Raw genomic sequence first — 127,825 nt, 5'->3', positions numbered from 1 at the left:
CCTTCTCGTGTCCGGTGACCGCTATACATACCGAAAGTAAAATGCATTAACCCGTTCTCTTTTATAATTGTGAACCGCGCACGCCTACCAGGATGTGGGCTGCGGCAGTTCAACAACGAGTTCGGTTTGTTTTTTAAGCCCCCCCCACTTCCACTCCTTGAGCTCCTCCGGATCTCATTACAAAATCTCGCAGCCCTGAGCATCTGCTAGCGTGCCAGTGGACGAGCATCGAGGGGAACAGCGTTTCACCACCACCACCACGACCAGTCGCTTACAAAAACTATTCATTCGTATTTACTTCTTCTTACACAACGTGTGTGATTTTTGGTGGAGTTTTTTCCTTCTTTTTTTTCGAAACGCTTTCACGAACGGAATTGGCCAAAAACGTAGCAGCCGCAAGAGAAGACCCCCTCCTGGAAACGCCTAAATTGGCGTTTGGATAGCAAAGGGCAATTTCCGCATTGTGTCTATGATTATTATATACTACTACGAGCATGGAAGTCATTGCTATTATTCATATTATTATTATAATTTACGGTGTTTTGTCAATCCCGCTGGTGGTTTCAGTCCTCCCCCATGGTGGTTCAGACTTTTTGACCACATTTCACTCTTACTTTGAGCAGTAAAGTAAGTAGGGTCAAGGACCCATATGTGGCTATCACTCGCCTGGGTTTTTTTTAGAGCTCTAATCTCGAGCGCAATCAGCCAGCACAATAAGTAGAACACAGCGAGGACCACTTCAGGCCATTGCGCTGTGAGGCAGACCCGTGATGATACTCCACACGACTACGATCTCGGTCAAGAAGCATAAATCATCACGCCAACTCCGGGCATCCTCACGGCAGCGGATTTGGGCGACCCATCGGTCAAAGGCGGTGAACGCGTCGCGCGATTTCTGGTGCGCTTCTGCGTCCGTCTGGAACGTTCTTCCTTCCACTGAGCGCTATGACCCAGCGCTCAGCCGAGCCCCTCTCGGGCTGGTACTACACCCGCATGTACGCGGTGTCCTGCGATGAAAGTGCATCGCACGCCGTGCATCTCTAAGGCCGGCATTACCCAGTGACATCCACGATGTCACTACACTCGTGCCGGTGGGCACTTGGTGACTATAAACAACGTTTGCATAATCATCGTAAGACTGACATGTCCTCACCATCATTGGGGATAGGTCACGTGTACGTACAGCTCTTTCTCATTCAACTGCTGCCCCCTTCACGGATACAGCTCAAGTTAAAATCCCGTCCAAGGGCTCCACCGCATTCCAAACGGGTTGCCACAGTATACAATTATCCCAACACCGTTTGGCTATTTCATATCAAGTGGGAGATGTTAAATCAGCTCGTGTCTGCGCATTCCAAATTTGCACCCCCCTTGTCCCAATCCAGTTGTGGGTGGCACACATAACTTCTTATACAAAGGATCAATAACCCTGGGCTTACTTACTTACTCCTCTTTCGCTGCCTGTGGAACGTAAGGCCGCAACAAGCCCACGCCATGCCGGACAATGTTTAGCAAACCCTGGGCTTGACGAACATTCATACTACCAGTGGACACCCAACAATTCCTAGAAAACCAGTATGCATTCAATGGCGTGGAAAGTACTTGTGAAAATGATAAGGACCCCCCGTGCCGCCCCCCAAAGTCAACCATGGTTCCACCAAGTCCATTACGTATACAAACAATCTCTGTGCATTCGTCACTCAATGATATCGTTTGCGAGCCTGACTCAATATTGTGCCAAATCATATTCCTGTAAACATAATTTTAGTGCCTTAACATGTGCACACGCATTGGTGTCTAATATTAGGTCCTTGCGGTCAGTGGGAATTCGTTCGTTTTCTGGGGTTCGTATTACTTGGGTCAACACACTGGTTGCGAGTGTTGTGGTGCACGAGATGGGGCGATATGGCACAGCCTACATATTATTTCCAGGGAAAGCTTTGGGCAGTAGTGGAGGCGACGGCGCGGTGGTGGAACGCATTTTTTTTTATCGTCTACTTAATTACCAAAACATTGTTTTACAAGACTTGCATAGACATGAGATTAACGTTTCAGACATTGAGGGTTCATAATCATGATCAGCCGTGATCAATCAAGTGCTGGATGAAGGCCTCTCTCGTGAAGCTGTCGCCATATCTCAAGGGGCGTGGAACTCCTGCCGCGGGGTAAAGCGGTGGTCAGAGTTTCATGGCCAGACACGGATAACGCCAGGCGCGAGTGATATATCAGACCGGGTCTCCACCACCGCCGCCATCACCACCCTAACCCCTTTTACTAACCCGCAATGACAAACATGGTGAAGTATGATTAGACAACACCAACGACCGACACAACGTGGGGGAGGGCTTCACCCAGCAGTGGATTGATTCAGGGATGAAATTGACTTTATTATTTCTGTTGATTTTACACAAATATTTGTGGCAAGAACCTGGGAAACCATTGGCATATATTACTGTAATCAACCCTCAAAGGGTGGAGATATTTCACATTACTATGGTGGTGGGAAGTTTTGTTTACACAGGACTATCTTTTTGGTTCTTTCGGTAAAGTCACGTAGAAGGGAAGTAATACAATAATAATAATAAAACATAATAAAACAATACACAGGACTAGCTACACAATGGTATTTATTACATCAAATCGTGAAGAGGAGCTGAATTGACTACCAATTGCAATATAAAATGGTCGTAGGACAACTGGATGTTGTGTAACGAAACGAGTGTTGTGAACTACATTCATAACCATAACTCTGAATGATGATGCGGAAGACGATAATGGGGTAAGGGGAGTGATGAGTGGACTGGATATTTCCATTGCGGCTGGGTATGCAGCTGGCCTCTAAAGATTCCCCACTGCACTGGTGTTGAGAACTTGACTCAATTCAACAGAACATTTCAATCCAAGAATGCATTCTTTGTGAAGACTTTCCAACTATGGATGAAAGCGTTAATGCATTCACAGTCTGTCCGTCCGCAACATGGAGTCACATTTAACTCTATTGTAACACGTAATAGGCTTTCGCGACAAATATTATTCATAATAAAGGTTTTTGGGTTAGATCGCGTAAGTATAAATGTGTCATAACCCTCCACCACCCGACACAGCCAGTAAGGTTTGTCACGTAAACAACGCGCCAATTAGTGACTACTTCAGCCTACCGGTGTGTTGGAGAGTAAAGCCACAACATTTACAATTTTCATACGGCGACATTTCGCTGGTCATAACATCCAGCCTCATCGGGCGATATGCCAGAATAGTGAAGCAATCCACCTGCTTCAGGTCTTCAATAGAGCAAGATGACGTCACCACTGTGAACCTATCAGGTGCAGAGATCAGAGGCGGGGTGGTTATTGTAATTATATGAAAGATTATTAATCAGTTAATTAGCACGTGTTTCCTTGATAAGAATACAGTTGTAATGTGTATTACTTAATAATACGCTTCCAGGCCACACTAAACCTGTAGTTGTCAGAGCGGTTACAATAATTAGTATTTCTCTCAATTTCAACGGATTCTCGAATTAGTCTCAGTCACTAATAATTAGTTTTACACAACACTTCAATGTTATCAAAATCAATTGAGTGTCCTTGTTGGCAAGCATGTTCTGCAACTGCCGATAGTCTTGTTTGAAAGTATTTGATATTTATTTGGTGTTATTTTCGTCTTACGCTAATGTTACATCTCGTCTGTCCAATTTAGCATCTGCCACATAAGCAATTAATCCGATACACACCTGTTGATAACTTATGCAATTCATGTTTAGTACAAGATACTAGTTTTTTAATTTTGTGTACCGTGCCAACTCTTACTCTGAATATTATTATCAATAGTATTGGTCGTGAAAGCTTACGTGTTAAACTGACCAACCTCTATTGGGAGGATACATTTCTTAAAATCAGAAAATTGGAGAAACTCCGCATTAAGCGTGTAAAATGGATGTCTTCGCTGGCGTTCCTCTAAATGTGCAGAGACTCAAAGGTAATAGCAATCGCAGTTTAAAAAAAACACATCACAAAGTCTGTTAAAGCTACCCAAATACTACACAAAGCTAGCGATGTATTGTTACAAGAGAAAATACAGCACAACAGGAGTGAATTGGCTCACATTTATGACTCTCTAAAGCACTTACACTTACATATTAGCAAAAGTATATCCATACATGATTGGAATATTATCGACACGATAACACAACAATCGGCTGATAATTATGCATTTAACGGATAACCAAAACTAAACAAATTAATATTATCTAGACTTCATAACGAACAATTCGCAACTAATAATGAACAATTAAAAAAGCTAACGAATTAATTTAACTAACACTGATTTAAGCAGCGACATGGTATCGGTCCTCTCTAAAGGTCTTAACTTTGTTGTTGCCCCACGTACAATTCCAGTAGATGAGACATGAGGCAGAGATGACTCGGCACGAGGTTGCCAAACTAATTGACAATAGCAAAGTGCCAAAAATAAATATTAGCTTGAGCGAAGGAAAGGCCTTAAGAGAACTTCGATCAAATAAAGGTATCCAAATTCTGGTGGCTGAAAAAGGCCGCACAACTGTAGTGATGTGACGAGCGGATTAAAATAATAATACAATTAAATATTTACTGGAGGAAGGTACCTCTATTAAAATTAAACTAGATCCAACTAATACTTGAGAACGTGAGACGACTGCAATCATTAAACATTCATTAATACCCAAGGCTGAGCAATATCCAAGGGCCTCAAAACCACGTAGACTGTATGGGTTACCAAATATTCATACAATCGGTATCCCATTACGATAGGCTCTGCCTCAAATGAATTTGCTAAATGTTTTTTTTTTAAATACAGCCCTATATCGGTAGGACATCTTCAATCACAATAAATTCAGAACATCTTGTGAATGTGATTAAAGAAATTAAACTTACCCCTAATGATATTCTGGTAAGCTTTGTTATAATTTCTATATTTACTAAAGTTCTTGTTACACTAGTAAATAAGACCGGTTTACCAAAATATATTAAAAACTAGAGGACCATTGTCTACATAACACTTAAATTTCGATTTAAAGCTTTCGTGACTGCAGGGATTCATCTTCTTGGTTCTTTCGGTAAAGTCACGTAGAAGGGAAATAATAAAATAATAAAAATAAAACATAATAAAATACGATTCTCACGACGTTTCGGCCACAACGCAAGCAGCCGTCCTCAGGTGAAAAACAGGTCTGTCGGAAAGACAGCGTCTGACAGCGTCATTCAGCGTCATTCAGACGCTGTCTTCACCTGAGGACGGCTGCTTGCGTTGTGGCCGAAACGTCGTGAGAATTGTATTTTATTATGTTTTATTTATTATTTTATTATTTCCCTTCTACGTGACTTTACCGAAAGAACCAAGAAGATACATAACACTTATTTCTTATGGAGAGGTAATTTCTTTAAACAAAAGGAAGAAGCAGCAATGGGCTCTCCCTTGTATCCTGCTGTTGTCAATCTGTACATGGAAACCGTTGAAGCAAGAGCACTTGCTTCAAGTACACTAACCCCATCTGTTTGTTTTAAATATATAGATGACACTTGGTTGTCTGTCCTACATGGTGAAGATAAACTTAATACATTTCTAAATCATCTCAATTCGCAAAGCCCGGTCATCCAGTTCATCATGGAAATGGAGGTGAATAACACACTCCCGTTCCTGGATATTTTTCTCGGACGCGGCCTAAATGGTAAAATAACACAGCGTTTACAGAAAGGAAACGCACACTGATGGCTATCTGAATGCAGATTCGCATCATCACCCCAGCACATAAATCCTCTCTTATTAAGACGCTCACACATCGGGCTAAAACAGTGTCAGATGGTGAAAGTCTGAGGAGAGAGATTAATCATGTTTAAGAAGCGCTACGATTAAATGGCTACAATAACGCTCAAATTAACAGAGCATTGATTGTCAAACCAAGATCTAACAGCAATACTGCTTAACGCGATCAGGTTATTAAACAATTAAAATACCATATGTTGCAGGAGTAACTGACCAATCAGCTCGAGTTTTGGAAAAACTTGTATTAAAGGTGAATTGCCTAAGCTATCAACAGAAGGCGTGTATCTGATTCATTGCTTGTGGCACATTTCGATTTAAAGCTTTCGTGACTGCAGGGATTCATCGTCTGCTGTCGCCTCGACAGACCTGGTTTTCACCTGAGGACGGCCGCTTGCGTTGTGGCCGAAACGTCGTGAGAATTGTTTTATGTTTTATTTTTATTATTTTATTACTTCCCTTCTACGTGACTTTACCGAAAGAACCAAGATGTGTAGCACATGCTATATTGGACAGACGGGATGTAGCATGAGCGGAAGACTAAAATAACACCAAATAAATATTAAACACTCTCAAACACATAAGTTGGTAGTTGCAGAACATGCTTGCCAACAAGGATACTCAATTGTTTTTGATAACGTTGAAGTGTTGTGTAAAACGAATTATTAGTGGCTGACACTAATTCTAGAATCTATTGAAATTGAGATAAATACTAATTAGTGTAACCGCTCTGACAGCCACAGGTTTCGTGCGACCTGGAAGCGCATTATTAAGTAATACACCTTACAACTGTAGTACTTATAAACACATGCTAATTAACTGATTAATAATCTATTATTTAATTACAATAACCACCCCGCCTCTGATCTCTGCACCTGATGGGTTCAGTGGCAACGTCATCTTGCTCTATTTAAGAACTGAAGCAGGTGGAATGCTTCACTATTCTGTCAAATCGCCAGATGATGTTGGATATAATTACCAGCGTTACGTCGTGCACTCAAATTGTAAATGTTGTGGGTTTGCTCTCCAACACACCGGCGGGCTGAAGTAGTCACTAATTGGCGCGTTGTTTACGTGACAAACCTTACTGGCTGTGTCGAGTGGTGGATGGTTACGACGCATTTATACTTACGCGATCTCACCCAAAAACCTTTATTATGAATAATATCTGTCACAAAAGCCTACTACGTGTTACAATAGAGTTAAATGTGACTCCATGTTGCGGACGGACAGACTGTGAATGCATTAACGCTTTCATCCATAGTTGGAAAGTATCACAAAGAATGCATTCTTGGATTGACATGTTCTGTCGAATGGAGTCAGGTTCTCAACACCAGTGCAGTGGGTAATCTTTAGAGGCCAGCTGCATACCCAGCCGCAATGGAAATATCCAGTCCACTCATCACTCCCCTTACCGTCTTCTGCATCATCATCCAGAGTTATGGTTATGAATGTAGTTCACAAAGGATTTCGGTACACAACATCCAGTTGTCCCACGACCATTTTATATTACAATTGGTAGTCAATTCAGCTCATCTTCTAGATTTGATCAAATAAATACCATTGTGTAGCAAGTCCTGTGTAAACAAAACTTAACCCTCCACATTTATACCTACGCGATCTAACCCAAACACCTTTATCATGAACTCTATTGTAATGTTGATCCAATCTGGACACTTAAGTCTAAAGATGCATCGTGATTCGGGACTTGCACCAGCAGCCTCTCCTGGCAGAATGGATCACATGAAGCCACGTGTGTACGAGGTAGAGCAGAGCCCCCTTTTGGCAATGCACTACTGGATGAGGGCCTCCCCACACAGATCAAATCTCCGGGCTTGTTTAACTCCACTTGTCCACGCCGGTCAGTGCGGGTTGGTGAATGCACGGAGCAATGATGGGTGCACATCGTACAGGACGGACAGTGGATTTCGCTGCACTGCCCTCTGATACCTTCCACGTGGCCCTGGCGGTACACGACAAAACAAACCATTGACACAAATAATCGATAGATATGCGCAAGTTCTAAGCATTTATGCTGAGCAAGCTAATCGATTAGACCGATGAATCGATATACCGTTGGGATGCTGAAATTGTTCTGTCATGAGCACGTGTGCAGTTTGGTGTCAGATACTCCATTGACCTTGGACACGGCTGCACAACACATTGTAGGCATGCAAGTCGGCAAACAATTTTTAAATGCCTTTATTTACACGCTGGTGGCACAAACATCATAATGACTTCGCTTGCATGTTAAAAAGAAAAATCACAACCAATTTTAACGAACGCTATAACGACGACATACAAGTTTTTCAAACTTGAGAGGAAAGTCAGCATACATCATGGAGAATCTCTCGGATCGAGTGGAACTTAAAATGCGTTTGGTCGCGACTTGGGAGCCTACTGAGAAGAGGGGTCTGAATGTCCGAATGGGGTGGGGGTCCCGAGCAGGGTCCACAGACGTGGCCAATTGTTTTAGAAGGGAAATCATCGAAAGACAAATTCATCACGGGCACGTAAGTACAACTACTTTGCTTCATCAAACCCTCTGTGTGTTTATAATACAAACCCTGTTTATAAACGTTGTAGATTGTTTTTACGATTGAGAACCACGGGGGTGCAATGCTGCAGTTAAGGTTAAGAACCACTGGTCCAGAGTCTGGAGTTCTTTTTTTAATAAACTTGCAAGAGCCAACTTTTTTCCTGAAAATCTATTTGATTTAATATCGACTCGGTGCAACGTTTTCATTTTCTTCCAATACGTGGTTGTTTTTATTTGATTGTTAATGCTCTGGTTTTATTTCTGCGTCAACGTTATTGCTTTTGTCGCACCTTGCAAATGAGACCTTCCTCATATCCCGAGTTCTCGCCTAGCCAATCAAAATAAAACTTGAAACTTGGAGATATGATGAAGAGGGTCCAGACGCATAATCTGCAAGTTTGTAATTCCAATGAAGGGACTGGTTTAGAGGTCCAATGGTGGGAATCTCTGGCCAGGTGAAAGTAACACCTGCAGTGACCCTTGGTTTTTAATCAACACGAGCATTAACAAAATACAATTATGATATTTAATGTAAACTCCTGCTGGAGATTTTATTGAACGGGCGAGGACCAGGTGGCCCATTGGAATGGTGAGAATCGACAGGCACGCGACACAAAGAGAGAAGTGTAGGCAGTACATCGCGTCGGCAGACAATGCCAAATGCCTTCTCAGCGGTGTGCAAATCAAGATGCACATCGCTCAGCAACGAATGTGGAATGTACATACACCGCACTTTTGCCAATCCACTGCTGGATGAAAGCCTCCACATGCCGTGCGGGTCACGCGAGTTATTAGACCTTGCTTCACCACGCTGGTCAGTGCGGCCTGGTCATAGTTCAGAACATAGACGTGATAGCATAGAAGTACATTACAACAATGGATTTTGCTGCATTGCCCACGGCTGCCCACCACGTAGCCCCACAGCAGCCAATAACCAACCGTAATGTGTCCGATCTCGTCACAATGTGAAAGCTGAACAGAGTTGAACCTGGATGGCGGTTGGATGGGTGCCCACTTTGCCTAAAACAAAAGTGTAATATTTATAATGATCATTATTCCTGCCTCCCTGACTTCCAGCTGCTCTGTCAAGGCGGTCTCGCTCGCTCAGCAGCCCGACTGAACCCAGAGGAGCGGCTAGTCGCGTAGCGTGACCTCGTTTAAATAGGGGGGGGGGCATACTCAGGAGGGGGCCATGAAACAGTCAATGTTAAACAAACTTGGAACAAGTCCTCAGAATGACCAACGGCAAAATCCACCTTTGTCCGTGTGCATTCTGCTCTAGTTCGCACCCTGCGTGTCAACATTGCCGACTTGACGACTCGGTCAATTATTACATTGCAGGATTGTAAAATATGGTTTAACGTCTGGGGAGGCCTTCATCCAACAGTGGATTGTTTCAGGTTGATGGTGAACATGACGATTTAGATGGCTCAGCCCCCTCCAGCGCCCCCCCCCCCACCCTGCCACCACAGGTCTGTAGAGGATGCACAGTTCACCGCGGTGGCTAGGAGATGTTAACTACCTCGCCTGGTATACAGGATGTCGTGGGTTCGATCCCGATCCTGACGCCTGCTGTATATTTGGAGTTTGCGGTGTCCGTCTCTCTCTGTGGTCGCATGGATTTTTCTCCGGGTCCTCCGGTTGTTCCCCCCCCATTTAGAAACATGCGTTTAGAGCATTTGGCTGCTATATATTTCCACATGAAAATCCACTTCGTTAGGCTATCGTTTGTAGCCGGGTAGCTCCTAAAAACAAGAGCGATACAGCTCCGTGAGCCTTACCTGGTAAAATACAAAATAATGTAGTTTCGATCAATGTCAACGCTCCACTTGCTGTACTGCCATCTCTTGGTCGGGTCATTTAGTATCCCGAGCCTGCAACACCCGGCATTCCGAAGGAACCTCCCACTACCCAAGGAAGTATTTGGCGGCTGCCCGATGTTTCACATCCGCCAGCCCACCGCTGGGCGAGGGTTTCTCCAGGCGGCCTAGCGTCGCGTGGGCTTGGGCATCACGTAGACACGCACGGGGCGGCACAGCGGCACCGTGCCCTCCACCGGGTTGGCGGGGGGCGGCGGGCCAGGGTCGGCGCTCTCCAGCCACGAGACGGGGCTCGGCGAGAGGCACGACGGCGCGGGGCCGACGCCGACCCGGCCGCTGTCGGCGGAGAACGCCAGCATCAGCGACAGCTCGATGTGACACGGCTCTGCGACGGAGAGGGAGGGAGCATGAGCGAATGAGCGAGTGAGCGATGGCGTGGAGGCGTGGAAAGGTACGGGGGGAGGAGAGGGTTTCGTCCAGGTCACGGTCACGCGTACAACTGGGATACACAATTATTAAGTCATCGACTAATCTACCAGTCAAAATACAGGTGCAATTTCATGGCGAATTTAAAATGTGTGCGTGCGTCATGTCCAGTGTGATTTAGCATCATAAGTCATGTCAGACTGGGTGTGGTTTTAAGGGGGGGGGGGGGTTCCTGCATTCGGAAGTCAGGATGCGGGGATCGAACGACATTTTTTTTGTTAAGTGGCCAGAGTAATCGATCACGATAACAATGGTCAATTATCACTTTGAGTAGACGAAACGACCCAACCGACTCATCGTCCCAGCTGTAAGCGCGTGTCTTGCCGCGCGTGTTCCCCCTCACCTGTCCACGCGGCGTGAGACATGTACACCTGGGTGATGAGGCGGTGTTGCCCCTCGCGGGGATTGCGGAAGTCTCCCGGCCGCGGGTGGATGATCTGGGCCTGGCCGTCAGGGTACACCACCTGCACACAGTCCCGTCATCCAACATTTGAACGGCGCCACGGTGGCGAGATGTTAACTACCTCACCTGGTATACAGGAAGTCGTGGGGGTTCGATCCTGACCCCGACGCCTGCATATTTGGAGTTTCCGTGTCTCTCTCCCCGTGGTTGCGTGGATTTTTCTCCAGGTCCTCTGGTTTTTCCCTCCACATTTAAAATCAACATCACGCGTTTCGAGTATTTGGCTGCTATAAATTTCCACGTGGTAAGCCACTTCATTGAGCTATCAATTGTGGCCAGGTCGCTTCTAAACAAGAGCTACATAGCTCAGTGGGCCTTACCTGGTCAAATAAAAATAGTTTAGTGTATTCCATTACAGCTTAAAGTAAAAAAGCAATACCAAAAGAACACATCTCTTCTCGCTCATTATCAATATCGGCCTTCATCATTGTATGACCACTGCTTCGTAACATCGTCAGCTGCGATCTATCCACTGCTGCATGAAGGGTTCCCCCAAGCCATCACCATCACTCATGGCATCACGAAGTATCATTTCATTGAGCTGCTGCACACGAGCCGATCCCATCTCGCCGTCATCCACCACCAGCCGTCATCCCTTGTAGCGACATGTTGTGCCCAAGTCCACTTACTGTTCTTAACAATCAGAATGAGGTCTACAATATTGATGTTATCCGATCCCAGTGTTCATATTCCTGTCGCTGGTGTTCTCTGCATACTTTTTTACATAATGGGTACCTAATGAGTTATCCTCCAACCCCACCGACGATTAAATGAATCGTCGCGATCCGATATCTGCCTCGGTTGTATATTTTCTCAATTTTTCCTATCCTGCGTGTGTAGTTTTAGTTTCTCCTGAAGTTTACGTGTAAACCGTAACTGGTCGATTCTTACACGCAGTTTTATGCATGCATTGCGATCTGAACAATCGCCTTTTAACCGATGCATTGTAACATGCGTGGCAGATATGTTAGCTCAGTGCCATGCGACCCGGCCTGTCCAACTTAAGATTGAAGCTCCGCTCGCGAGAAACTAATTTAAAGTGATTATCATGCACGTCACCATGGTGTTTCTAGTGGCGCCACTGGCATATGTTTTAATATATAAATCCAATTATGTGACTAAAGTACTCCAACAAGACTGTTTTTTCCTGGTATTTTTTAAATATTTTGCTCACATAAACTACGTTGGACTGGTGTGGCACAGCATGAGACACCAAAGGCACACACGGCTATTTTGTTTTTTCGGTTGTGTCTTCCTCTCAGTGCACAATTCCATTAGTACGCAAATACAATCTCATTACTTTCATGTTTTTCTATAACAAAACTACTCGGAATGTTTCCCTATCACAACCGACCATCTAATCAGTCATCATCCGTCTATCCATACAACCGTTATCAACAGCACTGCAGTGTGGTTAGGTGGTTGCGTGGTCATTGCAGATTGACCTCTGGGTTCCTGCAGTCCAGCCTTTTGCCGAATCTTATCTGACCTCACCCACTGATAATGCCCCCTGGAGAATGCAGTATCAGTGGTACACTGGCTGCTGAGAGGGGGTGATAATTCCGCTCTTACAAATGTGTGCCGTCATGTGCCTGGTACAGATACGCCAGCAACTATCGTGGTACATAAGCGCGTAATTTGTACAGAATTTGCAAGACTATTGTAAATTATCGAATCTCAAATATGAACAAAATTACGATGACGATTGACTCGCCAAACTTGCCTGAAAAGTACCTTTTCCTTACAGACTCAATCTCCGGTCGAGAAAGGTGTTCGGACAGTAAAAGGACAGGCCGTTGTATGAACGTGAGGGACACGGGGACACGTGTACAGCCACGGGGACACGTGTACAGCCACGGGGGCACGTGTACAGCCACGGGGACACGTGTACAGCCACGGGGGCACGTGTACAGCGACGGGGACACGTGTACAGCCACGGGGACACGTGGACTGCCACGGGGACACGTGGACAGCGACGGGGACACGTATACAGCCACGGGGACACGTGGACAGCCACGGGGACACGTGGACAGCCACGGGGACACGTGTACAGCCACGGGGACACGTGTACAGCCACGGGGACACGTGTACAGCCACGGGGACACGTGTATACCAACGGGGACACGTGGACAGCCACGGGGACACGTGTACAGCCACGGGGACACGCGTACAGCCACGGGGACACGCAGGTGAGACGACGTGCCGACAGACGGGCCGCGGGCGGCCGCTCACCGACCTGCACGCGCACGGTGCGGTGGGGCTCCGGCACGTTCTCCAACTTGGCGTCCACGTCCAGTGCCAGCACCAGCCCCGCCGTGAAGCGCAACGGGTTGTCCGACTCGCCCGTCGGCTCCAGGATGGTGGCGCGCGCCTGACGCACCTGACGCACGTACGCACACGTGCAGTATGTTGAACATCATCCGTGTCGTGCGTAGCCAAACGCGCTAATTGTGCGGTGAATGGGAAAGGCGGGGGGGGAAGGGGGGGCTTTGGCCGTGACGCACAATGCTGCGAAGCGATTATGTGCTCCACTTAGGCAAAGAGTTCTGTTTTTAGTGTGGTTGACCACACCTTATAAAACATTTGGGCACAATTTGTCAATTAAAATAAATTCTCGGGTAATTTTCAGCTGGATTTTTCCCCCCCAAATGTATTCCAGTTGTGCTATCGGCGTAGTGTCATAACATGATGCATCCATATAGTCAATAAAAAATAGTAATAGGAGTAATCTCACGGAGCAGTGTGCCTTGTTTGTTAGAGAAATGGCCCGTGGAAGCGGATGTTCATTAGACCTTCTTATTTGTGTACATAGTCAGGGCAACACGTCTCCATGCAATCTGCTATAAACTTGTAGCAGGACAGGAAAACCAGAGTTATATCTTTAAATTCTTAGAGCTGAAATTTTGGGCAATCGTTGGCAACCAAGCCGAGATCATTAACTCCCTACCCTTGATAACTCGGTTCAAATGCCAGGAGCTCAGCGCTGCCAGTACCGGTCGGTTTTCTGATATTGATATTGTTGGCCAATCTCATTTACTGCTGGCCTCTCCCTTCCTCTTTCTTCCCATTACACAAAAGCGATGCTTTTAAAATATCCACTTCTCCAACGGTTGCACCTACCACGCATGCGAGCACACGCACACACAAACAAAGATCCCCCGTATAGCCTTAATAGACTGTAGGGGCAAGTGCTGTTAGCGAGCACCTATGAAGGCCGGAACGGTACACGAGGGGGTGGGTGGCCAGCACCACGCCCGACCGCCTTTGTCTCCCCAGTGGCGATGTTTACACACCGCACCAGGTACTCATTTAAGGCTGAGTCGACCTAGGGGAGGCCCAGGACCGGTTCAGATAATCGTCACTGGTGTTGGCCGTGAGCGGGAATCGAACCCGGGTCGCCAGGTTCATAGCGCAGCGTACTAACCGCTACACTACCGCTCCCCACACGCACACACACACGCACACACGCACGCGCACACACACATGCACACACACGCACACACACACACACGCACGCGCGCACCAACTCGTCGAGCGCGCTCACCTGCGGGGGAAGCTGCATGGGCACGAAGGTGGTGTGCTGCAGCTGCGTGTGCAGGATGCAGATCATCTCGGCCGGCTTGCAGCAGGCGAGGCGCGGCATCGCCTCCAGCAACCGCTCCACAAAGCCGCCCTGCAGACGGCCCAGCTCGGCGTGCAGGCACCTACGAGCCCGACGATTCGCAGCGGATGAGCCGCGCTCGTGCCCAACAGCGTACCGGTTCAGTTGCCGACTCTACTGGGGTCACGACGACGTATTGAGTCCGTGTAGCACGGCGCTTTTTTGCATTAAAACACAACCCCATCGTTGAGATGGGTTTGCTCTTGCCACTATTCCTCGTAGCCCAGCAGCCTGACGATGCGGACGAGACGCAGAAGGTTCAAACCGGTCCAGAGTTTGCTGAATAAAATTGTTCCAGAAAGAGCCGACGGGCTAAATCATATTTCCATCTACATGTGCAGATATGGATACAAATATTATTTGTAGCTCCACCTCCGATGAGCATGGTTGGCTACGTACGGTGCGAAAGAAGTTGTACATACAGATAGAGATGAACATACAGAGGTCTGCTTAACTACGGTTCTACCTGTAATGCTCTATTAGGATGGGTCTAGCGGGCGCGTCTTGCATTTCGATTCGTACAGGGTGTACAAAACTCTTGTGGTCGCTGCCCCCCCACCGTCGCTGCGCTGCCAACTGCAGGGTGCCCTTTAATTGGAAGCCTCGCGCACATGACGGCTCCGTCTGGGCGCGAGCCACCGACCGCCGGGCCAGTGAGCGAGGCGCATGCTCGCGTGCGGACGCACGGCACGGGCACCGGCAGCCATTACCTCTGGAAGTCTTCCACCTCCTGCAGGAACTTCTCGCATCGGCTTAGGAGTGGCTCCTCCCTGAGAGAGAGCGAAACGAGTACGGGACAATGAGCGTCGACGGCTGCGAGTCGACGCTCGCCGCACACGGCGGGCGACGGCCGGTGAAAAAATACACAGAGGGACACTCGATCATCAGCGTGCTAGATTTCACCGAGAAATGTGCTTAAACATTAAACATGTGATGCGGGTGACAGTGAAGGTTCTCATCATGAAAATGCTTACGTTGAGCTGTGGCAGTTGATGGTGGTGATAATTGTGACATTGTTCCAATTACGATTACAATAATGGCGCTGATATTATGGCTGACAACGGCAGTGATGATGATGATGGTGGCAATGTAATGATAAAGATGCTGCAGACATGAAATCAAACTGTCAAAGCATAGCTCTGCTCAAAATCATTGTTGGGTAGCATGCATTTCCACTGACTGAGCGAGTGGTGGATATTCCTAATTCATATTGAAAGGTTTTCCCTGTATGATACTATTGCAGATGAAACTTTCAACGAAAACGAACAGCGTGGTAATAGGATTAACTGAAAGCGATGCAGCAGTGTTGATGCCGTTCCTGACGATAATGGTTATATAATATCTACATCACTGTTACTGTGGCTGCTGGGGCTCATGCGATTTGAAAGCGTTTGGATTGATGACAAAGACCGGCTTGGAGACTGGGGCACTGGACAACCCAAAATTTGATTTGCAAGCCGGTTGTTCTAGTTGCAGGTAACGGGTTGCTGCTCGACCATACTTCCCCACGCTGGTCGATGTGCGTTCTTGAGCACAGATGTGGCAGCAAAGTACAGTAAAACAATGGATTTGTCTGCACTGCACTGCCCTCAACACAGCCCTGACGCAGCCTATAATACCTGCTTTATACACGGTGTTTGCCCACACAGGCGCTATGCAGGCTCAACTCTGAATCCTGTCTCAAATCCGACGAGACAGAGGCACTTCGCAGGATAACTGGTCACGGGCCAATGGCTGAACGTTTGTAGCGGAAGACCGCAGCTTTCACACGGCCCACTCTGTCCAGTGAGCAATCGCGACCAATGCCACCAATCAACCCGACGACCGCTCATCGATCAACGCATCTCCCGGTCTCCAGAGCGACAACCCAAGCGGACCCGTTTGCCAGGAGGAACACCGCCAACTTTGCAGAGTGTGGCTCCTCACCCCTGGTTGGTGCGTGCCTGGAGGACGAGCTCCAGCGCCTGCGCCTCCAGCCGCGTTTGCCGCACCATCGCCACCTGCAGCGGCTCCAGGCCCCCGAAGAGGAACTCCAGGCGGTAGGTGTGCTCCACGATCTCAACGCCGCAAACGACGACGACAACAACAACACCGCCAACGCAACCCGCTACATTCCTTCTTTTCTTTCATCTCTCCCCCCCCACCACCACCACACACACAACAATAATATTTCAACTGTGCTGTTGGGTATCGTGTTGTCATGTGGACAACTCTCACGGGAAACAGTGCCGGGATCTTTGACGGTGGACGTTAAAAAACCCGTGGCGTTATTTGAAAACAAGTAGGCAATTAATTTTTTTTACTTAATTTGGTAAACGCACATGGCAACATCGATGACTATTGGCAGACGATATCCACATGTAAGACATAGCACCTTTGTGACAGCCTTGCGCTATGAGAATGGCATGAATATCAAATGTATCATGACTAACATTATTCACGTGTAATATTCTAGCCCCTGGAAAAAAATGTGGAGGGAGGGAGGGGGGAGAGGGAATGGGGGTGGGAGGGGAGGGGAGAGAGGGAAGGGAGAGAAAGGGAGGGATAGGGGGAGAGAAGGGAGGGAGGGATAGGGGGAGGGAAGGGAGGGAATGATGGTGGGAGGGAGGGGAGGGAAACGGGAAGCAGTGCTGGGAGGGAGGGAGGGGGGGAATGATGGTGGGAGGGAGGGGAGGGAGAGAAACGGGAAGCAGTACCGGGAGGGGAGGGTGGGACTCACCTGGGCGGCTGCATTGGAGGCTGTGCTGTCCTGAGGCAGATACAGGGGGACGGCCATGGACCACACTTTGTCCTGGAGAGCCTGGGGAATGGTGGGAGTTGAGGGGGGGAGGCATAGGACTCACTATCACGGGTGTGTGCACAATGCCGATTCACTTAGAGCTCTTCCACTGGTAAATTAAGGCCTTTGCACGCTTCAACCATACTTCATCACGCTGGTCTCGTACGGATTGGTGTCAGAGTCCCAGGACCGGTTTAGATATCACTCTCCACCGACGTTAGCCAAAGCTGGGAATCGAACTCGTGTCACCAGGTTGCTAGCGCTGACCACTGGGCTAGCACTGACCACTGCACCCCCTCCGATGGGCTCTGACTTGGTTATCAAGGACACTTACCAGTGGCCTGCGCAACAGGGATTACACCTCAGCGGACCGACGGGCCGCACATCTGATAGGCTTGAAACGATTCACACATTCACCAATTCTAGGTCACGCTTTAAGTCAAGAATCAAAAATGTATTGTCTCATTCCTACCATCAATATAGGATTTTAGGTCAGATCGCGTTATTTATAAATGTGTCGTAACCCTCCATCACCCGACACGGCCAATCAGTAAAAATTGTGTCACGTTTTTCAAAGGACAAATTAATTAACTTCTTTAGCCCACCGGTAATTATCAGCGAAACGTCGTACTCAAATTTTTAAATGCTGTTGATTCTCTCTTCAGCACACCGGTGGGCTAAAGAAGTCAATTAATTTGTCCTTTGAAAACGTGACACATTTTTTACTGTTTGGCCGTGTCGGGTGGTGAAGGGTTACGACACATTTATAAATAACACGATCTGACCCAAAAACTTATATTATAAATATTATTGGTCGTGAAAGCCTACGTGTTAAATTCCTAACATCAAGTTTGCATTGTTTGTAGTTTTTTCCTACCTCATTTGTACAGTTTTGTTCCAGGAGCCGAGACATAACGTGAAGCGTAGAAGTTACATAAATTGTCAATCATCTATCACTACGCTCATGGCTCAGTGCAGATTTCCTAAGAGTAAGGATGCACTTTGCTAAATTATTATTACGCTTATATTCTTGGTTCTTTCGGTAAGTCATGTAGAAGGGAAATAATAAAAATATAAAACAATAAAATTCTCACGACGTTTATTGTTGTATATTTTTATTATTTTATTATTTCCCTTCTACGTGACTTTACCGAAAGAACCAATAATATGAATCCCTGCAGTAACGAAAGCTTTAAATCAATATTATTACGCTTGTTTACCTAAAGCTTCACCGGGTCTCGAAACTATTTTTCCTGCCAAGTTTTCACAGTCAGGGACAACATTGCTGCGTGCAATCGTAATTGAGTAATTTACAGGTAATTTTTCATCATTTTGAATGCTTGGCCAATACCAGCTACGTTGTATGGGGGGGGTTGGGGGGGGGTTAGCTATGGGAGGAAACCGGCGAACAAGGGAGACATCCATTGAGAACAGGGTGGGAGAACGGGTGGGGGGGGGAAAACGTGCAAACTCCACACGGAGTAGGGCCAAAGCCAAAAATCGAGCCTTGTCCCTTCTTGCGGCGAGGCACAAGCGTTACCACTGTGCCACCGTGCCGCGTTCAAACGGTGCATCGATGCGTTGTGACGTGCACCGTATCGGGCAGGGGGCGTCCTTGCGTGCGTGATCCTCACCTCCGTGAGCAGCAGTTTACACTGCAGGTAGAGCGCAGAAAACTCTGCCGCTCCCGTGAGTTCAGGCTGCAAGCTCCCCCAATCGCTTCAAGTCCCTGGAAACGGGCAGAAGAGCAAGAGGGCGCATCCAACATATGAGCGCAGGCTGCCTTTCACATCGCAGGCCAAGACGGGAAATACAGCGGAGCGTGAGATACCCCATGAGGCTTTTGAGACCAAAATGTAAGGCGGCCAGAAACCAGCGTCAACGTGCGCCCAAGCTCTGTGATCTGACAACAATTGCCCAATTTAGTCATTTAGCGCTGTGGTATATGCCATAGTTCTCCTGGTGTACACTCGTGGTGCGCAAGACTGTCCCGTGCATATTCTCGCGATGTTCACGTGCGCCATCTGGCGGCGCGCGCTGGCAGTGAATGCTCCAGAGTCGAGACGTGGCCCGACTGTGCCCACGTGTTTGTTCAAACGGTGTGTTCGAGCTTCCTAGCAGCATTTTAGAGTGTCATAGTGACGTGTGTACTATGCGAGTTGTATCAGTGTGTCCCTTCGTGTGGCGTTCCTAAACTCCAGTTCATACAATCTCCCACGGACTTTTTCACGATTAACAATATTTTCTCTTATGCAAGCCACTGCACACTGCACATGCCCGACGGTTGGTATGACGGCAAGCTACGCTTGGGGGGGCAGGGTTGCGATTGCTGGAGATGAGAACGCTGCCTTGGTGCGTGTTTGAACGGCATATGCCCGAATTGAGCAGTCTGGCCCTTATACCTCCCCTCCTTTCCACTCGCACATCTGAGCCGAGCCAGTTCTGGGCCATCGGTGGTATGGGGAGTTTTTCACGGGCTCATTTTCTTACCGAGCAAGAGACAATCCATGACACGCTGGCGGCCTCAAAACACATCTGTGGCGACTCGGGGCCAAGCAGGGCCGGAGACGGACGTAAAAAAACGTTAATTGCGTATGACGCGAGTCAGCACGCCGCGAGGACACGGCTTCACCGCATCGCCCACGCCCGTCTCTACACCGTTCGATGCGTGCGACGTTGGAGAAGCGGCTCGGCCTCTCCAGTGGAAAAACACAACCCGGCACCTTCCGAACGGCACGGCTAGGTCGTTGCGGTGGCAAGAAGGAGCTATCATCGGTGGGCATCGTGGCAGGGCACCCAACTGCCCCCCCCCAACCCGAAGCCGTGCGTGCCGGTGCGCTGCTTCACCGGATGGTGAGCTGCAGCAGCCGTGCCGCCCCGGGCGTGTCTGCGCGCCGCAGCTGCTGCACGCGCTCCAGGCTCTGCTGCAGGAAGCGGGCGTCGCCGGCCTCCACGGCCGCGGGGGCCTCGCACATGGAGCCCCGAACGCAGCCCTGCACGCACGCACGCACGCGGCAGGTGCCACGACAGAGGGGTCACTCGCGTTGGATACGTAGCCCGTACAGTTGAGTTCTGCTCATCATCGTCGTCGTCATCAGCAGCTGTCACGGATGATCCACTGCTGGACGAAGGCATCCGCCCGAAGCCGGTGTGCGATTGACCTCACCGGCAGGGAGGGCACCAGGTGGGAGAGGCTGTCCCTGAGGTAGGTGTAGTGGCGGAGAGTGTGGTCAGGGAAGAGGGCAGTCATGGTCGGGCAGCTCTGGGCAGCGTTGAACACGAGCAGCAGCACGGCGATGTCTGCTCATGCTTCGATTAAGGAACCACGAGACATCCACAGCAAACACAAGGTGCTCGCAACACATGCTCACGAACATAATGAAAAAGATCTGGCTCAAATACACAAGTGCTAAACAATAACACACACACAGACAAAAATCACGAAAACAGAAAACCTTCATTCTTGTTGGAGCATGTGCTGTTGGCGAGCATCCACCGAGGTTGGCACAGCAACATAAGGTTGCCATCACACAGGTGCGAGGAGAGTTTGGCCACATTTGCCTAATCAGCACCGATGTGGACAACACAGTTGCACCAGATACTCGTGAACAATAGGGATACATGCAGGGTCGTCCATGTCTGGCTCGGGCGTGTCGAAGAATGGGTGAGTGTTGAGCAGCTCTGGCACCAGCGACAGCACGAGCGTGGGGTGGCGGGCGCCCATGTGCTTCAGGCACCTTGCGGGGGACAACAAGAAGCCAAAGCGCAAAACCACAGGCCAGAGATAGTTACGCGTGGGATAATAAATGCCGATGGTAACAATAACGGCACGTAAACCTTCGACGTCAAACACCCGATAGCCAGCTTTGAGGAATACGCAACCTGCTCAGGGACTCGCTGGTTAAGGGCCCCGGCCCCTCAAGATGCCGTGGGACTCTGTGAACAGGACCTAGCCCCCCATGGTGTCCTTGGAGCAGTTGGTGCTGCCCTGGTTGCCCCTGGGACCTATCAGTGATGACGCTGGGTCCCGGTAAATCGCCCCTCCCACCTACCCCAAAAGTAGACTTGCTCTTGCCTGAAAACGTTTCTGTGCCTCTGTTTATTGGGATTCCCTCTCAATTTCTTGGGTTTTCCCCCCAAGGTTCTCCAGTCGGGGTCCCACTGATTTGAACCCGTTTGCGTTGATGGGTACGCTCAGTGTAATTTTAAGTGTGCACTCCTCCATGCTTCGTTGCCCCGTTTTCAGTTTTTAGATACGACGCCAAAGTTCAGGTGAGAACTATCGTTTTGTTGGCCAGTGCTTCGCCGACTGACCCTTTGCCCCAACTCATTACAAAATAAGGCTTCACATTTTTCCTCCGCAATTCACCGTAAGTGCGTCCGGGGCTTTGAGGGTGTGAGTGGTGACTGTGGCCGGGCGACACTCACGTCCAGATGGAGTCGCGGTCCGACGGGTACTTGGTCAGGTTCTTGAGCAGCTCCAGGAGCGCCATGTGGACGCCGGACTTGGTGGCCACACTCGTATAGCACAGCAGCTCCTGCAGCGCCTCCCGGATGTCCCGCGACGAATCCTGGAGCAAAGCACGCGCACACATGTGCATGAGAAATATATGCTTCATCTGGAGTGCATAGTCTTGACTTATCATAATAATTTTCAGCGAGTCAGTTCACTGATTGATGATGGCCACTCCATGTCATCAGTGCTGGTTGGTGCAAATGGAGACCATAGATCCCAGAGCACAGATGTACAGCACACTGGATTGTGCTGCACTGCCCTCTGCTGCCCACCATGTAGCCCTGCAGCCTGGAGATATAACCTGTTTGTGTGTGGTGACCACACCATCCAAGCACTCGACCCTACGAAACTTGGGCAAGGCCGCAAAAAGGTTTTTGTAGGCCCAAGGCAAAATGTAAAATGAGGCCTCCCTTGAGAAGCCCTCTCGGCCCAATGACGTCTGACACTCGGGACAAACAGTTCCTCCTGCCCCCCCTCCCCTCTTTCTGCAACGGGAGTTGACGACACAGCTGCCGCTCGCCGACTCGGGCGATTACGTGCGAACCTCAAGCACAGCGAGCACGGTGCCGAGCTGGTCGTCGCGCAGCGTGATGTTCGTGGAGATGCGGCGCAGTGCGTGGATTGACTGCAGCCGCACGTCCTCGATCTCGTCGTTGAACATGTCCACGAGGAAGTCGAGGCACTTGGTGGCGAAGGAGCGCGAGGTGAGCGCCAGGGAGCACAGCGATTCCACGCCCGCCATGCGCACCTCTGCGAGCAACGGTGGTCACAACCATGCACACAAAGACAAAGATCCCCCGTATAGCCTTAACAGACTGTTGGGGCAAGTGCTGTTAGCGAGCACCTATGAAGGCCGACATGGCACACGAGGGCACCAGCACCCACGCTCAGCCGCCTTTATTTCTCTAGTGACGATGTTTACACACCGCACCAGGACCTCATTTAAGGCTGAGTCGACCTAGGGGAAGCCAAGGACCGGTTCAGATAATCATCACTGGTGTTGGCCGTGAGCAGGAATCGAACCCAGGTCGCCGGGTTGGTAGTACAGCGCGCGGACTGCTACACTAGCGCTCCCCACAAATGCACACAATGTGCACACACACACAAAGCACGACGGTTTTACGCATTTTCCGACAGACAATAACGGCCATAAAACTGGGTGTGGCTCGTAGTGGACTCCCTCCATTTTCGAGAGGTAGGATGTGGGGGCTGCCAGCATCTTTAAACAGGCCTGAGTAATCGCCCGCAACAACAACAAAAAATCGGTCAATACCAATTGAAGTTTACACATGGACGTGAGCGACCTTAATGTGCCAGCTCCAGCCGCGTGCGTGTGTATGCGTGCGTACACGCGTACCGTACAGCTCGTCCTCCAGGCCGTGAACGAGGGCCCCGCACGCGCCCTGGTTGATGAGGCTCACGGCGTCGGTGCTGAGCTCCTCGCGGGGCGCATCGTCCGCCCACTTGCGCCCCGACGAGAACTCGCCCGACGTGAAGAGCTCCCGCGAGCGCTCGTGGGCGCTGCGCTTGCGCTGGAGAGAGAGGCAAGGCGTGCATCGAGGTGGTGCGGTGAGCGGGGTGAGCGCGCGAGCCACACCACGTGTTGCCTCCGATGTTTGTTCGGGATGCGAACGTCCTCAAGAGAGCGATACAGCGGTAGTCACAAACGACGCGTTATTCAGTCAAGGTGTGCGAGAACTAGAAGTGTAGTTCCAGGCCTTACCCTGAGATCCGACATGAGCTTTTTATCCAAAGTCTGCTCCAGAAATTTCTCGCTCACATTCAGCATTGTTCCCTGTACGGACGATATTAACAAGGTTGAAAAATACATTATACAATTCAAAGTGCCATCTGCGCCATGGGCATATTGATAAAATCCTTGGACAACCCTGGAAGTCGGGTGCATGTAGAATAAAAAAAATATTTCTTCCCAGTTTTATTCCGATTGTGCTGTCAGTGGCAAGTTACGAGACAAATAATCCATTGGAATTTCTGGAAGGACAATGCAACCCTTCATGTTAGAGAATTGCCAAAGGAAATGGATATCACACAGCTACCCCTAAGATCCCTTCAAGAGACATCTGGACCACACAGCAGAAGGCAATGCTTTCCTGCCACTGAGCCCGTTTGTTAAACTGATACTTTATAATTCGATAACGTTAAACTGCGTGTTTTTATTCCAGCTGGAATTTAGCGAAATTGCAGAACCAAATTGTACTCGCTTCAACCAACTCACTAGACCACTGCACTTGAGACACCAGTTTCATCACATGCGGCTCCCGAGATTCTAAAGTAGCTCAACGCTCTGACCTCCGAGTGACCTCGTGCAGAATCGCCGTTCAATAAACGATGACGCAAACTCACCAGCATCTTGGCAGCCTGCACTCGGACGAGCAGAGAACCGTCGCTCACCACCTGGCAGACCTTGCCAAAAGCGTCGTCCACCAGACGGATCTCCTCATTGGAGGAAGGAACCGGCACCACACTGTGGGGTGGGGCAAAGTTTGGTACGATATTACCAAAACAATGTGTACACAAGGCTGAATATCTCACACCTACAATGAAATGGAAACTATAAAAACGAACAGTTCTTATTTTTGCAGATCAGTTAGAAAAACCTTATTCTTGGTTCTTTCGGTATTACTTTATTATTTCTCTTCTACGTGACTTTACCGAAAGAACCAACAATATGAATCCCTGCAGTCACGAAAGCTTTAAATCAAAATTTAGAAAAACCTTGTTTCCCTGGCTGTCTCGCATGAGTTTGAAGCTTTGCCAATGAGAATAGTATCTGAAAGTTACGGTCAAGCACTCCACCACAACGTTTTCTAACGACGTCACGTTCATGATGTATGCAAGATGCACGGGAGTGATGTTACAGAGATGTAACCTCGAGTACTATTCTAGATTTGAAGCTTTCATGACTGCAAGGATTCATATTCTTAGGTTTTTTCGGTAAAGTCACGTAGGTAAAATATTTTAATTATATACAAATACTGTGTTCTTGGAATTTCTCTCACTTGATACAGCTATCGTGCTGTGACGGTTCCACCTGAAGACGGAAGCTTGTGTTGCCTCCGAAACGTCGTGATTTATTTTTTTATTCTTTTTTTACTTTTACTTTTATTAATTAGAATTTTTTACCTCCGTGACTTTACCGAAAAAACCTAAGCATATGAACTCGAGTGCTATCATGATGTGCTTCACGTGGCCTTGACTTTACCTTTCAGGGTAAATCTGGCTGATAACACAGATGAGTCTCACAGCCGCTGACCGGACCTGTTCATAGTCGTCAGACAGAGCCTGGCAAGTCTACACACACACACAGGTGGATTAAGCAAACACAAGTATAATACACACACACATGCAAAGCTCTTGAACAGAATCACTGTTAGACTTTCAGAAAATGTGCATAGACGCAAGTAGACTTATGGCGAGGGCATCTGGCTCCCACCTGCTGATAGACGCTCTGGTCCAACTTCACGCCACGGTCGTGCAGCTGCAACTGAACAATCAGAGATAAACATTCGGCCTGAGCTGCGATACCGTTTTACAAAGACCAGAAGGTGGTGCATGAGGATATTCAAACTACAGCAACCATACACACATGTTTTTTTTATAATTAGGATAATTGACAAATTACATGAATTATAGGACGGTAGTCCAAACCTTAATAGCCTTAAATCTGCACGATTCCAAAATTATGCTGTGAATTCACAACAGTTTGTGTTACCACCAGTGGTGACAGACATCTATACTGGTCCTGCGCACAACCTGCCTTCAGCCTGTACTGACCAGTGTGATCATATTCGATGAAACAACCCCCATGACCAACACAGCAAAGGGAGGTAGATTGCCCAAGGGATGTAAAATATTATGAATGAGAGCAGTGACCATGAGAATGATGACAATGATTGTGATGTTGATAATGTCCCTGATAATGATGATGGAAAAAAAAGATTACTCTTCACCAACCATGGCATTGATGGCACTGGTCCGGACCCTGGCATCCTGGTCAGTGAAGGAATCTCCCAAAATCCTTTGCACATCTCGCGGTGCAGCCCCATCACCCTCCTTCACAACTGGCTGGAAAGGCTCCCCAGACAGGCCAATCAGCTGTAGACATTTGCTCCGTACACCATGGTAGGAGTCGGTGAGAAACTGCAAAAAAAACATAAAAAAAGTCACGTGTTTGCAATAATTACAACTGTCATGAATGTAACACCTACAGTGGTTCTACTACTCTATGTATATCCACCGTCGGTTGATAAAATTTCAAGGCGGACTTGTCCTGTGCTATTTTACTACTACGTTTAAATGCTCTGCATAATTGAATTTATGAGTGTTATCACCACCTCCTTTCTTCTGATAATTCTTATCCTGTGTCACCTAAGCAAAAATTCACCAACGCATTCTCCAGTATCGTCGCTTTACATTCACATCGAAACTGGCACATCAGCTCGCTCGCTCGCTACCCGCCGTCACATGTTGGAGTGATGTCACACCTTGCAGGCGACATCGACAAGCCTTGCCCGCAGGGCGCTGGCCTCAGACTGCAGGGAGCCCAGTGCCTGCAGGGAGTCCAACAGCTGGGCTCTCACCTGGTGTGACTCTGGTGGGGGGGGGGGGGTGAAGGGCAGTCAGGTGGTGGGCAAAAGGGCGAAGAGTGAGAAAGGCACCCCTTTAAGCCACAACTAAAACCACTAAAAGCACTGGACCAATAACACCAATAATAGCACTGCACCAGGGTGACAAGTGATACAATGAATACAAGCACTGACTCTCAGAGTTGAGTGCGTTGATGACGTCATCGAGGACTGAGTCGGGCGTGAAGCCGGGGGTCTTGGTGAGCAGCCCGAGCAGCGACGCAATCTTCAGGCGCACAGAGCTCTCCGACTCCTGCAGTGGGATGTGAATGCACACGGACACATGTAGAGAATGCGCTTTACAATGCTAAAGGTTTGTTTATCTTATGCAAAATTTCAGACATCATGCGCAACAACCTGAAAACACATTAGAGCGCTATACAGCACAACCACGAAAACTTACGGAGGAGTAATCTGGACTTCTAAGTTGATATTAACTCAGCCATATGGAGCAGTGGTGCTTCACAGCAAGAAGAGCCTGGGTTTGATTACTCAGGCACATTTCTGTGTAAAGTTTTATGTTCTCCCCCTATTCTATATGGGTTTCTTCTGGGCTCTCCAGCTTCCTTCAATATAAAACAAATATACAACGTGACCGGTATTGGCCAAACATCCCAATATAGTACCCTCCTGAAAGGGAGTCTTAGGACTCAGTGTGGCTTTCCTAGGTAAATAAAACTGTTATAAACGTCTCTTGTACAATCAACAGTCCCCTTGCTTAACCTTCTTCCATTCCTCTCTGAAAGCTCACCTCTTCTCTACCGCCCAATCTCTTCCCTCCATTTGCCCCTCCGCCCCTTTCCTGATCCCCAAGAATTCTCTATCACTGTGACTCATTCCTTAATCCTACCATCTAAATATTTATATTGTCACAGTTTTTCAAAGCTACGTCGACGCTTTGATTGAAGGCACTCTATAAATATATAGATTATTAATTATGCAAATGTCATTGTGCGGTGGTGAGATCTTCAACTGCCTTGCCTGGTATACAAGATGTGGTTGGTTCGATCCCCACCCCGATACCTGCTGTATATTTGGAGTTTGCAATGTTCTCACCGTGGTCGCGTGGATTTTTCTCTGGTTCCTCCGGTTTTTCCCACCACATTTAGAAACATGGGTTTAGAGTATTTGGCTGCTATAAATTTCCACGTGATAACAAGCAACTTCAATTGGGCTATTATTTGTGGCCATGTCGCTTCTGAAAAAGAGCTATACATCTCAGTGGGCCTAATCCAGGAAAATAAAATAAAAAAGTTTTAGTTTAGTTGAGTATCATAGGCACTTATCAGTGCCTACCTTATTACAGACCAATCCAGACCTTATTGGTCACCCCGTGCCCTTATAAAGCTCAACATTCATCCTACAAAGTCCCATCACAAGGGAGAAACACAAACAAATCGACACATTTTCTTTTTTCCCGTTTTGAAACGGCGTACTCAGATTGTAAATGTTGTGGCGTTTGCTCTCCAACACACAGGTGTGCTGTACTAGTGACGAATTGGCACATTCTGTTTCCGTAACAAACCTCACTAATTGGCTGTGTCGGGCGGTGGCGGGTTTAACGACACATATTTTTACATGACCGAACCCAAAAAACCTCTATGATATTGAAACGGCCATATGGTCCCGCAAACTCAATTTCCCCTACACAAGAACACGGTGTAAACCGTCCGGGTGGACACGGCGCGCGAGCGCGTCGGCATTGCCTTGTAGTAGTGGTCGAGCAGGATCCGCAGCACGCCCTCGGCGCTCTCGGCTTCCACGGGGCGGCGGGCGAAGTGCAGCAGCAAGTTGAGCGCCTCGGCGGGGCCGCGCGCCCGCGACAGCTCCACGTGCAGCGCCGCCGACTTGCTGGGCTTGCTGAGCCGCAGGCGCTTGGCGGCGGCGGCAGCGGCGGCGGAGGAGGCAGCGGAAGAGGAGGTGGTGGCACCCTCATCCTGCTGGCAGCGCGGGACGACAGCAAAAAAAAGCGCGGTCACACCAGAAAAAAAGGCCGTCCATACAAAAATTGTAATTGCTTGAAAGGAGGCAATTAATTGATTAATTGATAACGATTTTTATACAGGCATGCATTGTCACCGGATCTGAGTCCGTGTGCAAATTTTGGGATTGATTGGACAACAGGAAGTAGACTAACTTTTGATTACAAGATTTGACCACGACAAACACGAGTCAAGTTAAAAACACAGAGTTGATATGCCGTGTCGAGCCATGCGGTTTAACCCCGTATTCTCTTGTACGGGGAGATTGAGTTGTCAGGTCCATACGGCGCACAGCTGTTTCAATATGGGCAACAACAAAAATGTTGTCTATTTATTTGCGTTTCTTTCGTTGTGTTGGGACTTTATAGGGTGAACGTTGAGATGTATAAGGGGAACGGGGTGACCACTAATGTCCCCGAGTTGGTCTGTAATAAGGCAGGGCACTGACAAGGGGTTGACAGGTTTGTATTGGTGAGTGTAGTAGTGGTGATTGTCTATTTGTTTGTGTTTCTCCCTTGTGTTGGGACTTTGTAGAATGAACTTTGAGATTTAAGAGGGGCACTGGGTGACCAATAATGTCCCCTAGTTGGTCTCTAATAAGGCAGAGCACTGACAACGGGTTGACAGCGATGCTGCGAACAGGCGTCGAAAGGCCTCTGGGCAGCACACGACACCAGCAGGGTGGCCAAAAAAAACCCCCACGCAACTCATTTGAGGCCGAGTCAACCTAGGGGCGGGGGGCATAACCGGTTCAGATAATCGTCACCGGTGTTGACACCGTGAGCGGGAGGCGAGCCCAGGTGCGCCAATCGTTTTGGCTCAAATTCTGCTTCAATTCCCAGATATGGCCCAGGTCTGGCACATTGCGGTGGTCACGGGCAGTTGATGGTTACAGAGGTTTGTTCGATCCACTGCTGGATTACGGCCTCGCCACGCCTTGTCGCGGTCATTGGAGAGATTTCACCATACTTCACCACACTGGATATATGTAGGCAACTGTATTTATCACTGTACTCGAAGTCAACATTGGTCCCACGATCAATCGAGCGTCGGGGGAGGGCAGCGTTTATATCCCGTTCACGGACGTGAGTCAGTGGACGAAATTCCACATTCACATGGCGGGGCCGAGTTAATCCGTGTGTCTGGGGGGTCCTTCTTGAATGTAACTGCACACAACTGCGCTGTATACAGATCAAAGCAACGCGTGACGGCGACTTGGGCGCATAATGAGAGTTGGGCAAACACACGCACAACGAATAAACATCGACGAGAACGACAAGAAATGAACATCGGATGCAACGACCACCCCCAGCGCCAACGCGCCGCGCGTGTGGAACGATTCTAGCGCGGCAGCTCCCCACACACGCGGCGTGTGGACGTGGCGGCAAACGCGGATCGGCTTCGTCCCCGTCGACCGAGAGCCTCGCGAACCTGCGCGGATTTGCTGAACTCCTCGTAAACGCGCTTCTTCAAGTGGGCGGCCATCGCAGCCGCTTTGCCTTTAATCGCTCGGCCTCAGTGACGATGCCGCCACCGTCGCCATGTTGCCTAGGGAATTGGGAGGGGGGGGGGGGTTAAACGCCGCCATTTTGCCTAGGGAATTGGGAGGGGGGGTTAAACGCCGCCATATTGCGTAGGGAAAATGGCGGGGACGGATTAAATACCGCCGCCATATTGCGTAGGGAAAATGGCGGGGACGGATTAAATACCGCCGCCATATTACGTAGGGAAAATGAAAAACAAATAATATGAATTCCTGCAGTCAAGAAAGATTTCAGTCAAGATTGTACCGTCGCCAAATTACATATTTAAAAAAATTGGGAAAAAGGGTTAAATACTACCGCCATCTTGCGTAGGGAAAATGGGGGGTAAATGCCACCATGGCCTCGAGCGTGTGTCGAGTTCTGATGACGTCACGCTCGTCCCCCCCCTCCCCCACGTTTTATTCCTCCCTTAGTAAGATGGCCGCCGCCACCAACTCCCCCACGTCCAAAGGACCCTTCGCTCACTAGAGAATCTCTATTGACACTGGAGGGCGAATCCGATTAACCACAAAGCTCTTTTTTATCCCACAGCACGGGGTCTGAACGTTACGACAAACAATGCAAAATACACGATAGGGGTATAAAGTATAGGAAATGTAAACTTTTTTTTTCAAAGAAATCTCCATATAATTTTTTTTATCTTATCAGATAAAGCCCACCGAGCTATTCCCTTTTTTTCAGAAGCGGCCTGGCCACAAATAATAACTCAACGAAGCGGCCCATCGTGTGGAAACATTTAATATCACGACGCAATGCCCCGTCCGCAAAAATACGACGGAGACAATCATCACCGCGGCGCTAAACTCCGCTGCTCATGACCGCGCTCGTCGTCTGGCTTGACCGCCTGAATGTGAAATCGTAGTCGCCGCTCTGCAGCCGTAGGAAATAAATAGAATAACAATCCCCTGTCAAATTAAAATCCCCTGGCCTTGTCAAATTACATTTGGGGACTTAACCAGCCTCCCATTCATTCAACACCGCTAGCATCCACGCTCTCAAATCCCTACAACAGATAAGCGCGCCGCCCGCGCCTCGCTATCCCCATTGGCTTAGAGCGCGCACGTGACTACGCGACGGCCGCTTCCCATTGGTCGGCGAGTCCTTGTGGGCGGGGCCAACGCGTGTTCTGTCTATGGAATGTACGGCCTCGGTTGGCTCCTCCGTAGCCTCGCGATGTCAGGCGGCGGCGGCGTCGTCGTGAGCCGTCAGCTGGTGCGAGCAGCGTGCGTGGACATCCCACAGTAAACGTAATGCTTCTCTTGAGGCAACCACAACTTAGGTATTAATCATGCGCAGAGGCGAGCGCGGTTAGTACATAGCGCGTAGACGCACCAGCTTAGTCGTCGTGCTGTAACCATTACATCACTGTTCAGCAGCCTGGGAATGAATGGCAGCCGGCGCCCTGCTAATTGGCACAATGTTTAATTATAACCCGCCGTAATTAACGGCGTTTGTCTTGCCAACGTTATCATTGAGCCGCCTTGCAAATTCTCTGCCTGCAGATACACAGCGGCGTGCCTGCAGGTCGCGGTATCCACAACCGTGTGCTGCTGTTACGTCCGCGTTTTATTATTTAGTAATCTCTAAACTTGAATTGATGTCGCCTCTTCGTTTCGCAGATGGAGAGAGAAGCGGCGGTGTCGACACGTCGTGGATCTGCGTGACATGCGGCGAGGTTGCGGCGCGGGCATGTCAGCATGAGCATAGTGAGTACAGCTGATACGCGATGCCTTTAAACTCTGTGGGCCCTCTGTGGGTAGAGCGTGTTACTGGCTCCTGTTGTTAAGCCATATAGATCGTCTTATTAAGTACTATTGGGCCCTATTTGCATACACGTTACACGATCAAGACACCTCGCAATTTTACAGTGGGCATGTGTCCACGCAGACAGTCAAAGGCTGGCATTTGGTTCACGTTGATTTAGTAATAGGTTTTTACCCTTTCAACTGGTACAAAAACTGACACCTTTATACAAGGGATCATGTTTGCAATAACCACAACACAAGCAGTCAAAATGCAAACAAAAAGAAACAACTCTGATAATGATATGCACTGTCCTTGAAGTTGATTGGTCCACACCCGAGACAGCTTTTCTTAGATTTCTCCACCACGGTATCCATGCCACAGCCTGTACGTCCCTTAAACGTATTTCACCCCTCTCAGCGGGCTGAGGACAGCTGCTTTAAACTCTATGGAAGTTCAACATTTATACATATGGGCACCATAATTGTAAGTTAAACCTGGTCTCTTTAAACCCTTTATACATAAGGGAATGTGGCACCTTTACACCCTCAGGGGTTATGTGGCACATTTAAATGATACAAGTTTTCTTTAACGGTTATACCTGGCCACTTGAAACTCCATGCATTCTATTTGTGTAAATGTTCTACGTGGTCCCTTGAAACCGCTTGTCACTTAAAAGCGTTGCGAAGTCTTTTCACACGTGTTCACGTGTGGCTCTGCAGACTGGTGCGGTGTTAATAAGTGTTCAAAAATTCCTTAGCCATGGGCAATTCACGAGGTGTCTGGAAGGTGACTGTGTGTTGAAATGATGTCGACGTAGATTAGTTGGCTAGGTAGCTCAGTTGGCAAATGCTGTGCAAGAGACACTAAACCGGCACCCCGGAAAATCTGGGTTCAAATCCAGGTTTCAGTTCTCTGTAATTAGCACGTTCCTTCGGAGTGGGCAGGTAGGAACTTGGTTGGACAGCGCATTCGTGCACGACAGACAAATATGCTAGACACACAGACAAATAGTCCCTGGTGGGCAGTGTGGAACCTGTTGTTCCTACCTGTAAAATTGGAATCTAAAGAGTTGCGAATTGTATCAGCAAGACGAGCAATGTATTACACTTGATGTGGCTTATTCCAGCTTTGAGAATCGGCAGTTTTGGTTGGACGTGCAGCAGAAAACCTTTGCAGGCAATATAATAGGTGTGCTGTGTCCATGTGTGAACAAAGTTGCCTACTAAAGTGAAGTCATTAGTGGATCTTTGAATTCGTAGTCCAATGCCATTCTCTGACACAAAAGTGGTGCACATGCTAGCTGTACATTTTAAATGAAAAAATGCACTTTTCTCTCTATATCAAGTAGTCCAATTCAAACTGGGGTTAAAACAATGAAAGCGTTGTTGGCAAGTGGTCATGCTTTACTGTACATTATCTCTTAAAAGTGCCTCTAATTGTCAGCACAGTGGAAAAGCCACTGTACGAGTCATAGTGCTTATATCTCCGCTAACGTGATCTGTGCCTTTTAGCAGTGATCGTTAGCACATGGAAACATTTGTCTCGGATGTCTGGTCCGATAAATGTGGTGCACGTACGTGCGTGTGCGTGAGTGGAGATTGATGGTGACGCATGGATTTACTCGTTTCGCCCATCAGGAGAAGGAAAGGGAGCTGAAGAGAAAACTGCAGAGCTTCCTAAATGACCTCACCGTCCTTGGCACACTCAGGGTTGGAAGTCACTTTTACTTAAATCTTAAGTTACAAATTATTGACTTTGGAAAGGTAAGTGGCGATCTCACGCATGTTGACCTTACTCAACTCTGTGTTGTCCAGGGATTCCGCTACTTTTCTTCCTACCTGAGGGGCAGAGAGGAGCTGGCGCTGACAGTTCTCAATCAGAGCGACGTAAGTTGAAAGGTCGAGTTGATGATGTCATAAATTGAGAAAGCTGAGTGGCTCAGAGGTCAGAATAATGAGCTGACAGTGGTGATATCCCTGGATTCAAATACAGGCGTCCTCCCGTGATTAAACTGGGTTGATGTTGACTGCACAAAACTACACTCGCATATACATTTGGTTCTGCACTTCATTCTGCTATATACCAGCGCAAGGAATTATACATATTAGTTTGACTCTAGATTTGAAGTTTTCGTAACTGCAAGGATCCATACTCTTTGATTTTTTTCGGTAAAGTCACGTAGGTGAAAACTAAATATTTATTTTATTTTGTTTTTACCTACGTGACTTTACTGAAAAAACCAAAGAGTATTAGTTTGACTGTCGTGTGGCAAAATACGCTCAGTGACAAAGTTGGTGGGAAAGAGTATACCCAACCCTCTTGTGTGGAGCAGAGGTCACTTGAAGATATTTCAGAGGTAGCTCTAAAATATCGCCTTCCAAGAGAATGGATATTATGTCTCACATTGCCAAAAGCACAATCGGGATAAAATTGAGAAAAAATATGAGATGTAAAATAGTCAACTGCTGCACCGTGAACCATTTTCATATTGTGGAGGCTCTAATATTGCTGTTCTGCAATTATATATTTGCAAGTTCACGTTAGAAAATCAGCTTTTCGTCCTTCTGGGGTTAATGAAATGAGTACCACTTTGTGGGAAGTTGTTTAGACTGGCCTCCACCACTGAATTGTGAGGCTTTCACCACTGATTCTGGACCACCAATGGAGCTTACCAATGCCCCACTCTAATTTAAGCAGGGTGATAATTTGCCACATTCTGAGGCAGCAGACAAAACAGAAGCCACAACACAGATGTACGTGTTACTGTTAACTTCACAAAATAGCAGATCTTCAAGTGATATTGTAAAAAAAACGTGGGAAAACAATATCACACAGGCGCAATGTGTAAAAAGCACAATTATTATGTCATGGGCAAGGCGTTGCTCGTCACATCTAAAATTAGATGCTCATTTGCGGTGCGAGCAGAGTGCGGGAGCATGTGTCGGCGCCGCGGCGTCGCTGAGTGGGAGCTTCAACGCTGCAGCTTTGCCTTATGACACCGCCTCCCTCCTCATCTCCTTACGTACACAGAAAAGGTTTGGCCGCCCTCAGCATTGTCAATTGCCGTCAACACTGCTCCACTTACATTTTTGTGGTCACATTTTTTTTTTAAATTATCCGATTTACATTTACGCAACGTTGTGGTGCATTGTGGGTAATACAATAATGAAGAGACGATGTTGCGTTCTACTTCATAAAAATGTTTGTCCACCCACCTATGAGTCTTCTGCACCAATGTTTTCTAGCAACATTTAAGCAGGAAAACTCTCAACCGGTTTTCACGTTCCGAGTCTCATCATGACCTCATCATGACCTCATCAACAAATTCAGCTGTGCTGCCAATACATTATGGACAAGAACTATTCACCAACACCCACAATGTATAACAGGACTGTACATTGTTTGCTCTATTGTACCAAACAGCTGCAATGGGTTTGAATTGAGCACGTAATCGTAATAATCACCTGTTTTATGAATGACATTAGTCAATACAATACACTACAGTGTATTGACTATTCTGAGTCTAGAACACGCTTGTGAAAGATATGGCTTCCGAGTCCCATTTTTTTCAAATAAAAGCTTTGGAAAATCGATGGCCATTAAGGCCCTGGTTATTGTATACATTTTTTTTTGCTATTTGTGACTGATGTACATTGTAGATGTGTGTGCGTGTGTGCGAGTGCAGGATAAGTGGGTTCGGACACATGGATGTGGGTCTCCCTCCAGCCTCTCCATGCGAAAAAGAGCCCAGCCTACCGGTACATGACCAAATCACGAAGTAAAAAAGAGCCTTGCACCTTCTTGCACTACATATCAACGGCACTTCCCACGTCTGTATTACATCCTTCGTTGACACTATCTAAACCCTCCATGGATATTAAAGTTAGTTAACAAGTTGAGAACCCTTTGGCCCTGCAATGGAAAATAAGAGGTGGCTATAATTTTCATATTTTTCTCACAATCTTGTGCTTGGTGCACTAAAAGTAATGTTTTTTTTTAATGTAAAAACATTTATCGTGAGGTTTTTTTTGTTATATTCTCTAGTGTTAAGAGAATATGCTGGTGAAAGCATTACATGCGTAGGGAAACAAATTTAAAAGTTAATTAAATGTGAAATGAACCGTGTCAGCCTTGTGTATGCATTACTCCCACCTCTTCAGTGTCCCTATTTTCTTCCGAATCTCTTCTGCATTTTCACTTAAATTCATTGCTTATTTGTTACGTGGAAAATCCCATTTAGCAAGTTACCCAGATAGTTTTGGTGGCAGCAGCCCGCAGCCACGATTGATTTATTGTTGGGGTTGAGAGGAGCCCAGCCAGCAGCCAGCCAGGAAACTCGAGGCATTTTACGATTTCCAACTCATTGGTCATTAAAATTCGTTAACATTGAGGAATTAACACTGGTTTTCGACGGTCAATATTAAGATACATAATTGATTTTTAGGTTAGGTCACCTAATTTAGGCCAGATCGTCACGTTGCCTAACCCAAAAATCGATCACGATTCTAGGGATGAATCGCATTCCCGTTCACGTGTTGACACCTAACGGATTCAGAACGACCGTGTTTGCCGGCAGGGAGAGGGCCGGACGCTCTTCCTGGTGGCCGGCTACGCGCGCTACGGCTGCCCCTACGTGTGGGCTCGCTCCAGCCACGAGCGGCTGCTGCGCCTGGACACGAGCGACGCGTCCGTGCGAGATAACCCACTCAAGCTGCGCACCACCTCCGCCTGGCCCAATGCCGGTGGGTCAGTGTGTGCTCGTGTCTCTATATGGCAGTCGCTTCATACCTCTTTTCCACTGTACAACCAAGCTGTGCTGTGCCGTGCCGAGCCAGTCCAGCACGAATCGGGAGTGCGCCAGATTCGTTTTTCCACTGAAGAATCCAAGCCGTGACGTTAGTTTGCCACTGACATGTGGTGTTCACGCACTGCACTTACAAACGTGGTGACCTGCAGAACACTGGGCAGCTACATGTCAGGAATGTGGCACAATAGGGAGCGCAAGGTGGTACATGTCTATCATTAAATAACCAAATACACCTTGAATTGTTCCATGACCTGCCAGCCAGCCTTCAAAACTTCACTTGATAACGTCAAAGTGCACCCTGCCCAACACAAGCGCAGTCGTGCCATCACCACAGCTTATTGGTGAATGGCGTTTGTTGTTGCAATCGTTGCTGTGTGCGCATCTTTGTGCTTTTGCCTGAACTGTGGATAGCGGGGTGGGGGGAACGTTGGTACAGCCAGCGGTTTGCTCACTACGCTTGCCGCGTGCGTGTGTAGACGTGCACGTGTGGGACGTGGTGGCGGAGGTGGTGCGCCTGTGCGCGTGGCCTGCACCCCGCAACCCCCTGGCACTGGACATGGCTGCCCTGCACGCCCTCCCGCCCACCGAGAGGGGTCTGGCGACAGGCGCGCTGCTCGCCTTCCTGCACCGCGTGTGTGCCACCGCGGATCGCAGCAAACCGCTGCGCTCTGCAGGTAACAGCAGGGACGGGGCAAGGCAGTGGTGGGAATCTCTGCGGGGACAATAACTTCCTTGTCACTCAGAGAGGGTTCGTACACATAAGGCCCTGATGCATGCAGCAGCAGCAGTAGAAAATGACGATACTCTCCTGACAATTGGTAACAAAAGATGAAAATCTTTGTCCTGCCACTGTCTAAATTAAGTTGCAATCAGGACTCATGAGTTGTTGCAAGGACCGAACCCTTGGTCACAATTGCTCCTTTTTGCTGTCTAGAAATCATCTTTTGCGTGTATTTCTACCCTTGCAAGGGTTGCCTGTTTAAAAAAAAATGCGTGTTCATAGTACCGAAAAGTGCGTGTGCAGGTGTCCAGTGGATTGTCACAGGATTGAGATGCCGATGGCTTGAAGAGGCTTTCATCGATCAGTGGATCAATGTTTGATGGTCCCTAATGGAGATAGGACAATCACACTGTGAGCCTCATCTGACATCACCTGTGTCTCTTACAGTGCTGGAGGAGCTCCCGCTCCTCACTCAGCTGCACATGGAGTCCATGCGCTCAGTCATGTCAAACAGCAGCCCACCACCGCGCGCGGCCACACCCCCCAGCCCTCGGCCCGCTCCTTTCATTGGCCGGCCCGTGACCCTGGCGACGCAACCCAGACAATCGGTGGCGGATGAAGGTGCGGGAGGGTGGCAGTTTGAGTTGGGTCCACCTCCCCTGCGGCCAAAACCCAACTGAGACTTAACGAGGGACATTGAAAGAGGAAAGAGAGACTTTGCCGGTGGTCTGGGCGACGTCGGTCCGATCGCAGAAGATGTACGACAGTGTACACGCGTACAAAAGGCACGCTGGCTCGCCTTGGATGTTCCACTTATGCCCCGTGTCATATCTGCAGGCATTTTACAGCCTTAAGCTTAATTCTCTGGAAGTTAACGGATATTTAAAAGCTCTTAACACTGATCAGCAAAACTTTTTATCAAATAAACTGAGCGATTGTGAACACTTAAGCCAGCGGTTCTCAAAACTTTTTTTCGTGGACCACTTGAAAATTGCACCTCATTAACTTTTTTTTCCCTACAAGTTAAAGCACATAACTCATTTTAATAACCATAGTTAACTCCATAGCCTGCTATGAAGGTCGTGGTTTTGACGCCGACGCCTGTACGTTAGGAGTCTGCATGTTCTCCCGGTGGTCACGTAAATTTTTCTCCGAGTCCTCCGGTTTATCCCTCCACATTTAGAAACATGCGCTTAGAGTATTTGGCTACTATTAATGTCCATGTGATAAGCCACTTCGTTGAGCTATCACTTGTGGTCAGGTCGCTTTTGAAAACGAGCTATATAGCTCATTGGGCCTTACCTGGTCACATAAAAAAGATTAAATTTCGATTTAAAGCTTTCGTGACTGCAGGGATTCATCTTCTTGGTTCTTTCGGTAAAGTCACGTAGAATGGAAATACAATAAATCACGACGTTTCGATCGCCACACAGGCGACTAATAAAAATAAAACATAATAAAATAATTCTCACGACGTTTCGGCCACAACACAAGCAGCCGTCCTCAGGTGAAGACCAGGTCTGCTGCTTGCGTTGTGGCCGAAACGTGAGAATTATTTTATGTTTTATTTTTATTATTTCCTATTCTACGTGACTTTACCGAAAGAACCAAGAAGATAAAAAAAATTGTTAAATTTTTTGGAAATAAACTGAGCCCTTGTCACTCTCACATCATCACCATTGTCAACAGCTATTCTCAATCCACTTCTCGGTGACATCTTCCCAGCACTGATACCACCTTCCGACTTGGCAATGGAGCAGAACGGGAATCCTCAATGTGGACACTAACAATCATGAACATAGATATTTTGTGAAAACAAAATTAAGAAATCTATAGCAAAACCCCAAAGAGTAATAATGTGTCTTTTATTGTAGGTGCTGGTGTTACATTTGAACAAAGAAATGTAGCAATTTGTTTTTATGGATTGTAAATCTTAAATATATTTTGTTTTCATGTTTACATGTATTTTTTTTATAAATAATTTTTATCATCTTTGTTGATCTTTTCCATATTTGATTTTTTTTACCATACATTCTCTTCATCGAAGGTCTCCCTTGCAAAATAAACTTTTGTCAAAATAGGCTCTCACCTAGATATAAGTAAAGTTCACATTTGTACGTTCACATATGGTGGAGCAGTGGTGCAGAAGCTCGTGCACTGCGCGATGAGTCTGCTGACCCAAGTTCATACCCAGGCACAACGAACATCGGTGGTGAGTTTTATCTGAACCGGTCTTGGGCTTCCCCTTCACCAACCCACACGGGCCAGCATGGCGAAGTATGGTCAAACAACCTTGCCGATTGACGTGGCATGGGGAGGCCATCCAGAAATAGATTGACAAATGGCTGTCCATTTTAACACTTGTATTTGTTTTATATGTACATCCGTCAAATTGAAATTTTCTGTACTGTCCTTGGAAGCCAACGACATGTTTAATGCAGGTGGTCGCCCATCCAACCACTAGCTCGGCTCAAGTCAGCTTAGCTTGTGATATCTGACAGGGGAGTATCTGGTGATTTTCTCATAGGCCACTTGTACATATGTTCATTATAGCATCGACGACGGCTTTAGCGTTGGGTGTGTTCGTCGCTCGGGAGGATCCAGGCTGCCAGGCACCAGCTCGCACTGGAAGTGGCGGGCGAAGGCGCGCAGGAGCGGCGTCTCGGCCTCTGGGATGGCCACGCGGCGGTCCAGCTCGCGCGACAGTGACGTGACGCCCAGGCCCTCTAGGCCGCACGGCACCACGTGCTCGAACCAGCGCAGGTCGCAGTCGCAGTTGAGTGCGAGGCCATGCCACGTCACAAAGCGGGCGCAGTGGATACCTGGTACAGAACACTCAGCTTAAGCAGTTGTCTCAACAGCATGAGTCCCAGGGCTCCTGTGCGAAAGAAATACTGCCCCTCGCGAGGTTGTTAACACTAGACTTGAAGCTTTCGTGACTGCAAGGAATCATATTCTTAGGTGTTTTCGGTAAAGTCACGTAGGTAAAACATCAAAATTAATAAAAATAATAAAATAAAAATAAAGATCACGACGTTTCGGAGGCAACACAAATCTCCGTCATCAGGTGGGACAGTCACAGCCAGATCAGCTGCATCAAGTGAGGCAATGATTCAAGATGTAATCCCTTAACTCAACTCGCTTTTAAGGGATTACATCTTGAATCATTGCCTCACTTGATGCAGCTGATCTGGCTGTGACTGTCCCACCTGATAACTCAACTCGCTTTTAAGGGATTACATCTTGAATCATTGCCTCACTTGATGCAGCTGATCTGGCTGTGACTGTCCCACCTGATGACGGAGACTTGTGTTGCCTCCGAAACGTCGTGATCTTTATTTTTATTTTATTATTTTTATTAATTTTGATGTTTTACCTACGTGACTTTACCGAAAACACCTAAGAATAGGTTGTTAACAGCTTAGTTAATGTGTCAGCTCTTGTGTCAATCCATAACTGGACGAAGAACTCCCCATGCCATGTCAGCCATGGGGATTTCTTAACCATACTTCACCAAGCTAGTCAGCTTAGATGGTGAAGGGGGTACCCGGGAATAGTTCAGATATCACTCGCCACTGATGTTAACTGTGGCTGGGAATTCAACTTGGGTTGCAGGAGTTTCACGGCACAGTGATCAAATGAATGCGCCACCACTCCACCCCGAGTAGGTTTAAACAAAATGAGGAAAAACTATTCTTAGATTAAATTCTTAAAGTGTAAGAATCTGATGGACGAATCCATATTGGCGATTTTTATAAGATTTCCAGCCTGTCTGTCTCAATCCCCCCTCTTGACTCACACAGCAGTGCACCCATGCATCCTGAGCAAACACAGGTTTGGGATAAATTATAATGAAAATTACAGCAGCGCCGATATCTTCAACCACAACGAAGGTCACATTGCGTCGCACCTCACAACGAACGATGCGATAATTTTAATTGAGCCACGGTCTGCTTGGCGCGTGCCGCTCACCGATGGCGCAGATCTTGCGCTCGCCGACCCAGACACCCGTGTGCTGCTCATGCGAGTGGGCGGGCACGCCGAGGTCGCGGCATGCGTCCGCTGCCACTCGCTCCAGCTGGCAGACGTACCAGCGCAGGCTCCTGCGGTGCCGGGCTAGGTGCAGCACGGGGTAGCACACGAGCTGGCCCGGTCCGTGGAACGTGATGAGGCCGCCGCGGTTCGTGCGGTGGAAGTCGGCACCCAGAGCTCGCAGCCGGGTCTCCACTTCGGCAGGGTACGGCGCCTGGTTTGCGTTCATTCGTTTAGGAGTTTTGTGTCATGAATAATTATTAAATAATAAGTCATTTTACATAATAACGATAAGTACATTTGGTAGTATGCGTGGAATTCTTATAGCACGAGACTATCACAAAAAATCTAGTCTGGTTGGGGGAAATATCGTGTGGTTTTACTGATAATTTTTCAAATATGGCAAAGTTTGTACCATGATGCAGGCACATTTAATTTGGTCTATTCTTTTGCAAATAACATCACAGGATCATTACCATCCGCTGTGACGAAGACAGCACAAAAACTTTTGCGGTTAATACACCTGGAGTATTAATCGGGGTGGCCAGCTGGCTCGAACCGCGAACACCTACAAAAAGCGATGAGCGCATTTCTGCTGGGTCACGTCACAGCTACATGCAACATTATACTTCAAACTCACCTGGCGGATGCCCACAGTGTACACGGGCTCGTGCTCACACAGGAGCAGGGTGTCAGGCGGTGCAGGGCCGCTGGGCGCCGCCAGGTGGTCCAGCAGCGCTCGCGCCAGACGCGTCTGCACGGCGAGGGCCTGCGCATACCCCACGCGGCCCAGCGACACCACCCGCACCACGCGGCCTGCCGCCACCGCCGCTGCCATGGCTCGCTCCAACACCCCCCTTCACCAGTTCAGTCCTCCCAAGTGCTCGAAACCAATCTTCGGTAAATCCAAAAGTTAGATAAATAATTTTCTTACTATGTATTCATATTTCTTGATTGTTTTTGTGTGTTTCACCTTGCCCTGATTTTTTAGTTTTGCTCCATCTTGTGATTAGGTTATTTTTAGAAATTTTTTGAAAGTACTCATTAATATTTTATTCCTTCAGTCAGGAAAATCTTAGCTCGATACTTTAAAAAGTAAACGTAAATGAATACGTCGTGTATTTCCACAAGTCTTACTGCTCCCCCAAGACTTTCAAGATAGTCCTGCTGGGATTTAAAGCTTATCGCTAATGACTCTTTTTTAAACGACAGTAGCACCTCCTCAACAGCCTTGTAAAGGTCACGACCGCTGTCAAGGTCACGACCGCTGTCAAGGTCACAACCGCTGTGCATGCATCGGTCTCACGACTCCGCGATCCTCTCAAAGACGAGCCGGCGTCCCCGCGAGTCTCCGACCCTCCGCGGCCTGGCCTCGTAGACGCCCTCGGTCCGCAACGCGGCGTGGCCGCTGGCCCGCGTGGCCACGTGCCGCACCTCCAGCAGGTGCCGTAGCACGACGAGCAGGAAAACGGCAACGCCCAGCGCGTTCACCAGCACCGCCAGCCCTGCCGCCGGGTCCCTAGCCACCATAGCCCGCGCCGCCCTCCATCGGTAAGGTCCTGCAACAGGGGAGATTGCAGCGTGGGATTTAATGTTTGTTTTCCTTTAGCCAATGTTATCTTCAGAAAGTTGATGAGGTGCCATACGCAGGACTTGGAGGTGATTCTGCAAGGGAAAATGGAAGGGATCAGTGGAAGAGGATACACGCAGATCAGCTTGGTGGGAGAGTTTCGGGCAATTTTACGAGACTCCATGTGAGATGCTGAAGAACACGACATATGGAAAGCATCTATCATGGTCATCCACCCTCAATTATAAGGATGACACTATAGAGTATAGACCCCTGAGTGTGCTATGGGCATTATGTTGCGACAAAGTATCCATTCGCATCCTATCTCAGAGCAGGTGCAACCCTTCATGTTCGAGACCGGCACCCAGATCCAGATTCCACGAAGATGCCTTCAAGTGACCTCTCGTCCGCACAGTAGGTGGCAGCACGTTTCCTCTCTGTTACTTAACTAAATTATCTTATAAGTCAAAAGCAATGTTTTACTTTCACTCAGAGATGTAATTAAGTGCGAATAATTTCACGTGTTTTTGTGCATTCAGTAGTGTAATGGTGAGGGCGGACAGCATCGATGTGGAAGAACATCAATCAGTACGGTACAATGGGCTTTTTAATGCATGGTCTTCTACTGCCCAGAACGTTGTCCCGCCATAGGCACATGGAGTTATTATTATTTTTACTGGACAGGTAATAACACGAAAAAACTATGGAAGTCATATTAAAGAATATTCATATTAATGTCACAATTTGCGGTATTTTAAAACGCGAACCGAGTATAACAGCCACCGAGCTTCCGTAGGTGTCAAGCTAAACATTCATTTGACGTTACTGCAATCGTATATTATACATTTAATTGACACCGTGCGAATTAAAATATTTTCATTCTTGTCTAAGTTAAACGTCAGCGATGCAGTAGGCTACAAGTGTTTAATAATGTATTTGCATCATCAACCTGTCAGACGTGCGGCCTGGCTAGTCGAGTTCTAGATGTAACCCCTGCGTGGGTCGAGATGAAGTACGACTTTTACAACTCGCAAATGCCGTTACGTCGTTAACGAAGACTTTGCGAATACAAAGGACACATTACTGAAATTGAGAGGTATCACAAATGTGGCGTTTATATTCGGGTGGGGAACGATGCAAAGTGCGGGCAAAGTGACTCACAAACACCGGGCTCTGTGATGGGGGTTCAGTGCGCATGCGCACAACGTAACGGGGGCTGGGGGGTGGGGTGGTGGTGGTGGAATTGTGGTGGTGATGATGGGAGTGATGGTGGTGGTGGAATTGTGGTGGTGATGGGAGTGATGGTGGTGGTGATGATGGGGGTAGTGATGGTGGTGATGATGGGAGTGGTGGTGATGATGGGAGTGATGGTAGTGGTGATGGGAGTGATGGTGGTGGTGATGATGGGAGTGGTGGTGGTGATGGGAGTGGTGGTGGTGATGATGGGAGTGATGGTGATTGTGATGGTGGTTGTGATGATGATGTAAGTGATGGTGGTGGTGATGGAATTGTGTGGTGGGGATGATGCTAGTGATGGTGGATGTGATGATGATGGAAGTAATGGTGGTGGTGATGGAATTACGGTGGTGGTGATGATGTTGGGGGTAGTGATGGTGGTGATAATGGGGGTATTTTTTTATTTAAAGCTTTCGTGACTGCAGGGATTCATATTCTTGGTTCTTTCGGTAAAGTCACGTAGAAGGGAAATAATAAAATGATTAAAAACATTTTATTTGAAATACTTTTTAATTTATTATATCCCTTCCACGTCACTTTTCTGAAAGAACCAATAATATAATGGGGGTAGTAATGGTGGTGGTGATGGAAGTGATGGTGTTGATGATGGGAGTGATGGGTTTTATAGTAATGGTGATGATTCTGGTGATGACTGATGACAGTGATGGTGGTTGTGGTGAAGATTGCAATGATGGTGATTATAGTGGTGGTGGTAATGATGAAGTTGATCACTGGCGGTGGCGATGTGATAGTGGTCATGTAGATGGAGATGTGAATGATGATGATTAGAGTGATTGTCATTTTCTACTTCTGTAATAGTAGTGATAGTAGTGGTAAAAAAAGCTGATACTGTACAGTAGTCAAAATTATAATGATGAGGTATGATATAATACACTAGATGTAAAAAAACACATTTATCCAGGAAAGCCTCATTGAGACTCAGAAATTTGTAAGCTTTTGGAAAGCAAACGATGACCGTACACGTACACAAAAACATTGCTCGTTTTTAAGGGGCTGGCACTCAAAAGATCCGCAGACGAGTTCACAAATTAAAGCATCTTGCTGCGTTTACCTCCATCCAGAGGATCCAGGAGTTTCACATGACTATTCGATCCCGGCGTACATGCCAATGAGGTCTGCTAGCTACGACGAGAAGAGGGCTTTTGGAGCGGGAGTTCGTGCAGGTTTTTGCACTTTTTCCTCCATATATGGTCCATAGATAGTTTTGGTTTACATCGCCACCATCGTATTACTGGTGACTCGGCTTTCCTGTACATACCGTGTATCTATAAAACGCACAAATGAACTTGCATGCACTGCCATCTCCTGGCCAAGGTCTGTAAACCTTGGGAGGTCCCCATACATAGTATTTGTGTGATTCCCCCAAGCCTCGTCTCCAAGGATCTGGACTATTCCGGTGCGATGGGCATACGACTTGAATAAAATCCATTCTGATCTCTCACGAGACAACATTCGTGCAGGGCCCACTTGCAAAATGTACACGTGCGACGCACACTACATCACAAAACATTGAGTCTATCAATCTTGATTTGAAGCTTTCGTGACTGCAGGAATCCATACTCTTTGGTTCTTTCGGGTAAAGTACACGTGGGTAGAAAATACAATAAATCATGACGTTTCGATCGCAACACAAGCGACCGTCTTCAGGTGGTGGAACAGAGTATTGAGTCTATCCACAAGATGGCGAGCTGGACCATAGAGACCCACTCAACCCACTCGCAATCCCATCCACAAATCTCAACGCCAACCCCCACCGCTCAATGTCACTTTGCCCTCCCTTGCTACCCTCCTTCCAAACTTCCCAGTTGCATGCAGCTCAGTCTCATAAAGGGCAGAGTGGGAACAGCAGTCAGGCAGGCAGATGCACCGTGCAAGCCTCTCCACCTTGACCATGGCGACTGGGATGGGAATGAATGTCATCGGAGTTGGGTGCCTCTCCGTGTGGTTGTTGATTGCGACTTGTGGGGTGGCTCATACTCACGGCGGTGGACGTGAGTACTCTCAGCTTGCTGCACTCCGATTTGCACGCACGTGGTGGTGGTGGTTGTTGTGGGTTCACGCTCTAAAAGCGCTGGCGCATCTCGCATGAGACCCCCCCACACCAACATTCGTATGTCGCTTTGGTTTGCAGTGAGGACAAATCTATCAAAAAAGCAGCAAGACGAAAGACCTAACGGCACCCGATGTGTCTTGTTCTGAAATATTTCATTGATGTCGATTAAAGTACTTTTTTTAATATATAAATTTTGATTTAAAGTTTTCGTGACTGCAGGGATTCATATTGTTGGTTCTTTACTATTTCCCTTCTACGTGACTTTACCGAAAGAACCAATAATACTTTTTAATACTTAAAACATAAAAATAACACCGAGTGACCGATTAAAAGTGTTCTTTAAAGTAAAGGGACATTGCTCAAAACTTCGCCGATTTTATGTTTTTTTGTTTCATTGGAGACAGTGTTATGGACGAATGTTTTGGGGGTTTTTTTACGATTAAATATTGACCAGTCAGGAAAAAAACACGTTTTTTTAGTTATAGTAATACTTTGGTTAAAGTCTCAACTGTACCGTAACAAATATAGTAGGACTCTTGCAATGTCCTGCAATACTCTAATACATGTTTTTACTGTGGTTTACATCCTCATTTTTTTTTCATCTTTATTATAGCCTAGGACTATAGGGCATGCAAAGGCGGCTCTCGGAATAGATTTGTATGGAGGCAATTCGGGGGCATTAACTACGACACACACAAAGTCACTTTGCAATCAGTAAGCTTGTAAAATCTGAGGAGCGTCAAATACATTTACGAATAAAACGCCGGAATTGCAACAATATCAAAAATGCCTACACTTTAGCATATCTGGAAAGTATTTAATCTCTCTAATCTAGTTGAAAGTTTATTTAATTTATAAACCGCTGACACGTTTTCACTATTGATTAAAATCCTACGATGTTCTTGCAATTGTATAATTTTTTGTCAATTTATATACTTAATATCTTTTGGATCGCACTGCTATGTTTAGTTTTTTATTACAGTACGTGACATGTTTCTGCTCTACCGTATTTGGTGCTACGTATACGGCTTCCCTTGAAAATAATGGTAATTTATCTCGCGTGGGTGTAGATAATGGTCATTTATCTGTGATTATCTCAACTTAAAAAGACCAAAACAAACCTCATGGCTCTATAGTTGAAAGTCATAAGCCCTCTTGGGCTCAAATAGTGATACTGTACTACGTTAATCGCCGTTACAAGCACAGCAATGGTTTGTTTGTCTTGGTCTTGCGAGTTGAGACTGCACAAAGCACAGCCACACTGCAGCCCTTTGTGTCAGCGTTAAAGGTTTCAAGAATTCCTGAGAAGTTTTCATTTTTGTATTCATTCATTTTTCACCTCGGCCACATTTCTTCGCCAAAACTCACCCGGAGAGGCCGACTTGAGAGCCAATTCAAGGAGTACCCCCCTGTATTTTTTGGAATTTAGAAATTGTGGGTTGTTTTTTTTTATATGTATATACCTGCTGGCACATAAAGGACCTCGTGCTTGTGTGGCTGCTGATCAATGAGGTGGGTTTATTTTTCCTTCCTGCGCTTGTGTAGGCCAGAAAAAGTGATGCCATTATGAGCAAAAGCTCGCACACAAACCCTCACCCGTTAATGAATATATTTGGGCACAGTGGTGCATGGTGATTTCATCATCATCATGCAATGTTGGATTAATGCCTCGTCAGGCCACCACTACCACTCACAGTCCTCAAATCTATTACATTATAAATACAATATAATGCACAATTGTAGTTATGGATGAGGTCCTTGCCACCATGCCATCTGCCTCATGGGGGGCTATTTCACCATACTTCACCACTGCTCATATTGAACGTACGATTATAATGAATTTGTATTTATGGGTTTCACTGGAATAAATAGTAAAAATAACAATACAAATCATTACAGCACCTTTGTCAGTCCACTGCTGGATGACAGCATTCCCATGCTGGGTCTGACCATGTCAGTCTGTACAGGCTGGTGAAGAAGTGACAGCACCCAGTACATACTGTAGCTCACCACAGTGATTTATCGTGGCCAAATTAAAAGCAGGTTACCTCGTCGTTTGTATTCCAGTCAAACATAAGGGACTGCACATTGTCAGCAGCCCGGCTGATGTGAAGTGGACATTGTTTATTAATGTTGGTACAGCGGTTGGTGCACGGAGCTATGAATCCCTGTGACCTAAGTTCAATCACCAGTCATGGGTAACAAGCGTGGCAAGTGATACCTGAACCAATCCTATCACCAACCCACACTGACCAAGGTGGCAAAGTATGGTCGAATAACCCACGCAGTGAGAGGCCCTCATCCAGCAGTGGATTACAAAAACGTTGAAAATTAGTAATATAACTGTAGATCAACTCCTTCAGATGTGATGCACGAATTGACGTAATCTCCTCATCGCCGCAGTGGTCATCCACTTTCTCTCCTTGGCTGTCATTCCATCGGTCTCATTCGTTCGTTGGTCCGGATCTCTTTTAGCGACGTATCCTGTTCAAGCCCACTCTCGTTTCTGATGTCAAAATGACATCTCCGCTTTGCCCCTGTTCCCTGATGCACTCGCTCATCATCCTGTCTCAAAGTATCATTATGAACTTCCATCTCCTCACTATTACTTATGGTGTTTTCAGAAGTTTTCATTTTGTAGTTTACATATTTAATAGTTTACAAATATGCACTGACTTGGGATGGCGATGACATGGGAAGGCACTTGATCACGATGATATAAATACAGGTGTTTTGTACGTTAATCACTTGGGACGGAAAACCTAAGATTGACTCTGCAAATGGATTTCCTCTTGGAACGGAACACGAAGCTAAATCTGGCATGAAGTGGCAGTGACAGACATCAGGAAGGATCACATATCAGCCAAATTGGACCTTAAGGAATATCCAGTTATAGAGCAGCTGGCACGCTTATAACACTTCTCATACGGATATTTAATTGGCTAAGTCATTCAAAGTCCACGTATATATTCGGCTGTGAATGAAGGTAATCATTCAAGGGAAAATCACCTGAGAATATCATTGAGCCGGGCGTGGTGGCGCTCGCTTATCACCTGAGCGCTTCAGAGGCGAGGGTTGGTGAGACCACGTGGCTTTGTGAGGCTCACAATCCAACTGAGCTGCAAGTTGGCTAGGAGGTGGCAAGTGGCTCGATGAAGCCATCAGTGCAGACCTTCTGACTGCTATCTCCATGTATGCGTCGGGTTTCCCCCGTGCACTCCGGTTTCCTTCCACACGCAGGAAGACATTCCTTAAAATAGAATTTGGCCGGACAACCCAAACATCAGGTCCCTTTTTACAAAGTCTTGACACTCGCAGAGGCTTTTCTGGGTACAAACAGCACATTTATGATCTCAAAGATCGGATATGAGGGTAAAAAGGAGTAAGCGACGTGAGTCCATCGCACCTCACCCATTGTGACATTCTTCATCTGTCACTTCATTGCTGGATGAGGGCCTCCCCATGCCGTGCGGGTCACGTGAGTTACAGTATTCAACCTTGCTGGTCAGTGCAGATTGGTGAAGGCTGAGAGCATAGACGTACAGTACAATAATGGATAATTATCCATCGCGCAGCAGCTTATAGCACCTGCTTTGTACTCGGTGGTCACCCATCCAATGACGAACGCTATCCAGGCCCATCCCTACTCAGATGCCAAGATCAGGTGGGATGGAGCACATTCCAGGTGATTGGTCATAGGCTGCTGAGCCAGCGAGCAGCCTCTGCATGTGTCGTTTTTGCCCTCTCCCCTTTGCACAGAGGCTGGCGGCGGGCAGTGCGTGTTTCAGGACCAGAGGTACAGCCCCGGCGACACATGGCACCCATTCCTGCCACCCCACGGACTCGAGCACTGCATCCGCTGCGCCTGCTCCAAGGTGAATGACCATCGCACAGCGGCGGTGGCGTTACTGTGGCCTCGTTTGTCACGATAGGATCTTTTTTCTTCGATGCTCTGGCTTAGCGGCAAGTCCTTTGGCTTCCATCTTCTCCATCCTCCTCTGTTTCTCCCCCCCCCCCCCACCCCTCTTCATTTGCACAAAGGCCCATTTCTTTAGCTAATAATCACAATCCTCGGCCTTCCTCTCATTCTTATTGTTTCCATTCTTCCTTCTATAACGTCGTAATTAATCAAACAATCACCCTCGTAGAATACGTCCAAAACATTTCTTCTTTCTCATTCCGATTATCGTTCTTCTTTCCTTGATGCCATTGAGGATTTATTCCATCCTGCGATACGATATCGAATTGAAGGATAGGGCGATTATCGTGATTTTCAGCTTCCTATAACTCTGTAATTTTATTTTGATATTTTATTTTACCAATTTTATGCATTGCGGTGCTTCTATGGTATGAATACAGATTAAAAAGTTCTTCAACCGCAGTTCACGAAACTTAATTTTTTCCTTTTCGAAAAAAAATATTTTGTGAGGCTATAATGACACCCCAGCGTTGCTTTGTTAGAAGGTGCTTTTCGATTAATCGTGGATCATACATCGTACGATGCAATATCATCGCCATAACCCTAACGGGCAGTGCAACTTCACTGGGGCTCACAAGCCGGTGAGGCTCAGATGCCGGGCTGAGAAGGGAGGGGGAAAGAGGATGGAGCCTCCATTCGCAGCCCGCCATCCCTGCCACTAATCCTGAATAGCCTTGCAGCAGTTTTGGTTCAGCAGGGAACACGTGTACTCGTGTCTTCGGGTGTGACGATGACAGTGAACGACCTCCAAAAATGAGTACTGTGAAGGTGGTGCTCATCTCACATTTACAGCCATGAGCGAGCGGTGGAAATTCCACATTGCTGTGGTGAGGAGGAGTCGTTCCATAAGACAAGCACTGTTGACTACCTCACAACGTGGTAGTCATTTTATCAACCCACCCCGAGGGATTGTGGGATGAATGAACCCCAAACCAGAAGTTTAACTCGCAACCTTCCGATGGCAGAAGCCCAGGATTCCAGTGAGTCACCTGGCCAGTTAGTCACGGTGATTCAGAGAGAATGTGTCTGTGTGTGTCTGTCTGTGTGTGTGTCTGTCTGTGTGTGTGTCTGTGTGTGTGTATCCAGTCGGGAGGCAATGCTTCTATAGACTCGCGCAGAGATCCATAGATTTACGCAGAGTCCGACAGACTACTTGCCACTGGTCAGTCCAAGCATTAAGACATTCCATGTTTCCGCTGCCTATGGGGTGACTTTGGGCCTGTGCCGAGCACAGGCCCAAAATTTCAAAACGCCAAACGGCCATCAACAAACAGCGCTATTAAAGTTGTTATAGATAAGAGTGTAACGTGGTGGTTGAATTGAGCAAGATTTTTGTTTTAAGAACTTGAGAAAAGAGACTATGGGAGGAGGGAATTCCAAAGTTAAGCAGTACGAGGGAAGAAGCAGAAAAAGAAGTGTTTGACCCCTAGTATGGTGAGTGGGTGGGAGAGGTAGTGAGTGAGAGTATTGTGGTGGTGTAGCGGTCAGCGCGCTGCACGACGAACCCGGTGACCCGAGTTCGACTCACGGCCAACATTGGTCACGATTATCTGAACCGGTCCTGGGCCTCCCCTAGGTCGACTCAGCCTCAAATCAGTACCTGGTGTAGAGGTGTGTAAACATCGCCACTAGGGAGACAAAGGCGGCCGGGCGTGGTTCTGGCCATCCACCCCTTCGTGTGCCGTGCCGGCCTTCATAGGTGCTCGCTTACAGCACTGGCCCCGACAGTCTGTTAAGGCTATACGGGGGATCTTTGGCTTTTGTATTGTGGTGGTTGAGCTGAGTATGGATGAGATGAATGAGTCAGTCTGCTCGACCAAGTCCTTGAGATGTGGTCACACTTGGACTCCACTATACTATTCCGCAACGCGTTGCGTATCTACGTGTGCGCGCGTGCGCGTGTGTGTGTCTGCGACAGAGCGGGAACGTGCAGTGTGCACGTGTGCGGTGTCCACAGCTCCTGTGCGAGCACCCAGTGAGCGTCCCCCAGCAGTGCTGCCCCGCGTGCCCAGGTGAGACGGGCACCTCCGAACCGCACGCACCATCGCCCGTCACACTGAGCCGCCACTCTTTCTGGGAGGCTCGTCCAGGACACATGGCCGTCTGGCACCCACACCTATACCCACTAAGTAGATGGATGCATTGCGGTATTGCAGGCCCATGAGGGATGGCGACGGCGTGGGGGAGGTCTTCCTCCAGCAGCGGATAGAGTAAAGTTGATGAACATTATAATGACGACGGTAACACAAATATATGGGGATAGTAGATGTAACAGAGGCTCAGATCTACCTATGAGGACCGCAAAAATATATAATTGGGACTATCTTTTTAATGGAAAAAGAACGGATAATACACTGTAACATGATAACAAATGTAATGTTAATAGCTTCAAAAAGTCAACGAGTCTCCACTTGTTCGCCATCGTTGTCAACACGTGCCTGGAATCTTCTCCAGGTGATCGCCAGAGCCTCGTGGCACATTTATTGTGGTGTTGTTGCAAATTCTCGGAAGTGTTCACATTTTTTTGAAGCACACTGTGTCATTTCAGCAAAAGCACGGTGGGTCGATAGGTGGGTGGCTGTTGAGCATGCAAACGTTGTTCAGCACACATTCTCCAAACGCCCACGCAAGGAGGGACGTGGAATGAACACAGACCGTGCTGTGTTTGCTACAATCGCTGTTCTCCGATGCAAAGAGAGATTTTGGCAAAGCGCAGAGCAAGGAGGGTAATGCATCACCATGGATGATTAATGTTCAAAGTTTGGACGGGTGTACTGATGCCAGTACGCGCATATGCGTGCGTGTGTTTGTGGGGTGCAACGGCATAGTGGTAAGTGCACTGGGTTACAAATCGCGGCCACCTGGGTTCGATTCACGGCCACAGCTAACATCGGTGGGCGAGTCATATCGGATCCGGTCCTGGATTTTGTCCGGTTTGAAAACAGCAGCAGTGGGGAGACAAAGGCGGCCGGGCATGGTACTGGTCATACAACGCCACCCCCTCTGCCCATGTGACATTACAACTTGATAGTTGCCTGCGAATAGCACTTGCCTCAAGAGTTTGTCTGTGCTATTATTACCTGTCATTGTGTGCGCGTGTGTGGGGGGAGCGATAGTGTAGCGGTTAGCGCGCTGCGCTATAATCCCGGCGACCCGGGTTCGAGTCCCGCTCACGGCCAACACCGGTGATAATTATCTAAACCAGTCCTGGGCCTCACCTAGGTCGACTAAGCCTCAAATCAGTACCTGGTACAGTGTGTTTAAAACATCGCCACTGGGGAGACAAAAGCGGCCGGGGGTGGTGTTGGCCATCCCACTCCCTCGTGTACCGTGCCGGCCTTCATAGGTGCTCGCGACCAGCACTTGCCCCAACAGTCTGTTAAGGCTATATGGGGGATCTTTTGAGTGCACATGTACATGCGTGTGTGTATATGAGTTGGCAGGGACAGTTGCGTTACTAAAAGAAAAATAGTTTGTTACCAAAATGAGTTTCGTAAAAACGTCTCAAAGCAAAATGCCAGATGGCACGGTGCACTTAAGATTTTGGCTCGTGTATATATCGGAGCATGCATGCAAGTACATTGGCAAAGGTCTCATAGAGCGTCAGTGAACAACTATTAAGACTGGCACAGCACCCGAAGAAGCAATGGCCATGGCAGCCCTCATTTTCCCTGTGAAAATGTTGATTTCACCGTTGCATGTACGCATGTTAGGCCGATTCAATATAAGGGAGGTTCAGAATAGATTCAAATAGCAATTGACAAAGAGCCAAGACATGCAGCGAATGCCCCTATTTTAGAGGCATAAACCACTGGTAGAAAATCAGTGTCATCTCCGCTACCAAAAACACTGATTAAAGGTCGGGTTTCTCGGGGTCACGGGAGGGTCAAACTTGTTGGAGAATTGAAGTTCATAATGAGACCAAGTGCCTGAGAACGAGTAACGACTCATCACAATCAGCACCACCTCATTGGATGTGAATGTCTCGCACAAAGACAAATGTCCCGCGTGTAGCTTTGGGTAAGTGCCGCTAGCAAGCATCGATTACGGTTAGCCTGGCGTACAGGGGGTGGTGTGCGCTGCGAACCACAACTGGCCAGCTTTGGCACACAAGTGCCGATGTTTAGATGCCAAATACTAATTTAAGGCTCAGCGAACCTAGGGGAAGCCCAGGACCAGTTCAGCGATTACTCGCCACTGATATTAACCGTGGTTGGGACTTAAACTCCGGTAAACTGGTTCGTATCACGAGTGCTGCTTCCACGTAGCTCTGAGCAGTACTCGCTAAAGGCACTTGCCCAATCATTCTGTGTAGGCTACACGGGTGATCTTAGTCTCACACGCACACACATTCACACAGACAACAACACCTCCCTAACCCCATCTGCGTTCCTAGGTCAAGGATTCGGTCGAGATTTTGCCCTTGTGGCCCCCAGACTCTGGAACTTTCCTGCATGAGATTTCAGCATCTACTCTGAGTCTGTGGACAGTTCGTATTACAATATTATCTGTACACGTCCATTTGTGCAACTTTTATCCGATTAAGCAAATGGCTTTTAACATTTATTTTATTATTTCACCTTATTCTTCGTTTTTAGTTGCACGACATATTCTCGTGCTGAGTATCTGCCGATGTTTTTTTTATGAGATCCTTGAAGAACGGCAATTTGCAAATAAAAATATCAAACATTAACATTGTCCCCCTCCCCCCCCCCCTCTCTCTCTGTGTCTCTCACCACCTCGCCGGCCTCGAATCGCGGGGTGCAGAGTCGGAGGAGGCACGCAGGGAGGACGGGGGGCGAGCGAACGGACGAGCGTGCCAGTACCAGGGGGCCACGCACCAGCACGGCGCACTCTTCCCGGGAGGCGCGACGCTCTTCCCCGCTCGCCGGCCCACCCAGTGCGTGCAGTGCGGCTGCTCGGTGAGCAATGCCCTTTCTCGTACATTCATGCCCCCCACCCCTTGTCTATTATTGCACCACCCGTCCATAGGAAGCATGGAACTCCCACAATTGGAATCGGGCCACGCAGATGAGAACTGCCCAATGGCCGCTGAGGCGTGGAGTCACTTTGACGTTGCAAATTGCAATATATTTGAAGTTATTCTGCATTATCGTCGGCCACGCTCCATCGGCCGATGCACGAAGGCCTCCAGAGCTGTCGCTGCCCCTTTCGGTGACGGGATTTACCACCGCACGCGAGATGAGACTCCCAGTGTCCGCGGTGGACGTTCTCTCAGGCACGTGACTCTCCCCACTGTCAATTAGTCGCATCGTCATTTCCCGCGACGTTTTCCTGCCCAAACCGAAGCGACTTTGCTGGGCCGTCAACACGACCTCTCTCTCCTGTGCACGCTCTCCGATCCATATGTTTCTCATTCTGCTTCTCGGTGCAATTCAAAGCAGGCACCTCCCAGTGCTTCTACAGCATGAGATGGCATGTCCAGCATGCCGCTGTGCCATGCCTGTGTGTGCAGGAGGGCAGCGTGTACTGCGCACTGAAGACGTGCCAGCCGCTCAACTGCACCGCGCAAGTGATGGGCACGCAGGGCTGCTGTCCTGTCTGCAAAGGTGTGTGCACGTGTGTGTGTGTGCACGTGTGTGTGTGCACGTGTGTGTGTGTGCACGTGTGTGTGTGTGCACGTGTGTGTGTGTGACATTGTGGAGGAGGCTCGTGAAGGACGCTGCTACTGGGCAGTTGGAGGCAGTCGCCCTCCATCAATAACAGAGGGCAGAGGAGCGACGCTCACAACAACGAGCGGAGCGCCGGGTGGATAAAGCAAAGCAAGTTGGCACAGCAGGGGGCACAGGTGGTGCATCAGCCACTCATCTCAGTCAGTCGACCCGTGGCACCTTGGTCTGCCCTGTGACCTCCTGCCAGTGGCCGTACGACACTTGACGTGGCCTCAACGTGCACATAGCCTGGCACAAGCGCCGTGGTGACGTCACCACCACTTAGTGACGAATGGCGGTTGTTGTTGTGTAACACTGCCAGTTGCCTGTTCAGGGACCTCCCACAACCTCAGCAAGACTCATTCCCATACCCCGACAAGCCAGCGTCCGTGTAATGAAGCGGTCGTATCGTGGATGACGCACACAATGACCCGAGTTTGATTCCCATTCACACCAATATCAGTGACCATAACATGACGATGATTGTGGTGTTGCTGATGATGATGGAGGCGATGGTGGAGACGGTGGTGATAATGATGAGGGCTGTTCATAACAATAATAGTGATCGTTTGTGATGACAGTTATCATGATGATGACTCTGGTGTTGATGGCGGTGGTGGTGATGATGATGATGATGACCACGACGATGTTTATGATGTTTGCTGTAATTATTGTGGTCGTGCTGCTGACGATAAAAACAACAATGCTGGTGACGCTCATGGTGATGTGAGTGATGGTTACGGTGACGATGATGATGATGATGAGAGTGGTGGTGACGGTGCTTATGATGATGACCGATGATGACAATAATGATGATGGTGGTGGTGTATTTAAACTAAGACCCCATCACCTCGATTCTCTGTGTTACAGAACACATGAGTGAGACGGAGATGCAGGAGAGCGAGAGAGGGGACCTGGAACAAACCAACGGGGAGACAACTCCGATGAGGCAGTCGCACAGAGAGGCCGTACGGACGCCACGCACGACAATCACGCATTCCACAAACATCCCGTTCACTTCCTCATTCTAGTCGTCATCAGCCATGATCTATCCACCGCTGGATGAAGGCTGTCGCCATTTCTTTCACAGTGCTGAGTTGCAACGATCCGCGTAGTGCCACCGCGTCAGCCGGTTTCACCGCCGCTCCATCTCACCGGCGGGGCCCTCGCAAGCATCTTCCACCCTTGGGCTGTCACTCCATCGTTACTCTCCACCACCAACCACCATCATCATCCCTTCTCACGACGTGTCCTGCCCAGGCCCACTCCTCAACGACCTCTTTTAATTTGACCCATCACAGTCTATATCGTAAGGATAAGGTGGTCTCCTGCCACGGCAATGTGGAATTTCCGTAAATCACTTAGAGCAGCCTGCGTTGGTGATAACCACCGCATAGTAACTGACGCAAGAAGGAAATGAAAACTCTGACTCAACCCTCTACAGCTAAGCTATTCAGATGGCTTTAATAATAATGGATTATTTGTAATGCATAAAAGCCTCATTGTGTTTCAGCATTCTTTTTCAGGAGGATCCTGCATTGCGATATTGAGTCAGTTTCACGAAGGACGGTTTTGTGTGCGGAAGGAAAAACTGGAGTATTTGGAGAACATCCATTGAGCATACGAGGGGATAACCACGCACAGGTCCACACAAATGTACTGCCCCATCCTGGTCACCTTCCAGCTCAGTAGAATTGAGAAATTCATAATCTACGTGATCCCCCGACCTTATCCTCTGAAGTGCCGGATTACAGGGTGTGCACTACCACGCCTGGCTCAAGTTAAACACAAACTAAAACAAGTATTTGTTGTGATGTATTTTGATGACACGAAATTCGCTTCGCTTCATAAACCTGGCTTAGCCTCAGCTGGCTGGACACTGGTGTTGCTGGCTAGGTTTCTCTGACAACCAGGAGATTAGCGGTACTGGCACAGCGCATCCGGCACTGCTATTGTAGGCATCCCGGGGAACAACGTGTCTCTCAGCCTCAGGGGTTCAACCAAACATCCCACATGCCGCACCTTTGGAGAATCTGATACGGCCATCATGAGCCCACATGGAGACACTCAACCACCTCCAATCCTGAGTCACTTGAACGTGATCGCAAAAGTGCGGTGTCACAGTGACTCCCTTGCCCCAGAAAAGCAATGGGGTGGTCGGTCCTCATCCGCTTTAGCAGTCTTGAGCTCTCGGTGGAAACATCCACGAAACTACGGTGGAGGAGTGAGAGCAACGTCAGCTCTGCTTTGCAGTGGGCGAGTGGCGACAATCACAAGTCTTAAACACAGGGCAGTACTTAATCTCCTGTTTACAGCCCTGAGACAGTGGTCAACATTCCACATTCCTATGGCAAGCATAAGTCTTACCATAGCAAAGCAAACAGATAAAGATCCCCCGTATAGCCTTAACATACTGTTGGGGCAAGTGATGTTAGCGAGCAGCTATGAGGGGGTGGGTGGCCAGCACCACGCCCGGCCACCTTTGTCTCCCCAGCGGCGATGTTTACGCACCGCACCAGGTACTCATTTTAGGCTGAGCCGACCTAGGGGAGGCCCGGGACCGGTTCTGATATTCGTCACCGGAGTTGGCCGTGAGCGGGAATCTAACTCGGGTCCCCGGGTTTGTAGCGCAGCGCACTAACCCCCAACGAAGCAGCGCTCAAAGCACAGCGCGGCTGTGTGTGGTGGTGGTGTTGGGGGGGGGGGCGCTGCGATTCCCCACAGAGGCATTCGTGCGGGGGCCCCAGCGGAGAGGAGCGGAGGCCGCGTGGGAGGGGAGGAGGGGGGTCTCTGGGAGGGCGCTCCGTCAGCGCCGCCGCCGCCGTGGCCGCCGCGGGGAGACACGCGCGCCCGCTCCGCGAGTCGCTGTTCCCCGCTCGCGCCAGCGTCTCGTTCAACATGAGCAGGGGCCGACCCGGCAAAGGTGACCCGCTCGCTTGCGCCAATCTCAGCCAGAGGCAAAGGTCCCCGTGGGCGGACCGTCGTGGCAGGTGCACGAGTCGGGCGTGTGGCCAGTACCCACGCCCGGCCGCCCATGTCTCCTCGGCGCAGAAGTATAAAAGGAACCGCACCGTATACGCGAATTATACCAAGGCGACCAAAGAGGAGGCAGGTTAAGTGACCGCCGGCGACTGATGTTACCCACGGCCGGAAAGTCACGCCGCTTTCGAGACGTGCAGCACATTGCGTGAAACAACTACGCCCGTGAGAGCGTGTGCTGTTGCACGCGGCGGCAACAGCACAAGCTCTCGTTCGCGTTCCCCGCGTTGAGCTCGGTCCACCGGCAGCACAACTCGGAGTGGTCATTGACACCGTTGCAGAGGTTCGCAGTTCGAGCCCAGAGGCCACTCCAGTTAATACTGCGGGTGTATTGACCATAAATTACTACGCGCCTTCTGATTCCAAGTGGACGTTAAAGATTTCCGCGACGTTAACACAAAGAGAGTAGGCAATGTGTGCCGGCGTCGTTGTACAAATTCTATAAAATTGTTCACGGACCACGTCATTGGAAAGCCACATAGCAACATGACCCCCGACTGGCAGCCTCATGCCCACTTGCTGGCCAGTGCTGCATTCATCTTGAGCCTCGCAGGGACAACTACCACCGGGGGTGCCCCTGTTGCAGGGCATCCCCGGTGCTGCATGAGAGGCGCCGTATTAATACTGAGAGATGATAATGGTGGTGGTGATGATGATGAAAACTGGCGGGTGGGTAAATTTTTATTTTAAACCTTTTGCTCTCGGCGTGTTGCTCTTTTACGCACGACGCAGCGTGCTCGTACCACGGGCGGCTGTACTCGCACGGGGAGTGGTGGCAGCCCAACGTGGCCCCGCTGGGCCCCGTCGAATGCGTGTCGTGCACCTGCCGTGACGGGCGCCCGGAGTGCCACCGCACGCACTGCCCACGTGACGACCAGATGCCCTGCCCGGCGCCGCGCAAGCTGCGTGGCCGCTGCTGCAAGGTGTGCCCGCAAGGTGGGTGCACAGTGAGAACGGTGGACGTTTTTTAATATACATATACCAGCGAAGGCCCACTGAGCTATATATAGCTTATTTGCAGAAGCTACCTGGCCACAAATGATGGCACAATGAGGTGGCTTATCATGTGGAAATTTCTAGCAGCCAAATACTCGAAATGCACGTTTCTAAATGTGGAGGGAAAACAGAGGACCCGGAGAAAAATCCACGCAACCACGGGGAGAACATGAAAACTCCAAATATACAGCAGGCGTCAGACCTGGCCATCACAAATGATAGTTCAACGAAGTTAATTATTATCGCATGGAAAACTGAATTGATTGCAGAAACGTGGCCCCCATTGTTTCGACTGCCGTGCCGGGAGATGGAATCGAAGCGGCGACCTCTGCACTACAAGTCCGGTGTGCGGACCACCGCTGTGGCAGTGCCCTTCATTTCTCAGTTGCAAAAGTCGAAAATGCGTTTTTTGCTCCAGGCATTTTCTGAATGTGCAGCCAACCGGTAAACATTAAAGTGATTTCATGCAGTTACCGGGAATGCAAATAAACAATTCTAACAAACCTATTAGTATATTCGAATATCAGAAGGGATGGCGCTATTACAATTTGAATATAGATAGAAGGGGCAAGACAGGGAATGGCCTCAGTGAATTATTTTTGGCTTGATTTTACGCTTTCCAAGTAAGGTTGAGATCATATTCTTAGGTTTTTTCGGAAAAGTCACGTAGGTAAAAATTCAAATTAATAAAAGTAAAATAAATAAAAGAAAAAGAAAAATCACGACGTTTCGGAGGCAACACAAGCCTCCATCGTGATTTTTATTTTATTTATTTTACTTTTATTAATTTTAATTTTTACCTACGTGACTTTACCGAAAAAAACCTAAGAATATGAATCCTTGCAGTCACGAAAGCTTCAAATCTAGAATTAAGGTTGAGATCGTCCGTGCATCCAGTCTGTCCATCCGTCTGAATGGAGGTCGTGATAGCGCTCATAAAGAAACACCAACACGAACAACATTTTAGGACGAGGTTGTTTTCCTATTATGGACTTGTCCCAAAGAGAAGTGGTCAAATTTATCAAATGGTTGCACAAAACTTGGGACTCTAAAATTAGTGATGTAATGATTCACCTCTTGTTTTGTTTTGTAACGGTCAAGGCGTGCCTCCCCTCCCGATGAAGTCGTTGCATACTCTTTGGTTCTTTCGGTAAAGTCACGTAGGTATTAAATAAAATAAATCACGACGTTTCTGGCGCAACACACCTGATGATGGACGCTTGTGTTACGCCCGAAACGTCGTGATTTATTTTATTCTATTTTATACTTACGTGACTTTACCGAAAGAACCGAAGAGTATGGATTTCTGCAGTCACAAAAGCTCCCAATCAAGTCGTTAAACGTGACGTCATCTCATGTCACACGCCCTGCGACATCTCGTCATGCGGCTTGCAACATACATGTGTCATCGCTAATGAGATACTTCCCAGGGCACATGCATGCTGGAGAGCATCGCACGGACCCATGCATGTGCATCGTTTGTCTTCCTTGTTAATTCTCAATTTTGTGCAGTCGCTGGTGACCCGGGCCGAGACCCTGAACTCACTTCACTTGAGAATCCAGTTCGATCACAGGTGGTGACCGAAACCCACGGACAGGGTCTCATTGGTGCCGGCTCAATGCCCATGCCCAGGTATCATCGCTGTGAGCCACCTGGTCACCGGGAGCCTTTGTGATGGGCCAGAGCAGCAATCGCTGTGGTGTCAGTCAACAGCTGTGAGGGTACAGTGGTTTACTGCTCGCATGAGCATGGGGTGTTGCTCATCTCCTGCTCTTGGCCTTAAAGCGGTGGAATAAATACCACATTCCATAGGACAACCATTTAGAAACCCTCGACCACGAAGTCGCCATTCATTGTAATCATCTCGGTGGGGTGCAAGGTATAAAGGGACAATGAACGGACATCGCGGCTTAGCTTGTCGCGAGTGTCGCAGGCAGTGCACTTGCATCGAAGCCCACGGGCTGGAGTGGCCCAGGCACGGAGCTATGAATGGCGTGGGGGTGGGGGGGATAGGACAGGGGGGAGGGGGGCCATTCAATGCCTTGCAACAGGGCCCGTGCCAACCACGCAGCGCGATTGTGTTGACCCCCGAGTGTGATTTGAACGGGCAACCTTCACACTGTGTGCCTTGCGCTCAAGACCGCTGTGTCACCTGACTGTGTGATTTCTTTCCACTTCAAGGCCAACACAAGTGTTAGGAACATGGTTTAAACGTTGTACTTGTCACCTGGACAATGTGAGCTGGACTCCAGTGCTTTCAAGCCGCGTGGGCCAGCCAAACGAAACAAAGACCCCCTTGCAGTCTCTTCGGGCTGTTTGGGCAAGTACTCTTAGTGGGCACCTATGAATGCCGGCACGGCGCATGATGGATTCATGTGGCCAGTACCAGGTTCACTGTGCAGTGCACTACTAGACTACCCGTCCGCACAGCCATGCACACGCACACCCCAGTTAAGGTATTGGTCACTCATGTTAGCCAGGAGCGAGAATCGAACTTGAGTGACCGGATTCATAACACAGTGTGCTAATCTCTATGCTATTGCTACCCACAGCCACACACACAACGATTCAGATATTCCCCGCTGATGTTAGCCGTGGGTGTAGAATCAACTCCAGTAACCAGATTCATCTTGCGAGCGTGCTAATCGCTATGCTACCGTTACGCACAGCCACATACACACGCACACCGATTCAGATATTCATCACTGATATTAGCCGAGAGTGGTAATCAAACTCGGGTTGACCGGCTCTTGGTCCAATGTGCTAACCACTACGCCACTGCTCCCCAGAGCCACACGCACACACGCACGCACGCCTCTCCCCACGAATGCCGCTCCATCGTTACAGAACCAGGCGGGGAGGAGAGGGACCATCGGTCCGCCGCGGGCTGCGGCGTGGACGTGGGCGACCGGGCGGTGTACGAGGTGACGACGCTCCGCGTGGGGCCGCGAGAGGCTGGGGGCGGCAAAGGGGACGCAGGGAGCCGATCGCCGCAACCGCAATCGCCACCGCAGCCGCCGCCACCGCCGCGGCTCAGGAAGTTTGCGGTCGTTCCTGATGCCGACAGAGACGTTGACATCGTCATCCTGACGACGCAGAACGGTGCGTGGATTTGTTGCTGTATTTTCGTGGATTTGATGGGTGTTCGGAGCCGCAGAGACGATAGATTTCCGAGAACATTCAGAGACTACATTAGGAGTGGTGCTCAAAGCACAAATTCAAAAAAACCTCGCCATGTTCCTGTATTATTGCTGCTATTGAAAAATACATATAATAATAGGCTGACATTCTGGCCAATTGCCAGCATGTCAAGAGGTTGACTGACTTAGAGATCACATCGTACACTGCGTTATCTTAAAGTATTTGAATGAAATTATAAATTCAAATATTTGTACCTTATTTATATTTTGAATGCATCATGAAGCCACCGGTCGTTGATGATGATGATGCTGCTGCAACATAGCATGCAGCCTTCACAACATTCTCTCAAACCGCAACCAAAATTGTGAAAGAAAAAAAAGTGAAAGCCGTGCTGAAAGAGCAACCACAAATGGTCTACCAGATGTGCAGTGCTCGCAATATCGCGCTCGTAATTTTAACGACACGTGGAAGGCACGGCTTGGCAAAAAAATGAAAAACGAAACGAAGGAAAAGGATCGTTGACGCGAGGAGCTGCGGTGTGGGAAACGGCGCCGTGGTGAAACACCACCGGCGCGTGGCGGAGCCGTGTGAAAGCACCTCTGCAGTGAGTCTCGGCGATGAACTGCACGTGGCGGCGGTGGCAATAAATACCGAGCGAGGCGGAACGCGCGGCTCTAATCCAGCGCTTTAAAGAGGCAGGGTCGGTGTGTCACGCAGAGATCGCGCAAGTAGTGCGAGACTTCTATCCCGCTCGCCTGTGGCGGGCGCAGTACAGAAAGTGTGGAGTTCTGCTCCAGGTACTGATTTTCCTCCCGCATAAAAAAATGACAAAACTCAGTGAGGCTTTCCCAAATAAATATTATTATAAAACAGTGTCTGATGCAGGGTGGAAGAAGAGAACGTGTCTGATTGTGGTTGTTTATTTGTAGGGATGTCTGGCCTTCATAGGCTGTCGCTAACAACACTTGTGCCAACAGGCTACAGGGGGAACTTGGTTTAGTTGTTTGTCATCTGTGCACGTTTCACATTTAAAATATGCGATGGTGTGTCCCAATGACTTGTCAAATGCCTATTCACATTACGTTTACATTACATAAGCCGCACAGATCATTGGTAACATTTCCAAGGACAGGCTCGCCTAAGTAATTTTCAAATTACTTCTGCTAAACATAAATATAATGGACTTGGACAAAGTTTAATTGCTGCCAAAGTTTCCGATTCATGTGCCATTTGAGTTCCTCTCAAGGTAATTTGATTAAAATTTTACAGCGGCATTTTCCATAAAAATAACAAACCAGCCACCGCCTGATTGAATTTTGGCATATATTTCTTAAAAGTGGTCTTTTAAACCATTAATCTACAAAGTGTTGATTTTGTAAATTAAACGCATTTCCTTGGCCCGATGCACATGGCCTGTGTTTTTTTAAAGGTGCAATGCTCATTTTATATGTTGTGGCCTCCCTCTGATATCCACTCGTGCGTGGGTTTTCTGCATTGTAAAAAAATACTCGGGGGCGCAGTGGTGGTTCAGCAGGTCGTGCACGGTGGTGCTATGAATCCGGCTACCCGAGTTCTATTCCCATCCATGGCTAACATCAAGTGGTGATTGAACTGTGAACTGGTCCTGGGGCACCACTTTCACCGAACCGGAATGGTCAAACAACCCCCCAAGACTGACACGGATTGGGATAAAAACCTTCAGTCGCAGATTGATATATGGCAGCCGATTATTTAATTATGATTTTGAAACATTTTTATATTCAACGAACTGGTTAGTAATCCAAAAGCAGGATCCTCATGAATGTTAGTCTTGGGACTTTTATAGTAGAATAATTTAAAAAATGTGTTAAACTGCAGGTGGTACTGTTGTCATGCGCCTGGTATCAGGAGCATGCTGGGTGATTTTAGTCAGACAGCTTTGCCAAATAGGATATCGAAACAAATAATGTATCTCTCTATCTCCCGTCGTCTTTATCCCTGCATCGTCAACACGTAGGCATCATCCTGGACATGAACGTGGAGCCGATGGAGAAGCAGAAGTTTGAGGGCGACTATCGGCAAGACACCGGAGTGACGCTGCGTCTGCTCGCACGCACCACGCACAGTGAGAGCGAACGGCACAGATCAGCACGCGTGTTGAACTTTGTCCGCGCCGTACGTAGCCGAGTCATCGACTCTGACGAGCTGTGCCGCTTGCTCTTTTCCGCCGCTTTCGCCGCAGGTCGATGGAAGAAGTTCCGGCAGAAGGCCTCCCAGGCGCGGGTGGGCGAGTGCGGAGCGGCCAAGCTGTGCGGGGCGCCGGTCCGCGCCGACGAACTCCTGCGAGCGCTCGCCCCGCTCAAGCACGAGTGCGGCGGACGCGGGGGTCACGGCAGGGTCGTGTCCAGGGGGTCTCTCGCGTGCATCATGGGGCTCGCTTAGGACGCGCAGCGCGCGCGCAGGGGTTAGGGTTAGAAAGCTTCGTTTTCAATGTTTTCAATAGGTCCAATGTGTCAAGACAAATACGCGTACGATTTGTATACGCGTGCGATTCGAACGTGTGGCATAGAGCTGTTAATTTAACTGTTGCTCGGCAGACTCCAAATGTTCCGAGGACTGTGCATTGGCAGACCCGTCCCGAGTTGTGTTTGAGGGGTCGGTCTCGAGGCTGACTCAACATGAGACACGCCACGTGATGCATTTGTCATCAACTACAGATCAAGCATACTGGGGTGTTCCAAAACATTTCCCATTCATTTCATCACCACCCTTCAAAGTCAATTAGTTTTACTTGCTTCACATGAGGCTTTTTTGGTGGTAATGCAATTAATCGTATACAGAGGGGTAGTGGCTAGTCTGGAATATGGCTTTAAAGATCTGTTTGAAGACACAAGCATGATCTATCTGATGCAATTGGTCACACTGCTGCCTTGGCCTATAGCGCTCTATATCATGCTCTATAAGGACGATTAATGATGATGGTGATTAATGGTCGTAAAAATTGCTGACGACTCTGGCTGTTTGTGATGGTTGATGGAAGATCGCTGATGACGATGATGACGACGACGATGACGATTGCCGGTGGTGGCAGTGACAATGGGGAACCGCAGCTGTGGTGCTGACGACGACGGCGGCGATGAAAGCGACCTCGACAGAAGCGACGATCATTGAACGCCGCCGCAATCCGAACCCGGGGCGCCTCCGTGTGCCAATGACGAATACGTTCGCAGCAAGTGAAACGTGAGACACGCAGCAAGGTCTCCGCAGCCATTAATCAAAGCCTACGGGCTGGCTTTGACATCAAAGCCAAACATGTATTCGTGCGATGTTGACACACGCGCTTCACGGCACTCTGCCAGTCGGACCGTGCAACACTCGCTGTGTGAACACCTGGATTTGCCTTTGGGTGCTCCCCTTCAACCCAGCCACGCACGGGCACCTTCGTGGGAATCCTGGCGATAACCCGGTGGGAATGCAAACTGGAATCGGCTCCACTTCACGGCAGCTTAAGCTAGAGAGCGGGCGATGAAGCCTCATCGAGCGAAGGCGTCCCCCGTCAACAGAGCACGGCGCGTTGCCGAGACGCGGATATGACACGGTCCGAAAGTAACATGTGGTCTTGGTTATGGAGAGAAAATGTTTTACATCTATACATGAAAACAATGAGAGCAATTCGACATCCATTAACATGACTTTATACTCATTTGGCCGCCTTTTGCCCCCCCCGTGTTTCTGTTTTAAGGGACACAAGTGTCGATGTCAGCCTTTAACCGCACGCGGAGTTTACGGGCCGATCTGGTTTATGGCCCGTGTGAGCACGAAGCGCCGAGGCAGCTTCTTGGTTCTTTCGGTAAAGTCACGTAGAAGGGAGATAATAAAATAATACAAATAAAACATAATAAAATAATACAATTCTCACGACGTTTCGGCCACAACGCAAGAAGCCGTCCTCAGGTGAAGAACAGGTCTGTCGGAAAGACAGCGTCTGAATCTTTCCGACAGATCTGTTCTTCACCTGAGGACAGCGTCTGAATCTTTCCGACAGACCTGTTCTTCACCTGAGGACGGCTGCTTGCGTTGTGACCAAAACGTCGTGAGAATTGTATTATTTTGTTGTATTTTTATTATTTTATTATCTCCCTTCTACGTGACTTTACCGAAAGAACCAAGATGAATCCCTGCAGTCACGAAAGCTTTAAATCGAAATGTAACCGCCGCGGCAGCGTTGACGCAGGGGGTGTCCCAACGTCAGCATGTTACCTGGCTACAAAGCTAACACAACAAATGCGTTCAATTCATTCATTGGTGAAGTTTTCTCCGGACAACGATCAAATCGCACCTAAAGTCGCAAGCGATTTCTCTAGAAGTTGTCAAGTATAGTTTTAAACGCTTCCACAGTTATTTCATGCATGCGCAAATCTAATTTACTTTTTGTGCTGGCCGTTATTGTTAAAAGCAATCCCTTTCAGAAACGCCACCTCTTTGGAAACAATCCAAGCATGAATGTGTTCGCTACATTTTATGAGAAGTTTTTACCTTTTAGCTAAAAGTATTTATTTGAAATATTTTGGCTCAGGTACATACCCCATCGAACAGTTTGAGCGAGGTACATTAGTAATCACACGCTTGTACACGCTGCTGGTTACCCATAAACAGCCAGAAGTGATTGTTTATGTAAATTTTAAAGTTCAAAAATAGTTTGCACAAAATTAACATATTCACATAAACATCCTGCTGTGCTGTTGATTGCATTGTGTACACCGGCCAGGAATCAACTCAGCCCATCATCCATCCATGGTCAGTACAATTTGTACAATTTGTACCACTTGGTGGAAAGTGAACGGTGGCTATTATATGCAGAGACTGGTCCCCTCAATGGGGATGTGGAATTTCTATCACTGGCTCTGGACCACTGACTCAGCTCCACAAGTATTTTAGAGGGAGGTACTTACTTTAGTTAAACAATGTGGTTTGTTTATGGTGGTGTGAGCTCGTAACATCAAGCCAACAAATGCCAATCGCAATGAGTCGGTCATTATGTGGGCCTTACCTGGTAAAATAAAAAGTTCAGTTTAATTTAATAGCGAAAGACCAACCTTTGCGCGAATATTAGACGCAATCACTGGGGAGCTAACAATTCTCACTCGTCAAGTGAGCTGCATGGAACTAGATGGAGGCAGCCCTCATTGGAACAAAACACAAACTGAACAAACGAGGGAAGGAAAGAAACACGTTTCGCTCGTAGACACAAGAAATGTTGACACGAATAAACGTTGCGGAATTTGTAAACGTTCTTTCCGAGTGGAAAATGCGGTGGAGTGGGAGAGAGAGGAGTGAGTGAGTGAGTGGGACGAGGGGGATGAGGGTTTGGTGAGCGGGCGAGTTGAGTGACGCACAGAGGAGGGAGGTTCAACCCGGGAGGAGGAGCGCAACTTGACAACCTTTGTGGAGACGAGACGAGATGCCCCGGCACATGCCCAGGGGTCATGGCTCCTCGTGGAATATTTTTTAAGAAAAATATATAACGACGAATAACGGATGAAAGAAACATATCTAAGAAAAAAATAATTACTCAAATTTAATCTATTAACTGGAACTAAATAGGGTAAATTAAATTCCTACGTTCCAGCGCACGCCAAATTACCGGATTCTGACTACGAAATGCAGTCTTTAAAAAGATAAAACACGAGATGTTTTTAAACCTTTTTTTTCTATCATCGTTTTCACAATGATAGCACGCTATAAAGGTGCAGCCCTGCAATGGCTTCCACAAGAGGTTATCTTGGCCTACTCGAATCTGACCAGACGTCCTGGAAGAGATGTAGTATCCACACTTCACCGCCGATCGACTAATTGTGCTGCCACCCATTTATACTGCTGGGTGGACAGAGGCGGGAGGGGGGGGAAGAGCTAACAAACAAATCCTGCACCATGACGTGAATTGCCACGCTGGGAGATGTAATACAACCTTCACCACAGCAGCAGAATCCTTCACAAAGATACAAGCGGCAATGTGCTACCGCTTTTGTCATTTGGTGGCTCAGGTCCCTTACAAACGAGACTCATCCTGGTTTCGTTTGAGTTCGCACCAGGCTTAACAACATGAACCGAACGAGACGAGCGGCAAGTTATATTGCTATGCAGTTACCTGCCTGGCAAGGACCGACATGCGTCAAGGTAATATTTCAAAATGTGATCAAGCGGAACGATTATCTCTTGAGACAAAAATATGGGTAGCCCCGGAAATAAAATTGCTGCCGAGCACAATGGGCCTCCCAATAAAACATAAAATGAGTAATATTTAAAAATACTTTTAAAAAAAACACGCTTTTATGAAATGTACTAGTAATGGCAGAACTCCACGACTCAAGAAAGTGGCCCCGAAGCTTGCCATAATGTAAGGGGCCGTGGTGATTTACAGCCAAAGTCAGTTGAGCGTGGACAATTAGAGCAAAGCCGAAACATAACATATACAAATTTATGTTTAAAAATACTTTTTTTTATTTCGTTTGATAGAATATAGTATTGTCATACGTATGACATAAGTATACCAAGTTTGCAGTCGATACCACATTGGGAAGTGGGTTAAAATTGAGTTACAAGATTTGAGGATACAACAACAGAGTGAGTTAATAGAAAGCGTGTAAAAAGATTGTTTAAAAATAAAAATAAAATGAATGATAGAATATAGTATTGTCATCAGTAAGACATAAGTATACGAAGTTTGCAGTCGATACTACATTGGGAAGTGGGTTAAAATTGAGTTACAAGATTTGAGGATACGACAACAACAACAGAGTGAGTGAAATAAAAGCGTGTAAAAAAGGGGCAATGCAGCAGGATAATTTAAACATAGGCGGCAGGCGGCCACAGCCAAAATCCTTTGGGATGGGTTGTTAAGTATGGAGGAGGTGGTGCTGGGTGGTGAAGGGCCGATCTGGGGTGAGCGCGGGACAGAGCAGAGTGGAGATGAGACGTGCGGGGCCTCCCCGGAGCCTGCGAATTGATTCGCGGGGTCGTTCACAGATGCACACAGAACAAGGCTCCATGGTAGACGACCGCTCCTCCCTGGGCTCTGTGGTGCCAAGACGCAGACGCGCACACAACGACATGCACAAAACGCACAGCATGCGCGCCCGCCCGCCCGAGGGAATAAGGGCAGATGAGCGATAATAGCCAGCCAAAGAAGTGAACACGCGCATGAGAAAGCGATGCGTTCAGTCGCGAGAAGATGGCATCTCAAGACCGTGAGCGGGTTGTGTCAACGTGGGGAGGTTTACATCCAGGAGTGGACAGATCAGTGCTCATGTTTTTTTTTTCACATATATATGAAACCCTGCAATGATAAACATGTTTGAAAAAATTCATGTTTACTTGTTTACCGAGCCTTCGGGGGTAACATGCTACTTACTATATATGGGAATGGAAAAAAAATTGCAGCCGATTATAAAGTCAGAAGGAAAAAATGTGTTTCTGCTTTTCGTGTTTTAGGTAATAAAATTGTTGGCGCGGTATTGGTTGCTCCACTAATGTGAAATGTAAACTCATTAGCCTCACATGACTTGACCCAACGAGTCAGACATTGAATTAATTTATTTCTCACTGGCGGCGACTGGGGGCAGAATGTCAACTCATTAAGGAGCGTGGAGGTTCAGCAAGCACTCTCAAAAGCACGTCGCTTTGCAGGAGCCACGCACGGCTGTATGCATGTGCGGTCTACTCATGTAGGTGTATGGGATAAGGACAAAGACTCCCCCTTTAACAGACTGTTGGGGCAAGTGCTGTTGTTGGCGAGCACCTATGAAGGCCGACACGGTACACGAGCGGATTGAGTGACCAGCACAACACCCGACCGCCTTTGTCCACCCAGTGGCGATGTTTACACATCGCGTCAGATACTCATTTGAGGCCGAGTCGACCCAGGGGGGGCCCAGGCCCAGTCAAGATAATCGTCAGTGGTGTTAGGTGCGTGGGGAGTGACACGCACACACGGGAGCGCGACTGTCCAACACGCGGTGGCTACGAACCCAACGACGCGAGTTTTGATTCCAGTACACGGCCAAAATTGCTGATATCAAGAACCAGTTGTGGACATCCCCTAAGTAGACTCAACCTTAAAAATAAGTATTCCGGTGCAGTGTGTGAACAATAGCAGTGGGGAGACAAAGGTGCATGGTTGTGGCACTGGCTATACCACCCCACGTTATACAGTTTATACAAAAATACACAAACCCAACGCTCGCCAGTGTAGCTCTAAATGCTGCTGGCATGCTGCTAGCGAGTACCCATTAAAGTTAACATGACATAAGATGCTGCAGTGCATACCAGGACCACACTCAGTTATCCCAGCTGTTAATTTCATTCCAAGTCGACCTAGGGGAGGCATTAGACAGATTTGGGAAGAGCTTGCCACTGGTGTTGCCCACCACCAGGAACACAATTCATGTTTCACAGGAAGCAAACCACTGCATTACCACTCCCCACACGCACACTCACCGTCATCATGCTTTTAATTGTGCCAAGTATTGCCTTGGGCAGTTTGGCTGATAGAGCCCACCTAAACTCAACTTCCTAGTCAAACCAGCAATTCAGCATAGAAACAAGTGTGTATACATCGCAGGCAGGGTGAAATGTACAATGCCTATACACAGGCACACATGTATTAAGACACGTCAGTGTGGGGGATTTGAACCCCATTCGTAGATTATTGCCTGGATTCATTGCCGTTCACCGAAGTCTTTATAGCCGGCATTTCTGGCCCATTACGCCTTTCTCAACCGTGGCCACTTTTATCGCTTGAGCAGGTTAAGGAGGGCCGATTATTCGGTTAGTTATGCGACACAGACTAACAATGCTTTCATTTTCGAGACCGTTCTGTGCGCGCTTTGTAAAATTGCAATCCAACTCGGGGATTTATTTACTACTCGAAAAAAAAATCAAGATTTATTGTGCAAAAATATATATGGTAGTAAAGTCGGGCAAGGTTTTTTTCCTCCTCCACCCACCCCTCCCTTCCCCAACCACTATGGGATGGCAATTAAAAGCATGCGGCATAGTAACTCACTGGCCCACGCTGCGTCGATCAGGGGGAGCGCGCAGGTTCAGAGGGCAGCCCCAGAATTTTCTTGAACACAGAGCTTTCAACAGAACTGTAACTCACCGTTGTCCATTTGGTAACGTGTCACGGTGGGCACCCATCCCCACGCGCTGGCCAGGTCCAAGCCCGCTTGGCTTCCGAAGTCTGACAACAAGATGCATGGCTGCAAACTCGCGATAGAACCCAAACAAAAAAGCTGGCTCTCTTCTTTAGTAAACGGAGGCGTTTATTATCGGTAACGAAAACACACGCGACTATGACGGATCGCAGCCTAGCATCGAAATTGTCTGCAACGTCCAGCCTCCCGAATAAACACAATATTTCTCTGTTACTCGCTCGCTCGAAAGGCTCACTGCTTAAGATCAACTATTTTAATCTACACACAGCGTTTGCTCGATCTTGCGACATTTTTGACCTCTCGTGTTTTAACCACACGGTGCAGCAAAACAGAAAGGACATCGCAGGTGTGTTTTCCTGTTAGCGGGTCACCAATATTCAGTGTTCTCTTCATAACGATGCCCAACCACAGGGACTTCAAACCATCATTCACGACATTTGAGTTTCAAAGCGTACAACGTGGTGTACATCATTCTCTTGACTTTAAGGAGAGAAAGTACTAAATAAAATACAAATATAACTTTAGTTCTGGCTTCACCGAAGCTCAAGACTTATTTAGAAGGGTCCTGCTTAGAATGGTTGTGTGCTAAGTAACCTCAGTTACAGACTCAATCTAGCAGTCTAACACGCACCTACCTCACATTTGCAATGCATTTCCTTAGCGTATTGTGCCTTGTAAAATAAAATGGCCCAAACCTTCAAAGCAACATTTCTTCTCCACTGATGTCATGAGCATCATCCATAGGAAGACATGTGGATTATACACACAGAAATGATCAGAATGCTGTAGGAATGAAACCGGTAACACGACAGAGGTTTTCGCTGTTTAGCTCGGCGACTGAACTCTAGCACTTGAAACGAAACGTCGGGAAAGTCGAACACTTTGCAGTACAACACAAGAACACATCAGAGCACTTACAAGCGTGTTGCTGGACTAACCGCTCTCTCCATACGGCTGTGGTACGTTGCTGCAGGCTGCGTAATGTGTAAATGAGGTTCTTTGAAGGTTTGTAAAAAATCTATCAAGATTAAGGAGGTGGGTGTAATCTTATCTTTGTTTTATACCCTCCACATTCCATCCACCACCCCTCCCCTTCAGAGGTCTACCCTGTGCCATGCTATAATATTGCTTCCAATCGCATTGACATATCAAGGAATTTAAGCACTCAACAAATGCAATTTCCTTATCCTTAATCTTAACTCTATTGATCTTGAGAGTGGACTGGATGATTCATCAAATAATTTTAGTATTTGGAGGGGCCAGCGAGTGAAGAGGATTTTAAAAATTTGGTGATGGAGTCCAAATCGGACATCCGGGGAAGAGATAGAGCGATGAAACCGGCGGTAAGAATCAACACTTGAGCTGGTGCAAGACGGATTGCTCCATCGCTGGATTGTGAAGGGTGGTGACAGCCTGGAGAGGCCTTCATCCAGCAGTGGACTGATCATGGCTGATGATGAATGAGGTCAAGGAAGCTGAATCACAGAGGGAAAGAGAGTGATTGGTGGTATCTTGTGAACTCCTTTTGGGAGCTTCTCACACATTCATTTTGTAACTGGTGGGGATTCAGTGCGCCCCAAAGCCCACACACAACAAGTTGTCCTGGTCTGGCGAAACACAAATCCAACAGTTTCAAAGCGAGTTAGACCAGGCACGGTATTGCGTTCTCTCATGTGACTACAATAATTATAAATCCATCTCACACTGCGATGCGTGATGGGGTTATTTGCACGGCAGAAACATAACCGTACGATGTTTAGTTGACTCCAAATAAATGCTTATGAGCATCACAACAGTAGAATTAATCCAACATCAACAATTGCAAAAAGAGATATAATGAGATGCAGCTGCTTATTCGATCGGACATGGTGTCCCGAGGAGCAGAGATAGCGCAGGACAGGGCAGCGTGGAGAAGGTTGGCAAGGAGAGCGGAACACCCACTTGAGTGGGACCAACGCGTGTGGAAGAAGCTTATTTGATGTTTTCACCCACAAACCATCAAGATCAAGTAGGATAAACCGTTACACGTCAGTTGCCATCATCACTTCCTTTTTATTTACACACAAACAAGATAATGTGAATGGCAGCACAGCTGATGACATATGCATTGCCAAGTCTTAAAAATGAACAGTATGTGACGGTCTCCACACACTTTCCCGCTCAGTCTTACACAGCCTCCTAAACGCCCTCACATCGTCTCACGCGGACTTCACCTAGCCTCATCTGGCACACACGATCTCATCCACCCTCTCTCAGTCACTCACCCAACTTCACCCAGCCTTACACAGCCTCACACACGGCCTCAGGCAGCCTCTCAAGTCACTCACACAGCCATATACAGCCTAACACACGGCCACACACAGCCTCACCCAACCACACACAGCTTCTTCGCAGGCACTCAGTCACTCACCCAGCCTCAACCAGCCTCACCCAGCCTCAGTCACTCACCCAGCCTCACCCAGTCCTCACACAGCCTCGCACGCTCACCATTTCCATCGCTACTCGCATGAAGTATCCATTCCACTGCACGTTACTTCTTCTGGAAGAAGCCCATGATGGATGTTTGCTTTCCGAGTTTGCTCTGTTGAGAAGTCTTTTTGTCTTTCCCCTTCCCGCCTTCCGTCTTTTGAGCAGCCTTCTGAGGAACCTGACAGGAAGGCGACACACCTCCATGAGGGTTCAGTTTTGGTGAAGCCCCACAATTACCTGGCCAGTCTTGTCGTGAGGACCCTCCACCACCCGACATAGCCAAACAAATAAAAATTTTAAGTGTACAAAGGTTTAACAATACACAAATTATTATTCTTTAGGTTCACCGGTAAGTTGAAAAAATTATCGATTCGTTACAATTATACGTTTTAGCTGCCGCGTCGTAAGATGGAATAGAACTCCAACCTCTGGACTGCAAGTCCAGTGTCGTCACGGATTACTATAACTGTAGATTTAAAAAAAGCTTAAGCGCATATTTCTCGAATATTAGAACCAGGCCCTGCACCCCATTGTGTTTTTGTTAGTAATTTATAAAGGATGCAATACTGTTCTGTCCTGTAATGATTCTTGTCATTGACATATTCATGTTAGGGGTCCCATAATTCATATGTAGGCTTTGACAACCAATATTAATTAATTATAGTGGTCCCAATGTGGCTAATGTGGCCTGGTGTATAATATGCACTGGTCATAGTTTGTAGCAGAGGGGATGCTTTACCGGTACTGTTGGTGCTTTCTTGGTAGCTGGTTGGAATTCACCCTCACTGTCTGTACATGACTCACTCACCCAATCTTTCTCAGTCACTACCAAAAACAGAGAGACACACAACACATGTACATGTTTAACACCATACACATGACTCAATTATCTGTATACGGACACAATCACACCCACAACATGCAGGTACCACGAGGATGAGTAATATGTGTATGCATTATAGACCCTGCATGTGGCCAAGTAGCGCTGTGACAGACACACACAACAGCAGGAAAGCTGAGAGTCCATATCATGCATGAGGGTCAGCTGGGCACATCATCCCTCCAGGTCAATAAAATAAATACCACTTCATCATAATTTTGTGCGAAGTTAAACCACCAATGCCCCCTTTCCTCCTTCCCACCCATTAAATAACCACAAATAGGTCAGGGCCCCCCAATGGAAATGGGAACCAACCCGTGCATGTTTAAACACGGAGACATTTCATATTAACGTGATTCGGTCTTTTAAAAGAAGGCAAGTAATGTTTCACTGGAGGCAGACTGGGAATTTACAATCACTATTAGTATGATTGTTTAACAGCAAGTCAATAGTGCAACGCGCCTGGAGAAGAACCAAGCGGCGTCGAATGTGCACGGCGCGGAGCCGCGGGAGAAACACGACACCCGACCGACTGGAAAATCTGCGCTCGGGAAAGCTTCGCTACGCGTGCAAAACCGTAAAACGGATTTTCACGCCAGTCTCCTCGCCGCAAGGGAACTCGACCGGATTACGACCCTGACGGCTGCAAACGGCGGGCTTAGCCACGGCACAAAATTCAATAGCGGCAGTAAAAACTTGTGTTTGGGGTAAAAAAAAAAACATATATAAAATGAAAAAAGGACAGGAATTCATCACCATCATGCTGGGAAAAGTATCAGAGACTTGTGCGTGCAGTCATGGACAAACACAGATATACACGACGCAAAAATGTGTAATATATTTCACACGTTTCGAATGCTCGTTGAGGAAGGCAATGAAACGGGTGTAGGTGTGGAATGGAATGGAGGGTGTTTTTTTTTACATATTTAAATAAATAAATGGCTAGCGGCCCCATGAAATGATTAGGCACAGTGATGGCACTGTGCACTTCAAATGGACTTGGCGCTGTTAACCCCAAGAGAGTTTCACTTCTTGGCCCAATGCAGTTTGTGCTGCATGATAAAAAAAAATGTATATATATATCTATGGCTCAATAAATGTCAGCCTGATATTGATATTTTTGAGAACTCTTTTATTTCTCCGTGGAACTTTAAGCCCCGTGTGGGTCATAGAAGGAATCAAGGCGAAAGTGCTTAGCCATAGGAAACTGTGTTTAGAAGTAATTTTTTACTCCAGGGGTTACGAGTATTGTGGCGAAAATCACTGACAAAATGCTGCCGGTTGTCCCAGCTGTTGTGGTGTTTATTAACATAATAAATATAGTTTAGCACGTCAATTTAGTTCTAATGAAATGCAATCTCCGTTCAGCGATGTCCAACAGACACCAATGACAGAGACTGCCGCTACCCTGTTTTCTTTCGATTTAATAGGAAAAATATAAAGCTAAATTAAACACATATTATAAGAGTGATGCCAACACAGCAGCAGGCTTCTCTTGGCAGGAGAAGAAGGCAATGATATTGCATTAAGTAGCTTCGCATTTTATACTTATCTCTATTGATGCCAGTGGGAGACAAATACACACCACGCTGCCTTTGTGTGAGAATGAACGCATAACTATGTAATAAGAATAAAGCGACTGCTTTGGTAGCTGTTTACCATCAACATAAAAAAATTATTTTAACAGGACCATATATATGAAACATATATCAGGCTAATATTTCTGGGAATAGCTCTTATTAAAAAACGCACACATCGATGCAAATGCCCAAAACATCCCCTGCCTATATTTTCTATAATCTGCAACGTTAAAGCATACATATTATATTCGATATCTATAACAATACGCCAACTTGCACACCTGTACATACATGTTCATGGGTGTGCGAGGCCATGTTTTTATGATTATAAGTATGAGAGGGGAGTGGTGGCACAGTGGTTGGTAGACTGCGCTACAACTCCGGCGACGGGTTCAACTCCCAGCCACACATAACATCAGTGACATCAGAACAGCCCCTGGGCCGCGGCGTTGAAAGAGCACCTGGTGTGCTATGTAAAGATCCGCAACGGGGAGACAAACTCGGTCGGGCTCTACGGGAGCCATTTGTCTTTAATTATACACATGATTGTGAGTGCTGGCACGCTTGGAATCCAACGACTTGAGAAGTAGGGCAGGTGGACGCCAGTTGGAGCCGTGATGCATATCGACACGGACTAAAAGGTTTCTAATCTATCCGTCTGGAGTTTGAGTGTTCGTGACGAACGTGTACTTTCTTAGTCATGAGACTAGATGAGCATTCCCTGCGTGAATAAATAAAAATGGTGGCAAACCATGCGCATGTGTACCTGCCACCAGCAATGACTAGGAGGATCCATCACCACATGGCAACTTTGCCAGTTGTTGCTACCGCAGTGGCATTTAGCGTGCGTCTGAAAATCCAGCACACGCTGGAGCAATAACGCAGAGAACGTGGGGGCAGAGAAAAAAATGCAAAATATCTTGGATGGCAATAAATTAATTCCAAATATGCATAATGCTGGCGACTCCGTGGACAAAAACACAATGTGAGAGCCAAGGTTCTGTGCAGGATTAGTGACATTATACCATGGACACGCCTGCCTCATCGCTTCTGAACATTTCTAAAGCGAACTTTTAAGAACTTTACGTTTTTATTCAACGTGGAATCTGTACCGTTGGCCAGGTATGACTTTACTGAAACGAAACTCAATAATAACCCAGATGCTTTTATTTAAAATAAACTGTGAATGTTACACTGCAGCCAAATTTATATTGTGGTTAACATTGTGTGATAGCTATGGCTTGCGTAATGGAAAGTCAATTGTGCAGGAACATTGTGAGCGCAAATAAGCCGATTCTAAAAAGCCAATACCAAGCATGCTGTTTTACTGATTAGTGGAAAACATGAAACATTTACTGCACTTTACTGTGAAGAATAAAATTACCTGCATTATCATGTTTTATGTTTCAATTACAGGTTTTCACAATTGAGTATATATAGAATGGATAATTAAACCGTTAAAATTTAATAACCTACATGTTATAAAACATTGTATACTTGCACTATAATTGTATTGTATTTCAAAGCATACAATTATCTTGTGGTGTGTATCAATACACAAAATAAACTAAAAAAAACTTCATCAATAAGAGTAATGAGTTTTAAAAAATAAGTTATTATTGCTACACATTATATTCGCTTAGTACAGAAGGCACACGGTGCATTCTTCGCAGATGAGCTTCAATCAGCCCAAGCGTGCTTATTAACTCCTCGGGTACATTATTGTGAGATGTTTACAGAGTGATTTTTATATATGTGCACTGCACATTACTTTCTCGGAGGGTCTAGCATGGGGATGTTTTGGCCAACACCAATGACACTGATATGCTCCTAGCTATGGGAGGTAACCAGAGAACCCAGCGGGAACCCCTGCAGAACAGGGGGAGAAACCAACTCCATGTAAAACAGTGCCAGAGTCAGGAGTCGAACTCAGGTCCTTCGTGCTGCGAGGCCCAAGTGTTACCACTATACCGCCACCCTGCTGCCCATATGAATCTACTGACCGCGTGACATTGCTGACAACACACCAGGTATCAAGAATCCTCCAAGAATCTACAGGCGATTACAGAGTAATGTACGGAGTAGTATGCATATGCCTGCTTGCCATTATTTGGTGCGAAGCTTTACAGAGCGGAGCGTACGCACGGAGCTGGGAATTTCCCACTCTTCCGTCCGTGAGCTTACCCATCGATCCCTCGTCATCCAAGAAGGTCTTGGATTTGAGAACACGACGCCGTTTCCTTCGCGCACCGGACTTGTTGGCCTCCTGCTGGCAAAAACAAAAACTCACAATATCTCTCACATGTCTGTATGCTGCGCGACCGAGACCTTCCAGGGCCACGCAAGAGGCGCCGGTGTTGTTTTTCCACCAAGAGACCAAGAGCCGTGCAGCCGACGTCAACCGTAAAGAAGCAGTCGAGGCGCGCGAAGATTGACGCGGGCAAGGCTGCGTTCGGGTTGTGTATTGACCGACATCGCAACGAAACTGTGAGGCCCCCAGCCAGATTCAGATACATCGCAATGAGGCCAGAGTAGCAGCAGTTGGGTTCTGCCTAGGTGCAGCAAAAGGTGTGGGTCACACGCTGGCTCGGCTCAAGACGTTCGATTGGAAGACGGGTAGACTGCCTACCCTCGCAGCCACTAGTCGCCACATCACCAAACGAGAAAATCACCCGCAATGTGCCCTTATCTCGTCAATGTCGGAAGTTACGTAGGTTTTAAGCTGAATAATGCTTTGATAGGTATAGGCTGCAGGACTATGTCGTGGAAAGCAGATGACAAGGCAGCAAATTCCATAGACACACTGTACTTCTTTTGCTGTGCTCCCGACATTCATTAATCTGCTCTGATCAGTGAGGTGAAGTGTGACCAGATAACCCCCGCGACCTGCATGGTGTACGGAGGGGGCCTCGTCCAGCAATGGATTGGAAAGGGCTGCAAATGTATAAAGAAGCGTGATGTACCGGGCAATGGTAAAATGGCCCCTGAAGCAGAACAGAGCAGACTGAAACATTTTCACATCCAAAATATCTTAAAACTTCAAGAGCATGTGTGTAAATGGCACCGGAACAGGGAAAAAATTGAAAGTAAAAACTTTGCTGAGTTTGCCCTCTCAGCCAGAACCCAAACAGCAAAGTTAAACATTGTCTCTGCTCCAATGAGAACAGCGCTCATCTCCGTTGACAGTCCTGAGTCAGTGGTGAAAATAAAAAATGCATATGGTAGGGCCCAGCCTCCCCCCATAGTACAACAATGGAGTGCTACTTATTTTACTGGCCAGAGAGGGATGATGGACTGAGCAGACCACCCCCCCCCCCCCCCCCAATAGAGCTTTGAACTCACAACCCTTCCATCTGCGAAACATGCCCTATATGACAACACAACCCGTCCAATCGCAGCATGGAAACGTAATCGACTGTCCCTTGTGCCACGTGGTAAAAGGAGGACCCGAAGAAAAGGACGCGACGTGGGGCTGCCTTTAATTGCTGGGAAACGGACGGGCGAACTTATCAGCGCTAACGAGACTCTGCCCAGACACCGCATAACGAGCACTTTTAATTGCGTCAAACAAAAGCACGGCTGAGACGGCACGGCGCCTCGGCCGTGTGTCGACAACAGTGCCGCCACCTCACTTCAAACAGCGCGTCTGCACAAACCGTGGCACCCCCCCGCCTCTTTATTTAGTGCAGGCGCCCCTTGCACTCGTCAAGTTTAACACGGCACAATCACGGGTGGCGGCTTCGCGCGCTTGCAGGCGCAACACAATCGCCACGCAGAGCGCTTTTGTTTTCCCGAGCAAAGCCGGAGGGCAAGCGAACTCCCCCAATTAAGGTCGTCAATTGACTTGAGGAGGAGGAGGAGTCCCGGTACATTAAAGGCAATAATGTTTAATAGACTTCCCAAAAACCCCAGACTGCGACCGGTCACTACACAGAGCTTGTCAGGAGCACTTTATGGAGGTGTTTGTACTCTCAAGTAGTTTCATACTAGAGGAATTTTTAGACTTAACTTAAATTTGATGTTGTTTAGAAAGACTAATCAGCTCATCATTCGTCCAGATCTATAAAGAAAATAAAGATGTACTTTGTGCTTTGTGTGGACATCAAATCTCATTCCCATGTCTCTCCACATAAAAATTTTTAAGTGTTTTTACCCATCCCATTGGCCGCATGGCCTTCTGGGAGTGCATATATCCTAAGCAGCATGGTTTCATAAAATAAAACTCAGGACCAGTTTCAACATGCAGTGCCTCATCGGTAGTAAGGCTGACTTATACCAATGCTTGTGAATTACCAGATGTTTACAAAGACCATTTGCGATCGATTTTTGCCATAGTTCTTTGCCAAACTATACAATACACAACACATTTGAGGCATTAAACGTTGTTGTGGAGAATATAAGTAATAAGAAACCATATAAGTAACAATTTAAATAAGTGACGAATTAAAAGGTGGCTACTAATTTATTATTTTTCTGTTACTTATATTGTGAGACTTTATGATAATTGCGCGAAGCCGACAGTAAATGTCATATCAAGATAATGATCTCCTTTTAAAAATAAATTAATATACTGTCATGTGAATTACAGGCAAAACCTAGACGGGTAATATTTTTTCAAAACGACGGAAGCTGAAGGTTAAGGTAAAGTTTCATTTAAATGTTATATAAATAGCAATTTGCCATGAACTTACTAGCGATAACTGTGACAACGACAATAGATGCTGTTAATGTACATGTTTTTCAAATATTGTACAGCTGCATTTAAGCACTTTTTGCTTACGATGGTGACATCATAGCTAATTCAGCCTTGTAAACAATTTCACTTTCAACGATGAGAACTGACACTTTCAGGAAAATGGCCTCACCCCTGTTTTTTCTGAACCGATCTTGTCTTGTTGATGCTCAGTCACTTCAGGCAAAGGCGGAGTTCCAATGGTTGGCGGGGAAGGGGCTGAAAGAGAGTGAATCAGAATCGTTATACTGGAGGAATCCAATGAGCTATAGTACGGTTGTCTATGTATGGTGCAAAAAAAGGTCAAGAACATACATACATACAGAAAAAAGCTCTTTTTCACAGATGTCCAGTAGGAACAGGTCAGAAAGTTACAACAACAACACAAAAACACGACAGGAATGCAAAGTATAGGAAAGGAAAGCCAACCAAAAAAAATATGTTTTTTATTTAACAAGATTAAGCTCACTTAGCAATTTCTAGCTTCTTTTTCAGAAGTTACCTGACCACAAATGATATTTCGATTTAAAACTTTCGTGACTGCAGGGATTCATCTTCTTGGTTCTTTCGGTAAAGTCACGTAGAAGGGAAGTAATAAAATAATAAAAATAAAACATAATAAAACAATTCTCACGACGTTTCAGCCACAACGCAAGCAGCCGTCCTCAGGTGAAAACCAGGTCCGTCGAGGCGACAGAGTCTGAATGAAACAGCACACGAGCTTGGAGCATATAATAATGATGGCAAGCTACCCTTTTTGGATGTCCTAATCAAAAGGAGACCTGATGGTTCAATGAGCCACTCTGTCTACAGGAAAGCCACCCACACGGATGCTTATCTAAAACCGGATTCCCACCACCATCCATCCCAGAAGAATTCCCTCATCAAGACTCTATATCATAGAGCCCAATGCATCTCCGACCATGAACACATTTCCAGTGAACTCAAACACGTACGCCAAGCTCTTAAGGCTAATGGTTACTCCGACTACACAATCCGCAAAGCCATCACTCCAACCATCAAGAAGGATCCTGTTGAGGAGCCTTTCAAGACCATCACCTTACCCTACATTGCTGGGGTCACAAAAAAGATCTCCAAAATCCTGATTAAACACAAGATCCAGGTCCGATTCAACACAGTACATAAAATCCGTGATCTGGTCCCGTCTGTAAAAGATGTGGTTCCAGACATACAGTACCCTGGCGTCTACAAACTAAGTTTCCTCTGTGGTAGCAGTTACATTGGAGAAACCAAACGACATGTCTCAGACCGCATCCGTGAACATAAGGCAGACCTGAAACACGGTAGGACAAACACCTCAGCCGTGGCAGATCACTGTTACAATTCAGTGGGCTCACATGACATTGACTTCTCCAAGACAGAGCTCTGCAAGCCATCTGGCTATCATGAGAGATTCGTTCATGAGGCGATCCACATATACAAACACAGAGACAATTTCAACCGAGAAGATAGATTCTGGCTTAGCAAACATTGGAAGGACGCAATAAACCATTTCGGATCTTAACTGATTGTGTTCACGTTTACGGTGACTTTCAGACCGCGTTCCACTCACTGGCATGGTGCAGTGTGCAGAGTAATGTATGGTGTCGTAATTGTACAGTAAACATATAGCAGTATGATACACATTAGGGTGGGTAGAATAATACATAGTGTTATATTAAAATGGATAAGGCAGCAACTGCAGCAGCAGCAGCAGCAAGTGCAGCAGCAGCAGTAAGTGCAGCAGCAGCAGCAACTGCAGCAGCAGCAGCAACTGCAGCAGCAGCAGAAACTGCAGCAGCAACTGCTGCAGCAGCAGTAACTGCAGCTCCCTTTGATGCTGTTAATCCTGCATAATGCACATGCATATGCAGTACTAATCACATTCCTGCATTTCCCATAAATATGCTAAATTCCTTTTGATATGCAAATTCCTTTGTCAATGCGCCCAGCTTATATATATGCTCCAAGCTCGTGTGCTGTTTCATTCAGACTCTGTCGCCTCGACGGACCTGGTTTTCACCTGAGGACGGCTGCTTGCGTTGTGGCTGAAACGTCGTGAGAATTGTTTTATTATGTTTTATTTTTATTATTTTATTACTTCCCTTCTACGTGACTTTACCGAAAGAACCAAGAACACAAATGATATGTAAACAAAGTGGCTCATGATGTGGACATTTATAGCAGCCAATGAATCTAAATAATCTAAACGCATGTTTCTAAATGTGGAGGGGAAAACGGGAGGACTCGGAGAAAAAATCCACGTAACCAGAGGAAGAACGTGAAAACTCCAAAATATAATGCCGTGAGGGTCGGGATCAAACCCACGACGACCTCCTGCATGCCAGGCGAGGAAGATGACATCTCGCCACCGTTAAACAGATACGTGTTGAAGGAGAGACATTTTTACCCACATGCAAGTTGAGCAAGCGCTTGTAATTTTAAGCAGCTGCTGTCAAATGCACCGAGGGAATCAATATCAAGTACCAATGGCACCACCTCGAGGCTTAAATGGGTCACAGCAGTCCAAAAAACATTTTCCAAAACCCTTTAGCAAATAATGTTTGTGTCGTGCACAACACGCAACGCAGAATAACAACTCCTGCCACTTAAGGTCATGCTTCACAAGGTCCAGATAGGAGGATAAGTGATATAACCTCATCCACTATTTACAAACTAAATCTGCAGGTGGAAAACACCACTTATTTATTTATTTGCATTCTTTAGGGAAGGCTTAGACATTCAATATGTACATTATTGCTTATAAAATGGAAATGTTTGCACTCCGGATGGCTGGTGGAACGAACGCACAGGGGCGAGGCGATCGAGCATCGTCATACCTTCCTGCTCTTCATCTTTATCATCATCGTCGTCATCGCCGCTGCTGCTGCTGCTGTCTGACACAGGCTGTCGGATTCTCTTGCGCTTTTTGGCCTCTGGCGATGCGCCCCTCTTCTTGCCGTCACGTACAGCCGCCCTCTTCCCAGCATTCCCCGTTCCCTTCTTGCCGGCATGCTTTGACTCCACGGCCGCCACCACCTTCTTTTCTTCCTCGTCTTCGCTGTCCGACACCTTTGGCCGTTTGACTCTCCCACTGAGAACCAAACAACATTTGCGCACCGCTGAATCAACATTGGCTTTTTAACCACACCGAGCCAGCTACATGCAGAGCTATTGGAGCAACATCTGTAAGTTGACCTTTTGTGTCTCACTGTGTTTTGGTTACAAAAGACATTGCCATGTCCCTACACGGAACATGCAATGGTTTAACTGAGGCATGAAAAATACACACTCATCTCACAAAATCCTACAAACACACTTGCTAATGTACGTTTCAAACAATCAAATATTTTGAACGATCGCTTGGACCACAATGAAAAATGCACCTGCTGTTTCCACGTGTGTCATCAACCTTCGCCTGTTTTGCCTCCTCCGTTGAAACACATGCCTTAACCTCAGTCTTGATTTCTTCCTTGGGTTTAGCTTTCGCTGCAAGATAAACAAGAAGGGGTTATCACTTACAATCCGGCCGCATGGCACTGCGGTTAGAGGACTTGACTCATCGGAAGGTACAACCCTTCGTTGTCGATATAATAGCACGTTGTGGGAAGTCAAGGAATGTCATCCTATGATTATACCGGCTCAGGGATGCCAAGAGAGATGAGTTCCCCTCCCCCAATGCCAATGTGAGCAGGAAGCCACTTTTACGCCATCTTCTGAATTATTTACGAGCGAACGAGTAGGACTGTTCATGTCTGGAACGCGCCTAGAACATTTCTTCCCGGGAGGGGGGGGGTCACCTTCAGGTGAGCTTACCTGCCGACGCAAATATGCTGACCTTCACCGGAGCTTTACTAGAGGCTGCTGCAGGCTTCTGAAATTACACACAAACAGACCAAGGTGAGTATCAGATCGCTAAAGACTGCGATCAGTGTAGGGTGTAGCGAGCGTCATGGCTTATTAATGAACACGAACTCGGATAGCCTCCTCTCAAGAGTGCTCTGGGTTGCACAATTTATTGCCATCTATCCCTACGCAGTTGCAGAAATAAAACTGTCGCTCACACGTGTAAATTGAGGTTCTGAATATAAATCTGTAGAAATTACATCTTAAGGAACGTAATTATGCCCCGAGCTTCAAATGTTATACATATTGATCATTCAAATAGCAAATGACTTAAAGACACACAGTATGCCTCTGAGTAAAAAAGCTGATATGTTATAGTTCAAACTCAATCCTTTAATAATAATGCTGGGCTTACAGTATTATGAAGGGGTTTTCCATTAAAAACGGCCACATTTTTTAAATAAATGAGGTTTTTTTTTGGGTTAGATTATGGATATTGGCCACGAAAGCCTACGTGTTTTTTTTATTTAAATCACAGTTGCTAAACACAAGCTCAGAAGCTCAAAAAACCAAGCGGCCACCAACAAACAGCACTATTGAAGTCGTCATAGATCAAACTTACACGTCTCTAATTGAGAAGGGTTTGTAAAAGCTTGGGAAAATAGATGACGATGGGAGAAAATTCCAAAGTTGAGCAGAGCAAGAAAAGGGTGACCTTAATAGTCTGGTGGTTGAACAAAGTGTGTATCAGAGTCGGTGTGGTAGACAAAGTCCTTAACATGGCGGGAGGAATCCATCGGTGATGTTCAAGAGAAGACTAGCGGTGGTAGTAGCGGTAGAAGATGAATAAGGCTGTGACTAACTGGCATCGAGTGAGTGACTGGAGTCAATCGGTGGGTGCTGGGTCATCCATAATTCTGATCAAGCAACAGTAAGGTAGGAACTGGATGTTCTACCCCAAATATGACAACAGTATTCCAACTTTGGATACATCTGTGCTTTGCATCGTAGAAGTCAGAATTTTTCACAGTTAAAGGAGACTTAGGAATGGAACAGAAACCCAAACTTGGGATGCCTCCATTAGCCAGATTAATGATGCATTACTCATATGGTAATGGGAATATTTGATCATCCCTTATTTTACAATCATAAAACTAACTACCGACGCTAAGACGTATTTAACAATTCATAAAACCCATTATTACTCGTGATACAAGCATACAATCGCACGTGTAAGAATCAATAATTCATACATGTTATAGGAAACGCAAACCCTGCAGCCACGAGAGATTCTGCATGTACAATGTTAACAAAGACGCTTGAATCAAATTGTAAATGTTAATCACAACAATTCATGAAATCTCTAAACGTGGCACATTAGTTACATGTCTACCAAACAACTACTTATTAGACTCATTAAAAAATATATAGAGCAAAATATATTTTAAATGACGAATCACCTCCTTGACCGGCTCTGGGGCAGGAGATTCCTTCTTGACTTCCTTGCTGCCACCCCCCTTCCCAGCAAACATTCCCATGATGCCCTTGGGTGCAGCAGCACGCGGGGCGGCTTTAGGGGCGCATTGACCGTTGGTGGCAGCAGGGGGTGCGGCAGGGGGTGCGGCCGGGGCAGCTAGGGGGCCGTCGAGAGGGTCAGCCGGCTCCTGGGTGGAGGTCGCCTGAGATCGCAGGGCCTGCATCTCCTCCGTGCTCCGCGCGACACCCCGCGAGTACTGAATGCTGCTAAACCTATACGGCAGTAGCCAGAGACAAAAACAACGCGAAGACTTCTTCAGTTCTGGGAAAATCGCCAGCTGAAACTGGTTGTAAATTACCAGCGGAACGTCGTACTCAATTTGTAATGTTGAGGGTTTCCGCTCCAACACTCCGGTGTGCTGAAGTAATAACTAATTGCCATGATTTGTTTACAAAACCACCCTTACTAATTGGCTGTTTCGGGTGGTGGTGGGTTAACGACACATTTAAATTTACACGATCTAACCAAAAAAACCTTTAGTATGTGTAGCGACGTCGCTGCACGTCGCTGTGTGTGGCCAGCCAGGGAAAGGCACGCCATACAGCAACACATTGCCACCACGGACACCGCTGAAGGGGAATGCAGTACCGGCCCTCGCAGGGCTTGGGCAGCACTGTCCGACAGTCAAGGATGGCACCCTGCTCTACGTGCAGGGTGCCGGCGAGTGCCGGCCTCGGAACGAGGTTGCAGGAGGCCATGGCACTCTGGTTGACCCCGGAAGACACGTGACCGGAGGTGCGGAGGTGTCTACCCGGAGACCCCCAAAGGGGGGGGGGGGGGGGCTGGGGGGACCACGTGTCCAGTGGAGAAGCTCCTCGAGAGTTCGAGAAGGCGGCTGTGCGGCAGTGGTGTGTGGCACCCGCTCACACCTGCTGGACTGGTGCAGGTTGTCGCGGATGATGTCATAGTCGGCCATGTAGAGCACGCCGCTGTCGAGCAGGCGGGCTCGCTGCACGCTGTACACGTGCACGCTCGCGAGCAGGGAGAGCTGGGCCTTGGCGCCTGCACAAAGTACAAACGGTGGCACTGAGTCTCGCACGGACACCACACCCAGCCCTGTGTGCTGGGAAGCTTTTATGAACGATTTACACTCGGGTTTAAAAGATTAACAACTGTCATCATTATACATGTTTCAGTTTCCTTTCAGTTTCATTTATTAGGTATAACCCTGTGAGCCATGCGGCTCTGGACTCGGGTGTAACCGCAACAAACAAAAACATGAACAAGAAACATCTTGAAGTGACTACACGCAACAGAAAAATCCAGGAAAAAACAGCAAAGTCTTCCAGAAAAAAACACTATTTCAACACTGTGTGCAAAAATCCCAGTGGGATGCAAGTCAAACAATAACAACCATAAGATAATTTATATTAACGTTAACAGGCTAACTCTGTACTACAACAAACAAACACGGCTAAACCAAAACGTTTTCAAAATCACCAAAATAACGCTACAAAAACAATGTAATAGTGATCATAGGAACTGTGATTCAAATTTAACAATAAACGATATACATAACATGTACGACCAAACTTTGCAGCCATAACTGGCTGCATGAGTCACTCCATAACAGCAAGAGTATCAGTAGCAGTATCAAAACTTTTCAATACACCTTTAAAGATCAGCACAATATTATCAAAACTCAAGATCATACTTTGCCGCGGTCATCCGGAGCGAAACATTTGATTTCAGGCCATTCTGAATAGCAGTGGCAGCTAGGGGTGTACAACTCCTCTCGAGCAGTTTTGAGTGAAGATCTCACAGGTAGTGATCTAAGTTGTAGTTTATTGGCGAAAGCATTCCAGACCCTGGGGGCATCAATAGCAAAGGCCCTTCCTCCAGTATTTGTACGGCAATAAGGAATGTGAAGCTGGTAAATGAGCGAAGACGTTAGGTCACATTTGTTCTTCGAAACGGTGAGGAGATCCAGCCGGTAGTCTGCTGATGTTTTTGTAAGTACATGTATGTAAAACATACAGAATACACATCAGACGGATATATCTACTGTTGGATAAAGGCCTCCCAGTCATCACCAACCCTCGCGTTCCTGCACATGAGCTGATCTCATCGCTCCATATCCACGGCGGTCGTTCTTTTGGGCACATCACCTCCTTTGGCTGCCATTCCATCACCACTCTCAACCATGTGCCATCATACCATCTAGCGACGTGTCCTACCAATGCCCAAGTACTTTCGTGAGTATGTCTCTAATTTCCATGCTGGGAATTACACTGACAGAGAGAAAGATGAGCACGTGCATTAATGGGCTCTTACCCGGTTATAAATAGTCCTCTGTCTTTTCAAAGATGACCGCAGTGGAGGTAGAATCATATCAGATAATTATGTACAGCTAGAGATTGTACCATCACAGCACCACGAGTAAGTGACAACATAGGGAGGACTTCATGGAGCAGCAAACAATGACCGATTGCTCATGACTGGAAATCCAAAAGCAAATATTCTTTACATGTAACATTCCCATTAATTGACTAAAACGCAAATATGTTTAATCTGTATATAATATGCTTTAGTTATTTCAGGCTACCCTCATACAATGGTAGTATTACCATGACGATGTAATAAAGCTTACTCTGGTGATCGCATGGGTAGCTTACATGATTAAACACTTTGACAGGTAAACGACTAAAAATCACTAATTTTTATTCGTGGAATTTTGCTTCGAAGAAAATGCATGTGATGAGAAGCTCACTTTCCAGCTCTTCTTCTCTCACCACAGATACTTTGTGACACTGGATTTTAAGACAAAAACACAAAAACATACAAATAATATCCATCATTAATAAGGTACGTATTATATAACTCAAATTACATGAAGCTATATTATTTGGAAGAATGCATCCAAACTCTGAAAGTGTTGTGTTGGACTATCCTCATCTTTGTTGGTGATACAGAGCCAGCAGTGGAAATTCTGCATTCCTATGATAGGGCCAGACATGTGGTTTAATTCATCTGTACTAATTTTACAGACTACAAAGGCAAATCGATGATGATGAAGATGATCATGACTATAATGCAGTAGCTAATGATGATAATGAAGAAACTAATGATAACGTTAATCCTCGATTATGCTGCGGGGTATGATTACGATGATACAAATAATGATGACCAAGTTGAGTTAACTATTCCTGTGCTCTACAAAGTGGGCAACCCTGAAGACTGCTTTGCATAAACTATGGTGCACATGCACACATTGTTACTGGCAGAGAAATGCATTATGGGACAAACACAAGGTGCGCGGCTCACAGGCAGCCCGTCCAGCGTGGAGACGCCCGACACAAGGTACGTGACGTGCAGCGCAACCTTGGGCTTCTCCTCTCTGGCGCGCCGCACAAACTCCCACAGCATTCTGTGAAGGCAGCCACAGAGCAGTCACACCGCTGGCTGCACGGAGCAAGCATCTTTACTTGCATAATAGAAGTTTTTGGGTTAGATCACGTAAATATATAAATCTGTCGTTAAAACCTGCCACCACCTGACACAGCCAACTAGTAAAGTGTCACTAGTACAGCACACCGGTGTGTTGGAGAGCCAAGCCACAACATGTGCAATCTGAGTACGACGTTTGGCCAGTAATTACAACTAGCTTCATCAGGCGACAGCCAGATTTGTGGAGAAGCGACCTGTTTCGTTCCTTATAGAGAGGCGTAGATGTGTTGACCACCCTTTTGCGCTCTTGCTCAATGTGGGGGGTGGGGGGATTACTGAGTCAAGGGACATTATCCATGTGCATTATGCGAGCCCTTTGAACGTCACCTTCCTGTCTATTGTGTTTATTTAACCGGCGGGAAGGACAAGTTCAAAGGGCTCGCATAATGCACATGGATAATGTACGTTGCCTCATTAATCCCCCCCCCGCCCCACATTGTGCAAGAGCGCAGAAACGTGGTCAACACATCTATGCCTCTATATGAGGAACGGAACAGTAAGACTTCTCCACAAATCTGGCTGTCGCCTGATAAAGCAAATTCTAATTACTGGCGAAACGTCATACTCAGATTGTAAATGTTGTGGCTTGGCTCTCCAACGCACCGGTGTGCTGTACTAGTGACAACCCTTACTAGTTGGCTGTGATGGTTGGTGGCGGGTTTTAAATGACACATTTATATAATTACGCGATCTAACCGAAAAACCTCTATTATGGATGATATTGGTCGCGAAAGCCTACGTGTTAAACTGATCTTTACTTCCGTTCACCCACTCAGTTAATACTATCTGGTCCCCGAACGGTGGCACACGGCCGGGTTTGGTGTCTCATGCAGATTTCACCGTGTGCTGTATAACGCCCAACCTGTAGCTGGACTACAATGTGGCGGCAAAAGGCAGTCCAGCAAGTGGATTGATGACTTCCCTTTATAGATTGGTGTGTGTTATCCCCATTTATTCGTGTATTTTCTCCAACTACGATGGTTTTCTACCATGTGCAAAACATTCAAGTAAAATAAATGACAAAAATATCTAAATCGTTTACTCCACCAGCCTAATGTGTTCCGGAAGTACTGCCGAGTATTCAGATGTTCAAGACACGTGTACCCCATGACCAATGTGAACCTATTCAGCTATACAAGACACATTGAAAATAGTACGCAAATGGTATGGCCGAATAGCCCAATGCAATATCCACTCACCGAAAGAATACCAATAGTAGGTTTAACTTTCCTGAATTTTTTTACTCACATCGTCCCTTCACCAACCCGTACTGATATGACGTTATTTGAATTATCCAGATGTGGTACAACTCTATTGAATAACCCACTATTGAGGTGACAGTTATGTGCAGTACCGTAAAACAATCTCAGTGGCAACGTAACCCAAGCATGTGGCTCTAGTTTTGGTTGCAGATAACTCACTTTTTTGCAGTGTTCACATGCACCTGCAGAGTGAGGCTCAGCCATTTGTATGTGACCTGCGTGCAAAAGTAGGGGGGGGGGATAACTTAAACGCGAATTTCCATTCACTTCGTTAGCTATTCACATCTCAGCGCGCACTGCAATCATCCCAAATCATGTAAGCAGCACTGCTATGTACCTTGATAAACTGAAGACGGTTGGGTACGTACGGTGCGAAAGAAACACATGGAGACGTTAACCAATCGGCTTGATTGGAAACTTTAATAAAGAAAGCTGCAAAGTATGTCCATAAGATAAATGTACGTACGAGCAAAACAAGTCCTCAAGAACAGATTCACGAAAAATAATGTTATTTGTTGTATGCACACCTGTAGATATTTTATTTACCGATGAGGAATACGAAAAACTTTGGCAAGCTGATATTTGTCACGAAAGCCGGCACTTTCCACATGAGAGCAATAACGATTATAAACTATTATAAGGCCACTCCTAATGATACGAGCAGTGTGGAGCGATGGGTGGCAGTCGGCACGAGTTTCACAACATCTCGATTTAAAGCTTTCGAAACTGCAGGGATCCATATTCTTGGTTCTTATTGTTGTAGTTTTATAATTTAATTATTTCCCTTCTACGTGACTTTACCGAAAGAACCAAGAGTATATATTTCATAACATCATTAACAGCCACGACGCATATAGCTTACACACTTGTTACACAACTGTAATGTTTAGTAACGGACCGTATGTACATTTGCATTACGCATTGTATAAACATTGACGCATTAAAACCAGTTTGATACCGATCTGAATAACAATGTAAGACGTCTGTGTGTCATGAGTATGCGAATAGATACGGTATATATATAATACTATTATTATAGATACTGTATATATAATACTATTATATATACTGTATAATACTATTACAGTCCTGTTGACACGATTAACAAAGTTAACTGGTTAACGTGACTTTTCAGGTATCAACAAACTGCAATAACACGCATCTATAACGCTTTACTTAAGCACACAAAATGCAATCCAGTGCAAATTAATCTTTTTTGTTTCCAAACCACAACGTCGAAGTAACAATGTTGTAATAATTTAACAGATTATGCACAAGCGTAACTTAAACCTGACACTAGCAGTAGGCCCCAGGCGCTAGGCAGCAAAGGCGTGCGGCCTATTCGCTTTAAAGATGTATTTACGTTTCCCTTTGATTTGTCAAACGGAGCGTCCACTCACGATTCTGCTCTCGTCTTCAATGAACTCGTCGATGTTGTCGATGTACATTTCATCGACTCCCGTAGCTGGCGGCATTGTTTACCTTTAAGAATTAAATTTTAAGCTTTCGCGCTCCAAATCTCAACGCCGATTTTTTTATTTCCCAAACGCGTTCGGCTGAGTTACGGAAGCCCGCACGCGTCGGCCGCATTGTAATTCACAGTTAATACAGGAGGGCGTGCGGACCTATTGATTGTATTCCATACAACTGATACACATGATCCATGCGTTTGTGAAATTCAATTGCACAATGTGATCGTGGTTAATGCATAGCACAGGGTGGTCCATGTGTCTTGTGACTCGCCCCCCCCCCCATGAACTGGCCCTTAAGTATTTCATTTGCATATGCATTTTTTTATAAAAAAAAAACTTTCGAAAATATATTAAGTTTCGATTTAAAGCTTTCGTGACTGCAGGGATTCATCTTCTTGGTTCTTTCGGTAAAGTCACGTAGAAGGGAAGTAATAAAATAATAAAAATAAAACATAATAAAATAATTCTCACGACGTTTCTTTTAGACGCTGTCGCCTCGACAGACCTGTCTTCACCTGAGGACGGCCACTTGTGTTGTGGCCGAAACGTCGTGAGAATAATTTTATGTTTTATTTTTATTATTTTATTACTTCTCTTCTACGTGACTTTACCGAAAGAACCAAGAAGATGAATATATTAAGTTTTAGAAAAATGCAATTGGGGCCACAAGACATCCGGACCACCCCTTCACATGAAGGCAAAGGCGCAGCCCTGCAACGGCTCGCTCACGCCAAAACATCTTGGAATAGACGTCTCTGCAACAGCTTAACAATTAATTAATTTCCCTTATAAAGGCACAACATCCGCAGGCTGGCCATTGCCGATGGGTGAAGATGACGGAGCGTCCACGCGTGGGTGCACAGTATGATGACACCACCAATGCTTTTGCTGCATTCTCTTCTGCTGCCCACCCCCGCAAGTGCCGGACTGAGCGAGTGCGGGTCCTGTAGCATAATGTTATAAAGAGGCCCCAAATAAATAAATAAAACACGTAAATATTAAAAACATAACATTTTTACTTGCATAGTAAAGTAATTGTATTTTGTCATTTGCTATACAACCAGATAATATGACAAATCGCTAACCTTAAACACCCAGTCGTTCATAAAATCCGAAGGCGGTATAGTACTATAGTAATAGAGCAAGTGCAGAATCACTGAACCGGAGTTGATAGCTTCAAAGCGTTTAGCGCGGGGCCCTTGAAAGTAGCATGTGTATGTCTCGTAGCTACATGTGTAGCTACATGTGTAGGTCTCGTAGCTACATGTGTAGCTACATGTGTATCACTGCGGGGATGCGCATATCGTGACACACCGCCGTTCAAACGCGATCCAGAACTCTCCATTGCCAAGCTCAGCGTCCCAAGACTTGATTCAGTCGTAGGTGACTGGCGGGGCAGAAGAGGTGGTGGTGGTGATGGTGGTGGTGGTGTTATTGAATGTTTGACTGGGCACGGGCTAGAGAGAGACGTGGGTTGAAGCGAGATTTGCGGTCGGGACTGAATTTCCACCAGCTGCGTCCAGATCGGCCGCACCCCGACAGACGTGCAAGACAATTCGACAGTGATGAGTTGCGATTGTTGCTCACGTGTCTGGCATACTTCACCTTCTTGGTTTCAAGTTTCATTGATTAGGTATAGAGCCCTGTGAGCCATTCGGCTCTTGAATCGGGTGCAACCGCAACAAACAAAAAACTAAAACTTGAACAAGAAAACATCTTACATTGACTATGTGACTAAGTGCAAACAGAAAATCCAAGAAAAGACAGCAAAATATTGCAGAAAAAGCACCGTACACCAACACTGTGTGCAAAAATCCCAGTGGGATGCAAGTCAAACAACAACAACCACAAGACAACTTAGATTAAGACCATCAGTCTAACTCTGTACTACAACAAACAAACATGGCCAAACCAAAAAACTTTTCGAAAATCACCAAAATAAAGCCATAAAAGCAATGAAACAGTGATCATAGGAACTTTGACCGAATTTTCACAATAAACGACATAAACAACATGTACCACCAAAGTCATGAGTCACTCCACAACAGCAGGAACATTTTCCAATGCACCTTTAAGATCAGCACACTAAATCAAAACACAGATCATACTTTGCAGCGATCATCCGGAGCGAAACATTTTATTTTAGGCCACTGAATTGCAGTGGCAGCTTGTTGGTGTAAAGGGGGTGAGCCCTACTCTTAGGTTTTTTTTCGATAAAGTCACGTAGGTAATTTTTTTTTTAAATAAGAGCCCTGTTGTGATGTCGCTTGCCACTGATGGTAGCCGTGCGCACCATCGCTTGTACCACTTGTTGGCTAAGGGAGTTGACATTTGTCACTTTAAAAAAAATACTCCACTGCGCATTCCGTCTCCCACATGTCCCAACACAACTCAATGTGCCTAATTAATGATCTGTACGGTTGGCAAAGGTACATGAGCCCACATCTGTGGCGGGTGTTCTTGTGTGTGTGTGTGTCCCGGTGGTTTATCATTCACTCCACTGCACATGTCTCAACACTTCAAAAGTGACGGCGTTCTGCGTGCTGTTTGTATTTGTGAGTTGAGTGCAAGTCCCGTGCTGTGGTTAGCGCACGGCCTCGCCTAGATCGACTCAGCCTTAAGTGTAAACATCGCCACTCGGGAGACAAAGGTGGCCGGGCGTGGTGCTGGCCATCCTGTGTGTTGTTTCATAGGTGCTCGCTAACAGCAGCCCTTGCCCTGCAAGCGCTACGCGTCGTGTGCCAGCCACCCCGTCCTCTCTCTCTCTCTCTCTCTGGCCTGACTTGCCTGCCCTTAATAGGTGATCGCTAACCACACTGGCCTCGGGTCAAACAAGAACGGCCTGTAAATTATACACACGTGTGTGTGTATGTGTGTCACTCCGTTTCTCTTTTAATATGCGACGCCAAAGCAATAACGTGCAAGCAAGGCAGGCTCGTACGCCCACATAATGGTCTGCCACATCATTTAAACGCACCAAAAAACCCACGTGCCACACTGCCTTTGATGCGTATAACCGTAGACACACGTACACACACATTGTGGAGAGCCACACACTCTGTGGAGAGGCACACACTCCACCACATCCTCCTCCTCCTCCGAGTTGTGTTGACGTAACAGTGGTCTGTCCCACCCATCACCACGTGTGTGTGTGTGGGGGCTTATTCACGCAGCACCCCACCAAACTCCACAGAGCGCGCACACGGAGAGATGGAGAGAGACAGAGAGAGACGCCTGCCACAGAGTTCCTCCCCGCAACGGAGATTCTTCTAAAGTGAAGGGAAGTGCAAGACGGACGGACAAGCAGCAAGACAAGACGATAGGTAGGCAGATAGACAGCTCGAACAAGCTGAACGGCGACGAACAGCATTGTAGATAGACACACAGGCAGGCAGAACTTGGAAATTAGCTTAACGGACTTACACACACTACAAGAGTTACGCAGATAAAGAGAAGGAAGGGATTACAGCAGCAGATCAATAGAATGATCGGCATACAGACAGACAGGCAGAGAGACAAATACGGAGGAAGGCAGTTACATGGAAATGAAAAAGTTAGAATCCAGTTATCTATTGGCCAGGGTCAAGGCCACTCCGATTAGTACGGTTGGGTACGTACGGTGCGAAAGAAGTTAAACATACGGTACATAACACAGAGTATAAAGTGTCTCGGCATACAAGCCTTAGATCTGTGCTGTGTTGAAGCAAGCCTGTGACCTGGTGAGTATACATCGCACTGAACACAAGTTTGTTTAAACGTTTTGTAAAGTTGAAATGTAACTGATATGCCTCTCTAACTCGAAGTGGGCAGAGCAAAGATTAGTTTAAACCGGTGGCTCACAAATTGGTAGCACAATTGAGTGATTCTCGGTGAAGACAAACATTTAGTTGTCGTTTGTGTTCATAAATGATTACGTTTGTCCACCCGAAGAAATGTCTAATTGTCAAAAAGTTTAGTTGTTCCCGTATTTATAACAATGTTTAAAAGTTGAGTCACTCGGATAATTTAAACATTTACTACAATCGTAAACTTCCTTTGCACGTGCGTTTAGCTCTTAATCGTCAAACAATTATACACTTTTCTCTCGCAAATGGTCAAGGCGGTGTTTACGTAAAAAGAATAACTCTCCTGACATTTATGCGCTGCCCGCGGCTTTGGCACGCACTCGACTACTACGCATGCGAGTGCATCTATGTAAAGGTCACTATCGGTGTTACACGATGCTGCTGTTCGTAGAGTGGTGGTGGTGGGTTCAGCTGTTTCATTCAAATCCATCCACTTGATACCAGCTATCATGCTGTGACGGTTCCACCTGAAGACGGAAGCTTGTGTTGTTTCCGAAACGTCGTGATTTTTATTTTATTTTTATTTTACTTTTATTAATTTAAATTTTTTACCTACGTGACTTTACCGAAAAAACCGAAGAATATGAACGCAGAGCCCACAAAGACCGAATCCCGGCCACGGCTAACATCATCGACGAGTGAGAGTCCGAACCGGTCCTGAGTTTCACCCCCCTGGACCACTTGGGTGAAGTCTGATTGATAAACCCCCGTGACTAATACGGCATGAGGAGGACTTCACCCAGCAGTGGAATGACAAATGTCTGTAAATTATTAACATGTTTTTACGTAACACATAAACCCGCCAACACACGGTGTATTGTTTATGACAACTTGTGATGGCGATGATATAGCTGTTACTGTCAAATATTGCTGATGCTATAGCTGCTGCTGCTGCTAATAAAAATGAAAGGTGCTGCGATTGTTCCTTTGCTACTGCTGATGATGATGCCACTGCTGCTGCCGCTGTTGCTACTGCAGAATCAACTGCTGCCAACAACGCTACTGCTGCTCCTGCTGGTGACGACGACGATGACAACGTGACTGACAACGTTGCCCAATGCACACGGACAGCAACGCTCACTTGGACATTCCTCTCATCCCCAGCACCTTGGCCCGCTCCTCCCTGAGCCACCACCACCACCACCATGCCTCCTGCAGGCCACGGCCCGGCCTGCCCCCTCCTGCCGCTGCTGCTCCTCCTGTGCCTCACCTGGCCCTCGTTGGCGCCCAGGGGCGCCATCGCGGACCCGTCGTGTCCCGTCGGCTGCGCGTGTCACCTCGACAGCTTCGGCCGCTTCTCCAGCTACAGCTTGACGCGTGTCGACTGCTCGTCGTCGGGGCTGCGGGACTTCCCCGCCGCGCTGCCTCTGACCACGACGCACCTCTCGCTGGTGGACAACCACCTGGGCCCGACGGTGAACCCGGGCGGACCCGGTTACACGACCCTGCTGGCTCTCAACCTCAGTCACAACGGCGTGAAGCGCCTGCACAAGGGCACCTTCTCCAGGCTGCGCTACCTGGACGCGCTGGATCTGAGCTACAATGCGGTGGGGCGGGTGGACGCGGGCGCCTTCGAGAGGGCTCCGTTGTCCACAATCGACCTGAGCCACAACGCCCTGTCGGACGAGTTCGACCTGAGCGCGTTCGAAGCGGACCTGCCGGTGATCGGGGTTCAGAGGCTGTCCCTTGACCTGTCCCACAATCGGATCAGCGCCCTGAAGCGAAAGGGAGGAGGAGGTGGTGGTGCTCCTGCTGGAACGCTGCGCATACGAAGTCTCAACCTGGCTGCAAACGCTCTCATAGAGGCGCCACCACCAGAACTTCTGAGACACCTGGCAGACCTACAATACCTCAGCCTGGACTCGAACCCCATAACTCGACTCCGACAGTCAGCCTTTTTTTACCTCAGGGACCTCACACACCTATCCCTCCGTAACCTCGCTCCGGATGTACACTTTAACAAAGGAACCTTCCTGGGTCTCGAAGGGACACTGCAAGTCTTGAACCTTTCTGACAACTGCCAGTCAGGAGTCACTCTTTTGGGAGCCGAGCTGGGCGAGCTGAGGTCGCTGTTCGAACTTCAGCTGTCGGTGTCCGACGACCCATCTCTGGCCCTGCTGCCAGTGACCCTGGGCCTCCCCCTGGCAGGCGCGTGGAAGTGCTGGGAGCCACGGTACCCCAAAGGTCGTGCCGCCACGCACAGAGTGACCGGGGGCTGCGTGAACGTGGCGTGTTACAGATTCCCTGCGCGCGAGATGCTCTAGCCGAGCCATCGTCGTACCTTTCCACGTTCAGCACGGCCGTGCTCTCCCTTCGCAGTGGAAACCGAAGTGGTTACACGATCTAAGCGTACGCGACTGTTTGGTCACCTGAATAACCATGTGCCGCACGGCTCGCCATCCCGGCCAGGTGCGGTCTCCGTACATCCCCTTCATGGCGTCTTCCCGAACAAATTCGCCGACGTGCCGGCTTGGAACCTGACGTGGCGTCCCCCGTTGCCTTGGTGAATTCTGATGAACGTTACGTATTGCACACGCCATATGATTGATAAACGTGCCCTGATTATTCGTGGAGAGCGCTGGTACGATTGTAAGAGATTGGTGATACTGCTGCGTTGGCAGTGATGAACAACTGCAAACAACAAACTCAACACATTTACTACAATAATGAGTCAAGAATGTCTGTGTCCCGCGCGTGACGTCACTCCACGGCGACCAGCCCCCCTCATTAATAATCATGAGCGGTGACGTAACTACTCATGGAGAACCCCCCCCCCTCATTAATAATAATTAGCGGGTGACGTCACTCCACATGGGGGGGCAAGGCGCCTCCTCCCCCCTCCTCAGAGTCAACTTACAACCCTCACTACAAAGGCAGAACCCTCACGTCACGTGGTCTCCGTAGCGCTGTTGAGACATCGAAGTAAAAAGGACGTCGTGATGAACAAGGGATTATGACCTTTAAATGAAATAAGTCTGTGTCACCGCGGCCTTACAAATTGCACACGAATGGATGCAATGAATATTACGTCGCGGTCTGCTTTTCGCTTGCAAGTTTCAGATGTACTGCAAACCACCCGTCCTTGGACGGGCAAAAAGCTATTTTGTCAATAACAGTGTATGGCCTTAAAAGGAAACGTACATATAAGGAGATGTTTTGCGCAATGACCCTTCTATGAATTGACTCATACAAATAAGCTTCTTTAGTTATACATTTTTGATTATTGAAGGGTTTGTTTGTTACACGATAGCTACTAATATCATTATTCATATGCACAATTTCAAAACTGTTCATCAGGAAAACATTTTTACGTTTAATTCTGATTGGGCCCCATGGTGTAAACATCTCCATCTATTGTCCTCAACTTTGTCTCTCTGGCCCAGCGTTCTTCGGTGCAAGGCCCGCACTGGTGGCCCCTGGACGCCTTTAGTGCGGCCCCCGCAACACCCCAATAGTGAGAACACCACTTGCAGGCAGTGTGGCAGCCCTCACACTGACGTCGTCGGCGAAAGTGGGCCCCCTTTGAAAACGAGTGAAGGACGCCGCTTCTTAGTTTGTGTTGTTATGAAGAAAGGCCACTGCCTGAAATGTCACCTATGAGATATTCTTCCTTTTAAGGCTACAGTGTGAGTGAAGAATGTGTTGAGTGTATTCTCATTCCTTACACGGAGCTGCGAGGAGTGAATGTGCGTGTGGTGAGGTGGAGGAGGCCTACGATGAAAAGTTGAGTCACGGGGCAGCAGGCGAGTTCATCATCCAGGTGGCTCTGCTGGACACAGAAGAAGAGGGCTGACATCTTAGTTTTACTTGCAAGGGGAAGAGACGAATCACATGCCCTCACGTGTCAAGGTACAACACGACGTTTAGACTCTCCCTCGTACGAGATAAAGAGATCGGTTGCTGTGATGTCGTTGTAAAAATGAGGGCACTGTTAAAAATCTATTCTAGGTTTTCGCTCTCGATAACGTAGCGAGAACCCCAATCAATGTTGGACTGCGCAGAACACGCAAGCTCGGTGCCGCAGCTTTCAAGTTAAGATCTGTTTGGTTTTTGGAATGCGTTGGAATTTTAACCAGCCGGTAACACGATTGTTAAATGACGGTTGGTAAACGCTGTGATGATGGTGAGGATTTGTGTTCATGTTGGGAAGTGTTCATGTTGGTAAACGCTGTGATGATGATGATTTGTGTTCATGTTGGTAAGTGCTTTTTAGACTTTTGTATTTCACCCTTGTTTGGAATCTTTGTGCCGTAGTTGTGCCAATGTGTAGATTCAAATGTTCGCTAAGAATTGTTGGAATACAAAGCTCTGTTACTGGTCAATTCGTGGGCGTATGCAAATAAGGTGAATAGCACATACTGTACAGTGTTTGTGTCATGCTGCACATAGTTACATACACATATACTGTCCAACATACATACAGCACTGTAGTTATGCAGCAACACAGATGCTGGAATGTATGTGAATGTACGTTCATACTGCAATACATATATGCATGGAGTACATATACGTGTAGTCGATGCACACATGCAGGAGCCGAGGGGGTTTAAAATTATTGCGTAGAATACTGTACAGGGTGGTCCGGATGTCTTGAGACCCCCCAACTAATTGACCCCAAAAAAAAATCCTTCGCATATTCATTTTCAGCTTTAAATAAACCTTACTTTTAAAAATATTAAGTTTTAGAGAATTAAATGGGGGTGAAAAGACATCTGGACCATCCTGTATAAAATGTAACGATCTCTTCAAATGGCCTTTTGTGCTGTTCATACTTCCATGATTCTGGTTATTCGAGGAAGTGATGATTGTAAAATTAATCGTATGGTAAAAATGTGTATCTTACACAATACGAGGATGATGATTTATTATTTTATACACAAAAAAACATTGAAAATGCTGGGAAGGAGTACATGAAAAACGCTCAATTCAATCATGTAAATCTCTTTCTCTCTCAAGGGCAACTCGGCCAGCAAAGATGTTGCCCCACCCACCCACGACATCGTTTTGCCCGCTGGCTTTGCGGTCTCGCCCATCCAAGAGTCTGTCCAGCCATTGTATTTTTTTTACCTACTTTTTTATGTTCAAGCCCGGTAAGAATGCGCCAGTAATTTCTGGTGAGGAGAAGGAGGTGGTGATGGTGGTGATGGGGTGGTGTGCATTAAACAAACTGAGAAGGGGAGGCGGAATTTGTAACGAGCGCTTGCGCCAAGTCGTAGGTGCGGGTCCAGGAGATCTCGGTGTCCACTCTGGGGGGGGGGGGGGGCGGACGGTGGGGGGCCAGGGAGTAAGAGTTGGGAGTTGAGCGCGGCAACATCTTGAAGTTTGGGTGTTGGCCTCGCGCCGCGATTCCGGTGGTGAGAAGAGCGTCCAAGGAGCGAGTCGTGGGACGAGCATTGTGGGGGGGGGGGGGGCATGACGACGCCTGCTGTTGGTGTTCGAGGTGGGACGAGATGGGTAACCTTCCTTTTCGAGAGGGGGCAGGGGGGGGGGAAGGCAAAGGGTCACGGTGACCTCCTCCTGCTGCCCCCCTGCGACCACGTTTATGGTGCTCGCGAAACAGGTCGGGAGGCTGACGAGTCTTGCTGAGCGTGGAGGGCAGGGCGGTGTGGGGGCAGACGGGAGTGTAAACTCGGAGGTATGAACGCCCTGGCGATAGGGGGGACCCGGGGTGAGGATGGATCCCGATGAGCAACGGTGGACGGCTCGGATCGGTCACCGTGGGGGAGGCAGCCCAGAGGCAGGTGGTGTCACGATTCGAGGGACAATAACCTGCCGACGATGGGGACCAACACCGGGCTGTAGAATTCACGTAAACTGGACGTTCGCTCCACTGACTGCCCCCCTTAAATCGAGGCTTAAGACACAACTTAATTTTCAGGGCTTTTCCCATTTTCTAAATTCTTTATTTTGATCTTCTTGGTTCTTTCGGTAAAGTCACGTAGAATGGAAGTAATAAAGTAATAAATAAAAAACATAAAAAAATTATTTAAAAAAAATAATTATTTTATAATGTTAAATTTTTATTATTTTATTATTTCCATTCTACGTGACTTTACCGAAAGAACTAAGAAGATGAATCCCTGCAGTCACGAAAGCTTTAAATCGAAACCTTTATTTTGACTTTGTATTTTATTGGTGTGAGCCTGCACGTGTATGTGTGTGTGTCATTGTGTGTGTGTGTCATTGTGTGTGTGTGTTCTGAGTGGGAAGCGGTGGTGTAGCGGTGAGCGCTCCGCTGCGCTAAGAACTCGGCTTCCGAGTTCGATTCCCGTTCACGGCCAAAATCAGTCACGATTATCTGAACCGGTCCTGCGCCTCCCCTAGGTCGACTCAGCCCCAAAATGAGTACGTGGTGCGGTGTGTAAACATCGCCACTAGGGAGACAAAGGCGGCCGGGCGTGGTGTTAGCCACCCACTCCAATCGTGTGTCGTGCCGGCCTTTATAGGTGCTCGCTAACAGCACTTGTCACAACAGTCTGTTCAGGCTATACGGGGGATCTTTATCTTTTTTGAGTAAATTATGTTGTACTCTTTGGTTCTTTCGGTAAAGTCACGGAGGTAGAAAAATAATCGATCACGACGTTTCGATCGCAACACAAGCAATCGTCATCAGGTGGGACGACCACCGCAAGTAAAAAAACTGCTGAAGTAGCCTACTTATCTATTATTTGTCTACCCACGTGACTTCACCGACAGAACCAAAGAGTATGGATTCCTGCAGTCACGAAAGCTTCAAATCAAGATTAAATTACGCCGTGTTATTATTAGTAAAGTGCAGGCGCAGGGCCGAGCTGGTGCGAGATAACGCCACCGACAACGACCCCGGCCCGTCGAGACGACCCCACGGGATCACGGCAGCGAAGGGAGCCGCGGGACCCCTCGGGGCCGGCGTCAGTGGCCAGAGGGTCACGCGCTCACAAAACCGCAGTGGGCAGCGGGGTTGGCAGTGGGGTGGAAGTAGGGGGCAGGCGGGCAGCACGTGACTGGCAACAACCACGTTGACCAAGCACCTGCATTTTAGCACCTTCAAGGGTTTTTTTTGGTTCAACCTTAGCCCAGAGCGCACGATGTATATAACAATTCAACGAGGTTGTTAAACCTGCCATACCACTTCTGTGCAAAGTGAGCAGCAGTTGTTTTTTCGAATGACTGACTCCCAACCGTAGCAATTTGTATTTTCCCCGCCCGCCTAAAAAGCTGCAATTGAGATGAGAACCAGGTCGCGCTTGTTTCAGCAGTGTAACAATTTTGTTAATGTAACTATGCACACGTGCACGGCGCAAGCCTGAACAGGCGCTCGCTTTCAGCACTTGACCCCAAGTAGTGTGTTAAAGACTTCTACTTCGATGGGTCTTCGTATCCTTGTTGAGTATTGCTCCATTGCCGAGGTTCACTCAACCTGAAACAAATCCGTATCCAAGTGAAGAGACCTTCGTATGTCTCTCCACGCATCGCCGAATGGGATCTTCCAGAATCATGTTGCTGCTTGTGTTGTGGTTATTGCAAACATGATCCCTTGTAAAATTTTGATTTAAAGCTTTCGTGACTGCAGGGATTCATATTATTGGTTCTTTTGGTAAAGTCACGTAGAAGGGAAATAATAAAATAATATACATATAAAACAATAAAAATCCTCACAATTTTTGTTCTCACAATTTTTGTGAGAATTTTTATTGTTTTATATTTATATTATTTTATTATTTCCCTTCTACGTGACTTCACCGAAAGAACCAAGAATATGATCCCTTGTATAAAGGTGTCAGTTTTTGTACCAGTTGAAAGGGTAAAAACCTATTACTATTATTTGGAAGAGTTAGGCCCGACCGGTTTGCGTCACCTGAGTCTCATCGGCATTTATTTGTGCAGAGACGAGCGGGGATGGGGCTATTCATGCCGATTTATTTACGCACCCATAATGCTCCACACCAAATACCACCTCGTGCCAATGTACGACCATGGTGACCTTAATAGGCACTCGCTAAATCGCCGGTCGCCTTCACGCGAGGACATCGTCACCACTTACCTGGCGTGTTCGTGTCACGCTAAAGAAAAGGTCCCGTATGGCTGTGGGGCCGACTACTCATGCGCCGTGCCAGCATTAACAGATGCTCACTAACAGCATTTGCCCCATCAGTCTATGTAGGCTACATGAACGTTTTTTTTGTATTGGTGTTGGTTATGCCCAATGGAGTGTGTAATACAAGGCTCCGCGTTTCACGTGGGATTAGGGCTCCAATGCTGAACGTTTATAAACAGGATGCTGTTTTTTGCATGAATTATTTATAGGGTATCCATGCAGCTCTGTACAGTGAGCTGATTACGGTTCCATAAAATACATTTTCCGGATGATTTTTCTGGACATTAGCGGCTAATGCACCTATACGAATAACAGCCGCTTTAAAAAATAATGGTGCCATATATGGCCCTCGCTGTAGACATTACATTTTCACGGACTCTGCTCACATCACGAAGGGCAGCTACCCACAAAATTGCTCCGGCAAACCACACTGCGTGCTTCACGCCAACAAAATGTCCCGCTGAGCCCCTGCCACATTTAACCCCGCAGTCGCCGCCGTGTGCGTGCGGAACGCGTGCGGAACATCGCAGAGAGATGGACTCGTGGGGCTCATGATGGCTTTGTCAGCGCACCGAGCCAATGCCAGTGTCATTGGGGAAGCGTTAATTACAATGTGATAGAGAACTTTCAGTGATGTCTCTTAATTTGTATTGCCAGACACGCACATTGTGGCAGGCAGGCAGTCGCACGGCAGACAGCCACATGGACGGACAGATAAGAAAACAGACAGGCAGGCAGGCATACAGACAAATTAAGAGACAAATTAAGAGACAGAGATGAAGATAGGCAGACAAACACATTGACAGAAAGACACAACTAAAGGCAGACAGATACATCGACCGATATTTGCAAAGACAGGGGAGCGGGCAGAAGGGCAGTACAGTGGTGAATAGTAAAGCAGGATGACAATACATCACGTATTATTATCATGAAGGGTCTATAGTCAATGCGTAAAAGACAAATTTCCCCATGTAGCCTTCAACAGTGGACCACAATGCAGTTCTTCAAGAACTCCTAATGGGCTTTTGCATAATGCACAAAGGCTGAGTGCTTTTTCCACATTGTTGTGTCGTTTCAAGCTCGTGGTTTTCCGGCTCCTGCGACGATTCTGCTATAATGGGTTTTTTCCTCTCTCGTGATATTCAGATCTTATTCATTTAACAGGCTGTTGGAGAGAACGTTTTTTGACGAGCAAACGGTGGACCGCCTTTGTTTCCCCGGTCCTGATATACTCGTTTAAGGCTGAGTTGACCTAGGAGAGGCCCAGGAGGAATCCTGACACCCCTTGCCACTGCTGTCATCATTGGACTGGAATAAAATACAAGCCGTTGGGTTCGTAGCGCAGCATGCTAATCACTGTTCCACCGCTTCCCATAGTGTGTGGATGAGTGTGCACACCTGCGCACGTGCACAACACCCGTAGCGAGACTTTGTTTAAAAAGAGGGAGAATACAACAACATCTCAAAAGTCAATATTAAACTAACTCTAAACGGTAAGAAACTGAGGTGTGCTGACGCTCCAGCCCCTATGGGGCAGCTTGTACAAATACAAAGATGCCCCGTATAGCCTTACCAGACTGTTGGGGCAAGTGCTGTTAGCGAGCACCCATGAAGGCCGGCACGGCACACGAGGGGGTGGGTGACCAACACCACGCCCGGCCGCCTTTGCCTCCCCAGTGGCGATGTTTACACACCGCACCAGGTACTCATTTTGAGGCTGAGTCGACCTCGGGAAGGCCCAGGACCGGTTCAGATGATCGTCACTGATGTTGGCCATGAGCGGGAATCGAACTCGGGTTGCCAGGTTCGCAGTGCAACTCGCTAACCGTTACGCTAACACTGCAAAGACAAAGACCCCCCCCCCCCCCATATAGGCTTAACAGACTATTGGGGCAAGTGCTGAGTGAGTATGACCGATGAAGGTCGGAACGGCTACGGCTCCCCACACAAAGTGCTCTTCCGAGTGTGCAGGTGCTGCACGTGTCCAAGGCCGTGAGACGCGGGGGGGACTAATAGGGGGGCTCCACCTCTACGTGCGGATGAATATTTCAAAGAGAATTGCGCACGGGCTGAAAAATGTGTCAGACCGTGGCGAGTAGCCAAGTGAAGCGTGGACTGTGGTCAGTGCCAAGGGCGAATTCCCTTTGCAGGCGATAAATTCCATCGGACGGCTCGTAAAAGTTGAACTCCGCCCTTGAGGAGGCAGAGGTCAGACGCACGTGTGAACATGGCCCGCGGGAGGTACTGTGACTCACCACGCTCATCACGACTCGTCTCGCGCGTCCATCGTCGTTATCGAATATGTTACAGTCGGGCTGCAGAAAGCAACTCAATGCAACTTTAGCCCTTGCTGCTGGTTATTAATTTAATTTCAAATGTCACGTGTGGGCGCTTTTTCCCACAAGTGCCATGCATAATGCTATTTTGGATTCCTCACTTGGTTTACATTGTACAGTACTTCGCTATTTTTATATATTACTGTGTTATTATTATTATTCTATCAAGATCTAACAGGGAATGGCTTGACGACGACGTAAGAGATAGGTGTCAGAATTATGTGGCAGTACTTGGAGCATATTGGCACAAGGCAGAGAGAGGAGAGTGGAAACAACAGACGAAATGTGCAGTGGATACCGACGGGCGTGATGGTAATTATACTGCATTAAGCCGTGTTAATAAGGAAATTAAAATGTCTATGATGTTGTCCTGCGCAGGCCCCCTGTAAACCCTTACTCCCCATGCATCGTGCCAGCCGCGTGGCCACAGAAATACCGCGGGGCTTAGTGGCTCAATGGGCCTCATCCAAAAACACACCGACTCAACTGAATTTCACGGTGTCCAAAGATGAGGGATGTGTTAATCATAATTAAATGGATCATCATCCATTACAATACCATATGATGGTATATTATTATTCAGCCCATTGTCAATCTCCTACTGGTAGGTTGTTTGACCATACTTCACCACGCCGGCCAGTGTCGGTGAAGGATGGCATCGAGGACCGGTTCAGATATCACTCGCCACAGGATTATGACCGTGGCTTGGGATATATCTTAGGTGCGTGTGTTCATAGTATATAGCTGAAAAATGTAATTAATAAGCTTGTGCCGGAGGCCCCGGGGGGACAGGCGTCTATGACGTCTCCTGGCCAAACCCCATTTGGCGGAGCCAGTAGACTGAATCCTTACCCTCGGGGCTCCTCCAGAAACAACAAAAAACCACTACGGGTGGCCACGTGGAATATTCGAATGCTCACTGCGGAGGAGAGGCTGCCATTCCTCTGTTGGGAGCTGGACCGGTACCGCCTGGATCTCTGTGGTATTCAGGAGGTCCGGTGGTCCGGCTCTCGCTCCTGCCACCATGAGGGGTGGACAGTCCTCTACTCGGGACAGGAGACTGCCAAACAACAGGGAGTGGCTCTTCTTCTGAACAAAATAATGAAGGGGGTGTGGGAGCGTGGCGGTGAAGTGTGGGAAGGTGTAAGCCCCAGGCTACTTTGGGCTCGCCTTCCCATCAATCAGAGGCGAGGAGTGGTGGTAGTGGTTACTGATGCCCTCACCGAAGACGAACATCCGTGGAGGGATGCAGGCAAGGCCGATGAGTCAGATGCTTTCTATGACCTGTCACAGGTGCGAGCTAAAGTGGCCCCTCGGGATAGAGTCATCTTGTTGGGTGACTTCAATGCCCGAGTTGGTCATGATGCTGGCACCTGGTCTGGAGTGATTGGAAGGCATCGGCTAGATCAGCTCAATAACAACGGCAGGAGGCTGCGAGATTTTTGTGCAGCCCATGGGCTTGTAATTACCAACATGCTGTTCCGGCATCGGCGCATTCACACAACATCATGGATGCATGCCGGGTCTAAGCAAGAACATCTGCTGGACTACATAGTGATAGAACAGCGGATGCGGGCCCATGTCCTTGACACCAGGACCAATCGTGGAGCTGATCTGTCCACTGACCATCGACTTGTCATCTGTAAGATGCGCCTGCCATTCTTCCACTCCGGTGGTGGGTGTACACCCAGGACCCCATTCAAACCCATAGTGGCATGGTCTCAGCTAGCTGATGAAAGTTACAAGCAAGAATTTCAGCCATAAAAGGTTTTTGGGTTAGATCGTGTAAATATATAAATGTGTCGTTAAAACTCGCCACCACCTGACACAGCCAGCTAGTATGGGTTGTCACGTAAACAGAACGTGCCAATTCGTCACTAGTGCAGCACTCGTGTGTAGTGTAGTATACTAGTACAGCACTAGTGTGTAGTGTAGTGTATAGTGTAGTGTGTAGTAGTGTATAGTGCATAGTAGTGTATAGTGTAGTATACTAGTACAGCACACCGGTGTGTTGGAGAGCCAAGCCGCAACATTTACAAACGGAGTACGATGTTTCGCCAGTGCAACGTTTGGCCAGTAATTACAACTAGCTTTATCAGGCGACAGCCAAATTTGTGGAGAAGTCTTACTGTTTCGTTCCTTATATAGAGGCGTAGATGTGTCGATCACCCTTCTGCGCTCTTGCACAATGATGGGGGAGTTACTGAGGCAACGTACATTATGCATGTGCATTATGCGAGCCCTTTTAACTTGTCCTTCCTGTCTATTGTGTCTATTAAAATAGCCTTACCAACGGTTTTCATCATCACTTGCGGCTAGGGTTGGCATCGTCTCCCACTCCTCCTGATGTCGAGGGGAAATGGGCGAGATTTAGGACTGTGGCTCATGCAGCTGCAATGGCTGCTTTGGGTACGCGGTCCAGACCTCCCCAGAGACCCTGGCTGACAGAGGAGGTGTTCAGGCTGGCTGAGAAAAAGCGATAGGCCCACTCTCATCGGCTACAACATCCCACGTCTGAGAATAAGGAAGCTTACCCCAGCCTTCATTCAGAGGTTCGGAGAGCCGTGAGGCGCTGCAAGGATGAGTGGTGGTCACGGGTTGCTGAGGAGATGAAGTCTGCCTCAATGGCCCGCGATCACAAATCGCTGTTTAACTCCATCAAAAAAGTAACCTGCAGTGCCATACCTATTATCATCATTAGGGGAAATAATGGTGATTCAATCTCCGACCCCGAGGAACAGGTTTGCAGATTTGCTAAGCATTTTTGTGAGGTCCTGGGAGGCTGCAGTGCCTCAAATATTGGAAGAAGAAGTCACCCCCTGTGAGTGGCTGGCTGAGGTGCCATCTGTTGAGGAATTACTGAAGACGATCCGGAGTCTGAGACCAGACTCCGGGCAGAGATGATCTCCCAAGCAAAATGTTGAGGGAGGGTGGCGTTTGTACACAGACTTCCTTACATGATATCATAACAACAGTCTGGACCATTGGAAGAATGCCCTGGTGGTACCCCTCTTTAAGAAGGGGGACCGCACAGACTGTAACAACTACAGGGGCATCTCACTCTTCAGTGTTCCGGGAAAGGTCCTGGCAAGGATTATTCAACATTGCCTTGCTAGGTACGCTGAGGGGAGGCTTGCGGAGCTCCAATGCGGTTTCAGGAAAGGGCGGTCCTGCACAGATGCCATATTTTCTGTCCGTCTGGTAAAGCAGAGGTTATAGGGAATTCCAACAAGACCTACATCTCTGATTTATTGACCTGGTCAAGGCCTATGATACCATCAGTAGGCCTGGGCTCTGGGTTGTTCTTCGTGCTTTCGGAGTCCCTGACCCTCTGCTCACGATCATTAAGGACCTTCATGATGGTGAGCAAGCCTGGGTAAAACTACGTGGCCGGAAGCCGGAGCCATTCCCTGTACACCTTAGGGTGTGACAGGGATGTCCTCTGGCTCCCACATTATTTAACATCTATTTCGAACTTGTATTTCGTGAGGCCTTCAATAGCTGTACCGGAGGAATTTGCATCTAGTACAGATACAATGGGAGGCTGATCGATGCCCGGGTGCGGTCAAGGGATGGCTCCCTATTGCTCAACCATGTTATGTATGCTGATGATCTGGTGATTGCTGCTCACTCAGAGGAGGCGTTGAAGGCGCTGCTGCTGAACCTGGAACTTGCCACTAAGATGTGGGGCCTTACCATAAACCCCACCAAAACTAAGCACCTGCCTGGGTATTTTGTACCATCGGACACTCCACCCCCACAACTCCCAGTTGGTGATAGGGCAGTTGTGGAGAGAGTGGAGAGTTTCCGATACCTGGGCAGTGTGCTCATGACTGGCTCCGGTTTGACAGCAGAGGTCTCACTCCTAATCAGTCGAGCGGCATTATATTTTCATCAGTTGAGTAACACTGTGTGGAAGCTACCTGGTCTGTCGCTCCGCACGAAGCTTCAGGTTTTCTCGGCCACAGTCATTCCCTCCCTTTTCTACGCTTGCGAAACGTGGACCCCCCAATGGAACATCTTCGCCGGTTAGAAACATTTAGGCTGGCCTGCCTACGATCCATACTGGGTTTAACCAGGCTGGATTGTGTGAGGCGCTAACAAATCCTTGAAAGATCTGGGCAAAGTCGCATCGGTGAGCTCCGCTGGTAGGCAAGCTTGCGTGGGCTGGGTCATGTAGCCTGCATGCCCAGCCACCGCATGCCAAAACAGCTTTTGTTTGGCCGGATCGAGGGGGATAAACGGGTGCGGCACGGGCTAGAGAATAAATGGAGTGATGTGGTACAGGAGGATGTGGAGCTGAGTGGACTCGCCAATGACTAGTACCAGCGGTGTCAAGATCGGCCTCCAACAATAACGGAGGGCGGAGGAGCGAAGCTCACAACAACGAGCGGAGCGCCGGGTGGCTAAAGCACAGAAAGTTTGCACAGTAGGGGGCACAGGTGGTGCATCAGCCATTCATCTCAGTCAGTCGTGCCAGCGGGCGTTCGACACTTCACGTGGCCTCAACGTGCACATGGCCTGGCACAATCGTCGTGGTGACGTCACCGCCACTTAGTGGCGAATGGCGGTTGTTGTTATAGCTTAAGGCTACACCGCACCTCAAGATGCTGCACGAATATTGGAAGCATGTACATCATCATCACTGCCAACACATAATCACAATCATCATTATCCATTTGGGATCAGTAAAGTGAGCACCATCTGGCGAGGGTATATCGCTTGGTGCAGACAAGTCAGCAATGCCACTTGTCCCATCAGAGCCTGCTTCTTGTCGTATAAATGTGTCATTTCCTCCAATGGCTGAGGGCTGCCACTGGAGATAAAGTGCTGGACTGCCTAACTCTCCAGGTCGGCTCTTGCAATTAAAACTCATCCAGCTGGTTAAGCCAAAATACATTTAACTCGCTCGCTTGAGCCACACAGCAGAAACACGCCGTCTTGCTTTTCACCTGAAGACGGAAGCTTGTGTTGCCTCCGAAACGTCGTGATTTTTATTTTTATTAATTTTAATGTTTTACCTACGTGACTTTACCGAAAAAACCTAAGAATATGAATCCTTGCAGTCACGAAAGCTTCAAATCTAGAAGTCTTGCTTGGAGTATGTGTGTTGAAATTCTTTCGCACCGTACGTAGCCAGCCGCACTAATCGGAGGTGCGGTGGGTGGGGGGGACAACGAACCAAACACAAAAAAGCAGTTCTCAAGAAATTAGTTTACAATCTCAACATTTATTCGCCCGACACAACAGGCAATATACTGCACCTAGCTTGGCACCGACGCCGCGCTTGCCACAGGCGTGCACTTTGGACATTGCGAAAGACAAACAAGAGAAAGAGAGAGCGCCGTGGGAGACCTCTACAAGGATCGCCCGACGATTCGAGGAAAGCGCTCGTGCTGACGGTTGGAGACGATAAAAAACGCACAAAGACAAAGATCCCCCGTGTAGCCTAAGCAGACTGTAGGAGCAAGTGCTGCTAGCGAGCACCTATGAAGGCCGGCACGGAACAAGAGGGGATGGGTGGTCAGCACCACGCCCGGCCGCCTGTCTCCCCAGTGGCGATGTTTACACACCGCACCAGGTACTCATTTGAGGCTGAGGCGACCTAGGGGAGGCCCAGGACCGGTTCAGATAATCGTCATTGGTGTTAGCCGTGAGCGGGAATCGAACCCGGGTCGCCAGGTTCATAGCGCAGCGCTAACCGCGACACCACCGCTCCGCACGTGCACACACACGTGCACACACACGTGTACACACGTACACACACACGTGCACACACACACGTGTACACACGTGCACACACACGTACACACACACGCACACACACACGTGCACACACGCGTACACACGTGCACTTGCAACACGTGCGCACACGAGACATGCTCACGTAAGGCCACACACGCAATGCAGGCGCAGAGAGTGTCACGCAGAGCGGCTCAAGTGAGATTGGGTGAGGAACTGAAAAAAAGACCTCGACAATACCAACAAAGAGTACACGACACACGACACAACCAACTTCCTGCCATTACCATAATACCGTAGAGCCGCTGGTTTACAACATTAAGCCGCCCGGAGTATCACGAAGACTCCTTTCATTCTCTCTCAGGAGGGTCCTGCATTTGGGAAGGTGGCCAAACTTACGTTTCGTGCTGGGGTTTGTGTTGCTGTTGTTGCTGTTGTTGCTGCTGCTGCTGCTGCTGTTGTTGTTGTTATTTGCCACGTGGGAACCAACCGCAGTGCCCGGAGAAAACCCCGCCGAGAACATTCAAACGACTCAACGAACCCATCCCGACGCATCCCGTCCACCTCGCAACTAAACGTCTCGACACAATCATCACTCCGTGGTCCCCTCCACCCGGGGCGCTCTCGCCATCCAAAGCGCGAATGAGGAGGAGGAGAGAGACGTCGCGTAGCTACATGGGACATCGATAGAATGGGCTTTACTCAAAGCCGTGCAAACTGTGTGCGGAGAGAGAGAGAGCCTGTGTCCAGTGGAAGGAGGCCCGCTGACACGGAGAAGATCCACGCACGATCGGTGTCACCACAGGTGGCACGTCGGCGTCTCGAGCGAACCACAACCAACGGACGCAGCGCGCTCCGCAATAACACCGTGGGTCTTAAAGGGCCAACCCACCATGGGGCCTGATTCGTAATAGCGCACATATAGAGACGCCGGGCTCGCAGTAGACGACAACAATCAGCCGGGGAGTGAGAGTCAAACACGCCCCAGGCGTGCGCGCCTCGTGTCAATGAAGTTAAATTGTACAAACCTGATGCAGCAAATCGTGGTGTGACGGTCCCACCTGATGACGGAGATTTGTGTTGCCTCCGAAACGTCGTGGTTTTTTTTTTATTTTTATAAATTTTATTTTCATTTTTTACCTACGTGACTTTACCGAAAGAACTAAGAGTATGTACTAACCTGGTCACACACAGACACGCCGGATTATAAGACGCAACCACAACAATTGCTTTGGAATGCACGGGGGGGGGCGGGGGCTGGGAGGAGGTTGGGACGACACGAAGAGTTCACGTAAACGAGAAAATCCGCCATGGGTTTGGGGCAAATGTTACGGTGAAGACTCTCGGAGGGTAGGACAAGGGTTAGGTTGAGGTGACGGCTGCCAGTGACTGATGGGAGGGATATTTTTGTAGCTCAGTCCCAGACATCTCCGGCTGAAATCAATTCATGGCGTATGATCGCAGGAGTTAAGGTCAGCATGGCCATTGTTTTATCCTTACCACTATCGTCCGTGCCTGAGGCTAGGGTGAGGTTCAGATGTATGAGCACCCCTATACGCAGCACTAACGTCAATGCCACAATGCCCGCGGCCCTTTCCAAGACTTGTTGCGACGCATCTCCGTGTCCGTACTTGAGTACCGGTGGCCTATTTTTAGTTTCGCGACGCACGCGCCAATGTTTTTGGGGGGTGTTTTTGTTGTCGCAAATTCACGTGGGGTTAACGTGACCCCCCTGCAGCAGCTCGAGGCCTCGTCTACGCGGACGACATTGTCTCAGCATCGATTCGCGACACAATTGTGCGCAAAATGTGAAGTGGTGTGGGTGGTGGCAGTGCCGGACTAAGCTCGTGCGGGCCCTGTAGCATGATGTTATAAAGGGGCCCTAAAAAAAAAAAACATAAATATTAAAACACACATTTTTAACTTGCATAGTAAAGTAATTGTATTTCTTAATTTGCTATACAGCCAGATGATACGACAAATCGCTAACCTTAAACACCCAGTCGTTCATAAAAGTTGAAGGCGGTATAGTACTATAGTAATAGAGCAAGTGCAGAATCGCTGAACCGGAATTGATAGCTTGAAAGCGTTTAGCGCGGAGCCCTTGAAAGCGCGGGGCCCGCAACATATGTAGCTGTATTTTATTATGTTATTTTATTATTTTATTATTTCCATTCTACGTGACTCTACCGAAAGAACCAAGAAGACATATGTAGCTACTTGTGCTACTACGATAATCCGGCACTGGATCTAACCCCCCCCCCCCCCTCTATTATGCATCATAATAGTCGCGAAAGCCCACACCGTGTTAAATATAACGAATCAATTCACAGATTCGAAGGAGGAGGCGTCATCGCCGGCGAGGCACCAATCCGCTACTCCTGATGTAATTATCTGGCTCATTAACCGCTACAGCTGTTGCTCGACAGCCACACGAGCCGTACAGAGAGGCCGGGGCAGTGGGGAGAGTTAAAACGACGTGATAAGACAACTGAGATTGGTGCAGGCAGCCACGAAGAGGGATTTAAAATCAAATCGAATTTCTCTCTCATCTCTCCATATATATTATTTGAGTGGGATATATTTATACAGTACAGTTATATATCAGCATTGTTGAAATGAGTCTCATCTCATTGTTTCAGCATCTCGACAGGAGTTCGGACGCAAGCGCAAGTCACAACGCGTGCCCAAGACCACCATCGTGTCCAAGATCATCCTCGTGGAGACCCCAACAGACGAGTGATACATCCTAGGCTGCTGGGGGCAAGAGCTGCCCGCGATCTCAGCGAGCACCTATCAAGGCCGACACGGCGCACAAGGGGGGTGTGGTGTGGTTAAAACACCCCCCACGCCCGACCCCCTTTGTCTCCCCACTGCCGATGTTCGTACGCCGCACCAGGCAGGCAATACTCTTTGTAGGCTGAGTTGACCTGGGGGAGGACCACCCCCCCCCGCGCCCCGGACCGCTTCAGATAATCGCCACTGATGCTGGCCCTAAGCGGGGATCCAACTGGCAGGGTTTGGTGTGCGGTGCGCTAACCACTGCGCCACCGCTCCCCCCGCGCCAACGCGAATCACAACGCGGGGAGGCCGTCTCCGTGCAGCCGGAAACTCGGAGCTCGCACTCGAGAGACGCGCACACTCATCTCACGTGCCACACTCATCTCACGTGCCACACTCATCTCACGTGCCACACTCATCTCACGCGCCACACTCATCTCACGCGCCACACTCATCTCACGCGCCACACTCATCTCACGTGCCACACTCATCTCACGTGCCACACTCATCTCACGTGCCACACTCATCTCACGCGCCACACTCATCTCACGCGCCACACTCATCTCACGCGCCACACTCATCTCACGCGCCACACTCATCTCACGCGCCACACTCATCTCACGCGCCACACTCATCTCACGCGCCACACTCATCTCACGCGCCACACTCATCTCACGCGCCACACTCATCTCACGCGCCACACTCATCTCACGCGCCACACTCATCTCACGCGCCACACTCATCTCACGCGCCACACTCATCTCACGCGCCACACTCATCTCACGCGCCACACTCATCTCACGCGCCACACTCATCTCACGCGCCACGCCACACTCATCTCACGCGCCACACTCATCTCACGCGCCACACTCATCTCACGCGCCACACTCATCTCACGCGCCACACTCATCTCACGCGCCACACTCATCTCACGCGCCACACTCATCTCACGCGCCACACTCATCTCACGCGCCACACTCATCTCACGCGCCACACTCATCTCACGCGCCACACTCATCTCACGCGCCACACTCATCTCACGCGCCACACTCATCTCACGCGCCACACTCATCTCACGCGCCACACTCATCTCACGCGCCACACTCATCTCACGCGCCACACTCATCTCACGCGCCACACTCATCTCACGCGCCACACTCATCTCACGCGCCACACTCATCTCACGCGCCACACTCATCTCACGCGCCACACTCATCTCACGCGCCACACTCATTTCACACGCCACACTCATTTCACACGCCACACTCATCTCACGTGCCACACTCATCTCACGTGCCACACTCATCTCACGCGCCACACTCATCTCACGCGCCACACTCATCTCACGCGCCACACTCATCTCACGCGCCACACTCATCTCACGCGCCACACTCATCTCACGCGCCACACTCATCTCACGCGCCACACTCATCTCACGCGCCACACTCATCTCACGCGCCACACTCATCTCACGTGCCACACTCATCTCACGTGCCACACTCATCTCACGCGCCACACTCATCTCACGCGCCACACTCATCTCACGCGCCACACTCATCTCACGCGCCACACTCATCTCACGCGCCACACTCATCTCACGCGCCACACTCATCTCACGCGCCACACTCATCTCACGCGCCACGTCCACTGTACAGGCACGTGGCACCGCCCTCGGCCCCAATCCACTGCTGGATGAGGGCCTCCCCACGCCGCGCGTGGCCGTGGGGGTTGTTTGACCATACTTCACCGCGCTGGTCTATGCGTGGAATTGTCGAAAGGCAGGCGGGCAGCACAGACGTAGAGGACAATTGATGTTCAGTACAAATCCACAGCTGGTTTAACACGTGGCAGGCTTTCACGACCAATATTGTTCATAATAAACGTTTTTGGGTTCGATCGCGTTATTTATAATGTGTCGTAACCCTCCACCACCCGACACGGCCAATCAGTAAAAAAGTGTCACGTTGACAAAAGACAAATACCAGCGAAACGTCAAACTCAAAAATTGTAAATGTTGTGGATTCACTCTTCAACACACCGGTGGGCTAAAGTAGTGAACTATTTTGTCTTTTCTATGGGGACCTCATTTGCCAGTAAAAATATGATAATTGGTTCTTTACCCTTCTATCTGGCAACAAAACTGACACCTTTTTGCAAGGAGTCATGTTTGCATACACCAATCAACTTGAAGTTGATTGGTCCACACCAATCAACTTCAAGGACAGTGCACATTATCAGAGTTACTGTCTTTTGTTTGTATTTATGACTGCAGGTATTGCGGTCTATGCAAACATGACTCCTTGCAAAAAGGTGTCAGTTTTGTTGCCAGATAGAAGGGTAAAGAACCAATTATCATATTTTGTCTTTTGTCAACGTGACACTTTTTTACTGATTGGCCGTGTCGGGTGGTGGAGGGTTACGACACATTTATAAATAACGCGATCGAACCCAAAAACGTTTATTATGAATTCCATCGCTATCAACCCATACGGTTTACCCATCGTGTTGTACGGGGAGATTGAGTTGGCTGGTCCGTGCGGCGTACAGCCGTTTCAATAGGAGCAACACAAAATAATCATAACTCCAAATGAAAAAAGTCGTGGGACAGTTTTTTTTTCACTCTGGAGAGTAGCGAGTAGCGGATTGGGATGTACACAGTGCCGGATTATCAAATCAGCACAAGTAGCTACATATGTAGCAGCTACGGGCCCCGCACCTTCAGGGGCCCCGAGCGAAATGCTTTCAAGCTATCAATTCCGGTTCAGTGATTCTGCACTTGCTCTATTACTATAGTACTATACCGCCTTCAACTTTTATGAACGACTGGGTGTTTAAGGTTAGCGATTTGTCGTATTATCTGGCTGTATAGCAAATACCAAAAATACAATTACTTTACTGTGCAAGTTAAACATTATTTAATATGGAGATTTATTTATTCATGGCCCCTTTATAACATATGCTACAGGCCCCGCACTAGCTTAATCCGGCACTGGATGTACATGAATGATATTGTACTGACACCAATGATCAAAATGTATACATACAACAGTTTTTGTTGAGTAACATAATTGTGTCTACGTGTTTGCGTTTCTCCCTCGCGATGGGACTTTGCAGGATGAACGTTGCGATAAGGGCACGTGGTAACCAATGAGGTCTGATTTGTTCTGTAACAAGGTAGGGCACTGATAAGGGGTGGACAGGTATGCAGATTCCCAACGCTTTCAGAATGCTCAACGTGGCCCAGCAGGTCTCCCATGGCCCCTGTCACACATTGCCCGGGTCGCACGTGGCAAGCCTTCATGCGCAGACTCCCGAGTTGAGCTCGAACGAGATGGGACGCGCAACGCGGCGAGCGTGAACCACCACTGTGGTGCCACGTGAATGTATGAGGGCTGTCGTATCGACAGCACCTCATGTGCAGCAGCCACGGCGCAAGCCACAATGTTGGCTGGTAATTGGGAGGGGATATTCTGTACCCTCCCTGTTTAAAAAAACTAAATCTAGGTTCCAAACTCGTTTCTGTAGAACTGCTTTTTTGTGTTTAGTGTTGTCATTCCCCCGCACCTCCGATTAGCACGGCTGGCTACGTAGGTGCGAAAGAAGTTCTACATACTGTGCATATATGTACGTACTGTATATGACCACGTATACGGGGACTTTGACCATTCCTCGAGTGGAAACAAACACAAAAACGGCGTCCTTTGAACCTCGCCAGTTCAAAGCTGCTTGTCTTTTGGAAAGTCTGGTTCCTGCCACATGAAAGTGTCATTTCCACAATGGCTCAGAACCGCCAATGGAGATGTCCTTGTCACTTGAACGCATTAAATATTAAACACGTCTCCTTAGCCGAGCCGTAACACTGCGCCTTTTGGCTTTGACATTCATCCTCGAACACACTCACGTGGCCACTAACCGCATCAGAACATCAACGGTCCGATGCGCACATCAACAACAAACGGCAAATGAAAGAGGCAAGCCACAGCAGTGCGACTGTGCCCACCACGCACCCCGCACAAACTCCGGACCAGACAGAATCGTGAGCCGCTGCAGGAGGGGAAAGAGCAGAACTATACGAACTCTCCTTTCCCTCCTGAAGCCCCCAATGTTGCCATCGCACGCGCCAACGGCATGGTACGGACTACAGACAGACACACACAAACTGGCAGAGCAAATGCATGAAGGCTTTTTGAGCTTAGCTGGAAAGCTTAAAGTGGACGAGAGTAACGGGTGGGACATGATAATGGGCACAAAGACAATTGCTGCACGAGTGCTAATACATGATAGTCTGCACGCCTCCGGTTGCATTCAATCTGATTTTAATCGAAAACGCGAATGGCCGAGGCGATCTACGTTATAAGAATAGGTTTTACCCTTTCGTGCAATACAACAGTTGTATTAAGCTGCTAAAGATGAAACAGAAACCTTCTGCAAGGAATCATGTATGCGTTAACCACATACACTTATGGTGAACATGCAAACAAAAAAATGCTTTCGTAGTATATGATGATGCATTGTCTTTGAAACTGGTTGGTCCACGCAAGAGACAGCTTTCTTTAGAGCCTCGTCTCAACCAGTGTTAGACCAGAGGACATCGCCAAAAGGCGAACAGCACAAAGACAATGCCACCATCAGGGCATTGAAATCTGTAGGTCAGCAGCTACATCACGGGACCTCCCTTGCCAGTATCAAAATATAAGAACAAGTTTTACCCTTTCTAGGAATCAAACAGTTGTGTTAAGATGTTAAAACGCCAAACTGAAACCTTTTTTGTTTGCATGTTCACCACAAGTACTCTGTGGGTGGTTAATGCAGGCAGGATTCCTTGCAAAAGGTTTCAGTTTGGCGTTTTGACATCTTAACATAACTGTTTTATTGCCAGAAAGGGTAAAACCTATTATTATATTTTTATATTGGCAATGGAGGTCCCATGATGCGATCGATGTTGGTGCTTGGTGATGGTGATTGTTGTGGTGGTGGTGGTGGTGGTGGTGATGGAGTTGGCCAAAGATCCCAATACATATAGGGCCGCAGAACGTGGACAATTGTTGGTGGCGCCGGTTGTGGCTGCATGCCTCCTCCATTTGCCCGTGGGTTCCACGCCTCTGAATCACTCGAACTCTCTCTCTCTCTGTGTGCGCGTTAAACATTACAATATTCGTTTCTGTGTTTCGACCAGCAGCGTAACGAGCATGGGGGTAGTCAGGGGTGCCTTGGCCACCCCGCTGGTGGTCAAAGCTACGAGTTGTGGGCCCCTTTGACAGCCACCATGTTTTTTTAACAGTGTAAAATAACAATTACTTATTTACGGATTCGAAGATTTCGTGACTGCAGGAATTACTCTTTGGTTCTTTCAGTAACGTCACGTAGAAAATCAAATCAAATACTAATAGAATGCGACGTTTCGGTTGCAACACAAGCAACCATCATCAGGTAAGACATGAATGATGAAACGCAGACACGGAAACAACATAGGCAGACACACATGCAGAGACAGGCACACACACAAAGACACATTGTGTGAGCGTGTCTGCCTATGTTGTTTCCGTGTCTGCTTCATCATTAATTCTTACCTGATGATGGTTGCTTGTGTTGCAACCGAAACGTCGCATTCTATTAGTATTCGATTAGATTCTCTACGTGACTTTACCGAAATAACCAAAGAGTAATTTACGTACGGTTTAAAATTAATTCTACGAAAATGCTTCCATTTACGCTCCACGTTTTATTTTAATTTAATCAGAGCATTCTTGGGGGCCCCACCTGAGCTGACGAAGCTGTCGTCACGGCGCCGCTGCCTTCGACCGTGTCAAGGTGGGAACCTGTCCGACTCATCAGTGAGCACAGCGACTGTGGCAGCGGCGTCTCGCGTCGCGAGGGTTAAATGCTGAGTCGAGAGCAAGCGGCAAGCAGTCCGCCTAGCTTCTTTATGTCCAAGGTGACCTGGAACAACGCATACACTTGCACGCAGATAACAAAGGCGCCCGTGTAGCTTGGCAGACTGTTGGGGCAAGTGCTGTTAGCGAGCACCAATTAAGGCCAGCACGACGCACGCGATGGGGGTGGGTGGCCAACACCACGCCCGACCGCCTTTGTCTCCCCAGTGCTGATGTTTACACACCGCACCAGGTTACTCGTTTAAGGCCGAGTCGACCTAGGGGAGGCCCAGGAATGGATCAGAATCATTTGGCCGTGCGCGGAAATTGAACTCTGGTTGCCGGTCCGTACCGCAGTGCGCTAACCACTGCGCCACCGCTCCCCCTCCCCCCTCCACGCACGCACACAGCACACTTGAACACAGTCTCACACACGCGCACGCGTGCGTGCGCTCTCTCTTACACACACCCCCCTCGCCCGCCCCCTCTCCCTCGCGCGCGCGCGCGCGCGCACACTCTTATCACGCGCGCACACTCTCTCCCACCCGCACACACATCACTGCGCTCCCTCCCTCTCCTCTCTCATTCATTCATTCACACGCGCGCACCGCGCACCACACGAAGCAGCCAGCAGCTGTAGCCCATTGCCAACTGCATTTTCCTTGCGCGCGCGTGTGTGTGTGTCTCTCTCTGTCTGTCTGCATGTGCCTCCTTGCGTTATCATCCTCCACACACACGCAGCGCGTGTTGACTGCACTGCGCTATGGCTCCCGTGGACAGCACGCGAGGCTACTGGGGACCGCCCACCGCCACTCTTGACTGGTGCGAAGAGAATTACGTGGTCAGCGTGTACGTCGCAGAATTCTGTGAGTACTGAACCAACACTCGCTCGCACACCCGTCCATCCGCATGCACCCACCAGTCGCGTGCGCTCACTGGCACGGCTTGTAGTCACAGTGTCGTACGATGATGATGATCGCCTGTGTATGATGATCACCTGTGCATGGTGATCGCCTGTATATGATGATCGCCTGTGTATGATGATCACCTGTGTATGATGATCGCCTGAGGTATGATGATCGCCTGTGTATGGTGATCACCTGAGTATGGTGATCACCTGAGTATGATGACCACCTGTGTATGGTGATCACCTGAGTATGGTGATCACCTGAGTGATCACCTGTGTATGGTGATCACCTGTGCATGATGATCGTCTGTGTATGATGATCACCTGTGTGTGGTGATCACCTGTGTATGGTGATCACCTGAGTATGATGACCACCTGTGTATGGTGATCACCTGTGTATGGTGATCACCTGAGTATGATGACCGCCTGTGTATGGTGATCGCCTGTGTGTGGTGATCGCCTGTGTGTGATGATCGCCTGAGTGTGATGATCGCCTGAGTGTGGTGATCGCCTGTGTGTGATGATCGCCTGTGTGTGGTGATCGCCTGTGTGTGATGATCGCCTGTGTGTGATGATCGCCTGAGTGTGATGATCGCCTGAGTGTGATGATCGCCTGAGTGTGATGATCGCCTGAGTGTGGTGATCGCCTGTGTGTGATGATCACCTGTGCATGGTGATCACCTGTGCATGATGATCACCTGTGCATGATGATCACCTGTGCATGATGATCACCTGTGCATGATGATCACCTGTGCATGATGATCACCTGAGTATGGTGATCACCTGAGTATGGTGATCACCTGAGTATGATCACCTGTGTATGATGATCGCCTGTGAATGGTGATCACCTGTGTATGATGATCGCCTGTGAATGGTGATCACCTGTGTATGATGATCACCTGAGTATGGTGATCACCTGTGTATGATGATCACCTGAGTATGATCACCTGTGTATGATGATCGCCTGTGAATGGTGATCACTTGTGTATGATGATCGCCTGTGAATGGTGATCACTTGTGTATGATGATCGCCTGTGCATGATGATCACCTGTGTATGATGATCACCTGAGTATGGTGATCACCTGTGTATGATGATCACCTGAGTATGATCACCTGTGTATGATGATCGCCTGTGAATGGTGATCACTTGTGTATGATGATCGCCTGTGCATGATGATCACCTGTGTATGATGATCGCCTGTGAATGGTGATCACCTGTGCATGATGATGTGATGTGGTCGGAGCGCTGGCGCAATGGTTGGCGCACCGGGTTCTGAGCTCGGCGTTTCCACCCGAGTTCGATTCCCGGCCACGGCTAACATCAGTGGCGAGTGATGTCTGAACCACCCCTACCTCTGGAACCTCCATTCACCAACCCGCGTTGACCGGCGTGGTGAAGTATGGTCAAACACCCCCAAGATCAACAATACGGCGTGGATGGAGGACATAGTCCACCAGCGGATTGACAAAGGGCCTTGACATGGTTCACTGTTGTACATTCCCATTGTGCCAGACTGTATCCCAACACACCTAATGCACACGTGGAACGCACGGCTATACCAAAATAGCATGTGACATATTGCACGAGATATGACGGACGCAGTGGGAATCTACGGATGAAATGCACCTTACAAATATAAATAATTATTATTCTTCTAAGCTGTAAGAGGAAGGTGCCATGAGGTGGAGTCTTTTGCATGTGCGAGTTTACCTCTCTCCGTACGCAACCCTCCAACAAACCAATTCATCAACTTGGCCAAACATCGCACGAAATAGTCTCGAGAATCAGTGAGTAGACGTGGGGCATTGTCATCACCTGCAGGTGTGTGTACACTGTGTGCACACGTGAGTGTGTGTGCTTGTGTTACGAGCTGCCACTTGGACAATGTCGAGTGAGGGTTGTGTGCGTCGTGTGCTTGACTCGGAGAACAGGGCGACCCACCTGTGCTCCCCCTACCTGGGTTGCCTTAGCCCCCGCTTGCTCGTCACCCGAGTTCGATTCGCAACCACAGATACCATCGGTGTCGAGTGATACCTGAAGCGGTCCTGGGCTTCAACACCTTTACCAACCTGCACCGACCGGCGTGGTGCAGTATGGTCAAAACAACCATCGTGACCAACACTGGATGAAGGCCTTCATCAGTACGGGACTGACAGAGAGCTCTAAATGATTAAACTGTAGTTACTTAATGCCTTGGCATTGCTCTACGGACTGCAACTGTGATGCTCGCGAGGGCTGTCTGGGTGCAGTGCTACCACAGTCTGCCGCAGTTCAGCTCGCGCGCCGTGGCCGAGTTCCATGCAAACCCTGCATTCATTTCCGAGTAAACATTTGCGTATAAAAATAACTCGGAGCACCTTTCACCACTATACAATCAAGCCGGGTAGATCGTTCTCTCCATGCTCAATGTGGGCAATGCTTGTACACACACACACATATCATTTCCCTCCACAGCCCAACGCGACCTTGGTGGAAATTCTACATTCCTATAGCTGTGGGCAGTCTCGTCCGTACAGGGATGATCACTGCTGAGTCACCTTCCCACAAAGTGGTGCTCGTTTTATTAAACCCACCTCGCAAACAAAGGGTGATGAGGTCAGTGAACCTGCTGGGATATGAAACCCTTTACCTTCAGGTGGAGGTCACGTGCTCGACCCGCCGCGCGACGCGAACCGCGTTATTTTAATTTCCTTGAACAGGGATGGCACAATGAAACCAATTACCGGTGATGCATTACATTTCACGCACGAGCCAAATGATAGGAGCCGGGTAAAATGTTTTCGTTCAGCGCCGCACCACCGACAGTAAAAACCAAACTCGCGAGATTTCATACGCATTTATCAGAGGGCAAACGCGAATTAAATGTAATTCTAGTCGTTCCCAATCCACCAATAGATGATGGACTCCCCGTGCCATGTCCGTTTGTTGTCCTTCCCCCGCACCTACGATTAGCGCGGTCGGCTACGTACGGTGCGAAAGAAGTTCCACGTACATACAGTGTTGGGGTTTTTGGTGATTGGTCCCCATGCCACTCGCCACTGATATTAGCCGTGGCTGGGAATCACACTCGGGTGGGTGGGTTCCTAAATACTCTAAATACCAACAATATTAGTTTCAATGCAATCTGCCACTGCACCGAGAGATACAAATGCTGAAGATTGTGTCAATCTTTCAAACGAAGTGAGAATAAATAACTAAAAGCGACTCAGACTTGATTCTACCTATTCCTAGAGCAGGCTGATAATTATCCATCACAGTCACAACAAATTATCTACCCAGGAAAACTGCCCTGAGTCAGTCTCAAGGCTCATTTTCAGAAGGATCCTGCGTGGAATGTGGCCAATTGCATTATTGAGTGCATGTGTGTGTGTGTTTTTCAAATCCTGACGTCCTCCAGAAAATACCATGGATATGAGATGAACCCTGCAGGTAATTATGATAATGCTCTGTGTTTATTCAGAAAATCTTCAGTGATTCTCAAGAGTCTTTATCTTGTGACGGTTGGCCAAGTTAATGGATGAGTTTGTGGATTGTTGGAGGGTACACAGCAAGACGAGAGATTAACACGTACAGCCAGATGCTGGATGTAATCTCCGATCAAACTTCGGATAAGAACAAACACAAAATTCAGGTTGTGCTTGCTTTTCAACATTCATTCACTTTGCTGTTAAACAAATTTGACTGGCATAATGTCCCCACGTGCCACCTCGATTTGATTGGCTGTGTCATGGGGTGGAGAGCGATACTGAAATAATTGACATGCCCACAGTCTATCTCAGAGGAGACTGATTATGAATGAAAGTCTTACACTCGATAGGTCGGCAGTGAGCAGCAGATGCCTGGCTCGACATTGTGGCCGCCCAGTGGAAGGTGCCACTCTATCACTGTCCCCTTCCCCCCTATCTGACCTGGCCCGACTGGACACCTGTGAACAAGCCCGATATAGCTCATTAGACTTCTCCTCCAGGGTAAATACAGGTTCCGATTCAACACTCCTGGGGTGCTGGCACCACCCCCAGCAAACACGAGCCCATCGGCCGCGACCACTTGATTTTTCGACTCGTACAAACGCCAAATGTGCTCATTGTGTGGACAATAACGGCAAGGAAAACGACGTAGTTGCTCGAGTTAAACATTTACAGACATTTCCAACCGTGAGGTTGCTCTCTCCAAGGTCGTTGTTTTCCACGTCTCAGGTACAACTCAAGAGACGTGGACTGACTCCTATATTTAGATTATACACAAACACATTCTTGGCCTTAACAACCCCTAGTTTTTGCACCTTAAATGCACCACTCTGTGACAGCTAATGTTTATTATAAACAGTTAGTTTGCACCGCGGCGTGCACTGATTTTAAACAAGCAGTTAATTTGTGGCCCTTTGAAATCGAACCACTGCTGGGCGTAGGTGTCCCCTCGCACGTGACCCCTCGCACGTGTCCCCTCGCACGTGACCCCACGCACGTGTCCCCACGCACGTGACCCCCACGCACGTGACCCCCACGCACGTGACCCCACGCACGTGACCCCTCGCACGTGACCCCACGCACGTGACCCCACGCACGTGTCCCCACGCACGTGACCCCACGCACGT

The 127,825-nt window shown here is 47.9% G+C and overlaps 7 protein-coding genes across 17 annotated transcripts in view; 4 read left to right on the top strand and 3 right to left on the bottom strand.

Moving 5' to 3' along the window:
* Window positions 1-7,985: 7,985 nt before the first annotated feature.
* Window positions 7,986-30,239, bottom strand: INTS4 (integrator complex subunit 4). The gene is given in 24 exon segments (XM_061570207.1): window positions 7,986-10,543; window positions 10,988-11,108; window positions 13,344-13,487; window positions 14,652-14,811; window positions 15,479-15,538; window positions 16,695-16,825; window positions 17,488-17,568; window positions 19,182-19,253; window positions 19,255-19,276; window positions 20,395-20,540; window positions 20,714-20,847; window positions 21,169-21,284; window positions 21,976-22,118; window positions 22,608-22,813; window positions 23,421-23,595; window positions 23,787-23,858; window positions 24,428-24,548; window positions 25,287-25,375; window positions 25,518-25,568; window positions 26,039-26,224; window positions 26,569-26,675; window positions 26,845-26,962; window positions 28,416-28,649; window positions 30,123-30,239. Coding segments are annotated over 24 exon segments (2,961 nt in total). The 5' UTR covers window positions 30,177-30,239; the 3' UTR covers window positions 7,986-10,325.
* A 1,134-nt stretch (window positions 30,240-31,373) lies between these two features.
* On the top strand, window positions 31,374-38,458 carry LOC133353910 (uncharacterized). 6 transcript variants are annotated; one of them, XM_061570415.1, is made up of 9 exons: window positions 31,374-31,482; window positions 31,855-31,941; window positions 33,619-33,690; window positions 33,796-33,867; window positions 34,907-35,016; window positions 35,667-35,739; window positions 36,558-36,723; window positions 37,265-37,462; window positions 37,957-38,458. In XM_061570415.1, the coding sequence occupies exons 2-9, from the start codon at window positions 31,933-31,935 to the stop codon at window positions 38,187-38,189; spliced, it is 933 nt and encodes a 310-aa protein (XP_061426399.1). In that variant the 5' UTR covers window positions 31,374-31,482; window positions 31,855-31,932; the 3' UTR covers window positions 38,190-38,458. The 6 variants fall into 6 exon arrangements, with proteins under 6 accessions (XP_061426399.1, XP_061426398.1, XP_061426400.1 ...); XM_061570414.1 differs by having other exon boundaries at window positions 31,381-31,514; XM_061570416.1 differs by having other exon boundaries at window positions 31,388-31,447.
* Window positions 38,459-40,026: 1,568 nt separating this feature from the next.
* LIPT2 (lipoyl(octanoyl) transferase 2) lies at window positions 40,027-44,334 on the bottom strand. Of its 2 annotated transcripts, none has more exons than XM_061570412.1 (5): window positions 44,273-44,334; window positions 42,976-43,100; window positions 42,182-42,436; window positions 41,482-41,755; window positions 40,027-40,331 (listed from the first exon to the last, which is right to left on the bottom strand). In XM_061570412.1, exons 3-5 carry the CDS (start codon window positions 42,377-42,379, stop codon window positions 40,057-40,059), a joined length of 747 nt encoding a protein of 248 aa, XP_061426396.1. In that variant the 5' UTR covers window positions 42,380-42,436; window positions 42,976-43,100; window positions 44,273-44,334; the 3' UTR covers window positions 40,027-40,056. The 2 variants fall into 2 exon arrangements, with proteins under 2 accessions (XP_061426396.1, XP_061426395.1); XM_061570411.1 differs by lacking the exon at window positions 44,273-44,334 and adding an exon at window positions 44,061-44,224.
* Window positions 44,335-46,173: 1,839 nt separating this feature from the next.
* Window positions 46,174-68,521, top strand: LOC133353972 (chordin-like protein 1). The gene is made up of 11 exons (XM_061570520.1): window positions 46,174-46,359; window positions 50,181-50,296; window positions 52,319-52,412; window positions 55,168-55,322; window positions 55,877-55,970; window positions 56,943-57,040; window positions 58,797-58,995; window positions 59,844-60,047; window positions 62,956-63,210; window positions 65,246-65,353; window positions 65,471-68,521. The coding sequence occupies exons 1-11, from the start codon at window positions 46,230-46,232 to the stop codon at window positions 65,668-65,670; spliced, it is 1,653 nt and encodes a 550-aa protein (XP_061426504.1). The 5' UTR covers window positions 46,174-46,229; the 3' UTR covers window positions 65,671-68,521.
* Window positions 68,522-69,786: 1,265 nt separating this feature from the next.
* Window positions 69,787-93,836, bottom strand: POLD3 (DNA polymerase delta 3, accessory subunit). Of its 4 annotated transcripts, XR_009756510.1 has the most exons (15): window positions 93,597-93,836; window positions 92,356-92,411; window positions 90,752-90,854; window positions 90,198-90,237; window positions 88,357-88,489; window positions 87,411-87,699; window positions 85,921-85,978; window positions 85,491-85,593; window positions 84,945-85,198; window positions 82,238-82,323; window positions 79,557-79,641; window positions 75,652-75,737; window positions 74,931-75,090; window positions 72,389-72,469; window positions 69,787-70,303 (listed from the first exon to the last, which is right to left on the bottom strand). XR_009756510.1 is itself a non-coding variant. In XM_061570523.1 (14 exons), exons 1-13 carry the CDS (start codon window positions 93,669-93,671, stop codon window positions 74,974-74,976), a joined length of 1,485 nt encoding a protein of 494 aa, XP_061426507.1. In that variant the 5' UTR covers window positions 93,672-93,836; the 3' UTR covers window positions 72,295-72,469; window positions 74,931-74,973. The 4 variants fall into 4 exon arrangements, 3 of the variants coding, with proteins under 3 accessions (XP_061426507.1, XP_061426509.1, XP_061426508.1); XM_061570523.1 differs by lacking the exon at window positions 69,787-70,303 and having other exon boundaries at window positions 72,295-72,469; XM_061570524.1 differs by lacking the exons at window positions 69,787-70,303; window positions 72,389-72,469 and adding an exon at window positions 72,514-73,162.
* Window positions 93,837-96,763: 2,927 nt separating this feature from the next.
* Window positions 96,764-101,871, top strand: TSKU (tsukushi, small leucine rich proteoglycan). Of its 2 annotated transcripts, none has more exons than XM_061570382.1 (2): window positions 96,764-97,387; window positions 98,618-101,871. In XM_061570382.1, exon 2 carries the CDS (start codon window positions 98,659-98,661, stop codon window positions 99,775-99,777), a length of 1,119 nt encoding a protein of 372 aa, XP_061426366.1. In that variant the 5' UTR covers window positions 96,764-97,387; window positions 98,618-98,658; the 3' UTR covers window positions 99,778-101,871. The 2 variants fall into 2 exon arrangements, with proteins under 2 accessions (XP_061426366.1, XP_061426365.1); XM_061570381.1 differs by having other exon boundaries at window positions 96,765-97,387; window positions 98,492-101,871.
* Window positions 101,872-122,844: 20,973 nt separating this feature from the next.
* ACER3 (alkaline ceramidase 3) overlaps window positions 122,845-127,825 on the top strand; it is a 34,143-nt gene continuing 29,162 nt past the window's right edge. The window contains exon 1 of the mRNA XM_061570493.1: window positions 122,845-123,188. Within this exon, the coding sequence (XP_061426477.1) occupies window positions 123,086-123,188 (103 nt within the window). The 5' untranslated portion in view covers window positions 122,845-123,085. The remainder of the gene's footprint in view (window positions 123,189-127,825) is intronic.

Source organism: Lethenteron reissneri, chromosome 45 (assembly GCF_015708825.2).
Source record: "Lethenteron reissneri isolate LAM-NWPU_2019-01 chromosome 45, ASM1570882v1, whole genome shotgun sequence".
NCBI lineage: Eukaryota > Metazoa > Chordata > Hyperoartia > Petromyzontiformes > Petromyzontidae > Lethenteron > Lethenteron reissneri.
The sequence above is the reverse complement of the archived record's forward strand: the minus strand, read 5'-3'. Positions and strand labels throughout refer to the sequence as shown.

What these genes read in the sequence shown, in the direction of transcription:
- TSKU (XM_061570382.1), top strand. Translation starts at nt 98,659, where the DNA reads ATGCCTCCTGCAGGCCACGGCCCGGCCTGCCCCCTCCTGCCGCTGCTG.
- LOC133353910 (XM_061570415.1), top strand. An exon ending in CAGTTCTCAATCAGAGCGAC is followed by an intron (nt 33,868 to 34,906) that starts GTAAGTTGAAAG and finishes CGGTGCGAGCAG; the next exon opens with AGTGCGGGAGCATGTGTCGG. An exon ending in CTCCGCCTGGCCCAATGCCG is followed by an intron (nt 36,724 to 37,264) that starts GTGGGTCAGTGT and finishes GTGCGTGTGTAG; the next exon opens with ACGTGCACGTGTGGGACGTG.
- LOC133353972 (XM_061570520.1), top strand. Translation starts at nt 46,230, where the DNA reads ATGCACCGTGCAAGCCTCTCCACCTTGACCATGGCGACTGGGATGGGA. An exon ending in GCGTGCAGTGCGGCTGCTCG is followed by an intron (nt 55,323 to 55,876) that starts GTGAGCAATGCC and finishes CTGTGTGTGCAG; the next exon opens with GAGGGCAGCGTGTACTGCGC. An exon ending in CAGGGGCCGACCCGGCAAAG is followed by an intron (nt 58,996 to 59,843) that starts GTGACCCGCTCG and finishes CGCACGACGCAG; the next exon opens with CGTGCTCGTACCACGGGCGG.
- POLD3 (XM_061570523.1), bottom strand. Translation starts at nt 93,671, where the DNA reads ATGCCGCCAGCTACGGGAGTCGATGAAATGTACATCGACAACATCGAC. An exon ending in GAGAGAAGAAGAGCTGGAAA is followed by an intron (nt 88,490 to 90,197) that starts GTGAGCTTCTCA and finishes TACTTTGTGCAG; the next exon opens with GCGCCAAGGCCCAGCTCTCC. An exon ending in AACCTGCACCAGTCCAGCAG is followed by an intron (nt 87,700 to 88,356) that starts GTGTGAGCGGGT and finishes ACTGCCGTATAG; the next exon opens with GTTTAGCAGCATTCAGTACT.
- LIPT2 (XM_061570412.1), bottom strand. Translation starts at nt 42,379, where the DNA reads ATGGCAGCGGCGGTGGCGGCAGGCCGCGTGGTGCGGGTGGTGTCGCTG. An exon ending in ACACTGTGGGCATCCGCCAG is followed by an intron (nt 41,756 to 42,181) that starts GTGAGTTTGAAG and finishes AACGCAAACCAG; the next exon opens with GCGCCGTACCCTGCCGAAGT. An exon ending in GCGCAAGATCTGCGCCATCG is followed by an intron (nt 40,332 to 41,481) that starts GTGAGCGGCACG and finishes GTTCTGTACCAG; the next exon opens with GTATCCACTGCGCCCGCTTT.